The sequence below is a fragment of the Aythya marila genome (genome assembly GCF_965140915.1).
Source record: "Aythya marila genome assembly, chromosome: 9".
NCBI classification, from domain to species: domain Eukaryota; kingdom Metazoa; phylum Chordata; class Aves; order Anseriformes; family Anatidae; genus Aythya; species Aythya marila.
Window position 1 is genome coordinate 14,034,142 of NC_139050.1, and position 139,367 is coordinate 14,173,508.

Sequence of the window (139,367 nt, forward strand, 5' to 3'; positions counted from 1 at the left end):
CAAATGTGTTATTAGATGACTCAGACCCTCACCGTTTCAATGTCACAAAAGGAGACTTTCTGGTTTTAAAATAAAACAAAACATCCTGCTTAAAAGGGGAGGTGTAGGCAATAATAATGAATTAAATATAGTTGAAAATTTGGAAAGCTGATAGCACTGGGTAGATCAATGATCTGGAAAGAGGGGTAATTAATTAGGGGAATTCAGTGAAAATATATATGGCCAATATGACTGATCCCCACCCAGTGGTGAGAAAAACTGAAATTATTCAATAAGCTTTTCTGTTCTTCATTTGGAAAACGAACAGAATGGTGTCCCCATATCTAACAGCAGTATTTTTCTCTTCCAGGCTGTATGAAGAACTGGTTAATAACCATCCATAAAACTAGAGCTGGAAAACTTGCACACGGAAGTATTTTTAAAATTGCCCAACAAGGTCATCAAACCTTTAATACTGATTTCTCAGCAAATACCATGTCACTGAATTTCCAGAGATTCAGGGGAAATAACTGTTGAGTCATTATCCCGAAACAGTAACTGCCATGTCCTAGGTAAGTGCTAACCAAAACTTGGCTAATCTAACCCCAATCCTTGGCAAAAGCAATAAAGGAGGTTGATGAAGTACGCAGCCAATGCAGAATTAAACTGCAACATTTTCTGTGAATGCGTTGACTCCAGAAATAATGTTTTTAACTTTTCTTGGTGAGGAGAAGTGCTGAATGTAGGAAGATGATCATTCTGACTTGAGTCAAACCAGTTCAGTATTATAGCTAATTTTGGGTGGCTGCCAAAACGGGCTCTTTTGTTTCTCCCGTTCTTTTCCTCTTGTTCCCTTAAATAGTGGTCATGCGCCTGCAACTCTCAGCCAACTCAACTCTCTCAGCCAACAGAAAACCATCCTTTTTCCACATTTTATTGGCAGGTTTCTTGTTGGCTCACCTTGCTGGGCTGACTCATGTGGGGGCTGTGTGAGAAGCACCTTGAGTGTGCCACCGGGGTGATGCGATGGGCTCAGGTCATTTACCCTATGGAACCTGCTCTGGCTGCACGCTGTAAGATGCAATGCTGACCGATTCCCTTGGTCTGCAAGGAAGGAGAACTGCTGGAAAAAAAGTGTACTGTGTGAAAATATAGATCCTCGTATGGCTTACAGACCCCTCAGTGATTTATGGTGCTCCTCAGAAACTGATGCACCTGGAAAATGAACCTGGAGGTGTACTTAGTGAAGTCACACCGGTGTTTATAGATGAGCTGGAAGCATTTAGAAATGGTTCTGGTACAGCGCTTGGAACAATGCACACGTTGGTGGGGCAGTAATCAAGAGCAGGTCAACTCAGCCCCACAGCTGGCTGGGTGTATCTGAGCAGTACACACATCTGACAGAGTTAAGCATCGGCTTCTAGGAACCCAGAACAGAGCACACGAGCTTTAGTCGAGCGTGTCGCAGCGAGCAGTGACACGGAAAGGGGCTGCCTGCGAGGAGAGACACGCTGCTCGGGCATCGCTACGCTGGCAGATAAGCCTATCGTGAGGTGGCTGCAGGCGCTGCTGGCAGCAGCAGGGTAGGATGGATTATTAAAGGCAGGCGTGTGTCTGGTGGCACGTGTGGAAGCAGAGAGATACCAGCCCTTCACACTCCTCTTGGGGTCCGGCCAGCAGGACCTGGGCGACCTGGGGCTGGTTTCCCAAAGCGCTGGGGTTTGGCTGTCCCCTGGATGTGCTGCCGGGCCCCTCTGCAGGTGGTGTCTGTGGGCTTTTGCAGGGCTCTCCCCACAGATGACCACCTCCGACGGGGCCATTTGCCATCAGCCGTTTCCCTCCTCTCCCTCAGTACTCTCCAACACCCTTGCAGCCACACATGCCTTTAGGGACGGATATTTGGAAAGTGGCAGTGTGGTTTTAGATGCTATCGGCCTAGCAGCTGGAGACAAGAACGTGCCGGGCCTGCAGGACCACGCAGCTCCCTGCAGCCTGACAGCGAGGCCCACGGGAGCTGGGATCGCCTTCCAGCCCATGCTGGGAATGGCACCGGCACTGCTGTGGGCATGGCAGTGCCTGAGGGACGTGGTTCAGTGGGTGGTGGTGGTGGCAGGGGTTGTGGGATGGGATGGTCTTGGAGGTCTGTTCCCACCTCAGTGATGCTGTGAGACCCTCAGCCCAACATCAGCGGTTCTGTGACCCCCCCCCAGCCCAACCCTAAAGATGCTGTGACCTTAATGGCTCTGTGAGCCCAACCTTAGTGGTTCTCTAACCCCCTCAGTCCCACCTGGGCCAATTTAATGATGCTGTGAACCCCCCAACCCAACCTTATTGGTTCTGTGACCCCCCAGCCCGATTTAATGATGCTATGAGCCCCCTCAGCCCAACCTTAATGGTTCTGTGCCCCCCCCACCCAACATTAATGGCTTTGCAAGCCCTCCAGTCCAACAGTAATGGTTTTGTGACGCCCCCCAACCCAACTTAATGATGCTGTAGCCCTCCCCAGCCCAACAGGAATGGTTCTGTGACCCCCCCGGGCCAATTTAATGATGCTGTGAGGCCCTTCAGCCCAACCTCTGTGATGCTGTGACCCCCCCAAGCCCAACCTTAATGGTTCCGTAACCCCGAAGCCCAATTTAATGATGCTATGAGCCCCCTCAGCCCAACCTTAATGGCTCTGTGACCCCCCCAGCCCAACCTCCGTGATGCTGTGACTCCCCCAGCCCAGCCTTAATGGTTCTGTGCCCCCCCCAGCCCAACATTAATGGCTTTGTGAGCCCCCCAGTCCAATATTAATGATGCTGTGACCTCCCCAGCCCAACCTTCTTGGTTCTGTGCCCCCCAAAACCCAACATTAATGGCTCTGTGACCCCCCCAGCCCAACCTTAATGGCTGTATGAGCCCCCCAGCCCAACAGTAATGGCTCTGTGCCCCCCCCAGCCCCATTTCAGTGATGCTGTGCCCCCCCCAGCCCAACATTAATGTTTCTGTGCCCCCCATCCCCACCTTGCCCCCAGTGGCTCCGAGCCCTACCCCGCCCTCGGGTCCCCCACCAGCACTAGCCCCGCCCCCTCCCATAAGCCCCGCCCCCTCCCCCTCCCTCTCCCTCCCTCCCTCCCCCTCCCCTCGGAGGCCCCTCCCCTCCCCTCCCTTCCGGCGGGCGACACCGGCGGCTCGGGGCGCGTCACTTCCGGCCCCCCCCGTCCCGTCCCGCTCAGCGCGTGCAGCCGGCTGGCGGCGGGGCCCGCTCGCGCCTCACGAGGCAGCCGCGGGCGGGGCGGGGAGCGCCGGGCCCGGACCCGGACCCGGTCCCGGTCCCGGTCCCGCGGGCGGCCGCCGGCATGGGGCTGAGCTGAGGCGGCGCCGGTGAGTGCTGGGGGGGCGGGCGGGAGGGCGCCGGAACCGGCACGGGGCCCGCTGGGGAGCCCGGCCCCGGGGGGAGCGCGGAGGGCCCGGCGCTGAGTCAGGCCCCGCGCCCCCCCCCCCCCCCCCCCCCGTGAGGCGTTTTCCCCCGTTTGTGTGTTTTGAAGCCCCTCAGGGCGGCTCTGGGTCGCTCAAGGTGACGAGGAGGAAGTTCCACGCCTGCAGCGCCGGCTCGCGAGCTGTGCCCGCAGGTGCTGCGGCTGCTCCTGTGCTCCCGGAGGCTGCCCCAGCACGGGTGGCGCAGCCGCCGGCAGCCCGAGGTGGCTGGCATCTGAAAGCGGTCATGGGTTGTCCGTGGGTCCGGCTGTGCTGCTGTCCATCTTCCCTTAATCTCTCCTTATTGGGATTTTTTTCCAGTTCTGGAATTTTTCAGAACACGTTCTTTGCTGTAAATGCTACCCAGAGCTGTAAGCGGTTTTCCCAGCTGGTGCGATTAAGATTAAGTTTCATTGAGCCTATTCATCCCTCTGACTGTATTTTTTGCTTTAATTGTAGGTGACTCAGCCATTGTATGAGATTTGTCCACACACTGGCTCTTCAGACAGGTTAGCTATATCTTTCTGCCATCGGTCTCATCATATTTGAAAGAATTGCTGCTCTTTTCTTCTATTAACATAAACCTGTCTTCCGTAAGGTATTGTGTTATCTATTGCAGAACACTGAATTTCTGAACCTCTGGAGAAGCAGCTTCTTTGGTGTTATTTAAATGCAGTGTATGGAACAAATCAGGCCACTAAACTCAGTGTCCACGTATCGGTGTCATAGGTGACAGCAGCAGACCTTGACTGCGTGTACACTGAGGAAATGTTTGTTTGTCGTGGTACGTGGCACGGCAGCAGGGCTCCATGCTGCTGGTTTTGTACGCTGCTTTTTCTCTCAGTGAACTGTGGACGCAGTGTTACAGTCTTTGGTGAACACGAACCATGTAAACCTAGAAACAGGGATTGATTGGAAAATTTATTAATATTGATCTAACTCTCATGACTTCCAAGAAACGTGCTGATAAGATGGTTTAGTGGAATACCAGTGTTGTGTATTAGCAGCAGTGTAGTCACCTGTGGGGAAGAACATGAGAACAGCGGCTTCTGACAGCTTGGGATGTTCCAGAGTGAGCGCCTAGGTCAGCTAGAGAAAGCCGATGTGATCGAAATTATTCGGCTTCTGAAGTGCTTCAGAAAAAGGGTGAGCGTTCCTGTTGTGGTGCTGATGTGAGGGACAGAGAAGTGGTTCAGAAGGCCAAGTGCAGTGTGGTACAGCTCAGGGCACACTGCAGGCCTTTCCCCAGGTTCTTGTTCAAGCTGGTACTGCGACTGAAAATGAATCTCTTGCCTTGGCAGCTTTTTGTACCTCTACGCTCTGCCACCCGAAGTGTTCTGTGCAGCCCAAGCACAAAGCAGGAAGACTTACCTTGCCGCAGATAACTTGCAGCAAGGCATGTCACCAAGATCAGTCTCTGAAGGAGCAGCGTGTGTTTTTTTTCAAGCTTTTTCAGAGCAAGTACTGATGTAACATACCATTAACCTGCAGTGATACTGACCTGGTGTGGATGGGGTCTAGCCATCATCTGCTAGTTCTTAGTGGCTGGAGTTCCAGCTTCTGCTGCTTGATGTTGTGCTGCAAGTCAGTGTCAAACTTTCCAGTTACACTTTCTTTTGCTCAGCTTCCATATCTCTAATCTTTATCTCATCTCTAATTCTCAGTTAAACTCTTCTATTTAGCTTGTAATTTGCTGCTGCATGTTTTTCCTTGTTGATATGGCTCCCTTTCTGTCTAGGTTAGTGTCTGCTGAAGTAAAAAGCAGTTTCTAGGCTAGACTGTTCGAGTGGTATGTTTTTATTGTACTCCTGTGCCTTGCTATTACTAGTTACGCCTTTTGACTCGATGTTGCTTGGATTCCTGAAGTGCTTCAATTTCCATGGTAACTGACTGTCTCCGTCTTTTAGAGGAACTCTGTCCAACTTCATGAGCGTATAGGGTATTACATTTGGATTTAGCCCGATGAGCTGTGCGCACCCCTTTCTAGGCTTGTATCTGCTCAGCTTTCATCTCCTTCAGAACCTCTTGCTGAGGTTCTGGCTGCCTGTCTCCCTTCTGCCGACCTCTCCATTTATACCTGCTCCATCTGAGGTCCCACAAAGCTGTGAGATGTTCACTTCAGTTTCAGCTGAAGCTGACCCTCCATGCCACAAGGAGGAAAAAGAAGCCCCATGAAAGAGGTCCGGTGAGCCTGCAGACTGTCCCCGGCAGAGCTGCTGGACAGCAGCTGCTGGCTTCCTGAAAGCCTTCTGGTAGTGGTGCTGTTCGGGGTTCTCTGCTTGGTGTTTTCAGTAGCACCCTCCAGACTGAGCTTATCATGCTCTCACCCTACACTTTTTTTTTTTTTAATTGCCTTCTAGAATAACTTTTTTTTGTTTTGTATTCTTCTTTTTTTTTTTTTTTTATTCAGCCCTTCTCCTCCAGAGAGGGCTGGATGTCTGGGGCAGGCACTAATCCATCTCTAACTAGAAGATGAAGTGAGGAGTCTGAGCAGGGCCTCGCCAGGATCAGCATGGGGGAAGTTGCATCATGGTGGCTGAGTAAGATTGAGAAACTTCATGTTTCAGGCCTCCTCATGGCCAGCACGCCATGTGACAGGCATGATGCATCAGGCAAACAGTTTTGCTGAGGTCCTAATGAATCCTTTAAAAAAAAATAAAATGTATTGATGAATTTTTCGGAAGAATTTTTCTTGTTTGCCTCAAGAAGGTGGTGTCTCCGCTGTCTTTTGTGTGGAGTATAAGGTAGCCAACAGAACCTAGACTTAGAGTGGCATGGATCCAAGTTCTATTTATTCTAGGGGCATTCTGTGGAAATACTTTTTTATTGTTAAAGCCAGGTCGAAGTGGGTTGCCCATGTCACAGAGGCAATCTGTACTAGAACAGGGGATTGATGTGGAAAAGCCAGGTATTCATTAAGCATATTAACTGTTGGACCCTTGTTCCTTTTTTTTTTTTTTTTTCCTGGAAACCTTCAGATACTGTTTGCTTTATTTCTGTAAATGCCAGCAGTAGATTACTTTGACTTAGCTTGTCTAAAGTTGGTTATAGGAATCTGTCCTTCTGGTGTGCAGAATTTCTGAGTTGAGAGGTGTACTTAAGTGTCCTTATCAGAGTTTGGAGAGAACTGTTTAACACTTTCCTCGTTAAGTGTCTGTCTGGTATGAGCCTGCCAGTAGCTGGTGTGGAAGGAAGAGATTGCATTCCTTCAAGAATGTTGTGAAAGAAAGTCCTTTAAGTAATTCTTATAAAACTTTAACTTCTGGGAACTAGAGAAATGGAGTTCCTCAGATTTCATTTCCTCAATTTTCAAACAGTATCAGTGTAAAGTGCAAGTAAATGCTTCTTCAGCATAGTTAGACTCATCTTTTGAATTACTTAGAAATTTGCATTGGGGAATTGAGTGAGTGTGCACTTTTTTGGCTGGAGACGACAGCAGCGTGGCATATAGTATGGGCAAGTCTGCCGTGGGCCTGTAGGCATGGTGGTGTGCCAATTAATACATCTTGGGTTCTTTCTGTGGGGAAGGAAACCCAGCGATCTGACTGCTGCTTGAATCTGGCCATGTTTATCATGATAGAGTTAGTACAAAAGAATTCCTAATTCAAAAATCAAATTTCCTAAGTAGATGTTTTAAAAAATATTTGAAATAGCAGCAAGGCTGAAGTGTTTCCCTTTCACTGTTATACAATGAGCTAAAAATAGTGTTCATTCATAAAAAAGCTATTTCCTTTGTTAAGTAATCTGCTTAGCAGAGAACAAATGTTCAGTTTATAGTAAACTGTAGTTGTATTATAGCCTCAAGTCTGACACCTTTATTCCTGAGTGAAATAACACTGCAGACTTCAATCTTTGGTAGCCGAAAGGCAGCCTTAAATAACAAAGGATAGGTGTTCCACTCTTCCTGCTTGGGTTTTATGAACGAACAAGGTCTACACAAAAATCTGAAATGCTGTGTGTTGTAGCTCTCTTTCTTATTTAAACAAGGAAATTTAACCTTCAGCACCTTCTGCGTGGAGCCCTGTGCATGGGCTTGGCAGTGTGTCCGTGGCTGGGCAGTCCAGCTGCTCGCTCTGAAGTGGTGCAGTGTCAGCGTGTTCATAATCCTGTCTGTTTTACCAGAAATAGCTGCACTTGGGATTCATCTTCCTTGCATGGATCACGTATTTTGTCTTTAAATGAACTGAGTTCTTTTTGTGGTTCTGATTTATTAGAATTGTGGCATTGCATTAGTCATTTTACAGCAGCTCTTTGGAAGAGCACCAGGTACTGGAAACTGTAGCAAGTCCATCGCTTCTTTAGTTGGATTGGGATTTTGTGTGGTATTTACTACCCATAAACCATCCTCCAAACCAAAAATACCCGATTCTGTTTCTTTTTTGGCCTTTATCAAAGTTCTATAATGTGTTTCCAGTTTAGAAGGTACATAAAACAACAAAAATGGCAACTCCTGTAGATTTTAGTGTACCTAAAGGATGTTAAAATGAAAGGTGATAAATGACAACAGTATGAAATCAGAGCTTGTGATCCTTATAAAGGGTAGGAGACAACAGCAAAATGGAAGGAGTTTTGAGAAATAGAAAAAGTAGTAAGACTGACTTTTAGCTTTTTCTGACTTTGAATGCAAGAAAAATTGAATGTAGAAAGAGAAAGTAAGTTGCACTGTAAAGAACATTTAGGATTTGATCGTAAGAATCAGTGGGGACATACTGGAAAGGCCAAAATGCAAACGGAGTAGCGACTAGCAAGAGGCATAGAAGCCGGCAACGTTCTTGTAAAAGTACACTTTTAGTAGGAGGAAGATTGGAAAAATGTGATCTTGATTAAGTGGAGAACTTATAGATGTGCAGAAGATGCAAACATTTAAGGTGCTCATTGCCTAATTTGCTTGTCCTCTCTAACATAGGTTCACACAGGTGGATAATCTCATTAATACTTGCATGAATACTTCTGATTTTGCACTGGAGAGTAATTCTCTTAAATGGTTCTACATCAGCTGACCATGATAAGCTTTACTGTAAAATTCTTAAAATGACACAAAAAAGCTCAATAAATGGTAAAAGATTACCTAGAAGTACTCACAAGTACTAAAAATCTGGCAAAGGACGAGTCTTCAGAGACTTAGAATGGAAGAGAGCTGAAGAAGAGGAGCTGGAAGTCTGAGAGTTCACTTGATCTCAACTAATGGAAAAAACCTGGGATAAATAAGCAAACATATTTTCAAGTTCTTGGAAGATACGTAGAAGAATAGCAGCATGGACCGATTTGTGGGAGAATAATTACATCAAGGGCTAATATCTTTTTTTTTTCAGAGCAGAAGGCTTTGTGGGTAGAAGCATTGCCAGTCTTGATTATTTTTTTTTGACAAAGATTTTCCACATCTTAATGGCCTTGTAAGTAAATGGAGGCATGATCTGGAGGAAAGTAGTTTAGGGAAAGTGTAAAATTGGGTAGGTGATTCTATTCACAGAACAGTAATTAATGATTCAGTGTTGAAATAAGGGGTTATGTTGAAGGGTTCTGTCCTGGATACAGTTGCCTTTAATGAAAGCATCAGTCAACTGGCTGATTAAGCGCGCTTATTAAATTCTGAGGGACTATGTGTTGGAAGATGTGATGAGAGTTCAAAATTATCTGAAAAATGGGATGAAATTCAATGGGGACAAATGCAGACTACTGCATTTAGGCAGGAATTATCAGCTGTGCAAATGCAGAGTGAGGAATAACTGGTTAGATACTAGAAAAAGGACCTGGGGGTGTACTGGATCACAAGTTGAACATGAGTCAGTGTCACACTGCTTTCAGAAAAGGCAGATATCGTGCTGGGATGTTTAAACATGAGTATTGTCAGTGAGATGTAAAGCTGAAATCCCTCGGCTTTGTTTACTGTTGGTATAGCCTCGGTGTGCACACAGGATCTGTTGCAGGTGCCAAAATTCAAGAATTTGGAGCACTTGGAAAGAGTTCAGAGAAGAGAAATGCAAATGATCAGAGTTTGAGGAAACAACTTCATAAAGATGGAAGAAAATCAGTTATTTTGCAGGAGATGAGAGGCTAAGGGGGGTGTAACAGAATTAAAGTATTTTAAATTTATAAGAAGGAAATGCTGTGTTCTGAGACTGTTAGGGACAGGTTGAAATGAGATTACATTTGCTTGGGGAAAGCACAGATTGTGCTTTTAGCTTTTCTACAGGAAAATAGTACTTTGAGAAGTCTATTATTTATTATTGGTGGCCATTAAGAACAAGCTCTATGTGTTGGGAAAGGCAGGCGTAGTTGGTTTGGGTTGGGGAATAGACCAGGCTCTCTACAGCTGTATTTTTTACCCCACTTTAAAGGATTCCAATTTTAGTGTGTGTTGAGACTAGGAGACGAAAATGCAGAGGATGCTTTCTGTCCATCATACAACATGTATGCTTTTGTGGTCATACCAAGTGAGTTTAGACCTTGCAGATGTTTTGATGGCTGGACCACGCTGCTCGGATCAGTGGAAAGATGTTGTGCTTCATGTCACTACGTGCAAATGGAGTAGGTGCCCTCGTGCTGGCGGGAGGTTCTCTGTGGTAGAAGCTCTACAGCACAGGAGTGTGTGTCTGTCACTTCAGTGCAGTGGAGCTTTGAGAAATTTTCAGTTACTCTGGAATTCTCAGTAGCTTCAAATTACTGCTTTAGACTGAAATTGTAGTCCTAGTGCCTAACCGTCGCTAGGAAGGTCCACCTTTGTCTTTGGAGATCTTTGAAGGACACGTACTTCAGTACATACACCAGTAGAGGAAGCCTCAGTGAGGACAGATAAATTTCAAAGCAGGAAGTTCAATTGCCAGCAGAGCAATCCAAAGTATTGTTATTCTCATGCACTCTTAGAATTGCTTTTGACTGCTTGCAGTAGATTTCACGTCAAAACAAAGGATCCAACTAGTCCTTCTCTTTTGGTGACTTATTCTTAAGATAACTGGAATGTATGGAAAAGTGAATTTAATCCTATGCATTTTGGTATACTACTGTGCCTCCAAATCAGTGAATAAAATTGCAGTCGCATCCTATCTCCATCCTTTAGATCTGCCAGAGTGATTGGTGTTAAGAGCAGCAAGAGTTTATATTCTGGAGGACAAATTTAATGCAGTAATAGATGCCAGGAGCTGAAAGTTCAATGATGTAGTTGAGGGTTGGCCTCCAATAATTGAGGTTGTATAGTATATTGCAGTTAGATTGCATTACCTATCTCTAGTACTGCTTGTCGTTTGGGAAGGAAGAAAATGTGTAAATGGTGACTGAAATGCTGACATCAGTATTGCTCCAGATGTGATCTGTTCAAGGAGAATTTCTACTTTTAGGCAATTATGCAGGTTAAAAGTTAAATATTAATGGAAAGATGGCCCAAAGCTATTGCTTAGTGGAAGCAGCAGTTGTGAAGACCTTTACTGCCTGTCAGAACCAGTGCTGGGAAGATTGCAGCAATCGAAGGGAGATCAAGTGTCAGATTTTGCAGTCTGTTTCCATTTACAGGAGATGTCTCCCACTGCTGAGGTTGTAGAAATCATTCCCAAGAGGTACACGAGTACCATTTAGACTGAGTTATTTAAGGGCAGCGATGAAATGTATTGTAGTAGGCTTTTGTGAGTTCATTTAATTTCACTGATTGTAGAAGTCCTTCTCTGAGGGATAACCGTTCACTAAATAACTAAAGCTCTTCTGGGTTTGTAGGACTCTCTTTGAATGACTGGGACATAGTAGCTAGATGGACGTGGGCCAAAGTTTACATTACAGGCATGGCAGAGTTGAGTTTAATGTTACAGTCCCGCGCTTCTGTTCTCTTCTTGCCTTTGTCAAACTTAAAGTCTGTGGACAGAGAACATAACTCATCACCCTCTGTTTTCTCGTCTTACCTCATATGGTACTTTTGTGAGTAAATCAATCATTTTCAGGAACTAAGCTGTCAGGTTATATACGGTCTTGGGCATGAGAAAATACTCTTCTGTAGCTGTTTAGTCTCTGAATGAAACTGGTTTGCAGATTTTTCTGTTAAGTATTCTTGTGGTTATTGGAATTCAAACAAGGTAAGCTGTTCTGCTTGACATCTTAAAAGGTTGTGTCAAAGAACATAATTCAACTTTAATTTTTTAGATTGTTATATTTACAGTTTTAGCAATGTTGTGCATAGTATTTCTATTGATTGGTGCGTTTGCACACAAGGAGGAGAGCTCTATCCATTGAAGCATTTCTAACTAAAGTGAATGTGGTGTAAGATTAAGGCTTTATATCAGTTCAGTATGACTTGAAAATAAAAATGCACTTTCAGTAAACTTTAAAAACCCAGGTTTAGTTGCTTAAGTTTAACCTATTTGCATGGAAGTACTTTCACTTCATTAAGGAAAAATCAGAAGGGAGTATAACTTGTTGTAATTTTTGTGAATTTGGAAGACACTGCACTTAACAGCCACGTAACCTGAACCTCAGGAATCTTAAATTGTACATCATGAACTTAGAAAAGTATGAAGAAAAACTTTGTCTTGTTCAGAAGGCTCAGTGGAGAGAACAGCAAGAGGTACTCAATTGTACTTAGGATTAGAAAGAAAATAAAAGCACTGAAGCAGTTTGCTTGCTTATAATGAACGTGACTGGTTCTCTAAATATCCTGTAGTCATACCTATGCCACCTAGATGTGCTTCTGGAGAAACAAAGTTTAAATGTCTAAACTTTTAAGGGAAGGTTCATCTAATTTAATTAGGTTTTGCTTGGTCGTCTCCTTGAAATTTGATTCCAATGTTCTGATGTTACCCTCAAAAATTTTTCCAAGAATTCAGAGGAAGAGAGGGGAAAAAAAAAGTCATTGCCTCCTTTTACTGAGCATCCATACTACAAAAGCAAATACATCCCAGGGAAGTAGATACTCTGCACCGCACAATAAGGCGGCAGCCACGCAGGAAAGGCTTGGCTCTTGGCACAGCCCCTGAGGGGAAATGCTTCCTTGAAAGGACCCATTGTTGCTGCATCTGGGTCTTCAGACTCCCAATTCTCTGCTGGAATGCTTGCGGTTCTCCTGGTGCTGGGATGGGGCATCTTTGCCATCTCTGTTACCTAACCATGGTAGTCTTGGTTGTTTAATGAAATACATGTAGGAGGTCTGAGTCAAATTCATTCCTTGTGGAAAAGGAGGGCCTTCTTGGAAGGGGCTTCAGTGTTCAGCTATTGAAGGCTAATATTGGGTGTAACGGCACCGTGCCTTACCCAAGATGTTTGAAACAGTTTAACTTTCCCTTCCAAGAATAAAGAAAACGTTTTGTTGTCCCTTTGTCAGAGTCCCTGAATTCTGACCCACATGTCTAGTGTTCTCCATTCCAAAATAGGAAAGAAACGATCAGTATCTAAAATAAATGTATGCTTTATTGGATTCCTCGACTGTGGTGCAGACCTTCTTTCCTGTATGGCAGCCAGGTCAGGGATCCAGAAATTTAAAATAAAAGGACGGGCTATTCTTGTGTGCTTGAGAGTGGGAACATGCATTGGGGAATGTTGGCTTTTGGTGCTTGATTTCTCAGATGAAAATTTTCATAAATGTAAGTAGCTGCTGCTTGAAGTAAGATAAATGAGATTCCAGGAAGATTAAGTGATGAAGCGCTTGACTAGCTGTCCTTGCTATGACCGACTGTTTTCCTAAATCCTCTCCTAACGTGTCTTCAACTTTTGCATATGCTATTGCAGTAGCAGAAAATTTTTAATTGATCTGATTAAAAGCATCTGAAGGATCTGACGACCAGTTAGAAAGTTTTCAGTCTAGTATCGGCTGTAGTACTTTGTTATCATGATGTATTACAATATGAGTTCATTGTTAGATATAGGATTATCTTTACTTAATGTCGTATGGATTTTACTGTAAACATTGCAATTGCTATTACAGCCTGCAGAAAGTATACTTTACAAAGAATACACTCTACAAATGTAAATACAATTTTGGTTTGGTGATTGTTGGATACAATGGTCTTCCTTAAGCCTAAACACAGAAACAAAAGCCTGTATTATAACAGAAAGCCCAAGATGGGAAGTGATAAAATAGGTATTGAGTGGAGGGCTTTGTTAAAATTTAGCTCGTGTACTTGTAAAATTTCCATGTATTCATGAAACTATTATGTCATTCTTATTGTTAGAACTGGGTTAGTTGACTAAAGTGTTAAGCTTTGTTTGTAGTACAAATTATAACCTTAGCTCCCTTCAAAATATAGCTGGAGGATTTTTGATCTTCTATAGTTCTTTCAGCCTGTATGTCGTATCCAAGCGTTTATGGTATGTTATGTGGTTAATTTTATAATTAGGGGTGCAGCCACAAGCTACAGGAGTACTGTAAATGGCAACAGCTTCCCTTCGTGTAAGGTGTTTCTCAGATTGAAGGTGCCCTTCAAGGAGAGTATCTCTTATTTTTGTAATTTGGGTTGCAAACTAGCAATAAACATTAATGTTAAACTTGTTAGTCTTTTAGTATTATTTTAAGTTAACACAGTTAAGGTCGTAATAGTGTATGTTGAAGTAAAATGTGGTAAGCTTTGTTTTCTACGGTCATAAAAACAAATATCCCTAGGATTTAGGCTAAATTGTGCAACAGGTATGCAGCGTGTGATTTGTTTCAGTTTGGAAATGATCTCTGAGTGACGTGGCTTTGTGTTCCAGGGGCAGGCAAAGACAAGACTTTGTGTGTGCACGGTGTCGTGCTTGCCAGGTGGTGCAAGAAGTCTTCAGCCTGCTGCTGCAGCTCAGATGTGGATCCCTCCTAGCCAGGGGTGTCGCATGATCCCTTCTGTCACAGGTGTGCCTCTGGTCACAGAAATGAGGTGGAAGAAGTCACAGTTGAGGGGGCCATAGCAGTGAACGTGAGAGGTGCAGAAATGCCTAGTGCGGGCACAGATGTGTTTGGAAGTTCCTTAGAAACTGAGAAGCTGTAAGCTGGAGCTTTGGAAGCTTTCCTTTGAGGAGATGCCTTGGTCGATGAGTGAAGGACAGATAAAATCCTGGTGACACGCTGTTTAGAGACAAAATGTCTTAATGTGGATTTTAGCAGGGCATTCCTGTAGCCTTTGAGCATTTGTAATTCCAAGTCTGTTTAAAAACAGTCCTTCGCTCATTTTCAGGGGTTGCAGATTCTGCCAATGTTTTCAAAAGCAGCCAGCGGAGAAATTTGGGAAGGACGACGTTATTTTCGCGTATACTAAAATAAGACCTTTTATGTGAAAGAGGATGACTAGAATGTAAATATGGGACTGTTTTCCAAGACACCGTGGGCTGAAACTTTGGTTTTGGCTCTTGAAGGCTTGAAATGTTCTATTCCACTTTTGTTTTTTTCAGTGATTTATTTTAGTGTGCAATGTGTTATGTGATACAGTTTCAGAAGAGTGTGCTCCTAAATCATTTGTTTTTTCTCTTTTTTACAACTTAACCTTGTTTGCTCGTTCATTTATTTATTGGTACAGCACATTTTGAATGAACTCAGGGCTTCAGACTCAGCTCAGGTATTGTTTGTGGCACTCACTGGCAATTTGCAAGGGCAGGAGCTGCGGACTTGAGTAGTAATAGCTGATAAGACTTTTCCTACTATTTTTATGGCCCCATTTATAAGCGTGCTTTTTCTAGATTGTGGTCTTTTAAACTGTACCTAGAACTTCTTTCCTGTCTGCTGATAGCAGTTCTGACATCAGGTTAAATTTGTGCAGATTTTTTTTTCCTAGACATTCCTGATCTCTCTAGAATAATTTTGAAGGAACGTTTTAATTGTTTTGTATTGCTTGTGGTTGGATAAGAGAGATGCATATAAGCATCTTACGAGATTCAAATTATGAAATAAACTCATTCAGAGCAACTTTTGGCATTAGGCTTGAGGTACACATCAAGAGCAGTCTTCGAAAGCACCATCACCTTGGATGTGCCAAGTGTGCCCATGCAGCACCTGATCCACATCTGAAAAGCTGACTTCTGTGGAAGGTCAGTGCTTTTCTTCTGGTAATTGCTTTGTAAAAAGTACTGCCATTCTCTTCTGCTAATGGACAGCCACGACCCAGGCTGCATTCTCATCTTTCCAGAGCAATGGAACATATTTGAAATCTAATGTGTTCTCAGATAACCACCTTTTCCTGGCCAGTTGTAGTTTGAGTATTTCTTCAGTTTTGCATTTCACTGCTGCCTTTGTGGCAGAGATTGAACATCAGCTGGTGTTTTGTACGTGTAAAGCAGTTGCTTACAACTTGTAGGTTCATTGTATGGCACGCTGAAAGCCTTTACCATAATGCATGGAAAACTGCACTCAGTTTGGTAACTGCTCTAGATGTGTGGGGATCACATACTTCTGGAACAAGAATAAAACCTGGTAATAAACGTTGCCTTTGTAAGGTCTGCTACCTCGGTAGGTTGATTCCTTCTTGAGATAAAGGATTGGGAGCACGTCTGTAAACAGGAGAAACGATTGATTTCTGAGTGACTGAAATAATGTTTGGCTTTCTATTTTCAGAACAAAACAGGGATTTTCTGTGTTTTGACAGCTAGTCAGGGTACAGCTGAATAAGATGTCTGCTATGCAACAGGCAGTATTTATAGTTAAGGAGGACTGCTCGTGATATATATATTTTTTAATTTAGATATTTGAAAGACCTGTGATGAAATCAGGTCATTTAGAAACTTAATTTTCAACTCCAGAGCTGTGAAGTTCCTCTTAATGGAGGATATATTTGGTGTTAGTAAGTTCTGGAAAGGAATCTTTAGTGTCTCAGTAACCCCTGAAGATACCAGAACGGATCCTTTTTGGACCCAGCAAAGCCAGATGGGTTGCTTATTAAGACACTAGATTAGGTTTCAGAAACATGATTTGTGTTTGAGCTATATTTTATGATCTTTTTCTCGATGAGCCAATTGATTTTCTTGGTCTTAATTCTTTCCTGTAGAAATTTAGGTGTTTATTTAGTGACAGTGATTATGTAGGGTGCTGAGGAAGATCAACTTGTATTAATCTCTGCCCATACTTGTTTTTAAAATTTAGCCTGTTTCATGCCCGTCTCTAGCTTTTCCTGTCTGTTTTGCAATATCTCTGGATTTGCCCTTCATCATCTTACCAAAGCAGTGTTGCTTGATCATTGTACAGAAAAGTAAATTTCTGCAGTGGTGAGGCAGTGACTGAGTTACCTGTTCTAGCTCTGCACAACTTGATGTCCAAAGCTCTTTTAGTTTGATCTATGCGACCACATCGGTATGCCCTGTGACAAAACCTAAAACCTTTAGAATGAAAAATGTGTGGTTTTTCAACTGCCTTCTTTATCACTGATTTGCAGCTTAAAATGAATTTTGTTGTCTTTCCTCATGACAGCTGTAAATACAAGGAAGGGTTTGGTCAGAAACATATGCTTTGAGCTATGCAGATAATATCAGGGCTCATGCATAGACCTGAAACTGTCTGTAGGATCCTTGGGAGGCATTTGTGGCTTGAATAGAATGAGCTGTACCGGCAGGCTGATGCCTGGAAGCACAGCCTCCATCCGAGCCCAATTACAGTATTGCAATTGTTCGTGCACAGCAGAGGAAAAAAAAAAAAAAAAGCACATTCCAAGCAGTGCCAAATTTTCTTTGATATGTTAATCTTTTGATAACAGTTTGAAAGGCCCTTGGAGACTTTTTTTAGATTTTAGACAAAATAGTTCATTTGTCAGGACTTCCCTTGTAGATAGGGTCTGAGTTATTAAGAGCGGCCTCACAACTCATGATGACAAAAGCAAGTGCAGAGGACGGCTGCTAGACTGCTTGGGGGTAAGAGAAACTTTGAGTTATCTCAGGGTTTTTACAGATAGCTGAAAACAATAAAATAGGGAATATTTAAGATACAAATTTGTACATTCAGTTAATTGTGTATTTTAAATAGACAAATAAATGATTACACAGTATAATATATAAACTTCTTATTTTTTATGCATATACATACATGGATTTTATGTCTTGAGCTGTCAAAAAATTATTTTCATCTATGCAACTTACTTTAAATTATCCAGTAACTGCAGGAGGAATCAAGTTTCTGTTTTTGTAGCTATAGTCTTTCCAGCCCTTGACATTTTTCTTTTGCCATTATGATTTTTCCAGTTGAAATGAAAAACTGGAAGAATCAACTGATGGCAGTGATGTGTACTGAAGCTGAATTAGATTAAGGATTACAGACTTGGGACAAATGTTGGGGAGAATACCGGGAAAATGTCTTGAATCAAACTTGGAAGATAAGATTTGAACTGCAATCTTTTGTTAATTATGCCACCTGTTAGCTGACCTCAGCTAAGCTAGTAGTCCTCAGAAATTAGGACTTGCAGAATCTTCAGGTTTCTTGATTGAGACTTACTGCGGTTCTTAACATTTTTCTATTTGCTATGAATTTATTTTGCACCTTTTTACACTTGCTGCAAACTGCCTATAAATATTTCGGTAGAACTTCTTAGTATCCTGGTTGTTTAATCATGGTAGATCAACACACAGTTATCAGTGCAGTAGTTCAGGAAAAGATTCAGTGTTTTCTTTGCTTTTTGGGGATACATGTGGTTTTAGAGCTCTGCATACTGCTGTAATTTCTCCAGTGATCTATTTGTAATCTACTTTAGCTCTGAAGTATGTGATGTTTTAATAAAGTTGCAGATTTACTGCTTAAGCCTGTGATTCAAGCTTGTTCTCTTAAAATTATTTATAATTTAGTCAGCGTTCAGCTGCTGTCTGTGCCATTTGTTAACGTTATACCTACATTATCTGTTCTTCTAAAAGTGAGTGATTTCATTCTTGTAGCCTGTGGCAAAACAACGTGTCTGCGACAGGCTTTTTTGATACTTCCTACTTTTCTGACTGATACAATAGCTCAATGACTGAAAATTACCCAAGCTTATGCGCAGTGGAGCAATGGTAACTTTCACTGTTTGCATTGTTTTTTGGCTCCTTTAAAAATGAATATTGCCTTTATGTTGCTAGTCCTCGTTTGTTAAATGGGGAGAGGGTTTCTCTAGTGTTTGCTCTAGGGAGTTGGATCAGAGGCACTTGGTATTTGAATACTGCCGAGTCCACGCTGCTTCTTGTGAGTCGAGTTCATCCTCGCTTTGAGTACTAGCAAGCTGGCATACTCTCTTGTAAGTTGAGAAGTCCAGGGCTTACATTTAATTCTTTAATTAATAATTATTTAATGTATTGAAATGCTTAATTTCCCATAGGAGGAAGGAAGTGAAGATCGAATGCAGATCCCTGCAGTGGCAGGGTGAGATGCTGCTGCTGCTTTCTTCAGTCCGACGCAGCAGCCTGAGCTCTGACTCCAGGGAAGGCAACCCTGTGGTGGTGGTGGTCACCTCTAGGTTTTGGGAGGTTAGGGAGAAGCAAACCCAGGGTAGTTAGCAATTTAACCCCTGATGCTGAGCATGGCTTGATGATGTGCTGGAAGGGATAAGATCAGAGAAGAAAGTGTACTGTTCTTCATTGCTGAGCAGTCATGATTTTCAGGGTCTACCAGCTAAGAAGAGACTTGTAATGATTTCTAAGGTTAGAGATCTGTGTTTCACTTTAGCATGGGAAACTTGGGGCAGTATGTGAGCTATCAGATTGCATGTTTTAATTGAACGTTGCTCAGAAGGTGAGTTTGTATAAAACAATGCAGGTAGAGCTAATGACGTGAGTCAAAAATAGCCTTTCCTAATGATCCTTGTGTATTGCCTGTGCGATTCTACCCAGCTGTTCGAAGAACTCATTAAAACACAGGAATTGCTGCTGTCGGTCTAAGTGCTGAGATTTCCCCTCGTGCTTCTTTGGACTCACAGCCTGACGCTCCTTTCTTGTTGTGGGATGGCCCTGAACTCCAGCAGTCCTCTTTGTGCCCGCGGTGCTGCCTGTCCTGATGCATTGGCTGGAGGGAAGGAACTCTGTTTAAGTTTATTGGTCTGCAAGCTGTTAGCATTTATTTTGCTTTCCTGTATCGAGCATGGTTGTAGCTAGGTCTGTTTATCGAGACTCGGGCTGAGCCTGCAGGCACGGGTTTGATGTTGCAGTGTGTAACGGGGAATACCTGCCTGTGTAGGAGCATGCTGCTTCGAGTTTGATAGATGTAGTAATTCTCCATGGCACTGTGAAGTCTCTTACAAGCATTGTTTGGTAAATACATGACTTTTTCTGGGTACTTGACTTTTTTTTCATGAAGTATGTGATTTGTGTAGCGCACATAAAAATTTTGACTTACTAATTACAAAACATTACAATACAAAAAATGTTCTCATAAGGTTTGTAGCAATCCTGTATAGGTTTAAGACAGACTTCATTAACTGACTTCTGTAAATATTTTTCCCCAGCTGATAAAACTTCTTAGTGAATAAAAATAGCAATTTAGCCAAAAATGTGTTTTAGAACTTGTGTGACATACATAGTAGTTGAGGAAGTATCAGTAATGCATATCTTTTGTCTCAATTTCCAAATTAATTTGGAAGGAGAAAGATAGTCCAGAAAGGACAGAAGGAGAAAGATAGTTCAGTATTGGACAGTAGTAGAAAATTTTCAGCTTAATGATGGAAGTGCAAGCTGGGCTTTCTATCAAAGGGGGGACAGTTGTTATCAAATCAGCCTCCTGTGATACAGGAAAAATAAAAAGCTTCACCAAACAAAGTGAAGTGCTGAGTTTCTCACCTGTAAAAGAGCCCCGTGTTGTGGTCCAGCTTTCAGCTTTGTGTGTGTGTTCCTTCCACTAGAGCTTTGGTCAGAGGTGGGAACGGATTACAGAGATCTGAATTTGGGCAGCAAACCATTGTTGGATTCCTCCTTCATTTGTTGGCTTAGAAAGATGGCAGCAGGTCTCAAATTATGCAAGGATGTGATGATGTTGGATGTGGGAGTGGATTGCAAGGACTTCTTGAGCTTGGTGTTGAAGTGAACTGCCTCAGTCCAGGGGCTGGCTTTGAGAGGAGTGAAAATGTCAAGGACTTAATGATAGCAAGGAACCTGGTAATAGTTGTGTTTTTATCATAATGCTACTTAATGTTAAGTATCTGAACAGTTGTCTCCGAGCTTTCAATGGGCAGCTGAGATGAAGCTAAGCAGATGGCTTTCACCTTATTTTTTTTTTTTTGGGGGGATCACCTTTTGTCTGAAAAATGACAATTACAATAACCTTGATACTTGCTGTGCTGTGAAAATGCATCCTTAATGCTTGAGGAGTATTTATGTGCTATGGTAAAAAGGGCTGTATCTAGAGAAACTAATATGTGTACAGTAAATTAAATTAGGGTTATAGTGTCGATGCCAAGAATCATGCTTAACCTATCCATACTTTGGCAGGTAAGTACTGGCTACTCAGTGTCTTTAACTATGGTAGGTGGTCCTGTGGAAATGAGGTACGGGCTCATGAATTATAAATCATATGTAGTTAATGAGGACAAGGGTGCCCAAATAAAAATTAGGTGCAGTTTTAATTTCTGAAATTTATCTTTTGGACTTAGCAGCTTTAATTTTCTTTGTGATGCTGAAAATTCTGGTGAGCCTTGTAGTATGTGGTAGCCTTTTGTCTGTAGTCCTACCCTGTTGGAGCAGGGATTTGTTTGCAATAGGTTCATCACATAGACATCTTGATATTCTCTCTTGCTTTTCTGTGTTCGTGAAATGTGTGTTTATACTCTATCCTCAAAGCACCTGTCAAGATTTGCAATTGTAAGGAATTTACTGTAAGAAGCAAATTTATAAATTACAGAATCACAGAGTGGTTTGGATTGGAAGGGACTTCACAGATCATCTAGTAACAACTCCCCTGCTATGGGCAGGGCACCTTCCTCTAGATCAGGTTGCTCAAAACAATAGTAAAAGAACTGGAAAACAGGCAAAAGACTAATTAACCATTAAGCATGTCTTGATTTAGAGATATTATGCTGGGAACGTAAAGACCATGTGATCTTTCTAGCATTGTCTTTATTTTCTGCTTTTTTAACACATACCAGTTTTCTGCTTCAATGAGAAATGCACATCTTAGGGCTACAACACCTTTCCTTGAGGATAGCCTGGCTTCTGAAAGCATCTGATTTGAAGCTATTACAGCATAGAATGGAAGGAGTGTGTAATCTTCACCTATTTTTAAGCTTTTTGTAACACATTTAGTTTACATTTCCATTGTGAAGCTTGTAGAATGTATGGAAAAAAACCTCTTTGTTGTATGTAGAATGTAGCAAGGTAAATCAGTACAAGCACTTTTCTCTCTTTCAAAGCTGGCCATTTCTGCAATATTTCGCTTATCTTCATCCTGTGTTAAATCTTAATATTTTACTGGAGCTCTTTGGGTCATTACTTCTGGAAACTAGTACAATACAAATTCAAGATCTATATTCATATATTGTCAGTGTGTTTTATGTGTATGTACTTCAAGGAAAAAAAAACTCTAATCATCCTAATACTTAGGTATAGAATCAGTAATGTTGCTTCAATTTTTAATTATTTTGTTTTTAAAGGTCTTCCATATCTCCAGTTGCGAAGTTCCATATCATACTAAAGATGGAGAAAGAAGAAAAGAAATTTGTCAATAAAGCAGAGGAGGATGAGATGGTAATTAATTCTGTACTCTATTTTTATATAGTGAATGAAACACATTTTTATGATTTTGTCTAGATGGGGCATATTCCATCAGGAAGCATACAGACTCAATTTAAAACAACAGTTTTGTACTTGTAATCTTTTCAGGTATTATGAAATCTAGTCTCGGGATAAGGAATGTTTTTGCTGAAAGCCTTTGCAAAGGTGCTGGCTTGGCTGTGCTTAGGTCAGCAATACAACAGATAACAGATAATGGTGTTTAGCAGTTTTTAAAGGAAAATGGAGGTGGAACAAGGTATTCTTTCTCCAAACACTGGAGCTTTTTTCTTGTTGTTAAAAACAAATTAATTATCCGTAATCTAGTTCTGCTTACTCTTGCATATTCATGTTTATTCAGGTGAGACCCCACTCCCTAAAACACAGAGCAGTTTTATGGGTGTTTGGTAGCATTTAAACTTTGCTTCCTGATGGAGCAAAGGTATTTCTTACTGTTCTTCCTGAAAGATGCAGCAATTAGATTTGACAAATATAGCACCAGCTGAACTTTGAATTTCTAATCCTTTCTACAGACAGCAGAAAATACTCGGGCTATATAGGGATTTTTGTTTTTAAAAAGATGAATTCCTGCAAGTTGAATTCCGTGTTCTTTCTTCATGTACACTGCTAGGAAAAGTTGTTCATTACAGCACCTCTCAGACAGAGTAGGTAAAGGCACCTGACATCAGAAAGTCAAATTGCACTGCTTATGGCTTGATCATTAAAATAAATGCTTTTTGGAGGGAATAACTTTGTTTTGTCCCAAAAGAAGCATTAATCTCTCCCTTTATCTTTCACCTCCATGTTTTTCATGGTAAGAATTTAATATTGCCCCCGGTGTTTTGGGGATATCAGGGAATAATGGGTTTGGTCTCTTTTTTTTGTAAGCTGAGAAGGCTACAAGGCAAACATGTTGAAAAGCCTTTTCTTAGTAAACATAATATTGTTTAATGAAAATTCTCAAAAGTATGCAAAAAGTTGGTGTTAATATGAACAATGCAGTTGGGACTCAATGGGAACTTCAGTGCCATTTTGCAGCAGGAAATATAATCTAGTGATGTAATGCGAAACTCAGGAATGCAGCACGGCATCTAGTAAGCCACTGAATTATGTTCTGTTCCCAGCTGTCATCAGGTTAAGTTGGTACATGCCTTTGACCAAGGCACACTTAATACTCTGTGGGTTTTTTAATAGGAGAAGAGGATTTTTCCAGCTGGTGCAAGGTACATAACCTTGGATAGTGCTGCTTGTGGTCTCTTAATGTTTCACAATAGCACTTCTTGTTAAATAGCAGACAAAATGATCCAATTCCTTTACTACGAAGTAATATTTTACAAATGTACAAGTTTACAATTTTTACATAGCTTTTTAGAAAGTATTATGAAAATCTGTTCACACCAGTAATCCAAAACTGTATGTTAGCTAATCAAATGCTAATCTGCTAAAACCTACACTTGAGAAAAACCAAATGTGCTTGCTTTTTTTTTTTTTTTCTTTCTTAAATGCTTAACTTGCTTGTGTAGTGTGCTGGCCATGGCCAAAAACATGATCATTCTCTGAGACTTAGGGTGAGTTGTGTTACAGGCTAAGTCTTTGTGGAGCAGTCCAGAAAGGAGACGGGTCCTATAATGAAGTGTTTTAAACAGTGTGTATGTTCTCCATTTGCAAGGCTTTTACTGATTTTTGTATTTCTGACTGAGCCAACCAGTCCTTTTTGTTACCTCCCCATCATGTAGTATGGTTTAAAAAATCTTCTCCTTCTTCAGAAGAGGAAAAGGAAAAAAACGTTTTAAAATCTGGTTCCCTTTAATATTGCATTTTATGAAAAATTAATGTTGGCTTCCCAAGCCGGAGCAATCAAGATTGAGTCATGTGCACACACACACTGGCTGAGTTGGAAGCGACCTTTGGAGATAATCTAGTCTGACCTCCTGCCAGGGTCACCTGGAGTGCGCTGCACAGGATCATGCACAAGTGGCTTTTGAACATCTCCAGGGATAGGGACTTCATGACCTCTCTGTGCAGCCTCTGCTAGCACTCTGTCATCCTTACAATAAAGAAGTTTTTCCTCGTATTCAGATGGAACTTGCTGCATTTGTGCATGTGCCTCTTATCCTGTTGATATGCACCACTGAAAAGGTCCTGGCCCCGTCCTCCTGACACTCTCCCTTTGGTTACTTGTATACATTGGTGAGGTCCCCTATCTTCTCTGCTCCAGGCTCATTGCTTGTTATTTGTTTCTCTGTTTCTATACAGGAGATCTATGGTTATGAGCTATGTCGATGGAAGTTGGTGCTAGTTACTGTAGGAGTGATCTGTTCTGGTGGCTTTCTTCTCCTCCTCCTCTACTGGATGCCTGAGTGGCGTGTGAAAGCAACGTGCAGAAGGACAACGCTTAAAGACTGTGAAGTGGTTCTGCTGAGAACAACCGTAAGCCTATAGATAGGGGGGTGTGCTTCTGCAAGTTGGGAGTTGTTTCATGTCTCTTGCTGCGTGCAAAATTGTACAGATTCTTGGCTGCCAGGTAGATGTGATTTTACTTTATAGTTTTTTGATAGGATTTTGTTTTTATTATGTTTTATAGAAATGCAGAACTGTGCTCCTTGGTACTATATATAGCCTTGCTGCCCATATGGGAAGACTAACAGCTGTTTGCAGAGAACATGGTGAAAATAAAGTCTCTTGATTTTGAGTTCTGAGAATTAAATGAATGGATACCATTTTCATCAGAAGTTACAGAGCAGCTACATTGTTCATATAACCTGATACATGTTTTTCAGGTTATTTCCTGTCTTGGTCAGCAACATTACTTTTGCCAAATTAAGGTAAAAGTACAGGTCCTTGTGTAGTATGATTTCAGATTATATTTTTCTTCCGCTATTGCTGTGTGCAGTCCCCTGTTGTTATTATCTTTGTATATATCCTTAGTTCTTTTAAGTTGCAGGGTGGATGAAGCTACATGCATAGAAAACTCGTAGTCCCATCTACTACAGAACAAATATAATATTTTTTCAAGAGCTGAAAATGTCAAAATTCAAGTACTAAGATTCATGACTTTAAAAAACAAAACAAAACCCACCACCACCACAAAAAAAAAAAAAAACAACACGCAAAACCTTCAACCCTTTCAGCACAGAAAACATTCTTTCAGAATTGTGGAAAGAGATGTATTCTTAAGTCATCTAATATTAATTTGAAGATAACTTCTTTAGTTCTGTATAGACTCTGTCACCTGTTGACTTGTTTTGCTTGACTTTACTACAGCTACTGCAGTAACGTGGTGTTGAAATTCTGTTTTAATCAACCTTTTTTCATTTTTTTTCTCCTTAAGGATGAATTCAAGATATGGTTTTGTGCAAAAGTTCGCGTTATGCCTTCCTTGGGAGCCAATCCTTTACAGAATCCGGACCCTATTGTACACAAGGTTTCAAATGGCCATGCTGTTCATTTTTGTGAATCTGCTGCAGAAGAGAATAAAAACGATTTGAAAAAATACTTGCCTGTAAGTAGACCTTCAGTACTGCAGTTGCTAACTTTCAAAGGATGTGTGAATAGTATCTTGAGTTGGCATACACAACACAGTACAGTATGTGAGTTACTTCATTTGTCTAAGAGGCTAACCTGACTCCTTAGGTGGAACAGAGTTCTTTTCCTCAGTGACTGTTGTTACTGGACCATTTGTAGAATTTTTGAAAGATTATTTTGAAAGAAAAATTTTCAGTTTTCAGTGTAGGTTTTCAGAATTCAGTTTCCTATCACTGTCCAAAATAAAGTCAAATCAGAAGAGAGGTGCTAAGTGGTGCCAGTTTGATATTCATGTCTGTTGCCCTTGCAGATTCGTTATTTCACGCATCACAGTGTGAAGTATTTCTGGAATGATTCAGTTCAAAGTTTTGATATTGTACGGTAAGAATATTTTTTTTCTTCTGTATTTTACTTCAAACTGCATTTTTGGTAATATAACTTACCTAAAAACGTGAAAAATAATATATTCTGACTAGCTGTTTCAGCTTATTGAGTCTTGGAACCACTCTGAGAGGGGAGAGATTTTCCAAGAGTCACACTGTGTTTAGCTTAATTTACCTTTATTGAGCACGACTTACATAGGGTGACATGCTTCATGCCACTTCAGGGTTCTTGCCTGTTCTAGGTGTGTATGAGAATCTGAGCACCTGATTTTAGGCAGCAGTTCTCCTCCTATAAACTTGTAAAAACTTCCCTTTTGATGGAATATGTTGTTTGTTGAGTTGAGCTAGGCCCAGAAGGAGTATCTAGGAAGAGGGGAGTTCATTTGCATACCTTGTTGCTCACCTTTGTGTAGGTCTGTGCAGCTACATTTAGTCCAGCTGAGCTGAAACTGATCACTCTTTAGTAACAGTATCAGGTCTTTTGCATTGATAGAAATGCCTCTTAGTGGCTAAACCAGCTGTGCTTGCTGAATGCAAAGTGCTGTAATTTCTCTTACCCAGCAGCACTGTTGCATGGCATCAGGGATGAAGAAGAAAATTCTGTTTCCTGGTGGTGCTGCTGAGGCCTTTCTATAGTGCTAACGAGTTAAATGAACGCAGGCTTCTTCACTTCTGACAACCACTTCTTGCAAGTAGAAGTCCAGATGAGAAATGTAGCATCTCCTTTTTGACTTAAATCATTGATTGCTGCACTGAGCCATCATGTAGAAAAGCACTGCATACAGAAAAAAAAAAAAGACCAGTGACTGAAGAAAAAGTAACCAAAACTTCATAAGAAGAAACCTATTCTGTCAATGTTTCTTCTGGTTTCCAAAAAAGTGTGTACAAATAATTCAGAAAGTTATCAGCAATGACAACAATTACAAGAAATGATCACAATACAGGCAGTTATGAAATTGAGAACTCCTCTGGGAGGGTGGAAATGTCTCACTTCGTGTGTAAATAATTAAAAGCTTTGTATACATTTTTCATGTTAAGCCTCTCATGAATTACAGCGGTGCAGGTAGTGATGCTTGTCATTTTACATTATGGGATCCTGTTTATATACCTGTAGTGTTGCTAAATTTAAACTGTTCAAAAAGAATATTTCCCATAGATGAGATTATAAAGATCAAACTGAAACTACACCTTTTGCTGAGAATGGGTACAGGGGAAATTTTTACAACCCCACAAGTTTAGTAATAAGTGTTGTTCCTTAGCATGAAAGCAGTGACTTGAAATTTGGTATTTGCTCACTGTTTGACTGTGCCTTTTGATGTCCTTGTGATAACTCAGCCAAGTTGTAAGCCTCTGAAAAATCTCAGATATGTCTGTGAAGTTCTGTGAGCATTCATTCAATCACATTCTTGCTAAAATGCCAAGTTCTCACTTGAGTGATGTGTTAGTAACCATTCAGCCTGACCATGGGTTTAGTCAGGTAGTATAGCTGAGCTGGAAGCCAGTATTTAGTTAGCAGCAGGATAATGAAGAAAGGAAAGAGCCTCATATGAGACACCTGAGACTTGCAGAGTACTAGGTCACTTCTGTACAGGGTCGTGAGTGAGTTTGGTGTAACTTTTCTCTAAAGTGAATTAGGTATGATCATGTGGTGAAGTTCTAGATATCACCTGGGAATTGATAGCTGAACTTTTGAATATAATTTTTCTGAGAAGTCTTTCAGAAGTGCATTCAGACCAGATGCTTTCACTGCGATACTTTTCTTAAGCTACTCTTCAGGTTCTTATGTAAAAACAGAAATCAGTATTACCTAATGACCTGATAGAGAATCAGTTTGTAAAGAGATGGGACACTAAACAGAGGGCTTTGTAATAACATCCTAGTGCAAGCAATATAGGTACGGTTGGGATCTGAGCACAATACCATATAATGAAGATGATTTTACTCTGTGCAGTTAATTATGGAGGTATCCAGAAGACAGAACGGTTTGATCACATAATTAAAGTGTTATCACTATACAGAAGGGAAGCAAATTAAGATTTCTTAGGGAACTAATTCAGTTATGAGAGCTTGAGTTTTGTATCATTGTTCTTTTCATAGCAATGTTAAGGTCCCTGTTTTAAACACAGGAAATGCAAGTGTAATTGTTCTTAAACTAAATCAGACTTGGCCACATAGCCAAAGAGGATGCAGCTTTGACCCTGTATGACTGTTTTGTTTTAGTTAAAGTCAAATGAATCCCTTGGTGATTTGATGAGTATTTTATGTAATAAAGTATGTGCCCAAAGGGGTTTATTTAATGCCTTGGGAATTCAGTTCTGTAACACTTAGGTGGAGATGCCGATTTCTCTCACTGCGGACTGAGAATTGAAATACTTTCCTTTTCTGGGCAAAACTGGGAGAAAAGAGCTTCTGAGGAAAAACTCCAGGAGAAAATAGAGTAGAAGGCAGTTCCGGGTCTAAATAGTGAAAGGGAGAGTGGAAGATAATGCTTATGCTGAGAACTGCAGCTAGGGACTGAGATAACACCCTGCTAAAAGCTTTGTCGTAGCATGAACATTGCACATGCTGATATGCACATTGCATATAAAGCACTTTGTTTTAGGGGCCCTTCCTAAACCCACTTCCCACTTTTCAGGAAAAAGAAAAATTGTTTGAGACAGAATGGGGCAAAAAGCACAGTTATGAGAAGACAACTATATATTGATGTAAAAATATTTAAAATCCTTAACCTTGAAATATTATATGGAAACCTGGTAAACCTGTGACCAGATTTACACATAAAAATTAAGAGAATATGAAGATGTTACCAGAAGCTGCCAGAAACATGGTCCAAGTCTTTGCAGTAGTGAGGGTATTTAACTCCTCTCCCCATGTCCTAGAGAATGGAAATAATTTGTACTATTTATGCACAATATCTTTTTTCTTCACTGGGACATCTCTGAATCCTTTTTAGTAGGTAACTTAATGGTTATGCAATACAAAAAAACAAACAAACCCTTGTGCTGAGTAGTGCTGTTTTTTTCATGTGTGTGAAAGCCACTTGGAAGGCAATGATATTTTCCTGTGCATCCAAAGCATATCTGCTAGATAATATATCTGGACATTGGACTTGATGTGTCCTTAATGAGTTTTTTAATTACAGCAATCTCGTAACTGTGAACATGATATTGTTTCAGGTACGCTTTCTTATCTGCAGGTCTTCTATCTGAATCATAGCATTTCCTCTTGCACAATGTAGGAGTCCTATGAAGATGAGTCTTCCAGTGCTGAGGAAGCACTTGAAATATAGACTGTATTTTACCTATTCATGGATAAAATTTTGATAGCAAGATGCTGCAGAACTGCTTCAGTATAGGGTTACCAGATAAATTGATTGATACTGTTTCTGAAATACTTGTAGTACTTGTTAGAAGTAAATGAAGTAGATAATTTAAAGAAACTGTAATACCCATTGGTTTCATATATTTTCTATAACTAGTTCACATATTCTTTTTACGGGCTTTTGAATACTACTTAGGCTAGCATTTTAGTTAGTTTTTGACATGTAACTCTGTTATAACTGAAATGAAAGTATGACTATCCTAAGGTGTAAGAGAAATGCTTCTGACATCTCTCTGATATCTATAGGTACGTGACAAAAATAGCTAGAAAAGCATTAATCCTTAGACTGTCTTTGTTCTTTTTTAATACAATGTAGCTCTTGGCAAGGGCCCAGCACTCTCTTGTTGCTGTACACTTAATTTTAAATATCAGGTTTCTGAAATAACTCATTGACTTTTTCCACTACTTAGAGGACTAGATGAATCTACGTTCTGTTCTTCAATTCATAATGAACACAGCAGAGGGCTGACAAAAGGGATGCACGAGTACAGGTAATGTTACACTATCAGGGGGAAGAGTTGTTTTTTTCATTCAATTACCTCTGCTCCAAATGTTAACATCGTTAGAAGGCAACTGAGAATGGTTAGTGTTTACAGACAGTCCCTTAAACTTCCTTCAAAGAAGGCTGTCAGAAGATGTAGGGAATTCTACTTTTTCCTATGTGTATGCTAGGTAAAAACCAGTCTCTGAGACCATTCTGGATTACTTCTGGGTTTTGTTGCTTTCCTTGTTCTTTTTCCAAATGAGACTTTCTCAGAGTTTTAAATATGGAAGCATCTGCTTGATCCTTCCGCTTTCTATTGATTTGTGGCTTTTCCTACAAGTCCTTAAGAATACACTTTGACATGATGAAGCCTTTTGTGTCATTAAACCAACTCAGATCCTATTAGGAATCAATTTCTTGCTTCCCAATTTCATGATTTGCATTTCATCATGCTAAGGATAAAATTAAGACACAGAACCATGAGAACAGTATCTTACTTAAGGCTAAGGGTTAACATTTGTTTGAGCTTTAGCTAGAACCCCAGACTGGCTTTCAGAATGACATATTAAGATTGGACCTGTGCATAGTTTATAGAGAAATCTCATTGTGAAAGAAAAATGAAGGTACAGTTTCAATTGAAATGAATATTACTTTCATATTTGAAATGTGTAATATCTCACTGGATAAACCTTTTATGATGAATGCCTTTTGAAATGATAAATGTAGTAAAAAGGGCCATGGGTTAAATGATACTTTATACTTTCTCATTCTGATGGAATTATTTAAAAAGGAATAAGGTCTTTAAAATTTTAAGTCTCTTTTGATACTTCTTTAATGCAGGAAAGCATTCTATGGAGTAAATGAAATTGCTGTGAAAGTGCCTTACATTTTTAAGCTTCTGATTAAGGAGGTAAGATCTTATATTTACAAACAAACAAACAAAAAAGTATATAATTAAAAGCTACTTTGAGTACAGTGGCTCTTAGACTAGTCTTCAAATAATAACATGAAATGAGAACCTTCCTCCAGAGCCCGGCAATGTAAAGCCAAATGATACAGACTTTCTTTTCCCAAGAGCTCCAAACTTAAGAGGCCTTTGCTGCAAGCTCTTCAGAGTACACAATGTACTGCCTTACTAAGGACATTAAAAAAGTGTCAGAATTATTTGAAAGGCCACGAATATTATTTTCTTATTGATCATTTCATACTTAAAACCACTAACTGTGTTCTGCCCTATCAGCCTGGAGATCATGCATTACAATTTAATCATTGAATCAAACGTGTTTTTTTGCATATACTCTTGTTTGGTTCATTTTCCTTGTATTAAATGGATTTGAGTAACTGGCATCTTATTCATGTGGTAATACATTAGAACATTTTGAACAAAAAGTCTCAAACCTGAGCTAATGGGTAAGAATATATTTACTAATAAGAAGTAAATATCTGATGCATTGTAAGTTACAATTCTTAAAATAATCTGGAAGTTATCTATAATTTTGCTTTGTTGTGTAGGGGAAGGTGCATGCAATCTTAAAAGTATGTGTTCATGTGCTGTTTTAATGAGAACTGTACTTCTGAAGGGTTGAGGAATCAGTGAAACAGAGGGAACAGATTGGCAAAACAGACAAATATCAGGTGTAAAGGATTGAAAGTTTTCTGTCTTCTATTGAGGAGGATTTTAACTCTTCTAAGAAAGCATGTGACCTTTTGGTGTAACTTTATTGTTCTGTTGTTCTTCCAGGTTCTCAACCCTTTTTACATTTTTCAGTTGTTCAGTGTGATATTGTGGATCACTGATGAATATCACTACTATGCATTAGCAATTGTGATTATGTCTGTAATATCCATTGTTAGCTCGCTCTACACCATTAGAAAGGTAAGTTCAAATAAAACATGCATCATTTCAGCTTTTATTTATCAGGCTATTTTCATATGAAATTGGTGACTAACTTTAAGAATTTTTCAGAAGTATATAGGTAGAATCTTGTTAGGGATTTTTTGTGTTTTGATCTGGAAGAATTTGGACCCGTGGTACTCTTGAGTCCCTTTTATGCTGACTTGCCTTGCTGTTGAATTGGCAGGTTGGCCTGCCTCCTTCTCAGATAACGGAAACATGGCCTCACTTAAGTAAAACTCAGACGCAAATCTATATAGCAAGTTGAATTTGATTGTATTGGTTCCATCTTGCATAGTTTCCTTCGATTTGAAAAGTCTGATGTAATTGAGCACCAGCCAAACTTGTAGATTAAGTTAATAATCATCTAAGTTCATACAAATACTGCAGTTCTTGCTTATGTATGTTTAGGAGCAAATTTTTTAATAATATTTTGTGACAGTGTGTATTTTTCTTGCAGAATGCTGTTGAAAGTAGGAACCTGTACAGGCTGATGCACTTGAACCTTATTTGCCCATACTTTCATAAACAATTTTAAAAAAAAGTTTAAAGGAATATTTTGTTCTAAAAGTATTAGTATAGAATCTCCTAATCTTTGCTTGTAGAGGTATAATGTGCATTTAGAAGAAAAGCTGTGCTTCAAAATAATGACATGTTTTCTTCCCCTTGTAGCAATATGTTATGTTACATGACATGGTAGCAGCTCACAGCATTGTCAGGGTTTCTGTCTGCAGAGGAAATCAAGGTAAATTTCACAGGTATTTGGACTGTTGAGTTTAAATTGCCCATTACGTGTGAGTGTTATTTCGTCTGTTCTTTGATCAGTTTGAAATGTTTGCATTTCTTAGCAAAACTGCATGAGAAAAGGAGATCTTGTGAAGTGGAATTGAGATAGGATAGTCATCTGTTTAGCGTTATTCTTCTGGATGGTATTTTTAGAGACTATTGGGTTTGCTCTAGATGAGGTACTTTTCCTGTTTCTCATACCTGCCATTCCAGGTATGTGGTTATCATTGTAATTTCTTTTTTGGTCTAAAGACTGTGCATGCTGTGGGTTTCCATTACATTTTATTACACAGCAGAGGCTTCAAATTAATTTCTGCACTTCTGCTTATTTGGATGCTGCAGTAGCCAAAGATGGTTAGGCTGTGATGTGAGATTCCATTTTGTAAGGCATGCCTTTGTATTGGACTTTGGTCTTTACAATGAACTTTATTGCTAATATTTTTTATGATCTTGACTACTTTCTTTTCTTACGGTAAACTATCTACTCTAGGGTTTAATCTGTGATAGAACTGGTTTTATCAGTGGCTATTGTTTCACCTTTTCAAAGACTTTTCATAGTGCAATTCATAAAGTGGAATAGAATCTTAAATATCACCACCTGGATCTTATCCTTATGTGAGGATCTGTTGGGTTCTGTAGCTGGTGTCTATTTTCAGGTAAAATTGTTTGTGTTCTGATGCTTAGAAATAGAAGAAATCCTTTCCACCGATCTTGTGCCTGGAGATATCATGTTGATTCCATCTAATGGGACAATTATGCCATGTGATGCAGTACTTCTCAGTGGTACTTGCATTGTAAATGAAAGCATGTTAACAGGTAAAGTCAATTTGGTACACTTTTGTGTGGCTAAAAACACTTTCATATCTGTGCATGCTTAGCTTCCAGCATTCTCTTGTAGAAGTGCTTATTTTGCTTCAAATGTGTATGTGCTTGCAATTAGTTATGCTCATAAGTACTTACGTACTTATGCTTATCTGCAACAGCTGCCTGGTAGAGCTTGGCAACTCCAAAAATGAGTGATGGTTTCTTGTTGAAAAAGCTTTCTTTTTAATGGTATGTCTTCCTGCCTCTTGACTTGGTGTTCTCAGTGCAGATTGAATTGTGCAGTGTTTTTTCAGAAATTCTTAGCACAAACTTTTCAACCGCTGTCAAGAATGATGGTAGTGAGTAGGCTTTTCTGCACTGTTTATAAAAACAAAATAATTTTCTCAAGTTGGTGCCTGTATATTCTGAGACCAGAAACCTGATGTCATTGCAGAACAGCTTGAATGAATAGAATGGCCTTTTTGTTATTCCTAGGATAATCTGTCCAAACTGGCAGCATTTAGAAAATTGTACTTCAGAGATTGTGTATTTTATCACATTCATTTCTTTTAATGTATTTGAGCCTCTTCCTGCTGCTAGCAACAGATAAAATTGTTGCCCTGGTTTGAATATACTCAGTCACTAAAGGAGCTTGGAATAATTTCCATCAGCTTCTAGTTTTTCTTACTGAAGATGGGGTGATGCACTGCAGTAGAAGGAAGCTTGTCCTGTTTTCTCTGAGCTGTCTTTTGCACTTGTCTGATTTGAAGTAAGAGTTGGGTAAGGACCTTGATGAGCTGAGGTTAACAGGTGAAGGATTGTCTGATAGTTCGCTGTAAGGAAGAAGACTTCTGCTGTAAGTCTGTATCTGTGCTGAAGTGAAATCGCATTGTTCTAATTGAAGTTGTGAAGAAAAAAGTGCCTATTCTTATTTTACTTTGCTTAGAGACTCCTTTTCCATTTAAGGTGAAAGTGTTCCTGTCACGAAGATTAACCTGCCAAATCCTTCGGAATACCCCAAAACAATGGGAGATGAAATATACAGTCCAGAAGTGCATAAGCGACATACTTTGTTTTGTGGAACCAATGTAATTCAAACCCGTTTTTATACTGGAGAATTAGTCAAAGCTCTAGTAGTGAGAACAGGTATAGACTTTTAAGTTTACCACTTGTTAACCTAATACTCAGTTTTCTAGGTGTCTGTCAACTGATACTTCAGTGTATTGTGTTGAATGTTGCTGCGGGTGGATAAATAACTCAATTAATGTGATAAATGTCTGTTAGAACAGTAACAGAGCTAGATAGTGGTATGGGGAGTATCAGGTGGCAAATAAGGATGTGAATCAGTCTTCAGCATTAATTTTAGACCCAACTTTGTGTGTTTTCAAGCCCCATAGATGTGTATTTTATTTTAATGGGTTGGTTGAACTATGTGTGCCTCTTTTCAAAGGCATGATACTATTGGACTGGCTTTGTGGTGGACTCCACTTATTTTAATGGAGTCATTGACAACACAAAATGCTGTTCTTGGTCCATGGTTTTGTCAAAGCACATAACGTTGGCCTAAAATCTGCTCTGTCTAGCCCTTGTTACAGAAGTGTTTACTCATACTAATATTTTAAAGGTTTAGCTTCAGATAAATATTTTTTTTCTATTTAAAAACACCTATGCAGACTACAGAGGTTAGGGATTCTGTTTTACAAAGATAGTATTCAGAAAAACATCGTGAAATAGGATGATAGTAAACTATAAACCACTTGAATGTTTACTGCCCCTGTAGAGGAAGAGTTGATTTACATCTGTTGCATGTCCTTGTCACAGGAGAGAAGCACACGTATGACACACGTGTACATTTTTGAAGCACCTTAATTATAGTGTTGCAAAAGATGCTACTGTATGTTGAAAAAGTCTCAATGAAATGAGTAGCTTAAGGGATTCTTTGAAGGTTTTAATATCTTTGAATAGTTTTTGTTTCTTGTTTATACTTCTGATAACTCATTTGTTTTTGTTTCTAGGCTTTAGTACTGCTAAAGGACAGCTTGTTCGTTCCATACTATATCCAAAGCCAACTGACTTTAAACTCTACAGAGATGCCTACTTGTTTCTCCTCTCTTTGGTAGTGGTGGCAGGCATTGGGTTTCTTTACACGATTGTCAATAGCATCTTAAAGAAGGTATGTTTTCATTTCACTATATTCTTGTCCAGAACCACATTATTTTAGAAAACCATTGATTGTGATTTCCATCACACTTCAGACGATGAGAAACAATTAGATCTTAAGTGAAAGTATCTTTGCTTTATTTTCTGTCAATGGAACAAACAAAGCAAGCTTACTGAGAAAAAGATTCAGTAGAAAAGCAGAATTTTGGATATATTATGATGAAATATGGGTTTGTTACCCACCTGATCTTTTCTTCCTTTTTGGACATAAGATTGCCATCTGACTGATAATCAGTTGGAAGAAATTGTGTACAGCAAATCTAAAGTATGCTGTGACGAAGTCTCAAGAAACTGATAATTGGTTAGTTGATAACTTCAATTTTTTTTCTTTTAAGTTTTTGCATTACTCATTTGCTGTGTTAAAGTTTTGTAGGGAAAAGAGTGGAAACTTGAAGTTATGGATTGTGTGTATTTTAGGACTGGCTTATCATGGTCGATACTGAGTGGGTGAAGATATGCTAGGTTTCTGGGCACTCCAGAACCCACTATGCTAGTGAAAGCACCACATAGATTTTGCTTTTGGTAACGGTGTTGTAGCATTTCATTGAGACAGTGATGCTCTTGAGTATTGAGTTCTTCATTAAATTTGAGCTGTATTGCAGGTTCCAGCTCATACCATCATCATCGAGTCTCTTGACATAATCACTATCACGGTGCCTCCAGCACTCCCTGCTGCCATGACTGCTGGCATTGTTTATGCACAAAGACGGTTGAAAAAAATTGGTATCTTCTGCATCAGCCCACAGAGGATAAATATTTGTGGCCAACTGAATCTCGTGTGTTTTGATAAGGTTGGGTGAACTTTGTAACTTTGTGTTGCTACCTGAAAAGACAATGTGTAATAAAAGGGATTTTGTATACGCTAGTAACTACAGGGAAACACATTACTTTTGTGTAAGTTAGGTTACTGTTGTTCTTTTAACTTCCAGGTATTAAATGTTTAGCATCAGCTAAATTACTTAATTTACAGTATGCTCTAAAAAGTTTTTGTAATATACAGTTTGTGTTTTATTTCAAGACTGCTAAGTCCCGACTTACTGGCAACCCAAAATTGTGAGTGATGTGGGTTTTACGAGCTTTTATTTTGCACACAGGCTTCTTGATGTCTGAACTGTGAGGCCAGTCTTGTTTCTCATTTACATTTATTTCAATGAAAAGCCAAACCAGAGTATTATTAATATTATTTAACAGAGACATGATTAAAAGACAGTAATGCCACCGTCCAGAATCCATTTGATCTTCTTCATAGAGATTTTTATCTGAAATCTTAAATATCCAATCATAATTTATTATTTCCCTTGTACATATTTTTGTAATAGTGTTGTAAATATACTCCAGTTAATGTTTTAACTATGTAAGAGAGTAGTACCAAGGGTTAAGTACGTGTCTTCTGCTGCCCTCACCCCCCAAATACAGAGATGTTTAGTTATTGAGTGTGGATTTTACGGATCTGTTTCTTGTGTCCTGCCCCTAAGGAGAGGCACAATTGCTTTGAATGTTTTTTTAAGGTATTTAACAAAGTTGGAACTTATCTGCCTAACTTTTTTGCTAGTAGTTATTTGTATCTGCTTGATTTTTAAGTGAAAATGAAATAAAACATATTGTTCAGGTGTAATATGTCTCATTAATTGTAAATTTTTGCTCTGCCAAAGGATAACTTCGTTCTGAAAACTCTTTTTTTCTTGCCACTCCCCTTGTTTTGTTTTCAGACTGGCACGCTTACTGAGGATGGCTTGGATCTTTGGGGAATTCAACGGGTAGAAAATGCTCGGTAAGGAGAAAAGAGTTGATAGCAAATTTGTTATGTAGTTGTGCTCTAACAGCCTCAGCAGAATAGAATGGAATATTCAGTGTGATCAAATGTTTGTGTTTCTGCAGTGACCTATAGGAATGCAACTGAAAATAAGATTTAGATGTACTGAAAGTTGTAACTCTTACAAAGCTGAGGCAGAATTTAATTGGTTAAAATCTGAGATCCTGTTAATTTCATATTGAAGAAATCATGCAGTTAAAATATAACATGTTTCCTTAATCATGCCCTTCTAACTCTTGACTTTTTGGGCTGCTGAAACAAATTGGCTTAGCTAATTGAATTGCATATAAAGTGGTAAGAGGCCTTTGTACAAGGAAATCAAACTACAGTGTGAATTAACAGAATTTTTGAATGAAAGTTCTGACTATTTCTGAAGATTCCAGCCCGGAGTCTTGATCTGTTTTCTGTGATGTGTAAAAATAGAAGTGAAGAGACTTGTACAGTCAATTCTTGTCTGTTAATCTAAACAAATCTTTTGAATTGGCTCATACTAAATAATTAGAGCGCTAAGTATATTATAACTTCATTGTTTCAGTTTCCTTTTGCCGGAAGAGAGGGCTTGCAGTGAAAGCTTGCTGAAGTCTGAGTTTGTTGCTTGCATGGCAACTTGTCATTCACTTACAAAAATTGAAGGGGTGCTTTCTGGGGATCCACTCGATCTGAAGATGTTTGAAGCAATAGGATGGGTAAGTGTCTCTCTTCTCCAAGAGAAGTAGCATAAAGTCCAGCAATCTGGTGTTTCCTGCACTTTCAAATACGAGATATGCCATTATGTGACTTCAAAAGCCATAACTTTGAAACAGTAGGCTTTTGGCAATGCCTGTATGTCAATGTGAAAAGGAAGTTTTAATATGTAAGTGTTGCTAAATCTTATGCTGTGCAACAATTCATAGAAATAAGAGCCTCTGAACAGCTGATTTTACTCCTTTCTGATGCACGGCAAGATTTTACTGTATATAATAAAAGTGTAAAATAACTAAGTGGATCTTAAGTTAACTGCTGAATTAGAACACTTAATACTCATGGTAAATCTTGTTTAGAATGATTATTGCGCCTTGGGCTGATTTCCAAGGCTGTTGTTTTCCTGAAAATTACATTATGAGAAAATCAATGTTAATTAATGTATTTAAAATAATCAACTAATTTGTACAGATTTTAGAAGAAGCAACAGAAGAGGAAACAGCCCTTCATAATCGAATTATGCCAACAGTGGTTCGACCTTCAAAACAACTTTTTCCAGAATCCAAGCAAGCAACTGACCAAGAAATGGTATAAAAATTCAAAGCAATGTGTTAAATTAAACTAATCATTCATATTTAATGAATACCTTTTATTTTATGGTATGGTTCTGGATGATATAATTCAAACATTATCAGAACTGGGATTTTTTTTTTTGATGGCAAAGATAGAGAAAACATTTTAATGTGCTGTTGAAGATAGTGCGTCAGTATATGGCACTTTCAAGATGAGCAGACTGATTTGCCAGCATTGTTACCCCTATAGACTGGTTATAAGGTTATGCTGGTTATGCTTTTTGAGTCTAGGCATTTTATTAGTAGTATCATTACCAAATTCTTACTGTGCTAAAGAAGTGCTTAGGTGTGCTTACCCTTGCATCTTCAGTTAGAACGATGTTTTGTTAATGTCACTGCATGGTATAGAATTTTGCCACTCTTGTACTTTTTAGAGATGGATGTTGTAAATGCTAAATTAAATAAAATCTACTTAGCAGATTTTTTTTATAAACAGGGAATTAGAGTGAGTGATTATACGCAGATTAAGACAGAGTAAGGTAGCAGGAGGGTATTGCAGGTTGGTTGTTCTATGAGTCTTCTCCTGCAGTGGATAGAAGCTTTTCTTGTTCAGAACTCAGCGTACGTGCAGAGCTGTCATTAATGTGCAGTAACTGACAAATTATGAACGTTCTTAAAACTTACTACATGATTTTTCTGTGGTATAAACCGTGGCCTCATTCTGAAATATCCTGGTGCTTTGATAATTTAGTGTTGTGGTTTAACCCAAGCAAGGAGCTACGTACCACACAGCTGCTTGCTTGCTCTCCCCCAGGCGGGATGGGGAAAGAATCAGCAAGGTAAAAGTGTGGGAACTCGTAGGTTGAGATAAAGACAGTTCTGGGTAAAGCAAAAGCTGCATGTACAAGCAAAGCAAAATAAGGAATTCGTTGCTACTTCTCATCGGCAAACAGGTGTGCAGCCGCTTCCAGGAAAGCAGGGCTCATCACATGTAAGAGGTTCTTGGGAAGACGTGCCATCACTCCAAATGTCCCCCTTTTCCCCCTTAACTTTAGCTTTTATTGCTGAACATGATGCCACGTGGTATGGGGCATCCCTTTGGTCAGGCTGTGCCTCCTCCAGCTTCTTGCATACCCCCCAGCCTCCTGGCTGGCAGGGCAGCACTGGAAAGTCCTTGGCTCTGTGTAAACAGTGCTCTGCCACAACTAAAAACATTGCTGTGTTACCACTGTTTTCATCAAAAATTCAAAACGTGGCATCATGCAAGCTTTTACAAAGATAACTTTATCTCAGCCAAAACCATGACATTTGCATAGGCTAAGCAGACACAGGTTGGACTGTGAAAGGTCTTTTGCAATTTCCGATCAACAAATCAAATTCTGATATGTCTTATTTAATCTAAAAGGCACTAAATGAATGCAGTGTATTCATATTCAACTTTTATGAAATCCGTTACAGAAGCAGTTCAACTATATTGAGAATGCTGTATGGATTCATTTACTGGTTTATGTTTAAATAATTTTGTATCTGGAAAAATACTTCAAAATATTTACAATAAATATTTTTCTTTCTTTTTTTAGGAATTGTTTGAGCTTTCAGTAAGTATGTTTTTCAGTTAAGCATCTACTTCTTTTCTTATTTTTTTCAGCATTTATGTATGTAACCTTTTTCTGCTTCTGTCCCATATTACACAGACCGGTTATGAGATTGGAATTGTGCGCCAGTTTCCATTTTCTTCAGTTCTGCAACGTATGTGTGTGATAGCAAAAACTCTCGGGGAGAAGAGAATGGATGCTTATATGAAAGGTGCCCCTGAAGTGATTGCCAGCTTGTGTAAGCCAGAAACGGGTAAGGGACGAGCTAATTTTTTTTTCCTGTGTAGCTCAGCTGTAAAGTGGCTAATTTTAATAACTCTAAACTCAACCTTCCTTTTTAAGTTCCTGTTGACTTTGAGAGTGTCCTGGAAGAATACACTAAGCAGGGCTTTCGAGTTATTGCTCTTGCTCACAGAAAATTGGAGTCTAAACTTACATGGCACAAAGTTCAGACTATTAATAGGTAAGAGTGATTTCACTTTTTATTCTTTAGCTAAGTAACAGACTTTAAAAGCTGCATGCTTTGTATTAATCACATACAGTTTACTTTAGTTTAAACCAATTACTACTCTTCTTTAGCTGGCTTCTGTATTGACATGTAGTTCTGTGTATTCATTATTTGTACTCTGGACAGTACCTAGGAATTTAAGACAAGGAGTTAGAATCTAGAGTAGCAGTGGAATACGTGAGACCTATAAATCCACTGAGTTTCATGTAAAATAAAATTGAGCTGCTTTACTTAGTGTATATTAATCTTTCTAGCTTTGGCAGTGGAATTTGTTTCTATGTTAAGGTTCAGCTAATTTGGAAAAGAAATCAGACGTGCATCCTCAACATTCTAAAATTTGGTTGTGAATGCTGTTTCAGAGCACTTTTTTCCAGGACTATCCTTTCTTTTTGAGAATGTAACTTCTAGAATGAGTTCTCATTGAAAAAACATACAGTTATGTTTGAGTAGAAACACAACTTTTATTTTAAATTTACTCAAAGGAAATAAGTATAAATGAATGAGAATGACGGTCTCTCCTGGGTCACTTTCTATAAAGTGAATTCTTCACACTTCATATTAAAATAAAATTTTCTCTTTAATTTGATAACCAGAAATAGGTTCTTTAGGCTATGTTGAATAAGTGTAATTCTTCCAATGTTCTTTTCCTTGCCTCCTTTTATACAGAGATGCTATTGAAACCAACATGGATTTTATGGGGTTAATCATAATGCAAAACAAACTAAAGAAAGAAACCCCTGCTGTACTTGAAGATTTGCATAAAGCCAACATTCGCACTGTCATGGTTACAGGTTAGCATGTAAACAAACATTCATATTCCAAAGATAAAAATTAGTCTTTTTTGGTCTGACTTACTTCAATTGTGGTGTTTGAAGTAAAAATTTTTGTGTCGGTAGACTGGGATTATACTGTCTGTATGCCAGAATTAAGTTTGTAAACTATTGTGAAACTATTCAGACCTTTCATTTTGGTTGAAAGATGCTTAGGCAAGTCAGAGGCCTGAAAACAGTAAAAGGGGTTAATTCCAGTTCTTTGAAGAAATTAACAAGTTACTTCATGTTGAATTGAAGGGCGAAAAATCTCTGGAGGTCTTTGTACTAGGGGAAACTTTAAGTCTAATCTCATAACTAGCTTTGAACAGGAGATGGAACTTCATAACCTCCTGAGGTTTTGTCCCTACTGTTTTGAGTTATGTTAAGTCACTCTGGATTTTTTGTTTTGTACAAATAGCTTCTTATCCTGCTTGTGGGCTGTGTTTATCTGTGCTAGGTTTTCTATGAGATATGAGCATTGGCTTTTTCTATATCACAAATATTACAACCTTGGAACAAACTTATAATGGGTAGCAACAGGACTGTTTATTTTGCATGACCTATAACAGTGTTTAAAAAGGGGTGATGCTAGTGCAGGTGAGGAATTTAACAGATAACCATGACTTCTGTATCTGTAGACTTGTTTGGCCCTAGGGTGTTACTGGTACATTCAGCAGTTGTCTTCCTCCTGGCTTAAAACAGACTTTGTTAGCTTTTCCTTTTGTGTTGAATATCACTGTATGCTGTTGATCCTTCTTTAACTCGAGCCTTTTACAATGCAATTATTTCACAGGGGATAACATGTTAACTGCTATTTCTGTGGCCAGAGACTGTGGAATGATTCTACCTCAGGATAAGGTTATTATTGCTGAAGCACTACCTCCAAAGGATGGGCAGGCTGCCAGAATCAACTGGCATTATGCAGATACCCTCTCAAGATGCACTAGTTCATCACCAGCCATAAACTCAGAGGTAATTTGAGCACTGTTACACCCTTAAGACTATAAACAGTTTTGCTGTTCAGTTTTTTCCCTTTTTAGTATTCCCTTAAATAGGAAATCTGCCATTAAGTAGTAATTCAAAAACGATGTACTACTTAACTTAGTTTTTTAAATATCAAGAAGTAGTAAAAAAAAAAAAAAAAAAAAAAAAAAAAGCTTGAGGAGCTAGTTCTTCAACTTCAATGAGAGATTTGATGTTGTAGCTGTGCAGAAGGTTTTTTCCACGTTTCAATCCATTAAGACTGCTTTTGCTAAATGTAGCAGAAATATACCATGTATTCTTGTTAGTAAATAAATGCTGTAGTTGTATGAGGTTTTCTTTCAATACAACTCTTAGAAGCATGCACTAGTGTGGTATATTGAGGAATAATCCTGTGTGTATTGTCTTGAAATTACAAAGTACCTATGTAAATGCACTACAGCTAGAAATTTAAACTACTTTTGATAGGATATTCCAGTTAAATTGGTCCATGAAAGCCTTGAGGATCTTCAGATGACCAAATACCATTTTGCAATGAATGGAAAGTCATTTGCAGTGATTTTAGAGCATTTTCAGGACCTGGTACCCAAGGTGAGCATTTTACTTGAATCTGAATACTTTTGATGGTGAACAGACTGTCCTGCTAAGCACTAAGAAATTTTTGTCTTCCAGCTTGTGTTACGTGGGACTGTGTTTGCTCGCATGGCACCTGATCAGAAAACTCAGTTGGTGGAAGCTTTACAAAATGTAGAGTAAGTATTTCTTTGAGTATAGAAAGAGATGGTGGGTTGACAAGGCGTTTGATGTGACGAGGAAGAAAAATCAATGTATGCCGATAACTGATACACTGAATGCAAGACTGGGCTAAGATCACTTCCCAGGGTTGATAAATAAGCCTATTAGCTGACCTAGAATGAGAGTACCACCATCTACTGGTTAGCTGTGGATATCAAAGTTGTGCGAGGTTCAGACTTTTCATGAAACTCTGTGTCAAATAACTAAACTAACTAGCATATTTAGTTATCTGATTGCTTGGCTTAGTGAACAAATGGATCAAACTTCTGTGTATTAAAGAAGTACTAATGAGATGTTTTCCATTCACTTATTGTCAACATACTGTCAGTCAGCATCAAGGCTCAAACTGTTAACCTAGAGATTTTTACTCCTGTGACTACTTCTTTATGATTTTTCAGAAGCTTTTTTTAATTTTATTTTTATTTTTTGACACAGGATTATTTTTTTTTTTTTAAATTTTGTAGCTATACAAAATAGTACAAAAGTCTGTCCTGCTTACAGTGAAGATGCTATAGACCTTGGAATGATAGAGGGCTGATTGCCAGGTTAATCAAATGAATAATGGTTGAGTCACATTACTTTTCTGTCTGCTTCCTTATATTTATAATAGGAACATTAATTGCTCTTAGCACCAAGAATTATTTATTTTTGCACAAACCCAGAGCATGTCAAATAATACAGAAGTATTTGGTGAAATGAGTTAAGCGTACTATGATTTGGGAATAGTCCAGAATCCTAACATCTGTTTGTTCTTCATAGTTACTATGTGGGCATGTGCGGAGATGGTGCAAATGACTGTGGTGTAAGTATTTCTATTTTGCGTATAGAACTGCTCAATTAAGTTTTACAGCTGAAAGCATGTTTTAAAATGTTCTTTATTTCAATACTAATTGGCAGGCGCTAAAGAGAGCACATGGTGGTATATCTTTGTCTGAACTTGAGGCTTCTGTGGCATCACCATTCACTTCCAGGACACCTAATATTTCCTGTGTGCCAAAGCTAATCAGGTAATGCCACTTTCTATGAGCTTAAACATGTCCCTGTAACTCATTTTATTTACCTTGTCTTATTATATGTTTGATGTTCCAGGAGGTCCTTTTGAAGTAAAGGATAAGCAGTACATTTTAAGTAAATGTTTCTTTACTGAAAGTACTTTGAGTAATAAGGACATGTAAAAGTATGATTTAGCATTTTGTTTTAAATCGTTTAGTCCACAGAAAGCTCATTTCTTAAAGAATGAGAGAGGGCTCTACGTGTTAGTACTTAATTTGATGTCTTAGTGACTATGGTTTCCACAAAGGCTGTGTGTAATTGCAAGCAGTAAAATTCTTCCTATGTCTTTGCTTCTCAGCACCATATTAAGGAGAAAACAAATTTTCTAGGTAGAGTTTGACCGATTCTTGATCCTAGAATTGGAAGGTAGATAATAATTTTAGAAAGAAGTCCACCAGAGAAGAACCTAATTTTATCTATGTGGAACTAACGAAGTAATGGATGTACAGAAACATTTCTGAAGTCAGTAGTTGTGACTGCATGGTCATTTAATACATGTAGCAAACCTGTGTTACACAGAAGCATTTACAGGCAGATCTTCATTTTAAAACCTCTGTTAGAAAGCCATGTAAAGGCAGAGAACATTGCAGGATGGTGGTGGCTCAGTTCAGTGGGCGTGCTTCTGATTCTGTATCTGAAATTGTACCATTCTGAACCCTGTTTTTTCTGTCTGAGCGCTTGTCTTCAGCCTAGTGTCTCTCACAAGGCTTGAGGATACGTTTAATTGCAGTTGCAGTTAATGTTTTGCTAAGTGGAGTGTAATGTCTTGTACAGAAAGCTTTCAACTTGCATGATTGCATTTGTTTTGACAGGGAAGGTCGTGCTGCTTTAATAACTTCCTTCTGTGTATTTAAATTCATGGCATTGTACAGCATTATCCAGTACATCAGTGTTACTCTGCTATATTCTGTAAGTATTTAATTGTAGTTAAGCACAGTGTCAATGTAATTCAGATTTGAAAGTTGATAAATATTTAAGAAATAGTTGCAATAGTTGCAAATTTCTTTGCGAATATGCAACATTCACCTTTAATCCAAAGACAGTTTTTAGAATGTAATGTTAGTCACAGCATTGTTTGCTTTTTTATGCTAACTGTTGGAAAAACACATTGATATATTTTAAAAAGGCAGTAATTAATGCTTGTGAATAGAGAGTCTCTACAATTGGAGTCCAAATAAACATATAAGTAAAAAAATATAAATTTTTGAATTATTTACAAATGGTCAACATTTTAAAATATTCTAGCTTTATTTTAGAATGGTATAATCCCTTTAAGTAGGGATTGAAATAGAGCAGCTACAGGTATAGCATTAGGAAGGAGAAAAAGTAAGAAGTATTTCCTTTTAATGTGATTGGACTCTCAGTATGGCATATGTGAGCTGTTTAATTGGATCACAAAATACAAATGGACCTTTTGAGCTGGAAGTTTTGACTAGTGTGTGACTCCATACAGAAGTTACATTATTTAGAGAACTGTATGCCTAAGCTAATATTTCATGGGTTTATAAGATTCAGTAATGTAAGTTTGAATTGAAACAACTTTCAATTACAAAAAGCTTGTGCACTTTGAAACGGAAATTTTCATACCTTATTGATCTATCAGTTGTAGAGTACTCAAGATTTGCAGATAAAGGAATCCGGTTTGGCAGGAAGCTGCCTGATGTATAGAGTAAAATATAAGCAACTGATGCAATAGAGTTTCTCTGTAAGATACTTTTTGGTGTGAAGAAATTACCAATGCTTCAGTTGTGATTTCTGTCTAGATCCTGAGCAATTTGGGAGATTTCCAGTTTCTCTTCATCGATTTGGCAATCATTTTGGTGGTTGTCTTCACTAGTAAGTATTGTGTTGAACTACCCCTGCTGGCTTCAATGAAGCAATTTTTATGTGGTCAGATTCTCTTCAACATCCTGCTGTTCACTGGAATAAGCACTGGGTTGTGTACAGTTAAGGTGTTACAGCTATTACAGTATCTGCATTCAAAAACAAACTAAACACTAAACCTCAGTATCAGATCAGATTCAGCTGATGTTTGTGAAATGCCCTCATGCAAAAAGCAGGTCATGGGCATGAGCTTTGAAAAGTAGCTCTTCACAGTACAGGAAGTCACAAATCCGTCCTGATGTGAGGAAACTGTTTTTGGAATCCAAACAGTAATTGTTCCAACATGATCTTTCTCAAATGTTTTGACTTCTCACATTTTTAGTTGAACTTCTGTCCAGAAAATGTTACACTTGTGAACTATTAACTGGTGAATTTCACATATGATCCCAGCACTCAGCCCATCAACTAACAGCAGAATTCTGTTTTTCAAGTTTAATAGAAATTGCTGCGTTGAAGCAATGGGAGGCCAAAATCAAGGAAGCTAGCTATAAGCTCTTGTGCCAAACAAATGGGAAGTTCACCCTAGAATTTTATAACTGACATATCTGGAGTTTGGCCAGACACACTAATTCCTTAAGTCTCATGGTTTATATTATTGTCCTGTGCTGCAAGGAGTAACTGGTTTATATAAGGCACTATGGCATTACTCTAGGGATGTATAATCTTTTTCAGGTGGTCTCACACTCCCAGTTTGGGACTACGCAGATAAATTTCTAAAGTGTAAAGCTCTAGAGGTTATGAATGAGTCGTTTTAATTCCACAGAATGTGAACAGGCTAACTGTTGAAAACCATTATGATGCAATATGTATTTTTTTCTTTCTTTTTACAGTGAGTCTGAACCCTGCTTGGAAGGAGCTTGTCGCACGAAGGCCTCCATCAGGTCTTATCTCAGGTCCACTTCTGTGTTCCGTTTTGTCTCAGATCATCATCTGTCTTGCTTTCCAAACCTTTGGATTCTTTTGGGTCAAACAGCAGCCCTGGTATGAACCTTGGACAACAGACTCTGAGTAAGTGTTTCAGTGACTCTGTACATAATATAGTAATGATCAGAAAAGGATCATCAGTAATGCTTTCTTTATCTACTTAATTTGGGTTTTGTAAATTAAACTTCTGTATGGCAACTTGTTAGTCTACTGATTTTTATATTTTTATTTTTTTGTTAAAAGCATGCTAATATATAGGAGCTATCCAATGACTGAGATGCAGAACTGGGTCAGAGCCAGATTGCAGGGTCTGAAGACTCTTTCTTCATCTTTGGGACAGTAAAGATTGAAATTTTCAGTTCATAGTTCAGACCTACTTCAACTTTATAATATAAAGTTTTGTTTTCCTGTTAAAGTTCCAGTAAATCAAATTCATATTTCTGAAAATGAAGAGGTGTTTTCATTTTAATATTTTTTTCTAGTTTACAGTATTTTCTTACCTGTCTTCAGAGTTTATCCACAGTGACAGTCCCTATACAGTTCATGTAGGGAACTTACAAGCTGGAAGCATAAAAGAACTTGAAGCACAGAATTCACAAAAATTATTTCCCTGCCATAGTCTTGAGTTTAATTCTTATTACATGTAGTAGGTGTTCAAGGATATGCTTTTTTATCTACTGCAGTAATTTGTTCTGCCATTTCTTTTATTAATGACTATAATTCAGCCTTGTTTGCCTTTTCTCCTTAACGCAGTGTTAAATGTTTGTGTTGTAGTGCATGTAATATGTTGGATGCCATAAACTCCAGCTCTGCACATGATGGGAATGAAACTGAAGATGAACATAACATTAAAAATTATGAAAACACAACTTTGTTTTTTATATCCAGCTTTCAGTACCTCATAGTGGCAATTGTCTTTTCTAAAGGAAAGCCCTTTAGACAACCATGCTACAAAAATTGTAAGTCCTTTCTTATTATATACAGCTATATAAGATGTTATCTTATTATATACGGTCAGGTAAAACTCCAAGTGAATTACTTTGTGCTTACTCATCCATGGCTTGCTTACAGTTCTGATGTGCTGCTTCAGCAAGAATAGGGTTCCTAGAAGAACATAGTACAATTGTCCTCTGGTAATCACAGACAGAAATAAGGAAGTATCAAACAGTGGTGTAATAGTTATTTTGTTTGTATAAGACAAGAATATCTATGTCTTTAAAGTTAATTATGTATGATATACTTTTAAAGTGAATGCAGCTGGGAAATCCTGTAAACGCAGGCAGGGCCATGGCACTGTCTGAAGTTTTCTCATTGACTCATGGCATTTCTGGCAGGTTGATATGACTAAACTCTTTGCTTTTTGTAATAATGTTAAATTGTTTGGCCTGTATGTTTGCGGTATTTGCTTGCTAATGTTTTTATAATTCTGTTGAAAATATATCCAGTATATTTTAATAATTAGCTGACTAGTCTTCAGAACCTTGAACTTGTCACTCTGTTTTGAGCTTAACTGTAACAAACTGGGAAAAACTGCTCAGTAGAAAGTTGTGTGCTTAGTTGTGGTCTATTAACAAATATTTTTGTTTGCCTGTGACTTACTGCATAACTAGAGACAAAGATATAAGCCTGTGTATGTATTTATATATATACATACATATAAAAATATGTAAGTGTATGTGTGTGTATATATATTCCAGCAATAAGGAGAGGATAAAGTACTTTGGGAGAGGGATGACGCAGTTACATAGCTGAAAGCTTGCTGTGCGTTTTCTCTGAAATCACTCTAGCTTTGTGGTCTTAACCTGTTTCAAAAGAAAATCAAACAAAACCAAAAAGAAATTAAAAAAAATAAAAATCCCAGCTCTTGCAAGTAGATACTTCGCTCTTTTTTTGTTCTGTCTCTGACTATTAGCGTAGCTTGTGTTGTGGGATAAAAAGCACCTTCATGAGGTTTAGATGCTGATACTTAGAGGGCAAACCTATGATATATGTAAGACCTGTCAAACTCTGACTGCGGGATGGTCTGAATAAAATGTTTTTTATTTTTTTTTATTTACAGTTCTGTTTGTTACTTCTGTGATAGTTCTTTATGTATTCATATTTTTCATCATGTTGCATCCCGTTGAATCTATTGACACATTTCTTGAGGTAAGATTCAGCAGATATGCGGGTATCTGTACTTCTTGGGATAACTGGCTGGGTGCCTCTTGAGCAAACCTGACCCTTTAGAGTTTTAATTTCCAATCTATGCGGGAGGGGAGGTAATTTACTCAAAATCAGTATGTAGAGAGACAACTGAAATGCTTAAATAAGCGTCCCTCTTTTTTGATAAAACTTCACATTGAATTTCCAACTGGATGAGTGATTAAAGGCATTAAAATGTTCTCAGGGAGACAAGAAGAATGAGAAGCAATATAACCTAATGGACTGGCATTAAGTATTAATGTTTTAATACATCTGGGTTTATGTGCAAATGTACTTATATATTTACATGGGCATATGGATCCATAACTTGGAGTCAGTTTGGAATAAGTTTTTAAATGTTTGTGGTGTTAACCTCTGGCAACTTTTTTCACAGCTCGTGTGTGTGCCATATGAGTGGCGCCTAAAAATTCTCTTTATTGTTATCATCAATGCAGCTGTATCCGTGTTGACAGAGGTAAGAAATTCAAATGGGAAAAAAAAAATACTGATCTATTAAGTGTTTTTCTTAGGGGCTTGGTTTGTTTTTGTTTAGAAGGTTTATCTTCACAGAACATCAGTGGAAGTGGACCACTGTTTTCTTTCTAGGTTTACATTTCTAAAAACATCCTTCCAGGCTGGGTTTAAGGCGTCAGTGTTTTCCATGTTACAGGCATAACTTTAAAACCCTTTTTAGTCGCAAAGAAAAAAAATTATTTCAACTAGTTCATAGGAGAATACTCTCCATATTTATTTGCTGTATTAAATCAAGTCAGAATAACATATTACTATATAAAATCATTATGGGAGCATATCTTCATTCAATTGGATCATAAACATAGCTTAATGTTCAGAATAATGCAGGTCTGTCTGTATAACTTGTCAATCTAATCTGGTCTAAGTGCAGAAGTTTGTGCAGATTTGCATTTTTCAGCCCTGATCTTGTCCAAAGTCAGTCATTCAGGATATTTTAACCCCTTCTGCTGTGATTCAAGAGTTAATGTGGGCAGAAACGTTTCCTGCCTTTTGTCCAGGTACACCGATGTTATTTCTGAGAATCTATGTTAAAAGAGACATATCTTCTAGGAAGTCTGGATGCAAAGCTAGTCATTTACTCCTGTGGTTAGTTCTTCCTGATAAAATGATGCCTTACTTCCAACCTGAATACATTTGGTTTTTGGTTGCAGCCATTAGTTATTTTTCTTCTGCAAGATGAAAAAGCCTTTTAACATTATCTAGTACTTACTACAAGTGTACATTTTTACTATATAATATTATCTGCACCTTCTCGTCAGTGTTTCTATTACTATGTGAGAGATTGCTATCAAGGTAACCAGCATAATGTTTGCTTGGATCATACCACTTTGGCCTTTGAAGATTACTACAGCATTAATATTTTTTCCAGTTGACCAAGTTTTCCCTTCTGTTCACAACATTAAAAGTAACATCAACCAAAGTTTTGAGGATACTTTAATAAAAGTGATCAAGGCTTTGAGATCAAAATGTGTTCCAAGTATAATGCGCAATGTATGCTATTACATTCTTCCTGATAGGAACATGTATTTCATCACTTTCATGTAAGTGATAACCTGTCTCTTCCAAAAGATGTGACAGTAGATACTAAATTATTCGGCCTTTGCCTTGCTGTTTACAAATTTATCTTTCTTTAATCATCCTGTGCCTTTCTAAGATTGTTCTGTAGTTACTTTAACCCTGTCTGTGATGGAGCCTTCTCTTACGTGCCCTTTCATGCCTCCATTTTTTTGGTGCTACTAAACTCTTAGTTTTCTTCTTTACCTCCCTTTTTGTGTGATGAATTTTGTGTATATTGCTCTCTGCAAATTATATAGAGAGTTATTCTGAAGCTACAGAGTCATGACTTTTTGTTTTTTTGATAAATTTGAAACCTCCTAGACTGACTTATTTTCCCTTCCCTGTTCCCCTTCCCTTTTTAGTAGAAAGTTTGATTTAAAACAGTGTGTTCCTCCACATATTAGTACTTGTCTCTTGTGCTTCTCCTCTGGCTTAAATGTTCATAAGGTTCTGCTCCAGGGCCTTGTTGGTATCCACATCCATCTGTAAACTTTGGAGTTCCTAGTATGCATGATCTAAGCAATGTATTTCCTGTAAAGCATTGCTTTCACAAAGTATTTCAAACCCCAGACTCTCTTCTTCCTCTGCAGGTTTTAACTGCTATCTTACAACGTTTTAGTTACTTTCATTAGCAGAACTGGTGGGATAATTTGTCATATTTCCTTTATGTGGAATTTCCTATTTATCTTGTTGCCCATACTTTAGTAGTGGAGTACAATTGTATAATTTGTTTTTTTGTGATTTTAATTGTTTGGGACATACTGTATTTGACTTAAAAGCCTGTTTCTTCCACTGTCACTGCTTAGTGCTTTGTTTAGTCAAAGAGAGGGGACTCAGCAGTTCCTCTCAATTTAGTGTCGTTGGAAAACTCGCTTAGTATTCAAGTCCTGTCTAGTGATCCTCAAATCCCACACCTAATTTTACAGTGCACACTTTGCCTTTCATAATTTCATCCTTCTCATGTCCCACCTTTTGAACTGTATTTGTCCACCTCTAAGTGTACTACTCTGGGCTTCCTGAAGCTTTTTCATGTGGTGCCAAGTCATTAGCTCCAGTGTGTCATGTAGGAAATGCAGTCTCTTTCATTCCTTTGCGTCCAGCATAGCTCATTGCCCTCCTGGCCTTGTGTCCCTGCCTGCATTTTCTTCTTAGACTTTGCACTACAGAGCTATTGAGTGGAACAGTCTACATTCTAAGTCTTAAGGAAAAGCTGCTCTTGGCATCTTGTTATTTCTTTTAACAAGGACTCTGTAGGTGTATCACCTATACTTGCTTCTGCTCAGACTCATTCTTTGGTAACTGCCCCTCAAGTGCCTCATAATGATGAGATACGGGGAAGGATTCTATTTACCTTCTTTTGTCAGGCTTCCCAGTTTGATGCTTTTGTCCCTGCTTGTGTGTAGTTTTTGTAGTTGTTTCTACAGCAGGAGTTATTTCCAAATGTGGTTGTTCCAAACCTATTTACTGAAATGCTGTGTGAAGCTTTTGCTCCTCCCGTGTGGATGCCAGACTAGATTTGCAATGTATGCACATTGTTTCTACCAGGCATTAAAGCCCATTATAAAAGTCTAGTCCATCAGCTCACTTCTTCAACGGCAGAAGTTAGTCAGATGTCAAACACAGATTCTGTTTGAAGATCAGAGAGTCATAGACTCAAGGCCTTGGAAGACGCAGGTTCACACCTGTATGGCTACATTTGTTCAAGGCTCTGAAGTGCACCCACACAGTCATATGAAAATAACCGGATGTACAGAGTGTGCTGTTTGACTTCCACCCTCTTTTCCAAAATCCAGAACTACTGGTGAAACCGCTAGAGCCACCAGAATTCCTACTGATGGCTCAGCTTTGCCACATGGAAAGCTTTTCTGTGAAAGCCAAGGGTTTAAGACAGACAAAGCACAGCTATAGGATGAAGTATGCTGTGATGTTAAAGATGGTTTGAGGGGAAATGGCTTTAAGGACTGAAGTCTGTGGTGCTTCATGGTTTTTTTTAGAGCACTGAAGCACATTAACAACGTGAATTAATGAATTTTACTTGTATTGGTGGATGCAGTTTTGGTCATTACTGCTATTGTTTTTAAAGTATGTGTTCATATTCTTATATCTCATGTCAGCACTTGAAAATGTTTATCACTTAAGTACTGACAAATAACGTAAGCTCTGTTTTGCCTGGCACTGAATTAGTCTATCCTTAACACGCTATTTCAGGTTTTATTTGTAATGTGCACACTAACAACCAATGATCATAAATTTTTTTAATTCTTCCTACTCACTGCAATGTCTCACAGACTGTCCTCCTTGATATGATCCTTTGGAAGGTTGTGTTCAATCGAGACAAACAAGGAGAATATCGCCTCACCATACCCCAGCCGCCTCAGGTTGGAGACTAGTATTTTGCTGTCATCATTTGAGTGCATGCACATTAATTCAGTTTTATTTTTTTTAAATGTGTCTGTTGTTTTATCTGAAGCTGAAGGTTGTTTAGATTTCTCTAACTTGGATATTAAAAGGGAAGGTTTCTGGTTTTGTATTTCTCTTCTTGTTGACACAGACTTTAGATCTGTTTTCTGAGATTCGAGAAGCAAACCCAGAGGACTGCCTTTAAGACTGTCCTCACTTTATTATCAGTTTGCATGTTAGCAAGTTTTGTTTGCATTGTCACAGATCAGCATGATAGGGCTGGAAGTATCTTGATTTGCATGGAAGCAGAACTGCTGACTCTGGGTCTAACTCAGTTCTTTATTAAATTAATTTGATTTAGTATCTTAGAACACTGTGAGAGCAGTAATTTACGGTAGGTAAAAATGAAACAAAAAAGGTGGGTAGGTTAGAGTACTTTATTACTACCCCAGATAGTTAGATAGTTTAGGATAATCCAGGTCTTAGCTTCTGCTTTTCAGGTAACCATGAATTTTAGATGAGTCTGCCCCTCTGTCATTAATCCGTGAAGGAAATCTATGTGAATCATGTATAAACTAGCTTTTTCTTTTTTAAGCCTCTGACTTACTGCTCTTAGCTGGTTATATGTGTTCTTGCTAAACATTACATTGGTTTATTCTGTAGCACTAAATTTTATTAAATGAATTCACTTCAGGAGTGTGTTTGCCTTTTTGAGGCTGTTGAAGAACAAGTTGTGTGCTCACTGAAGAATGAAAGTTACGCTTAAGACTCTAGTTTGGTTTAGTTCACCGATTTATTGATCTATATTCAGAGCATGAAGAAGACCTTAGAGAACGTCTCTCCATTAAAATGTCCGCTGTACAGACTGCAGGCGCTGTCTGGGAAGTGAGACGAGTCCACTCCTGAGAATGAGGACTAGTGTTTTTCTCCAGCTAGTTAAATTACGTGTATTAAGGACCAAGAGAATACTGAAGTTCTGTAATTTGTCTGTTTTAATAAGGATTTTACCTGCCTATGGGACTTCCCTATTATTGAATACACTGTCAGGTCTCACTGTACCAGCAAGTTAAATTCTGCCTCTTGTGGCTGGCTGGACGCCCTCAACTAAAAAGAGTTTTGAAACTGAAAATTTGACTAAATTTTCTAGACTAGGCTGATACTCTTCAATAGTACCATCACTTAATGGTGGTTATTTTACTTGTATTTATTAAAACTATTTTAAAATATGCATGAAAGCTGTTGGTGACATTAGATGTTGCTATAATACAGAATACTTGTATTTTCTTAATGTTTTTAAAATGTCATTAGTACTGTATTATAGAAGAGATGACCCAACAGAAGAGCTTCTTTACTATATTTTCTACATCCCATGTGACAATGGCACAGTAACGTAGAAGCTAAAATACTAGATTTTTTTCTAGTTAGTTACTGTTGAATTATTTTTTTCTATGATAACCTAACTTTAAAATATGTTCACTTCTGCAGGAGGCAGTGGATCGCTGTGGAGTCTGTTTCCTTTCTTCCCTGTTTGGTTGCAGAAAGAAGGCGCCAAAAGCCAAGTATATGCATCTAGCTCAGGAACTGATGGTTGATCCAGAATGGCCACCAAAACCCAGAACAACAACGGAAGCTAAAGTACCATCCCAAGAAAATGGTTCATATCAAATCATCACTTTAACGTAACAGTGGATCTTGGTGGCATGTATCTTTGTAGTATTGAGAAGAATGTAATTTTAAAGCTTTATTTGAAAACGCTGTATACTAAATGTCAAGTTCTAATGCAGATTTTTCCAACTGTTTCATCTCTCTGAATACAAAGTTCAGAGCCAGACATCTTACGAATATACATTTTAAAAATGTAGGTTACTATAGGCAGAAAAAAGAAGATTGTGTTTCCTTCCACCTTTCAAATTTCATTATTCTTAAACAAGATGCATCTGAAGATTTAAACTGCGGGGCAGTTAAAAGGTTCACTTTATTTGCCTGGAGTATCTTAACCATGGTTCTAACTTGCTTACCTGGGCTCGTGTTAATATAAGGTCTATAATGTAATGGTTTCATGATAGTACTAGAGGCACATAATAACCAAAACCTTGTCATACATTTTGTTTTGGTTTGTTTTCTCTTTAATATTCACTGCTGAAAGACTTCGTGCCTCAGAACGGTTCTAAAGTTTTGGTGTGTGTACCTCTAAATTTGTCTGTACTAGTAAGGAGTGTTTCCAGGTATAATGTTTGGGTTTTAGTACTTCAGTCTGCCACAGCAGGAACTGGAAATGCTGTAGAAGCAATACGCCCCATCCTTAAGAAGAAAGCACATTGCTTTCAAGTGGGTTCTTAGCTGCTTTTCTAGCTAAACCTGAGGAAGGGCTTCAGTGAACTTCAGAGGAGGAGGCATTTGGCTACACTCTTAAAATTGTTGGAGAAGGAAGGCTGGAGAATCTAACACTTCATTCTGTATCACGTTTTATCACATTTAGCTATGCATTTCTCCACAGACCTTGCTTTTGCCAGCAGAAGGGCTGGTTTATCACTTTGTGGACCATGTTTTATTTGTAAATCTTAAGGTAGTTTTTCCTATATTCCTTAAAGGAGTAAGGCCAGAGTTACTGCTGCGGGTGGGGTGGGGGGTGGGGAGGAGGAATATTTCCATATGCCCGTGCTTGGGATTCGTGCATGTTGAGAACATCTGCATTTCAAAGAGTCTGCCAGTGTCTTAAGTACTATATGTAGCTGTACGAAACAAAACTAAGAAACAATAGATGAGCTAAAGTCTGTCTTGCTGCAGAGCTGTAAGGCTTATGTGGACATTATTTAAAAAAAAAAAAAAAAAAAAAAAAAAAAAAAACACAGACACAAAATTGTATCACTAATAATGCTGCTTAAGCACTTTGGATAGCGATACATGATTTTGCCATTAGGTGGTGTTAAAACACAAGACCACTAGAAAAATAGGTCTGCAGTGATGTAGAACAAGGCATTGTCTTTACATGCAAAGTTTTTAAGTCTTTTTCCATTTCCTTTTTTTTTTTTTTTTTTTTTTTTCCAAAACCACAAATGACGTATCTCCAAACCATCTTCAACTTACTAAACTTTCAGAAAAATCTTTGGTGTCTTTGGGAAGATGATAAAAATACTGACTTGTGATCAGTCTGTTCTGACCAGATAGAACTGACTGGTTCAGTCTTCAGTAACATTTGGGAAGGGATCTCGGATCCAGATGAGTCGTGATACTTTAGAGACACTTTAAGGAAAGAAATTGGGTCCTTGAGAGCACTCGTGTAAAGAGTGGAAGGAGGGCCCTGAGCTCCCTGACTGGCTGGGATTAATTTGAATTGTGTGTATTTGGATTATGTATTTATATATTTTTTTTAAATTCCTGTGGAAATAATTCCTTTCCAGGATTGTTCTCATAAGTGGAATTTTTCAGGTCAAGCCTAATTTCCATGTGCTTTTCTGTAAGACAGAATAGGCAGCATCTCCCACTGCTCATGTTATGGTTTCTCCAGTGTCGAACATGCTGTGCCAGTGGGGAATTTAAAGTGGTGCTACATGGTTTGGAAGACTTTTTTTCTGGAATTTGGGGGTTTAAGTTATTAGCACTTGCTGCTCATAAATAGTGTGCTTATGTGCTATCCTCCAGTCCAGCTGTTGACTCTTCCTGATTTTTTGTTGTTGTTTGTTTTCTCGGGGGTGGAATAGGAAGAAAGGGGAAGTGCTTTTTTTTAGCATTCATTCAGCAGAGCGATGTACAAGCCTTGTTAGCCTGGCTTCTCAGGGTTATTAACTTCGGACAGCATTGGTAGCTTTTAAGGGGTCTGAGATCATGGACTTGGATAAATTTGTTAATCATGAACTTGAGTCAGCTGGCCGATTTTTGTCAGTGTTGATTTTATGAAATATTTGTAGCATGGAATAATTGATGAAGAATTCTTGGCTGCGTAAGTAGTATTCAAATTTAAAGAAAAATAATACTTTAATTGAAAACTCTTGTGAAGCTATGCATCTTGGACCTGGGAGCTGTGACTTATCCTTAAATGCATAAGGTGTTTTTTTTTCCATTTCATTTCATTGATCATTATAGCTTGGTTGTTCCAACAGAAAGTGAAAGAAAAAAAACTTTCCCTCTAATATACTTTTGCTTAATTCCTTCTTTGAACTGCTAATTTCTCTCAGCTCATTTGGTTTTTGCAGCTAATCTTTCAATCATTCTAATTCATTAGACTTATCTACAGGGTGAAGAGGGAACAGCTTATTAATACTAAGGTGGGCTTGTCTTCAGAGAACATGTTAGGGCACTCATTTTAAAACCAAAATTGCCAAGTGTCTCCACTTGTTTGAGTGGTTAACAGGTCATGAACTTATTAAATTTGAAAATTTTGCAAATGGGAGTTAGCTTCCTCAAGGTTTGCATTCAGAATTCGTAAAAAGTTCTTGAGGTTGCGTGCTTGAGCTGTGACCTATTTGCTTCTGACGTTTAGTCAAGCATAATAAATCAGCTTTTCCAAGGGTTTTTCTTCTTGTTGTAAGTTCAGCCACAAAATGAGCTTTTGCATCTTCTGCAATTTCTGGGATTGATGCCTTCCTGCCCAAGAGCTGAGTTTGGCCACCTATAATTTTTCTCATTTTGAGCAATTTAGTTTTTCTGGTTTTCAGAAATGCAACAAACTAGATCTGAACTAGCATATTCAGTTTCTGCTTTGAAGTAAGATGAAATTCATATTGTAGTGAAAAATCTCTTCACGTGTTCATCTTGGATGTCTGAATTCAGGTGAACAGACCAATTTAGTGAGCTCCACTAGATACTTGGTAGACATTTTTCTTCCTGCTGTATATTTTGGCCTTATGTTGAGGAGTTTGATTTATTAAATTATTTGTGTATGCAGACTTCAATCTGTACGTATTTTACTTTGATGTATTAGGATTTGTAAATATTTTTTTAAAAAAGTAAATATTATTTATGCACATACCTAAAGGACTGGTCTACCCAGCAAAGCAATTGCTAAATAATAAATGTTACTTTTTAGAAGTAAATTGCAAGATCATTAAATTGTATATCCCTCAGGGTTATTTTTAAAGTTTTTTTTTCTGTTCCCTTCAGATTTAACTAGCAGTAACTAGTTTCATGTAATATAGAACTAAATCTACTGTAAAAAGAAAATGCTGCGAATAATGCTTGAATAGAAATGGCTAAAACACCCACAGAACTGACTGGCCATATTCATTGTAACTTTAAATTGGGAAATTTTACTGTTGCACTTTTTAGAAGTTGTTGGATTTTTAATTCTATTTATTTTTTCTTTCTTCATGAAGGTTGTGCTGAACAGTCATCCCAAATCGGGTTAAAAAAAAAAAAAAAAAAAGAAATCTTGTACTGTATCTGTGTATACAGTATAATACTTAGCAGATGTGGAGTCCTATTTTATGCTGCAAATTTTTAATGCTTATGTTGGTCATCACAAATTGCGAGAGCTAAAGTTCTGTAGGATTTCTCCCGTGAAATTCTGAATTGTAAACTTAGGTTTTTGTATGTCTAAGGGAAAGCTGTGGGTTTTTGACAATTTTTAAGAGTCTTGAATATGTTGATTTTATACAGTAAAGCTTCAGGTTTTTAAAGCTATTTTCAACAGACTGCATCATCTTTGATAATTATGTGAACGAGAAACTACTCAGTTTGTCGTGAATTTCTGAAGCCGAACACAGATAAAAAGATTCATCGTTACAGTGCTCTCTAGAAGCTCAGCTTTGTTTTTATTTTTAAATCTGAACTGATACATCTTTGTATTTAAACTATGTATTGCTGCTCTAGAATGGTACCCTGTTGTCAAGAAGCATACATAAAGAACTGTACAATAGAATTGTAAATACCATTGTAAATCATTTTTGTGACTGAAGCTCTTTGAAAATAAAATTAAAATGAAAAGATATTTTAACTCTTTTCATTAGTTTCATGAAATTGTTTTTAATTACTCTTACACAATAAGATCTACTCCAGAGCTTGCTGAAGAACATCAGCTTACTCCCGCTGATGTCATTGTGTTGCTCAGTGACTCTATTTTTGAAGATGGGGGTGGCGATGTATGTATGCCATGTGTTAGCGGTGCATGTGGGAGCACTGCTCTTCTGCCATACAGTACTAGCAGCCTTAACTTCACCCGCTGCCTTACGAAAGCCTTTTTAAAGCCAGACCTTTTACACATGAGAGACTTGTTCCTACCTTCTGCCATCCGGATAGTCTTTCTGTTCTTTGATGCCTGGGAAGTATTATCTTGCAAAGACACTTGAGTGAATGATCCTGGGTGTGAGCTGTTGCTGTTGTCACAGTCATCTTCACAAAAATGCACAGAAATAAAGATGTCTTTTCCATTTTGCAGCTTACCTTTGTTTAAGCACTCATTATTTTCAACATTATTTTCAACTTGAAGACAAGGTGTTTGAAATGCCTGGTTAACAAATCGCTTAATTACAAAACCTGAATCTTCCAATTTAAAGCTAAGATTTTGGTAACTTAAAACTTTTCTCTCTTCAGAGTCCTTCAGACTTTAGGTTTTGTTGGTCTGTGACTGCAGAAGACGAGGGAAAAACAGAAATCAAGTGGGTCAACCCTGGACTACCTGGCCAGAGCATTCAGTAAAAAACTTCATTCCTTCCTCAAATTGTTTTGATTCCAATCCTGCATGAAGGGGAAAGAGCAGCCTTGTGAAGGTACATATCAATTGCACTTTATAGTTTAAAATTAATGTGTCCACTCCTATGACACCTAATGTGTCTGCGTAGCACACTGCTACACATTTGGAATTTCTTACCAACCATAATTCATGCTGAAATACAGATTTCTGACTCTTAACCAGATCTGCGTTGTGCTAGTTGAGGTAGGTGCTCTACTCTCACTGCCGAAGAAGCTACAGGTGTGTTGTGCTGTTGCATTTGTTGAGATTTCAGATTTACTCCTGTTTTGTAGTGGTCTCAAATTCTAATTTAGGAGTTGCGTACAACCTATGGGAACTAGTTGCTCCTATATGCTGAGCATAGGCAAAATCTGCTCTGAAGCTTGTAATGTCCTTTGGCTGTTCATGGTAGTTACACAAATATGAGTGAAGTGCTGTTATCTAGAGGATGCGTTTTGCTGTTTTACTTCCCATTTAAAGTGCAGAATCATGGTGAAGCCCAACTGCCTGCTATGCTTCTGAGAAGTTCCTCTGAAAAGCAGATACGTTTCTAAGGTAGAAAGGTTCAAAATCATTCTTACAAGCTTTCACATTCATCTGAACATGAAAAAGGAAATTAGGCACCATGTTAAATTTCTAAATTATTATGCGTGGTGGCAATTACTTGGTGAGGCGAGATTCCAAGAATGTCTTAAAGATTGTTTGATGTGGAAAAGTACTTTGGAAGTGTGAAATCTTCGGGGTTTTTTTGTTTTCCTGACTTACTGCCTCATTTGAAGAGGTCTAGAAAGCCCAGTGAGAGCTAGCTTTGCAGCACCGTGCTGCCAGCAGTTGATATCACTGGGTGCCATGTCCTCTCCTTCCCTGGGAAGGGATGCTGATTTTACCAGTCTTCAGTTCCCTGAATCTAACAAACAATCAAACAAAAAAGGGCAACAGGAAGTATTATTATTGAGGTAGCAGCTGTTTTTGATCCATGGCTGTATGCTCTTGTCAGCGGTTCAGACACAGGAGCTCAGCTGTCCCACCTGACTTTATTTTTCTTTAAGTGATCAGCTTTGTTCATGTCTCTCAGGCTCATTCATGACCCTAGAAAAGGGTATGCTGGGATGGAAGCCTCCTCTCTCCCAGTGTTCCCAGTGCTAAAGACTGACACAGTTTCAGCAATTCCAGTTATATCTACAGCAGTCCCAGTTGCTGCTTCTCCTGCAGATCAGCCATTTCCTTGACTTTCAGGTTTCTGATGCATTTGAACTTGCTGATTTCACTAAGTGGGGGCAGTTCTAAAGTAATTCTAAACTGTGAAGGATTTCTGTTTGACTTGGTCTTTGAAATATTATCATTACAGCTACAATGTTTAAATGATTTGCTTTCCTGTTCCTCTTTTGTTTGGGAATATATGCAGCTTTCAGACTGCGGGGTATATTTCATGCAGATCCACCTTTACTGGTGCAGCTTCCTAGCTAGCGTCATAACAATTCGTTCCTCTCACTTTGTTTCATTATTTCTAATACTTCTGATAATTTAGTGTTGTGTTAGGTTGTAGAGATGAGACTCGTTCATTGTTAGAGGCTCACTGCTGTCCTTTAATGGATGAGCTCTTGGGTGTTTTTTCAGGCTACATCAAAAATAGTCTGCTGCTTCTTGTGTGTTCTTGAGCTTTTCCAAGAAGTGATCTCTTACAAATGCTGAGAAATGGTCTAGCAGAACTGTGTGGCGTTACTTAAAATATCACAGGAGCTGCAGGATGCCCTTTTTACCTCCATTATCTATTTTTGCAGGCTAGACTTTATTTTTAAATTTTAGATAACATACAAGGAAAATATTGTTGGTGTGGGACCTTCTGATCTTTTAAGATTTTCTGTGTATAAAGGCGTAGTGCTTTTCTGTTCAAATAAATACACGCCTTTTGATTACTTAAGCGGTTTCATTTTGATTTTCATACATTTTAATTATACTTGACTAGTACAAATATTAATGGAGAGTACTTGATTTACAATAGGGCTTTGTCTCTACTCTCCATGTAAGCTGAGCGCCTTAGAAATATTTGCAGTCAGCAGCAATAGATTTTTGAAGTTTGTTCTCAAGCCAAGAGAAATTTCATACGTATTTCCACATCTTATGGTATCTTCACACAGTTTTGTCTGCTAAGTTATTAACTATGTGTGATCAAATCCTGACGCTCTCTTATCTCTTGCAACAGCTAATGCTTCTGGTGCTTCAGCAAGGATGTTGATGTTTCATTTGTCAGTGATGATCAAGCTTTTCTTCCAGCTGGATGCATCTGTTTGTCCTGAGAAATGCGACTGCTCTTTCAAAAACACAATTCATTGCTCTGGCCCTCACATAAAAGACCTGGAATCATTAAATCTGCCTCGCAACGTGACAGAAATTCACATAACAAACACTAATGTAACACACTTGCAGGATGTTTTTTCTAGGATGGTAGCGCTGCAGCATCTCATCTTATCTTCAAACAACATCACTCTCATTTCACCAGTGGCTTTTAAAGGTTTGAGAGGGCTGAAAGCCCTCAGACTCGTAGATAACAAGCTGGTTGAACTTCCTGCGGAAGTGTTTGATGACACGGTACACCTTCGGCAATTGATCATTAAAAATAACAGGCTGAAATCCATCAAAGAGAATCTGTTTGACAGACTAGCCAGTTTGGAGGAGCTTTTCCTGAACAAAAACCAACTAACAGCACTTCCTAGTGGCGTGCTGAAGAACCTTGCCAAACTCAAAGTACTGAACTTGTCAAGAAACTTTTTGGCAGTACTGCCTAGAAATATATTTAGTGCATTAACCAGGCTTGAGAAGCTGATACTGTATTTTAACAGGCTCTCTTCAATAGAGTCTGGTTTGTTTGACAGCCTGAGGGAACTGCTGGAGCTCTTCCTGCATTCCAATAACATCCAGTCCATCGCCCCTGATGCATTTCATCGACTTCAGAAGCTTAGAAGACTAACACTCTCCAGAAACAACCTCGAGGTTTTGCCTCACGGGCTCTTTCTGCACTTGCATAACTTGTCTAAATTGACCTTGTACAGGAACCCACTGAAGTCTCTTCCAGAAGTATTGTTTGGAGAGATGAGGAATCTTGGTAGCCTGTGGCTGTATCACACACAGCTCTCAACGATACCAGATTTTGTGTTCAGTAACTTGACAAACTTAGAGCTTCTCGTGCTGAGTTTTAATCCAGAGCTCTGTGTTCTCCCTAGGAATGCATTCAGTGGTCTGAAAGAACTGCGGGGCCTTTCTCTGCATACAAATAATATTTCCAGTCTGCCAGAGGGTATCTTCCTGGGCCTCCAGAAACTGCAGAACGTTTCCCTTTTTGATTCCAGGCTTGAGTTTCTTCCGAGAAACCTCTTTCATAATCTCAAGCACCTTCAGAAAGTTTACCTCAATAGTACCAAGCTGCGGTCTCTTCCTGGAGATTTCTTTGTCACCTTACCTGGGCTGCAAGAAGTATTCCTTGATGGCAACCCTTGGAGATGTGACTGCCAGATTCTTGGCTTCCAAGAGTGGCTCCAGAAGAGCAAGGAGATAGTGAAAGAAGTGCAATCTCTAGTGTGCGACAGCCCGCTCTCCCTAAGGAACATCTCTCTGGTGGCTCTAACAGATCAGCACCTGCAGTGCCTGCCAGCCACAGCCACCGCATACCAGGCATTCAGGTCAGCTTACTCCCAGACCGTGACTTCTCTTGTGACAGAGCACTTGAAATCATCCTGGAAGACAACCCTAACAGCAGTGTCCAACATGGATACCAGCACACCCACATCAATTCCTCTTGCAACTCCAGGTTTTACCTATTCACAGGCTCAAGGTGTTGAACAGTTAGGCTTTCACATCTCAGATGTTCCAGCCCGAACTTCTCCCAGCACCATAGTAGAAACCAACAGTGTCAGAGGAACAGATTTAACCACTCTTGCCTGGTGGGATGAGTTGCCAGCCCGCAAGAGTGCTGAGCCACTTATTAATAGCAGTGTTGTCTATTGTTGGCTATTCTTCTGCCTTCACAGTTTGGTTTTAGCACTCCAGACTGTCACCGTTGTGCTCAGTCTTTGTGTGGTGGGCAAAATCAGGCAATTCTTCCACTCCAGAAAGATTCCTGCTCAGCCTGTAGTTCTGATACATTTTCTAAAAAGATAGAGGGTACCAGCCATAGAGAGGGTTAGGAGCATTGCTCTGTTCAATTTGAGCATTCGGGCGGTTCACATTTGGTTCAGATATGGATTACAAATCTTTACAGCAAGAACCATAAATGCTGTGTCTGTAAAATATAATTAAAACGTGCTTTTATATACCTTACGGTGCTTGCCAAAACAGATTGTTATCACTGTATGTTGCCACTGCACTTGGTGTACAAACTCAGAGGGAGAGCTGACAGAAAAGTCTTGGTCATCTCTGTGTGGAGCTCAGGCCTTTGGTCAACGCGGTGCTGGCTTCCTGCTGCCCTGCCCCTGCCATGCACCCCTGCTTACTGCTCTGCTCATGCTGCTCCGATGGGAGAGGCGTTTCTGAGTGACTGGCTTGTGGGAACAAGTTTCCATTTGGAAGGAAAAAATGGGATCAGCGTAGGGAGGCTTCCGTGGGAGCACTGCTGTAACTTGTTTAAAGGTTGCCTGTAGGACTCCAAATGCTGTTTCGCCTCTTACTGCCTGTAGTGGTTTCTCTTTCCTGAGAAAACAAATGGTATTTTGGGGACTACATGCTGGAAAATAGCTTTCAAAAAGGGCAGGGGAAGGGAATGGAGGCGAGGGGGGAGAATGGTATGTCCTTGTTTTTGCTTTCTATTCTCAGCCCCTTTCCAGCATGTAGGAGGAAGAAGGTGATGTGCATTACCATTCACAGCTGATAGCGTTTTCCTCTTTCTTAGTCAGAGGAAGCTAAGAAAGATGTTGGTCTAGAAGTATAACCTTGGTGAATTCTGCTGTTGGTTGGTTTTGAAACTTTGTACCATCACTACAAATCTGAATTTTAAGTACATGTCTTCATCCTTAAATTCTGACCAGAGGCTTGAAAATCAGGGCTGTATTTGCTGCACGCTGCGGTGTCTGGAAGCTGGAGTACAAGGCAGGTGCACAGGACCAAAGCTCAGCTCGGCAGCAGCGTGGCTGGTCGCAGAGTTGGCACTGACAGTCCCTCCTGTCTCGGCTGGCATGCAGCACAGCGCAGGAGGCTGGCCTGGTCTGAGGCCCTGAGGTGTCAGCAGTGTTTGAAGCTGGCTGCTGCACATACGCCTGTCTGACTTCAGCAGGCAGTAGCTGTGGCTTTGTCTCTCTGCAGAGAGTCAGAAGCGAGCTGTGCTTTGTCAGTCACCTGGTGTGCAGGCGTGAGAAAAGCGTGCTCAGTCCCAGGGCTCCTTACACCTTCCTGGGATGCAGCCTTGTGCTCTGACTTCCAGCCCTTTCAAGTGTTTGATGTATAAAGGCAGCCACTAGACATCAGTGTGGGTTCTGGTCTTCCTACTGAATTCCTGATGAATATCTCGAATGACATGAATATTCTAGGTTGTAAGTAGACTGGTAGCTGTCGGGTGGCGTGTGCTTCTTTGGTGGCTCTTAGATTTAACTATAGGTTTTTATCTTAATTACGTTACTTAGCTTGATCTTAAAAGCTCTGCCCTTGTGCTCAGAACCTAGGACTGGATTAAAGAGCCCCTGGACGTGGCTCCCTGCATTCTCAGGTATGAAACCCTGTTATCTAGGAGTCCTTTTGTAGCCTTGCTGATTTTTGAACTAGAGGCCTTTCCTGGGGTGTTAAGTAGCAGTTGTCTTGCTTGTGAGGTCTAAAATTTAGCAGGCCGAGCAGTAGTTAAAGATGTCTCTAAAGGAGGAGAAATGTGACTTAGCGCAGCCGGTGTGAAGCAGACGGGTTAGATTCATGAACAGAAGCCCCAGAATATTTTACTGCAACGTATTTAAATGGGAAGCACAAAAACAACATGAAAGCTTTGGGTGGTGGTTCTGGCTCGTTGCATGTTAGCACTTAAAAAGAGGCAATTAGTACAAATTTAGGTTCCTCTCGGACAGCTGTAATGACCACTTAGCGTTCTGCCAGCTCCAGGGCTGTCATATGGGTGCCACGCAAGCATCTGCTTTCAGCAGGCAGGAGATAAGTGTAATCTGGGCTAGCAAGGAAATTGTACAAGCTGTGCTGGTCACCGCTTTCCTTGGCGCGGTGCTGAAGGAATGGGCTCACGGCATATGGCACTTGGATGCACACTGGTTTGTAAGAAAAAGCGACAGTTTAATTGCTGTGTTGACATACAGCAGGCTCTCTGCATGTCCAATCTGTCCTGCGTGGGCAGGGTGCACAAGAGCAGCAGGTAAGGAGCAGCTCCCAGCTTTTTTGAGTCTTCACTTGGCTGCCCCAGCCCCCAAATGAGGCCAGCTCAGTCTCCTTTGGCTCACTTGCTGCAATCGCTCAGCTCTGGCACGTGGGGGCTTTGGCATGTTGCTGTGTACACTCAGGCACTAAGAGGAGGATGATTTGTCTTTGCATGCTGTCATCGGGCTTTCCCCACTCTTGAGCCAGACAGGGGAAGTGAAGTCAGCAGACAACAAAAGGCTGGAGCAATACGACCTTGGGGTGTTTCACCAAGCCTTCCTTTCCCCCCTGTGACAGGGATGTCATGTTTTGTCCTGCTTCTGATTCACTGCTTGTTGCCCAGCATAGCTCAGCCCGTCCTGGAAATCTCCTCTGGCCTGGAAAATCCAAGGAAATCCTTATTTATGTCCCGTATCCGTCTAGCCTGGCGAAGGGACTCTCCTCCAGGTCAGCGTGACTGCGGGTGCGGCAGGAGGGCAGGCAGCAGCGAGGGCTCCTTGAGGGAAAAAAGCACGCGGCAGGGCTTCCCTGAGCCTGCAGCTCCTGAGAGGGGGGACCAAAGGCTGGAAGAGGTTTTGGGGACCCAATCTTCTCGCAGGCTGAGCACAGGTGCGGCCAGGCATGCCTGCACACCGCAGTGAGCCCCACGCCCCTGGCTGCGGTACAAGCAGGGGATGCAGAGCCATGGTTTACAGCTGTGCGTTAACCAGGCCTCTGCGTCCAGGAATTGCCTTGGGGTCTGAATCCTCACAGGCATGCTTGGAGTACGTCAAGTTGGGCTGGTCCAAGGTTTTCTGTAACTCACTGTGAGGCTTTTTTTTCCAGTGGCTGCGGCTCCTGCTCTCTCCACGCCGCAGCAGCAGAGCGGTGCAACATGCCTGCAGCGCGATGTCACTGCAGGTGCTGGTCTCTGCTCATCGGGGCCGAGCCTGCTGCATCCCCTCCTAGCAGCCCCATGGCTGAGGAGCCCAGTCACTGTTGCCTTTCCTCTCCCTGTAACCTGCCTGGTTCCTGGCTGCTGTGTGCTGCCCCGCATCCCCTGGTGCTTCTGCCCTTCCCATTTTGCTTCTGCCTCGTGAGCTTAGCTTGCTTGAGGGCTCTTGTCGCTGCTCACAGGAGGTGAGTGAGCTCAAGTGCCCTACTCACTGCAGCTTGCTTGGGCAAGCACCCTGGTACAGGTTGTTCCCTTGGTGCATCCTCTCCCGTGCCAGCACACAGCCGCATGATCGGGGGCTGTGCTCACATCCCGCTCCTCCCTGTCCCGGGGGCAAGGAGGAGCTGAGTGGTGGCAAACATGCTCAGAGGCATTGGCTGCAAAGACACCCAGCAGCGCTCCCGCGTTCAAGAATTCGCACAAAAGCCAGCTGAGAGGCAGGAGCGCTGGGATCCTCCGAATGACGTTAGAGAATTGGCTGTGTCCCTCCTCCAGGCCTTGGACCAGCGCATCTCGCCTGGGGGAGCTGATTCAGCAGCTGGGCGAGGGGAGCGCAGCATTGCCTAGGGATTACAGAATCGCCGGGGAGGAGATGGGACTGAGGCTGTAAGCGCCAGTGTTTACAAACTCTCTAAGCGAGCTGGAGGCCTGAAGCTCCACCACAGAGGCGTACGAGCCCTGGGGGCAAATTGTCTGGTTGAGTTCGCAGCCCCTTGCTGGGTGTTCCCAGGCCCCTGAGCCCTCACCCAGCTGGGTGCCAGCTCTGTGGGGTGGGAGTCTCACAGCTGCACCAGGGGACATCCTGCCACCAGGCTCGGCCCCCCAGGAGCAATTGTTACTGTCCTCCTTCTCTGTGCCATGCCAGATGTCAGCTGTGCCTTTGTTTCTCTCTGAGAAGCCCGGGGCAGGGAGCTGGGGCTTGCTGGGGCCTTCCCATGGCGGTGGGAGAACTGGGGGGGCTGTAGGAGTGCCTGGGGCTCTGGCCTGGCCTCCCCCAGCTCCCGGCGCCTGCGCCGCCATCGGACGAGCTCTTTCCGCTTCGGATTATCGCTCCTCCGTGTGGCTTTGGCTGCAGGCCCCGCATTCCTTCCAGCCTAGCGCTGCCCTGGGCCGGGGCCAAGCCCTGCGTGCCGCTATCGCGGGGAGGAACTGGCCCCAGCGCTGCTGCGGTTCTGCCGGCCGGGCGAGCCCTGCTGGGGCTCATGTTTGTAAACGCTCACCTTGAGGGGTTTGCTGGCTCTCAGGCTGCTGCCTGGGTGTAAACAGCAAGCCTGAGGCCCACCTCGCTGCCCACCCAGGGGGAAGGATGCTGCTGGGTACCCCCTCCGCAGCCCTGCCCCTGAGTGCCCTGAAGGCAGGGTACGTGCCTGTCCCTCGAGGTGGCTGCAGTGGGATGTCCTGTACCGTGAGCAGCCCTGTGTGCCTCAGCCAGGCACCCAAAAATGTCCTGGGGCTGGATCCCTGGTCCTGTGGAGGAACTCTCTTGTTTGGGCTCTTAAAAGGGGTTTGTGTGTGTGCTGGGGAAGGGGCTGCTGGAGCCTTCCTGCCTGGAAGGGCTCAGTGCAGTTTCCGAGGACCCAGTGCACTTCACCCCTCGGCCACGCTCCAGCCTACGTGAGCTGCAGCACGGCCGGGGCTGCCTGTCCTCCTGTGCTCTGGGCTGGAGCACGGCAGGGACCCTTCCCCTGGCCCACGGCCCAGCACTCAGCCCTCCTCCTCCTCCTCCTCTGCTTCACAGAGCAGGCCCTGGCCCCGTGCCCTCAGCCAGCCGCTCTGCAAGCACTCAGAGAGGAGGTGGGGGCTCCTTTGAGCACCACGGGTGGTTTGCAGGAGTACAAAATACCTGGGGGGGTCCCAGCCTCGTGCTGTAGAGGGCAGGGGGGTCCAGAGATGCCCGATACAGGTTCGTGCTGGTCCCAGGGCTGCTCAGCAGGGAACCCCAGGAGCACATCCCTGCATCCCTCTGCTGCATGGGGGGACCCCAGGGCTGGGGGGGGACATGGCAATGGGGCCGGCCCTGGGGTGGGGATGTGGCTGCCGGGCTGCACAGCAGTGCTGTGTGGGTGAGCACGCTCAGCTGTTTGGCAGATGAGTAATGCTTCTTTCTGGCCAAGCCCACAAGCTGCTAATTTTAGTGATTGCTTGATTTTTTCCAATCTGTCTCGAGTCCCTTGGTGATTCAGAGCCACCCGGTTTTGTTGCGCCCGCAGCCCCGGCCGTGTGAATGTGCTGGGAGTGAGCCAGCATGGATGCAGCCGGGACTGTCCCGCTGTCCGGCTGCAAGGCACAAACCTACCCAGCTGTGGGTGATGCTGCTCTGCCGTTGCTTGGGGGTACCAGGAGAAAGGGGCTGCTTAGGGTGAGCTCCCCTTCCTTGCCTGCATCCACTCCTCTCCTTGTGCATAGCCTGGGGCTGCCTGGTGAGGCTGGATTCTCTCCATGCCATCATCCCTCTAGGGCTGCCCCAGGACTGGCCCTCCCGGCCCCTTTCCTGTCTATGCATTGACAGCTTTGGTCTGTTCCATGCCCCAGCTCTCACGGTGCGGTATCCATCACTGCATCCCCATCGCTGCTGGGGCCGTGCTGCTGGAAGGAGCTGAGTCCGACATTCCTCTGTCGGCCTGGGTTCGGAGCAGTGGTTTTCCAGCAGCGCTGGGTTTTGGTTTCTGTGTTGTTTTGCTGAAAAGCCGGGTGCCTCGAGGGTGAGTCAGAGCAGGCAGCAGCCCAGCAGCGCTGGCGTTGGCGGCGGGCAGACAGAGCCGGCCGATAAGGGTGCGATAGGGCCGGGCGAGCCCAGCTCCGTGCCAGGACTGCAGGGACGGGGCAGCTCCCAAGCCCGCTGCCTGACCTCCAACTGCATCACTCGGAAGGAAACAGGGCATTTAGTTTGGGAACCGCGGTGCTGGGAAAATCTGCTGCATCAATAGCATGTACCTAAGTACTCGTGGGTGGTGTTTTCAAAAAGCCCCGTTCTCCATGCCCAAAGCCCCAAGTTTTGCCCCGGGAGCAGGCAGATGAGCACCAGGGGATGCTGTGAGGGTAGCACCAGCCTGGGTGCTCGCTGCCTGGCAGGGGGGGATCCGCGGCCACTGTGTCCCACAGCTGCCAGGCCCCCCACGCTTGGCTCCCTTGGAGCACCCGTTGGATCTGACATGACAGCGGTGGCTGCCTCCAGCTGCTGTCCCACTCCCCACCCTGTTCCCACGATCCCTGCCTGAGTGCAGCAGGAAACTCCCCTCTGCAGCCCTGCAGTTTGTGTTGTTTGCCTTGATCTTGTCCCCACTGTGAGCAGGGTCCCTGTCTCTGTCCCCTGCATGCTGGCAGCACAGCACCCTGCTGCGTGGGACAGGAGCAGCCTTAACTCCTGGCCTTTGGGGCCAGCACTGTCTGGTTCCCATCTCGGGCAGCTCGTTAGGGCCGGCTGGGCCCTGAGCAGGGCCTGCTGGAAATGTGGGTGGGCTGAGACAGGATTAGAGGCTGTAGGGAAGGCCAGCTGCCCCGTGGTTAGCACGGGGCTGCTGCTGGCTCGGAAAAAGGGGCCACGCACATCGGTTTTCCCTCGCTGTCGGCTCCCAAACCTCCGCTCCTGGCTGCTGCTGGACCGGGCCTAGGGGTCTGACAGGGACAGGTGGGCATGGGGCAGCTGGGGATGGTGGTGGGGACCAAAGCCACGCTGGGGGGGCATGGGGAAGGCTGGCAGTGGGCACCCTGAAGGAAGGCAGGGAGTTTGGGCCCTGCTCCCCAGCCCCTGGGTGCTGGGCTCCATCCCCCTGCGCTGGGGCTGCTGAGGAAGGAGAGGAGCATGGGGCAGTGCCCGCAGGCACCCTGTGGGTTTGCTTCTCCTGTTGGGCACTGGATGAGAGCTGCAACCCTGGGTGGATGTGACCTCATGGATGGATGATGCTGGGGCATCTCGGGAGCTGCAGGGAGCCCTGCCGCACATCCCAGTTCCTTCTGCTGTGTGCTGCTGCGGGGTGGCCCCAGCATGGCCGTGGGTCCTGAAGCTCACGGGGGCCATAGCAAATGAAGAAAGCACTGTGCAGGCACCGAGGTGATGCCATGGAGGAGCCCTGGTGACTGTGTGACAGCGAGGGGCAGGATGGTGCCCAGGGGACCTGCCTCTGTGGGTCACAGCCCCTGGTTGTGTCCTGGGGGCTCCTCAGGGCCGAGCTGCACCCCGGGCACCAGCTGCCGTGTGCAGCATGTTCCTGGGGCCGGCTGCTGCTCTTCAGGCGTGAGTGAGTGAGATCATGAGTGAGAAACCAGCATCTCAGTCTTCGAGACAATTGCTCTGTTTGCTGAGGAAACGCGAGTTGGAAACAGCTCTGCTGCAGCGATTTCCGTAACCCCGCCGCTGCCCCTGTGCTGATTCATTGATTTGGACGGGTTATATACTGGGAGGGGAAGCGTGAACCACACTCGGCTCTCCTGCCAGCACGGAGCTGTGCTCGCTCGGCGCTCGCGGCTGCAGGACACTCGGGTAAGTCTCCTCTCTGCTGCTGGCCCCGCCAGCATCACCCTGGGCCCGCAGACCCCTGGGGCAGCTCTGAGGGGTGGGAGCGTGGCAGAGCAATGTGCATGCTGAGCACCGTTGGATTAGATGGAGACATTTGTCTTGTGAGGGGTTCTCCAACAAACTGAGTCTGCTTAGGCATTGTGGGAGCTGATATAGTTACAGAGGCAAAGTATGTTAAATAATAACCTGTAAAGAACATGGAGAGGGGGCAGGATCAAAATTTAGGGGCCCTGCGGTTAGAGCCACCTGGATGCTGAGGGGCTAGATATTCATCTCCTCGGTCTGGAAGTTTTTGTCCCTAAAAAGAGAAAGGGAGATAAATTGTTTACAGCTGTCTTTCCTGAACCGTGCTCCAGCTTGGATGCTCTGTACGCTCGCTTAACAGGGAGTGACATGAGCAGGGCTTTTGATGTGCAAAGCGCTTGGTGGAGTTTATAAAAGGGCTTGCCATAAACAAAACTGTTCTGGGATGCATATTGTTTCCATATGTGAGACACAAGCTGTGCTGGCTTTCCGAGGGCTCCTCCCTCCCCTGCAGCATCAGGCGCTTCCCCGGCGCTTTGCGCTCCCAGACCTGCCTGGCCAAGCCCTGCTCCATGCCTGGGGGAGCAATGGGTTTCCTCCTGCCTTGTGCCACCAGGAGCTGCCAGCCGGGCACCAGGCTGCTGCCCTACTCCACGCAAAGCCCCCAGGTTGGGGAAGGTGCCCCTGGGGCATTGCGAGATGATGTCTGTGCTCAGGGACCTGCCCACGGCAGGGGTTTGGAGTTGGATGATCCTTAAGGTCCCTTCCAACCCATCCCAGCTGAGGCTGGTACCCGCTGGCTGGGGGCTCCCCGCTGCTCGGGGCTGTGCTGCTGGGACCAGCTCACCGTGCTCGCTGCAAAACAGGAAACCACACTCCTGCTGCTGCTGGGAGAGCGGGCGCGGGGGACGCCAAGGATGCCACTAATAGCTGTGGTGTGGCAGCGCGGCGCCGCAGCCCTGGCTCTGCCCTGCCTGTCCCTAGCCGTGCTGGGAGGCGTGCGGCCAGCCCCGCTTCGCAGGGGGAGGCAGCACCCGTCCCTGGCAGGGCTGGGAAAGCGCTGTGCTGAGCCTCCTCCTCTGTTTTTGCTGCAGGCCCCATGGAGCAGGGAGGCTGGCGGCTGCTGCTGCTGCTGGTGGGCTTCCAGCTCGCCCGCGGGCAGTGCCCGGAGCAGTGCCAGTGCATCCGCACCGCCCAGGTGGAGTGCTCCGGTGCCGGCATCACCACCGTCCCCAGCCCCATCCCTGCCAACGCCATGACCCTGCAGATCATCAACACGCGCATCACCGAGCTGGGCGAGGCGTCCTTCGGCAACGCCTCCCTGCTGATCGGGCTGCGCATCGAGAAGAACGACCTGTCGCGCGTCAGCCCCGGGGCCTTCCGGCACCTGCCCGACCTGCGCTACCTCAGCCTGGCCAGCAACAAGCTGCAGGAGCTCCCGGTGCAGGTCTTCCAGCCCCTGGGTAAGCTGGAATCGCTGCTGCTCTCCAGCAACCAGCTGCTGCGCGTGGAGCCCTCGCACTTCGCCCACCTGAGCAACCTGAAGGAGCTGCAGCTGCACGGGAACAACCTGCACGAGCTGACGGAGGGGGTGTTCGACCAGCTCGCCAGCCTCACCAAGCTCAACCTGGCCCGGAACAACATCGACCGCCTGCCCCCCCAAGCCTTTGAGCGGCTGCCGCGGCTGCAGGTGCTGCGGCTCTACGAGAACCGGCTCCGGCAGATCCCGGCGGGCGCCTTCGATGGGCTGCCCGAGCTGCAGGAGCTGGGGCTGCACCAGAACCAGCTGGAGATGCTGTCCCCGGAGCTCTTCGTGCACAACGGGAACCTTCAGAAGCTCTACCTCTCCAACAACCTCCTCACTGCCCTGCCTGGCGGCATCTTCCTGCCCCTGCGCGCCCTCTCCAAAATCACCCTGCATGTCAACCGCCTGCGCGATATCTCCCCGGCGGCCTTCGGCCCCATGCCCAACCTGAGGGAGCTGTGGCTCTACGAGAATGAGCTCGCCACCCTCCCCGCCGCCGTCTTCAGCAACCTCACCCAGCTGCAGCTCCTGGTCCTGAGCAAGAACCAGCTCCGCACGCTGGCCCCGGGGGCTTTCCGGGGCCTGGGCGAGCTCCTGGAGCTGTCGCTGCACTCCAACGCCCTGCGCCGCCTGGACGCCGAGGCGCTGGGGGGGCTGCCCAAGCTGCAGAACATCTCCCTGCAGAACAACCGGCTGCAGACGCTGCCCCGGGGCCTCTTCGCCGCCACCCCGGGGCTGCGGCACCTCCAGCTGCACGCCAACGCCCTGGAGAACCTCCCCGCCGGCATCTTCTCCCCGCTGGCGGCCCTGCGGGAGGTGAAGCTGCACAACAACTCGTGGCGCTGCGACCAGGGCATCCTGCCCCTGCGCGCCTGGCTGGAGGCCAACCCCCAGAAGGTGGGTGAGACCCCCCCGCTCTGCGCACAGCCGCCCCCCCTGCGGGGAGCACCCATCGCCGAGCTGCGGCAGGACCAGCTCCCGGCCACCCCGCCCGGCCCCACTGCCGGCACCCCGCTCCCTGCCCTCCCCTCCAAGGGGACATCGCCGGGGGGCACCGAGGCGAGTTCCTCCACGGAGCCACTGCTGGTCACCCCCAGGTCCCAGGAGGAGGAGGAGGAGGAAGAGGAGGAGGAAGGAGGGGGGCGCTGGGGGCTGACCCGCCTGCAGAGCGGGGTGGTGGTGGCCGTCATCGTGCTGGTGTGCGTGGCCCTGCTCTGCGCTCTCGTGGCGCTGGTGGCTTACAGCTGTAGGAAGAAGAGCCACGTGGTGCTGATGAGGATGAAGGCGCCCAACGAAGCCTGAGCCCCCGGCAGACCCTGGGGGGAGCGGTGCTGGGGGGGTGACCCCTCACCGCGGGGACAAGGGACCTGAGAGCTGGATGGGCCAGCATCGCCCCGCGTGCCTGTCTCCCTCTGCTGCTCTGCTTTGCCGTGTCCCTGCCCTGCAGCAGGGTGCCACCCGCCGGTGTCCCCGCGGCTGCGCTGTCCCCAGCCCCTCCTGCCTCCTGCGCAGCCCCTGTGCTCGCTCCCTTCCTGAGGGCCAGGAGCCAGGGCGCTGGGGACCACGCTACAAACAGGGGCTGCCCGGAGCAGAGCAGGGAGCAGCAGCCTGGCCATGGAGCACTGGGACCTCTCCTCCTTCACCTCACATCATCCCCTGGAGCGACGCCTGCCGCTTGCCCCACACTGCCTGTTGTCCCCTTGTCCCCTCACGCCTGCAGCCTCTGCCCATGCTGGGGCACACGGGCACGAAGCCAGCACCCAGGGCTGGGAGCTGGGCATACGCCTTCACCCTGAGGAAGGCTGCGTGCGTTTGTAGCTCAAAGGGCCCAGGCAGCCTCCGCTTGGCCCCCAGCCCAGGCAGGCTCTGTGCCTCCACGGCGGCACAGCCGGGTGACTTGGCCGCGTCCACGCTGCCTGCCCTGCCTGCAGGCAGCACGGCCAGAGCAGTGCCCTGCCCTGCCCTGCCCTGCCTCGGGTGGCCTCTCGGCCCCGCATGCTTGTGCTTCCCCTGCCTGCAGCGCTGCGGGGCTCCCTGCGTGTCCCGAGCACTGCAGCCCCTAGCCCTCCTGCGTCCCTGCCCGGCAAAGCTGCAGCCTCTCCTCTCCCTGCTCCCACCCCGCGGTGCCCCTACTTCGTGCCTGAGTGGTGCCAGAGCACAGGGCACGGGGCAGCACGTGCGGCACTGGGCTGCACGGGAATGGTGCTACAGGACAAGGGTCGCAGTGGGTGTGAACCCTGTTGTGTGGGCTGCCCACGGAGCTCTGTGAGGCAGTGGTGGCACAGGCAGACCCGTGCTTGTGCGTGTGATGGGATGCTTCTTCGGGCTGGGACCTGCACAATGGCTAGAAACGTGGGACTGTGCCTTGGGGCTGTTTGGTACTGCTCTGTGATCTCCCATTAAAGCACGGTTGTCCATCTCCAGTGCCAAGAGTTCTTTGTTTGCTCCTCTGCGGCGAGTGGTGTCCTTGGAATAACCCAGCAGGGACAGGAGCTTTGCTTTGCTGCCTCCCCAAAGTGATTTCTTCATGGTGAGGCTGCTGGGGGTGGGAGAGGGCCAGAGGTTGTGGCTGCAAAGCCCAGGCTGGCCTGGCGTAAGGGAGGGCTTGGCTGTCCGACGGCAGCAGGATGGCTTTTGGAGAGCAAGCTGAGACCTCAACAAGTTCCCTGATGGAGCCAGAGCTGCTGACTGCAACCTGTGCAGCCCTGTCCTCACAGCAGGGCTCTGAGGGTTTGTGCTGAGCTTCTCCACACATCACCAGCTGAGTGCACGTAAGTGTCCCTCCTCCTTCCCCAGGGGTCCTTCCACGTCCTGGGTCTGATCCCAGCCCATTCCAACCCTTGCCCTTGCAGGGCATCCCTCATGGGGTCGTGCACTGCTCCTCCAGGCAGGTTGCCTCTCCTGGGGAGCTCAGCTGGAGTTGAGCTGGTCCACAGGTCCCTCTGGCCACCCCACCACTGCCTGGATGCACCGGGTGGAGGTTAGAGGAGGCTCCTGGGGGCTGCAGCGAGCTGACACGCTGAGCTTGGTGTGGGAACAGTGCCACCGATGGCAGCAGGGCCTTGGCACAGCCACGGGGCACATCCAGGGCCACGGCCCCACTTCCCTGCCAGGACACACTCGTGGCCACCAGCCCGTGCCCTGCGTGCGTTCACCTCCGGTCCCCTGGGCCAGGCTGTTTTTTGAAGCGCTCCAAGGACACAGGTTGTTGTTGCCGATAAGCAGAAATGGGCAGCTCCGCCCCAGCAGGAACACTCTGTCAGCTGCCTCCACATCCGCCCCACAAAACATCTTCCCTTCTCGGCGGGGCTCGCTCCTCGCTGCGGGCTCGGCAGCAGTCCCCGTGGTGGCAGTCCCCGTGGTGGTGGTCCCCAAGATGCCGCTCACGGTAAGCAGCAGGGCTCAGGGGGTTTGGGACGGGTTTGTTGGGGGCCTGGGGTGGGTGGGAAGTGCTGGAAACAAGTCAGGTGGCGAGAGGGAGAGGCCAGGCCTGACGGTGCTCCAGGGCACGGCTCTAAGTCCAACACACCCCCTGGCACGGGATGTCCCCGGGTGGGTGTCACAGCGGGATGGGCACTGTCCCCCGTCACCGGGCAGCAGCAGCACGTGTCCCAGGCACGGGGGAGCTGGTGGTGGTCTGGGTGTTTCTGCTCAGCCCCTGCTTGTCCACGTACCCTCCCTCCTTTAGCAGAAGCTCTGGCTCTGAAACGTTCCTGCCAGAAGGATGTTTTCAAAGGGCAATTATAAAATAACAACTGGTTGTATAAAAATACAACCAGTAAAATATAAAACCACAACCAGCAGAGCCCCCTTGGTGCGTGGCTGAGCGCAGGTGAGCCTGGTGGCCCTGCAGCATCCGCAGCAGCTGATGCTGGTTTCCTCCTCCAGCGCAGGGTGATGGTCTACGTGGTGCTGGGGCTGGGGTCCCTGCTGGTGGGGGGGCTGCCCCCTCCCTGCCCCCCGCCCTGCCAGTGCTACGACACCTCCAAGGTCTTCTGCTCGGAGGAGAAGATGAGGGAGATCCCGGCGGGCCTGCCGGGGAACGCCACCCAGCTCTTCTTCGTGGAGACGGCCCTGAGCAGCATCGGGAGCGGGGCGCTGGGCCCCAGCACCACGCTCACCAAGCTGGTCTTCCTCAACAACCACATCGAGGAGCTGGAGGCGGGCGCCTTCTGGGGGCTGCCCAGCCTGGCCGAGCTGGAGATCTCGGGCAACCCGCTGCCGGCCGTCAGCCCGGGGCTGCTGGCGGGGCTGCCCAGCCTCACCACGCTCTCCCTGAGCTCCAACGCCATCCACTCCCTGCAGCCGGGGCTTTTCTCCTCTGTCTGCCGCCTGCAGGACCTGCGCCTGCGGGGGAACAGGATCGATGAGCTGCCCCCTGCCATCTTCCACCCGCTCCGCCACCTGCAGGCCCTGGACCTCTCGCAGAACATGCTGACCGAGCTGCCCGACGGGCTGCTGGCCCCGCTGGCTGCCCTCCGCATCCTGAAGCTGAGCGACAACATGCTGGCACGGCTCTCGCCCGGTGCTTTCGGGACACTTTCCCGGCTGGGTGAGCTCCACCTCGACGGCAACCAGCTGGCCGAGCTGCCCGCTGGGGCCTTCGTGGGACTGGGCGCGCTGCGGCGGCTGCAGCTGCAGCACAACGCCCTGGGCAGCCTGCGCCCTGACACCTTTGCCGGCCTCTCCAACCTCACCTTCCTCAGCCTGGAGGGCAACCAGCTGGCCTCCCTGCCTGCCACCCTCTTCCAGGGCACCCCGGGCCTCCTGCACCTCTCGCTGGCCCGCAACCAGCTGCAGGCGCTGCCCCCGGGCGTCTTCGCCAACCTCTCTGTGGCACAGAGCCTGGTGCTCTCGCACAACGCCCTGGCTCGCCTCCCCGCCGAGGCTTTCCAGGGGTTGGTGGGGCTGACAACGCTGCAGCTCGGCCACAACAACCTCTCCAGCCTGCCGCCGGGGCTGCTGGACGGGCTGCCCAGCCTGGCCACGCTGGGGCTGGAGCACAACCACCTGCCCCGCCTGCCCGCGGGCTTCTTCGATGCCAACGAGGAGCTGGTGCGCGTGGGGCTGGAGGACAACCCCTGGGCGTGCGACTGCCGCCTCGCCTACCTCCTGGGCTGGCTCCAGGTCTTTGCTGACCCCCTCCTCCACGTGCAAGGCTTCTGCGCCAGCCCAGCCACCCTCAAGGGCCAGCCCCTGCTGGAGGTGACCCACAGGCAGCTGGCGTGTGCCAAAGATGAGGGCCGGGACGTGGTGCCCGGGGAGGATGCACCAGGGCAGTGCACCTACAGCAACCCTGAGGGCACCCTGCATGTGTCCTGCAATGCCACGAGCTGCCAGCGGCTCAGCCTTCGCCTCCCTCCTCCTCCTCCCAGCCAGGCAGAGGGGCCAGGGACCGAGTACCGGGGTGCCTGGGTGCTGCGCTCCCCCTGCGGCACGCTGCAGGTCAGCGTCCTCATCACGGCGCAGGGCCCGGAGGTGACCACCCCACCTGGGCTCCCTGCTACGCCCTAGGACTCGGGCATGTGCTGCTGCTCCTTGTGGTCATCCTGCTGGTGCAGTGGCCACACCGAAATCAGCCTGAGAAGCGATGCCCCATGTCCTGCATTGATGTCCCTGCCATGGTCACTGTCACCATGCTCTGTGCAGGAGCTGGACTCGTGGTGCCCCTTCACCCAGCCGTGCGTTCCTGTGTGTTTCAAATATTATTAAAGTGTACATATCCTTTCTGTGCAGCCTGCTCCCGAGGTGCAGAGGGGGAAGGCGCCGTCTGTCTTGCAGGGGAAGGCGGCTGTGATCCCACAGGGCTGTGGCTGGAGGCCCTGGGCCAAGTTGCGAGGGGCGCGGGTCCCTGGGGTGCTGCTCGCTGGGTGCTGCCCTCAGGACTTGGCACCTCGCGGAGATGGGTGCCTAAGGGAAGCATCCTGCGCTGCCCTAGCGGAGTAAGTGTGCGTGTGTGTGTGTGTGTGAGTGTGCGTGTGTGTGAGTGTGCGTGTGTGTGCACACGCGTGGGTGCGCGCCCAGCCAGCTGAACCCTTCTCCCCGACGGCGCTGCGGCTGGGGCTGTGCTGCGCGGTGCTGCTGCTCCATCTGGTGGCCGGCGGGGCTGGGGGTGTCCCGGGACGGGGAGAGCCGGGGGGGGCCCTGCCACAGCCCGGCCGCCCTCCCCCGGGCCGTCCTGCCCGGCCTGCCCGCAGCCACGGGGCGCATGGGGTGCCCCTCGGGGGCGCGCTGCGTTGCTGCCTCTCCCCACCAACTCAGCCCCACCGCTGCCCAGAGGGAGAGGAGGCACCAGGGGGGAGTTTTGTGTTCTCCCAGCCTGCTCCATCAGCACAGTGTGCTTAGCAGGGTCCCCCGGCTGGTGCCCAGCAGAGGTGAGCCCCACGGCCAGCCGCAGCCCCACGGCCAGCCGCCAGGACAGGACTGTGTGTCTGTCCAGCAGGGCCACAGAAGTCATCACTGTTATCAGCTTAAGCAAACGGCTTCACAGCAGCACCTTTCAGCCACATAAGCCTCTTCTTGAGGAAGGAAAAACAGGCTGGCCTGAAGATCTTTGGGCTTCCCTGGATGTGAGCAGCCGCGTGGTGCCAGCAGATAACACCTGGGAGCGCCTGTGTCCTCTCCTGGAGTGCGTGGGACTGCTCTCCATGGCTCTGTGCTGTGTGCTTATCACCTCCAGCAGCCCTGCAAAGCCAAGCCCCGTGCCTGGGTGGTGGATAAAGCTCCCCAGGTGATGGGACCCCTCGTCCCCTGCCTGGCACAGCACGGTGCGGCGCTCCAGCGGCTGGATGCGTTCCCGAGCGCTCAGGCAAGTTGGTGGTGCGAAATGCTTCAAAGTGTGCCAGGAGGGTGGTTCTGGGGAGCTGTTGGTCTGTGTCCTTGCTGCTGGGGAGAGGGACAGGCAGGGACATCACAGCCAGGGTGTGCAGGGAACCAGGGTGTGCAGCACCATGGGGGCTCCCTTTCTGTCCAAACCCAATGGCTTGCAGCCTCCTGGCTTTGCCGACCTCTCGACACTTTTCAGAAAATATCTAGGTCTTTTCAAAGCAAAATTAGCCTCCTGGAGTTAGCTTTGGCTGTGGTTAGTTTTGATGGATGCCTGAGAAGCAGCCCATGGCTCTTTCTTTTTTTTTGCTACTGGTGGATGTGAGCCAGTGAGCTCAGCTCCGAGCTGCCGGTCAGGGCCCTAAATGCTGGGTTTTAAACAGGAAATCTGCGGACATCTCCAAGTCTTTTAGTGAGCCTGGTCCTAAACTTGGTTGCTGCTTACAAGCCAACCATTTATATCTGACAAAGCTGCATAACTAATGCCAAAATATAATGTGATTAGCAGGGGTCCTGAAAAGGAGGCATTTAAAGTAACATTTTAGGTAACCCTTCGGAACTGAGAGAAGCACCAACAGGGAGCCCACCCAGCGCAGTGTGCTCCATGGAGCTGTCTGAGCTGGATGGCCAGAGCAAATCCAGGGAACTGCGGCGAGGCAGGGTGAGGAGGAAGGCAGAGGGTGCACCAGGCATCATTGCTTCAGGGTCTCTGCTCCTGGGGACCTGGGGCAGCCCTCCCGTGAGCTTCGTGCCATCGTGAAAGATGAGGGAGGATGTGTCCTGCTTCGTGGAGAGGGACTGGTGCTTCACAGCTGTGCTAGGGCTTGGCTCCTTTTTTAAAGGTACAGTAATGAGAGATTTTCCAAAGTTACATTCTGTGGGGATGCCAGCTGCTCCACAGACTAAATTTTGTTTTGGCAAATGCTGTGTACACAAGGTCGTCTGGTCTGCTGGCTGCTGGGACCGTGTCTGATCTCAGGTTTGCTGCCAGCAAGTAAAGGGCTGGCCGGTGCTGGTGATGTGTGAGCGAGCTGTGGCCCTGCTGAGTCCTGGCCCCTCTGGGGCAGCACTAAGGGGCAGCAGCTTCATCGGGACACATCTGAGCCTACAGCCCAAACAGGAATAGGATGGTTCTGAGAGCTGTGGTTGCAGGTCTTATTGTTCTTCAACTCTGACTTCTGAAACCCTTTTTCAGGACGATGTACCAGCATTTCCTTTTCATTTTCTTCCTCTTCTTCCACCCCCATAAATGCCAAGACCAAACCCCGAGTGCAGATCCGTATGAAATGCCCAAGGACTACCAGGAGGTCTACAGAGGGACAAAAAACAATGTCAAAGAGATCCCCAAGATCGCAAAGCCCTTCATTTCTGAGATGGTCTTTGTGCAAACCAGCGTTACTGCTGTAAGGAAAGGTGCCTTCAGGTACATGCCCAGCCTGACCAAGATTTTGTTTATTGGCAATAAGATCAAGGTGGTTGAACCTGGAGCCTTTGATGGTTTGGAGAAACTGAGGGATTTGGAGATCTCTGGTGCCTCATTAGAAGAATTGGCCATGGGCACTTTCCAGAACCTCCCAAGCTTGCAGAGACTGGAGCTGAGGGACAGCCACATCAGCCACATCCCCAAAGGGCTCTTTGAAGGGCTGGAGCACCTGGGGGAGCTCTCCCTGCACATCAACGCCATCTCGTCTCTTCCAGAAGGTATCTTTGATTCCCTTGCCAATCTAACTTTCTTGGACCTGGCTAGGAACAAGATCACGGCTCTGCCTGGAGATGTCTTTAGCAAACTCCCCCACCTGCAAGTCCTGCGGCTGTACGAGAATGAGTTGCAGGACCTCCCGGAGGGGCTGCTGGATGCCCAGCAGGGGCTGCTGGAGCTCAGTCTCCAGAGGAACAGGCTCAGGACGCTGCCACCCACACTTCTGAGGAGCCTGGCCCACCTGGAGAAACTCCTCTTGGACAACAACCTCATCGGGGTTCTCCCACCCCAGGGCTTTTTTGGATTAAACAAGCTGAAGCTGCTGACTCTGGGTTCAAACCACATTACGGAGCTCCCCTGCTGCCTTTTTGACAGCATGCCACACCTGTGGGAGCTGGACTTGGGCAGGAACAGCCTGGTCACACTTCCAGATGGCATCTTTGTCAATCTCACGTCTCTGGGCAAACTCATCTTGTCCCACAACCAGCTGTCAGCCCTGCCGAGAGGAGTCTTCACGGGGCTCAGCAAGCTCTCGGACCTCCAGCTGGACACAAATCAGCTCTCTGCTCTTGATGACAAGGTCTTTGCTCCTCTCCCAAATCTGAAAACCCTCAACCTTCGAAAGAACCAGCTAAAGAGTGTCCCCTGGGGACTCCTGGACCCGCTGAAGAGGCTGAGCTCAGTGTATCTGAGCGGGAACCCGTGGAGGTGTGACTGCAGCCTCTGTTACCTGCACGGCTGGATCCAGGAGAACAGCGAGAAGGTAAAATTGTCCACCCAAGTGTCATGCAAGACTCCACCCCACCTGGCAGGGCAGGCGGTGGCATCCCTGAGGGACGACCAGTTAATTTGTCCAGCCACTTTGCCTCCTTCGGTTTCCTTCTCCCCATCTCTGCCATTCACCTCCGCATCATCACAAAGGACGTCAGCCTTGCTGTCACCCGGAGCCTCGCCCACTGCAGCACAGACCCCGCTGCCATTGGTGACGTTTCCTGTCATGGCACTGCCAGCCATGCCATTACCTACGGCCACCTCCTCCATGTTGCCAACCGTACCAGCTGAGGCCTTCCGCACTGCTCCATCAGCAGCCATGATATCTAAAGCCTCCATCATCACCCCGTCATCAGCTGTGGCACAGGAAGCCTCCATCACCACCCCATCACCCACTGTGCTACGCAAGACCTCTATCACCACCCTGTCACCAACCATGTTACCCAAAACCTCCATCAAGACCTCATCACCAGCTGGGATGCCTGAGGCCTCCATCACCACCCGATCACCAACACTGCTACCCAAAACGTCCAGCAGTGCCCCGCCAACAACTGTGCTACCCAGGACCTCCATCGTGACCCCATCACCAGCCGGGCTTCCTGAGACCTCCATCACCAACCCATCACCAACTGTGCTTCCCAAGACCTCCATCACCATCCCACCGTCAACTCTGCTGCCCAAGGCTTCCATCACCACCCCATCACCAGCTGTGCCACAGGAGGCCTCCAGCCTCTGCTCAACTCCAGCAGCTCTTGCCCTACAGCCTCCCGAGTCCAGTAGCCCAGATCTTGCTCTGTCCACTCTGGCTCCTGCCACCCCACCGATGCCAACCACCCCACGGGCAGCTCCCACCAGACAAGTGCCTCCTGCTCTTCTGGCACCCACGGCGAGGCCAGCACCTCCTGTACCCACCCTGCGAGGCCACACGAGCCCCCAGCCATCCTCCTCACCCACGTCCCCTGGTGGGCACCACCCCAGCACCTTCTCCCTGTGGCCCAGCCCGCGGCACTGCCGCGTCTCCCTCGCCCTGGGGCTGGCTGTGCTGGCGCTGCAGGTGGGGGCCACGCTGCTGGGGGTGAAGCTCATCCTCCTCCTCCACCACGCCACGCGTGGCCGTGGTCCCCCCGTGCCACCAGTGAGGCTGCTGAGCGTCCGAGTGATGGCCACCGTGCGCCCACGCCGGGCTGTGGAGAGGTATCAGTGGGGTGCTGTCCCCCAGGGGTGGGTGTCGCAGGACCCAAGTGGTTTTGGGGTGCCTCCCAGGTGGCTCCCGGAGATGCTGTGAGCCTGAGGAGCCTGCACCACGGCGCTGCTGGATGGGACCTTCTGCCGAGCGACACTAGGTGGCATCCCGACACAGGCGGTGGCTGCCACAGCCTGCCCACGGCCACGCGGGGCCACGGGGGGCAGAAGGGCGAGCAGTGGCCGTGGGGCACCACACCGAGGTGTGGGGGCACCGTGCCCAGCCCCAGCCGCCTCCCAGCCTGGCACCCCAGGATGTGCTGGCATCACTACGGCCACCGCAACGCTCCTGCCTCCTGTCCCCTCTGTCTCGGCTTCCTCTCTGCTGATATTAAAGCCTTCCCTGTGGCTCTGCCACGCTCTGAAGGCTGGCCAGAGGAGTGTTTTCACCCCAGGGCTGCCCTCGCTGTCACCTCCAGTGGGGATTTTCTGCCTCCTGCTGCAGCGCGCGGTCCCCAGGCGGTGCCGGCGGTCAGAGACCGGGGTGGGAGCAGGTCGCACGCTGTGACCCGGTGACAAAACAGAGATGCAATTTCTAAATCTTGCATCCCCAGAACCTCTGTAGGGTGCTGCCTGCCCTGTCCCCTGGAAAGGTGACATCTGAGCGCAGCCAGACACTTTGCTCACATGGAGAGGCTGCCTCTGAACCCGTCCCTGACGTGGGCCATTCACCAGCGTGTTGCTCCATGTAACGAGCCTTCCCCTTGCAGACCTGGCCTGGGGACTGGCTGTTACCTCCTGCCGGGCACAGAAACACCTTCCCTGCCACTGCCACCAGCACAAGCCCAAGGAGCCAGACCCTGTAGGTTTGGAAGGCATCAGGCAGCCGGGACCAGACACTTCTTGCGGACATCATGCAAGAGCAAGGGAGGGGAAACGGTGCTTTGCATTAGGGTACGTGCCTGTGGCTGCACACTGGGGACCTGCGCACACACCTCTGCTAAGCCTGTGCAGTGTCACGGGCTGCTCTGCATAGTCCCGATGACGGCTGTGAAATAGGGGAGGTGAGCGGGGGCAGCACATCTGCACGGGCTGCGGCGAGCGGCCCCAGAGCCTGGCACTGCGGGTAATGAGATGCAGGTGAGGGGAAGGGAGTGTTTTTCCTGGCAGCCCATATGGGCTTGGCTTCGTGCTTGATTTAGAGGGTTTGAAAGCAGGGCCGGCTGCCGGGGAGCAGACCCCGAGCACCTCCTGTGGGACTGGGGGGGGCTCCTTTGGTTTGGTGGGTATTTAATGGCCCGGTGCAGTCTAAACAGGGAAGTACTTGGGGGCGAGATTAGCACAACATAATCACATCTTAAAAGGTCTTCAGAGACATAAGGCACGTCTGCTCTCCTATTAATTACTCGTTATTAATAAAGCTGGGGTCAGGCTGGACGTGTTCGCTCCAGACACACCGGTTCCCTCTCTGCGGAGCAGAGCTGTCCTCTGCGTCCGTGGGTCCAGCAGGGTCACAGCCCTGCCGAGCTGCACACCCCATGGCCAGCATCCCTGCAGCTCCCCGGCCACGTAATGCCCCGCCAGGGCCCTGCCTTCCTTCCTGGAACACCTCCGAGTGCTGTAAAATACAGCCAGGGCTTCCCAGCGGGGGAATTTCCTGCTGTGATTGATTTCCAATTTGCAAGGAAAATACAGGGCTGGCCCCACCGGCTCGCAGGCAGCAGGCAGCTCCCGGTAGCTCCCGGCCAGGCTGTGGCAATGACAGGGCTGTGGCAGTGCCCAGCCCCAGGGTGTGCTGCGGGGAGCACCGTGCCCAGCGTGTCCTGCAGGGCTTGTGGCTGCTGGGCTGCACCTCACTGCGGTGGAAGGAGAGGCTTCCCCTGACACGTCCCCTGCTGCAGGCAGCCCAGGCATCCCACAGTGGGACAGCCACTGCACTGGGCAGCTCCCGATGATTTTTTCTTCAATTAATTATTTTTATTTTTTTTTTCTGAACCCAGAAAACATTTTAGCACAATGCAGCAGCACAGTGCGGCAGCACCGCCCTTTGCTCTCCTCCTGCTTTCTGCTCTCTTTGCACTTGATTCCTCTGTTTCTCCGACTGGAAAAAAAGTGCTGAGCATCCCCGTGCAGCATCTGCAGGCTGCTGGCAGGCCTGTAAACCTCCTCCTCGTTTCTGTGACTTCCTGAGCTCCGTGCTAACCTCAGGCAATGAGCATTTTGAAGCAGAGACTGGACACCCTGCATGCCCCTGAGCAGCGTTGGACCCACAGGTCCCCAGCATGGCCTGGGGGCCCCACAGCCCTCGCTGGCCCCATTCCTGCTCTGTGCAGAGGAGATGTGGGCCCTGCAGTCTCCTTGTCCCATCATTGTGGGTGCAGTGCCCTGCCCCTGCCACCTCCACCTGCCTCGGTACCTGTGGTGGAAACATGGGGACCCCGGGGGGCAGGAAGGGGCCCCTCGTGTGACAGCCCTTTCTTGTGGCTGGCAGGAAGGGGGCAACAAACACCTGCACGGGGGGAATTTCAAAATAACCCTGGCCCCCGTGGGCAAGTCCCACTGCTGCTGGTGCTGGGAGCCTGCCCCTGCTGCGGCAGCGGCTCCCTCGCCACGTACCCACCTAGTGCAACCACCCAGCACGTGTAGTGTCCCCGGCACGGGCTCCTTGGCCTCACACCCCTGCCATAGTCTGAGCTGCCCTCTGAGCTGCTGGGGCAGCGAGGGGATGCCCAAGCACTGGGACCAGCCCACGCTCCGTGCAGGGTTTGGGCATGAGAGCGGGAGCGAGGCAAACCGGCCGGCACATCCTCCCTTGGGGCAGCGGGAGAGCCGGAGGGGCGGAAGCTGCCTATTTGTTTAAGGTGCAAACAAGTTATGTTAATCTGCTGCCTGTTTGTATTTCTTTAGAGCGCCCGTGTGAGAGGGGAGCGGAGATGGAGTCTCCCCTTTGTGCGGGGGCACTGCCGTGCCGTTTGAAGTGGAGGTGAGAAAACACAGAGGGGCAGATGGAACCTGCTTTTGGAGTGAAAGATTTTTTTCGGCTATTTATGATAATTAGTGGGAAACGCTCCTCAAGCGTTTCAGATGATTCTGTAATGAAGTTGGGCCGAATGTTCCCGCTTTGTTCCCGGGGAACCATTAAAAATCCCCCTTCTTTGGCCGCCTTAATGCAATGCTGAAAAGGCACAATGGCATAAAAGTCGCCCTGGGCAGGGCGGAACGCCTCCTTCCCCCGCGAGGGAGAGCCCTTTAGAGCCCGGATTTTCTGGGTTATAAACCCCAGCGCTCGCAGTGTTCGTGCGAAAGCTGCGGGCCCTGCGGCCGGGCGCCTCTGCATCGCTAATGCCATGGGGTGTGTGTGAGCTGGGGGGACAAAGGCTGAGACAAACCAACAGGGATGAGAAGGAGCAGCCACAATGAGGGATGCCATCGCTCGGCATGTTTAGGAAAGCTTTCCCTGACTGGGGCTGGGGTTTTGCTGTGAGGGGCAGGGGACTGGTACCTGCAAGATGGGGTCCAGCCCCCAGGAGAGAGCCCTGAGGTGCTGGTGGCCAGGGCCAGACCCTGTCCTGGAGATCCTGCTGGTGCCACCAGGCCCCCGGTCACCTAAATGAGGGAGGAGGCATCCCGGGGTGATCAGTGCCAGGGAGCGAGGCCTGGCCAGGTCTCACCGTGCTTTTATCTCCTCCAGCATGAGCGATGTCAGGAGGAGGCACCTGCCTGAGCTCCCGCATCTCTTAGTGCCACATCCCTGGGGATGATGCGCAAGGATAATGCGAGCCGTCCTGCTGAAGTGATGACAGAAAGGGAACATGCCAGGAGCTTTTAGCATAATGGTCAGGGCTGAACGCGACAGTGGGGGTTTAAGTGTCCCATCAATATTCCCTTCTCACTGGCAGCCGCGCTGCTGGGGCTGGAGCAGCTCCCTGCCAGCCGCCTCCGTCTCCCCGCGCCGCCCGCCCCGGCCCTAATCAAGTTCTCCTCTCAGCCTGTGTCCCGTGGGGCCCTCGCTGCCTTCAATGAGGGGAAATTTGCAGACAAATTTCTGCCAGCAGGACGCTGGAGCTCTCCTGCGTGGCGGGATAAAGATCCCTGCGGCCTCCGCACGGCCCTGCCGAGGGAGTGTGTCCGGGCAGCCTGGGGCCGGTCACTGGGGGGTGTGGGAATAGGGCCGCAGGCTCTTTGAGCGGGGCCATTCTTTACCTCCAGATAATGCACGGCCAGCGGCGGCACCGCGACACAATGAGCCCATCTGTGAATAGGCTGGAGCTGTTACCTCCGGGTTCCTTACGGCAGGGCCTGAAGTGCCACTTGGGTTATGATGCCTTCGCCAATACCTGTGTGCCTCCTGAAGATCTTTTTGGGGGAAATATCTCTAGATACACAGTGTGTTTCCTCTGAGGACTGGGGTGTACATACTGGGATACTTGCTGGCCCTGGGAATGGAGTGTTTGGCTGGTGCAGGTTTGCAGGTGAGGGTGACAAGAGAGGCACGGTGTGGCTGGTCTTGGCAGCGGGGCACAAGGAGCACCAAGCCCCACGCTGAGCCAAATTGCTGTCTTTGCAGAGCTCACCATGCAAAACTGGATAGCTCGGTGCCCAAAGGCACCAGCCTCAAGCCCGTGGCTCCCTGACCAGCACCTTGTGGCCAGGCACTGGCACACAGCAGCACTGCCCGGTTTGCTTTTTGTAGGCGATGGTGACACCACTGGGACCCACCATGCCCAGCAGTACCACCGCCAGCCCTGCCAGCACACCATCCCCTCTGCCCCCCACCCCACCCTTTATTATTTTTCCTCATTTATAAACCCATTTTTGTATTTTTTCCTCCCGGCCATCCGTCGATTCCTCTCCAACCAGCCACTTCAGCAGCCCAGGTAGGCGCAGCGGCGCGCTCCCAACCTTTCCCAGCGCGGTCCCCAGGGGCCGGCAGCACGAGGCGGGCGCACAAAGGCACCGCGGCGGCCGCGGCGCTGACCCTGCCGTGCCACAGCTACCTGCTGCTCCGCCACAATGGCCCCGCGGCCCCGGCCGGCCTGCCGGGGCGATGAAAAAGGGCCCGAGATAATAATGAGGCTGGCTACCACTGCTCTCTTCAGAGAGCCGAGTCAACTCCTCGGGAAGAAAGGAAAAAGGAAAAAAAAAAAAAAAAAAGGGGAAAAAAAAAAAGAACCCCCACTCTTGGATAATAAAGAAGTAACAAATGAAGAATGAAAGCCTATAGAAGGCGTCTTAACCTAGCGAAGAAAAAAAATGTCAACATCTGTGGAGCTGTCTGCAAAAACAGACCGAACCCCTAATGAATACCCTCTAGAAAAGGCATTCAGTCGAGGAAAGGCAAAAGGCTACATTTTTCTATGGAGGTATAAAGATTTTGATGAATCTGCCCTTTCCCTTTCCAGTGCAGTTGAACCAAGCGCTAATGTTCATCTTCAGCTGCATTAAAGGATCCGGAGGGGGGCGGAGGGGGAAGAGTCTTGATCTGAAAGCTTACGAGGAGGGTGGATTTAGGGAGCCTGGATAGATGTCTGAGCACTAAGGCAAGGAAGAAAAGCAACAGGCATTAGAGAAAACACTGTTTAACAAGAGTTTCTTTAGTCAGCCCATTTGAGCAGAGATTGGTGTGCCATAAACGTAATCCTCTTAGTGCTGACTTAAACGTGTTTGTACAAAACAGGGAAATATAATATGAATGTAATAGTCACGTTTACTAAAATGCTTAATAAAAAGACAAAAGTTCTTTATTTTGATCTTCGGCTCTGGTGCAGGGTGGGGGCACAGCAGATGTTTCCTCAGAAGGCTGCTTGGGAAAAAAAAGCCATGCAGAGTGCGGCTGTGCAGCGGCTGCGCTGTGCCACGCTGTGCTGGGCTGTGTCTTGCTGTGCCATGCCGTGCTGTGCTGTGCCATGCTGTGCTGTGCTGTGGCTTCCTGTGCCTTGCTGTGCCATGCAATGTCATGCTGTGCCATGCCGTGCTGTGCTGTGTCTTGCTGTGCCTTGCCATGCCATTCAGTGCCATGCCCTTCCACGCTGTGCCATGCCATGCCTTGCCGTGCCATGCTGTGCCATGCAGGACCTTGGCTCCTGCACCAGGCGGGGTGCTGATGGGTCATCCCTTTCATCACCAGCCCCAGACACAGCCGTGGTGGCTCTGAACCTGCAGATATTCAAGGAGCAGCAGGTGCTGTGCCTCATGTGGGAAGGTATGGGCAATTTTCCTGATTGCCCCCTGAGGCTTTGCCATGACGCTCTGTGCAGCACTAGAGGATGTTCCCCAGCTGGGAATGTTGCACCTCCTCCCAAGGGCAGGGCTGAGCTCAAGCTGTTATGCAGGGACCACGACAGCCACCCCGGGTGCTGCCGTCAGCATCCCAGCCTTCGTGCTACTGGCAGGCTCAATTTAAGGACAGTCGACTCACTATTGAGCAAAATGTTGTGGCTTTTCCCCACAAATTAGAACAGAAGCGATGCAGTTTCAGCTGGAAATGTTTGCTGTGCTGTTGCACAACCACTGTTTTTGCTCTGAGCACAGCCTGCCCAGCCAAACGAGTACAGATGCCCTAGCGCTGCTGCAGTCCTGCAGTCAGGCTCGAGCTGTTTGAGGCTCCTGCCGTGGGAGCTCTCCACCCTGCGTGCCACCTCCAACGTGACTCAGTTGCTGGAACAACTCATGTCAGCTGTCTCCCCATAAGGCTGCCTGTTGGGACCGCAGGGGAAATGTTTGCCAGAGCTGCCCGGACATTTCCCAGCAGAGTAAGGCTCCCTTCAGAAAGCTGTTCCTCTGAAGGCAAAGGCTGAAGGTAACAGGTTCATTTCTGCAGAATAATCATGGAAAATGCTAAACTGAAAGGTAGAGCTGGGTTTGACTTAATTTCTAAGCTTTTGATTTATGTTGATACTCGACAGCTGTAGTGGCTGATATAAATACGTTAGATATTTATCACCTGCCCCGTTGATACCTTACATTGTGAAATGCCGGCAACACAGGAACACAATCAGTTCAGCTTTCCAGATCTGATAGTTAAACATTTCTATTCCACAGCACAGCTACCTCCCGGACCTTTCTCTGCTCTGGGATAAGGAGCAGTGGTACAGCACCGGGTGCCTCACGTGCTAGGGCTGAAAAGGGCATTTCCAAAACCGTCCGAGGTCAGCCCGACCCTGGCTCATACTGGCAGCCCGGTGGGTGCGTTTCATTGCTCACTGCTTGTTCCTTGCACCATGTATGGGCTAAAACAACATCTTTTCCTCCATCTTCTCACCCCAAGAGGGCAGCCGGCTGTGTTTCCTGCATGCTGGGATGAGTAAGGCTGCACGATGCCACCTCCGAGAGGTGGAGGGTGCTATGGGGACAGTTTGCTTGGCAGAAAGTGTCAGTGCAAACTAGGTGAAACTGTGTTTTCTAACAAAAAAAAAAAAAAATCCACTCTAATAGGAAAATAAATGTCCCAGTCATTTTGGAAGCACATCAGATGTTTTCTGGTACGGCCCACAATGTGTACAGCGAGGACGAGGCATTTTCCGTGGAGAGCAGATATTTTCCACAGCAACAACATTTTTTTGGTTGTTGTTTAAAAACCAGACCAAAACAACAACAGCCCACAAGCTGCCTCCCAGTTAGGCAGAAGGAGAAAAGCTTTGGGAGCAGATATTTCCTGCCTGCCCGCGGGGGCTTTGGAGACCGGCTGGTGGGGGGGGGGGGTGCATGCTGTAACACCAGGGCCACGCAGCTCCTGTGCGGTTCTCTGTGTGAAAAGGTGAAAAAAGATGCTAAAAAGACCACCAAAAATAGTGCATTTGTGGTGGCAAGAAGAAAGGAAATGGGTTAATTGTCTGGGTTGCTGTCAGGTCTCCTGGAGGCTGCTTTCCCAGCAGGGTGGAGCAGAGGGCAGATGCTGGCAGCATCGTGCTCATGCACCCAAGTGGCCAAAAAGTCCCCCAGCCCTGCGGGTACCACCAGCATCTCCTGGGTGCCTCCTCCTGCTTGTCCTGTGCCTGTTTTTTCTCTCTCTGCTGTCCTCAGAGTGACAGCAGAGCCTCCAAGCCCCCCGTGTTCCCTCCCGGCACACCTGGATCCCCAGCCCCGTGCGCAAAGGGCGCCTTTCTGCACGGCAGCATCGTTGTTGTAACGGGAACGGCGCGCTTTACAGCCCCATAAACCCCACATCCTTCTGTGCAGCCTGCTCTTACGTGACGCTAATGCTTACAAGATGTGCAGCGCTGTGGGATGGCCCCGGTACCCCACGCCACAGCAAACAGCTCGCGTTGTACACAGCTCTGCGCCTGCAGCCCTTGCTAATGAGTCCCAGGGACAAGCCACCCGCTATCAGCAGCCCCGCTGCGGCTGCTCCCTGTCCCTGCTCGCGTGCCTGCACTCCATGCACCATGCCAAGTGCCTGCTGGGGGGGCTGAACTGGTGTGCCCTGCGTGTCCCGGTGTGTCCCAGCATGTCCTGGTGTGTCCCAGTGTGTCCCAGTGCGTCCCAGCTCGTCGGGGTGCGCGGGCACTGTGGGGACACGGCATTGTCTGGCACGGCGTTGTGATCACGCAGCGCGGCTAACGTGATTTACATCCCATATTCGACCTCTGGCGACTTCAAAGCTCTGGCGAGCAGGGGATTAAGCAGAGGGGCTGGGGCTGGGGGGCCGGGGGGAGCGTTCACCTTTGAGCTCCCCGCGTCCCCTCCCCACCGCGCCCGGGACAATCACCTCCCTTTGTGCTCCCGGGGAAAGCTGGGGTGCAAACACAGGGACCTTGTCAATATTGGTTTTTGAGAAGACTTTTTTCTATTCTCCCACGTCTGGAGTTTTTGTACCAAATCCCCCTCGGGCTGCCCAGCCTTCCCCTGGGAAATCGGGATCCCAGGGGTCCCCGCTAACACCGGCCATTGATTGAAATTTCACACCCACCTGTTTGCACACAAGATTTAATTTGGCCGATTCTTCATGCCCTTTTCCTGCTTAATCATCAACCTATTGACCTTAATATTAAAAGGGGCTAAGGACAAGGGAGAGAGAGAGAGAGAGAGACTGTGCTTCTGCAAGGGAACAAAAGCTTCCGGAGGCTAAATCAGCCCTGAGCCCTCTCGGTGTGCAGGAGGAGCCGGACACGGGGTGCACCGCATGAGGCCCCGCTGCGGTGCTCCTCTTCCTCACCGCCCACGAGCTTGGGCTGGGATGGAGCTGGCAGCAAATCTGCACATCCTCGGCTGGGTGTGAGGCTGCCAGCAGGGAAGGGCTGACCCAGCGGTGGGGCTGAGTCCTGAGACAGCATCCCTGGGGGCCCAGCTGCTCTCATGCTCCGCTCTGCCTCTGGTCCTGCAGCACCCGGGTGGGGAAGGGGAGATGGGAGCAGGAGGGAAGGCTCTGGGAGAAGAAAGCTTTTAATCAGCCCTGGGGGAGAGAAGACAGCCTTTAACCAGCCACGTGGATGGGAGGGCAGGAGGGTGGGACCCTCCATCCCTGCTGCTTTGCTGGCTGGATGTACAGAACCCCCTCAGGCAGCGCGTTGTGGGTAGAGCTTCAGGAGGTCTCCGCACTTGCAGCTGTAATTTGCTTGCTGGAAAATAAAAAAAGAAAAAAGGAAAAGGAGGGTTTTTTTGTTTCTTTTTTTTTTTTTTTTTTTTTTTTTTTTTTTTTTTTCCCCTGCCTGTCTTAACCGAGGTGAAACCCGAGCCGTGTGGGAGCCTGCAAGCGTGCGTGGCCGTGCACACACGTGTGCGGCGAGCAGCCCGCTTCCTGCGCCCCGGCCGTGCCGTGCCGCAGCGGCACGCCTGTGCGTGCGCATGTGTGCTCCCCCCCGGCGGGACTGTTTTGGTCTGCAGAGTGCGGTCGTGTTTATTTAATATCTGACGTCCCTTCTGTCTTCAGCGCTGACATTAATTGCCAGACAATGAGCAATGGAGCCCAGATGTTCCCCGGCGGTGGCCTCCCTCCCCTCGCCAGCGCTGCGCGGGTGATAAAAAGCCAAGGGGGAGCCGTGTTTTGAAGGCTGCTGCTGCAGCGCTGCTGGTGAGAGGCAGCCGGGGGCTCTGGCACGCAGGGAGGTGGCTCGGCCCCCCCAGATGGGGCTGCCCAGGCGGTCGAGGCTCCCTCGGAGCCCCCCCCGTTCTGCAGCCCAGAGCAGTGCATGGGCATCAGGGCCCGGGGCTGTGCCAAGTGCTGGCGCTGTGGCTCAGGCTCGCCACCGAGCTCATGATTTTCTTGCCCGGGGGGTGAGCCCCAGCGGAGGAGAGGCAGGCTGCCAGCTCCTCCCCAGCGCCCACCTGCCCTGGCTGGGGCAGAAGGCTCGGCCGGCCGCTGTGAGGCTAGCACGCTCCCCGGGGAGCACAGCGAGCCTCGCTTGCCAGCGGGAGATTAGCACGGCCGTCTGTCATTTCATAAATATCCCTCCTCACGAAACACGAGGTCGTTTTTCAGCAGGCATGGCCTTATCAGAGAGCCGCAGTGCTGCTGGGGCCCCCGGCATCCAGCTGCGGCTGAGCGCCGTGCTGTGGCTGTGCACACGTGGGGGGCTCCGGCTGCATTTGGGGTTTGCCCTTTGGGCACGGGGCCAGGGGCTGGGTCAGTGAAAAATGCAGGGTTTGTGAGGGCTGGGGTGGGCAGGGGAGGCAGTGTCCCCTCCCTGTCCCCTGCTGTCCGTTTGACATGCCACACAGGAAGGTGGTGCTGCGGTTTGTGGGGAGGCAGCCCAATTTCCTGCTCTGCCACGGGCTTAATATGCACCCAGCGCTAATCGTTAGCTGTTATTATTTAATTGGGAATGAATTATTAGAAAAAAATGGCACTGGAGAGGGGATAGAGTTATTCTGAGAGGTAGTCTCTGCCATGGTGGCATTGCTTGCTATGGGGACGTCCGTGACCGGGAGCACAAGCAGCAAACCAGCCTGACCAGCGAATAACCCCTCGCAAGGTTTCCATATTGCCTCTTTAAACAGGAAGGGAACACGATACAAACGCTATGCGAATTATGATCTGAAAAGTTTTCCTGGCAGGTTGTCACATGAGTTGTTAGCGTCAGTCCTTGACATGAACACTCAGAGCCTTTCTGTACAGCGGCTTTAATCCCCTCGCCCCCCGGCGGGGCTGCCTGCCGGAGCTCTGCTCCCCCTCTTTGGGGTCAGCCCTTTCCTCAGGTACCTCCCAGGTGGGATTTCACACCAGCACCTGCATTTTGAGCACATCTCGAGGAGTCCCTCAGCAGGGAGCTGTGCCACCCACTGCGGTGCTCCCCGTTCCGTGCACCCCCCCGGCCCAGCAGCACCGGGACATCCCTGCCGAGCACGGGGGTCCTCACCCGTGCCCCCCTCCTCCTGTGCTGCCGCGGGTTTCGCCGGAGCCCAGCTGCGCTCTGGCCGGGGAACATCCGCTGTGGAAACCTGGGAGGAGCTGACAATCCCCAAAGATTGGCTGCACACACGGCCAAGCAAGCGCTGCTGGCTCCCGGCCTAATTCGTTGCAAATGTGCCTCAACGTGGTTCCAATCTGGAGCTGCCTCTCCCCACGCCGCCCCCCGGGGCTCAGCGGGGGCCGGGGAAGCGTCCGAGGGGGGCAGAGCTGGGAGTGACCCCGCTGCTGTCCTGGGCACGGGACACGGCCCGCACGGCCCTGCGCATCGCCATCCATCGTGCCCCGGTTTCCATCTGGGTGATTTGTGGGGCGAGCAGCGGGCGGGTGGCCAGGAGCTGCCAGCATCCTTATTTAGCCCTCACGGGGCCTCCCCAGCTGTGAGCGGGATCGGGGCCGCCTGCTCCCAACCCCTGGTGGGCATGCACCCGCTCAGCACCCTCCTGCTGCCTGGGGCAGGGCGGTGCGTGGTCCCGCTGCACAATGTCCCCACGTCCCCTCACTGCCTCCCTCAGAGCCGTCCCGCTGTGCCCACCCTGCCCCTGAGCTCCCTTGCCTGTAGGGACGGGGCTCAGCACCCCAAAACCGAGCTCAGGACCAGCGACCTCCCTGCTGAAACCCCGGTGAACTGTGCCAAAGCCTTTGCAGGCAGCTCTCCCCTCGTTCCATGCACGCAGCTGGATTTAATGACTCAGAGTCATAAATGATAACACAAACAGCACAGACTAATTTCAGGTCCTCCATCTGAGAGCCTCCATGGCTTTTGGGGTTCTTACACGAGTCCTGTGATGCCCCTTTAGGCGCAGCCAAGCAACGTTAAGCTCGGCTGTAAAATTAACCCAGACTCAACCCTGTTGGGGCATTTGGAAAGAGGTTGCTTCAAAGGTTCGAAATAACCGATGAAAATTGCCCCATTAAGCAACCCCGTGGCCCCTCTCCTGCGTTTATAGCTGGATTAAAACTGCCTGGTGCAGGGTTAACTCCCGGAGCAGCGAAATGAAGTGGCACAGACCGAGCACGGCTCTTCTTGGGTTTCGGGAGAGCCAGCAGCGAGCAGCACCTGCAATAACAGCGCCGGTGTCACCGGCTGAGGGCAGGAAGGGAAGCGAGCAGCACAGGAGCTGGGAGCAGCAGAGCTCCCAGCGCTGCTGCTGGGAGATGGGCACCAAAATAAGTCTCCCACCAAAAAATTGGGTGCCCCAGGGCTGCTGCTGGCCCCGCAGCAGGGGACGTGCCGCCGGGGCTGGAGCACACAGCCCTGGCCGTGCCGGCGCGTGCAGCCCGGTGCCGGGAGCAGCGAGGCATCGCGCTTGGCCTTTTAAGATCAGAAAGGTTTTTGAACTGACGTTAGCTCTGGTGCGCGGGGGAAAGCATACAGAAGGGTAATTAAAGTGTAAGAGCGAGGCTGGGTTTGCCTTTAATGGCTTGCAGCTGCAAATATTTTTCTGTCTTCTCTAGCCCGCTTGTAAGCTGTCTGGCTGTATTTCTCATCCCGGCCAATTAGATTCCCATGTGTGCTGCAGGAGTGAAAATATAGAAAGTGAATAATCCTCCGGTGCTGCTCCTCGTGCGGAGCCCTTTGAACCACTCGCTGCTGCAGCTCCGCTGCCCCCGAGCCCCGCCAGCTCCCCGGGCAGCCCCCGCTCCCCTCTGCAGCACCGAGCCCAACCTCCAGCCGACCATCCGGGCACCACCGCCGTTCATCTTCAAGCCTTTCTGATCAAAGCCTTTTTTTTTTTTTTTTCTTTTCCCCTCCTTTTGCTGAGTTTTACAGCCATTTTCCTTTTTTTTTTTTTTTTTTTTTTTTTTTTTTTTTTTTTGAGGCTGGTTTTCTGCCAAAAGTTCCACTCTAAAATCAAAAGGGGTAGTCCATTAATACAAGGCAGCTGTATCGAGTTCACCATTGTGCCGGCTCTTCCAAGGTACCTCGGGTTTTTAATAAACTGCGGAGCAAGGGGAGCTGGTTGGCTCCGAGAAGAGGGAGGCAGAAGGGGGAAGAGGCTGCCGAAAGCCGCCGTGCGGTACGGGGCAGTGTGGGGCAGGAGGCACTGGCAGCCCCCCGGCTCTCCTCCAGCTCCAGGATCAGGTATCAGTCAGCTCGCTTTGATCCCTGCCTGCCGATGAGGCTCTTGGAGACCCACGCTGTGAAAACAGGCTCACCGCCCCGGCTGCCCTGCGTGGGGCTTCTGCCCCGGCATCTCGCTGCGGGACGGGACCAGCAATGGGGTCGGCAGCGCTGGGGGAACCAGCTGCTGGTCCCCAGCACGGGTCCAGCATGGTTGGTTAAGGTCCCCAGCACTTGATCCGTCTCAGCCCGTGTGCAGGGCTGCAGCCAGTGCACAGCAGGGCCACGTGTGAGCCATCCCATCCAGCTGGGAGCCGTGCCCAGTGCCCCTGAGGTCTCCAGGACACGTGGCTGAGCTGCTGGCCACGGGGACTTCAGGGGCACTGGGCATGGCTCCCAGCTGGATGGGGCAAATTCCCAGCTGGAATTTGCTCCAGCACCTCTTGCTGCAAGTCCTGGTGGTCCTTGTCTTCTGCTCCCCACCTCTGGCTGTGCACGGAGCATCCCACAAGCCAAGGGCTTGAAGGCAGGTTCCCGTGCTAGGATTTGGGATCCACAGGGCGGCGGCGCTGACCCCACAGCGGGCAGGCAGGGATGCCTTTGGGAGTCAAGGTGAGGACGGGCTGGGAGCAGATGGGACCTGCCCCGGTTGTGAAAGAGCGTTTCTGCTATTTATGCTAAGCGGTGGGAATGCTTCTCAAGCATTTTGGATGGCTCTCTAATGAGGCCGGCCTAAATATGCCAGCATTGTTTGTGCCGGACAATTAAAAACTCCCACTTGCCACATTAGCAGTGTCTCTGGTCGGGAAGGGCCCTGGAAGCAGCGCAGGACGAGGGGCGACCACAAAGCCCGCCCTTTGTTTTGTGCTCCTTTGAACCTCCTCAAAGACCCCGTTTCAAGGGGTGGCTTTTGTTTTCTTTTCAGCGGGACCAAACCCAGAGCTGCCTGTTGTTTGGCGACACAGAAATGTGACCTTAATTGACTCTGCTGCTGGGCGCACTGCGTAAATCACTCCTGGCACCGAGGGAGCTGCCCCGTGTGCCCCTGCCCCACGGCAGCACCATGTCCGGGGCTGCTGCCGGCAGGACAGGGGTGGTGGCACCGGGTGGTGGCACGGGGTGGTGGCATGGGGTGGTGGCACATTGTGGTGGCACAGTGCAGTGCATGCCCTGGTCCACGGAGGCAGCAGCAGAGGCTGTGATGCCCTCCGTGGATCTCAGGCTGAGCCTGCCACTGGGCTTTTGAAAGCTCTGGGGCCTTGGGACTGGGACTACACTAAGCATTTAGGTTTTTTTCATCTGACACACAGATGAAAAACTGTTTCTCTGTGCTCTTCAAGACCCTTTAGCCTCCTGCCTCTGCCGATGGCCCAGCTGTGCTGATAAGGCTCCTTACCTGCCGTCCCCGGGACTCACTGGGTTAACATCATCGCAAGATAAATTAAATGCGATGACAATGCAGCAAATCCTCCTGCAAATGCCTGCCTTGCACTTAGCCAGACGACTTATTGGGAGGGTACCAGGGGGCTGGACCATTAGCAGATATAATTTGCAGGCTCCCGAGGAGAGGTTAAGGGCTGGAGCAGCTCTCTGCGAGCCGCCTCCGTCTCCCCGCGCCGCCCGCCCCGGCCCTAATCAAGTTCTCCTCTCAGCCCGTGTCCTGTGGGCCCCTCGCTCCCTTCAATGAGGGGAAATTTGCAGACAAATTTCTGCCAGCAGGACGCTGGAGCTCTCCTGCGTGGCGGGATAAAGATCCCTGCGGCCTCCGTGCCTGCCGGGGGAGTGTGTCCAAGCATGGGGGGACGAGGGGACAGGCGGTGGTCGTCGAGAGCTGTGCCCTCAGGAGAGCTCTGAAGTACCTGCCCTGTTATTTCTGCCAAGGTACTTGTGCACCCAGGCCCTTGTGGCTGTAATCAAGCTGCCTCTTGATCTTCTTCCTGATAAGCAAGAGGCTGCTCTGTGCCTGCCTCCCTCCAGGGCAGTGCTGCAAGCTGCTGGGGACGGATGGGGGGGGGGGACCAGCCCTCCCCTGGGCACAGCGTCCATCCTCTAAGCCCATTCGCAGCCCCTGGCAAGCCCCTGGGCAAGCAGCTAGCTGGAGACATGCCACCTGGGTGGCCACAGCCCAGCAAGGAGGACATTTGGGTCCGTGGGTGTCACCTCCCTTGGGCCCAGGGAGCAGCAGGCACCGAGGAAGGTGGGAGCGGGGCTCGGTCGCCTCGAGGAGCCTGCTCGTTTCACTGGCTTGTTTTAATTTCAGGCACCCTCCAAATAAATGCATTTTACAGCCCTTCCCTTCCTCGCCCATTGGGATGAGAAGGTTTCAAGGGGACTTAGGGCCCTGCCTCCAGCCCAGCGAGCCAGGCGGCCACACCATCAGCAACGCTCCGGCGGTGCCAGGCATGGCAATTTTCTGCACCAGCGCCGCAAACAAACAGGCAGCAGCGGGGCAGGGGAGCCAAGAGCACAGCACCCTGCTCAGAAAGGGAAGACAAACAAGACTTTGTCCTCAGCAGGCAGCCCCGGGGCTGGCCGCGTGTCCTCCCCAGCGCACAGCCCTGGCACTGGCTATCCTAACGCCCGGTCCTAGCGGAGCAGACTGGGACGGGTGCGAGCAGGAGCCTGCCCAACCTCCGCAGGATGTGACCCCAGCAAGTGACAAAGCAGCTCTGCTTCGGGAGGGGGGTCTCGGTGGGCTCTAGCAGGTGGGGGACAACTCTGAGCTGTGAAATTTGGCTGCTGTGCCTCCCCCATGAAGGATGGGCTGTGCACTGCCTGCCCCACCAGGACCTCTTGTCCTTCTGCCCGGGGGTGATGGTTAAAACCAGCTTCTGCAGCCTGACGGCCTCTGTGGGATCGCCCAGCCAGGGAAATGGGGGCGATAAGGGAGCCTCGCTCCCAGGAGGATGCTGCTGGGCAGGGGAAGCGCCTCCGCCTCGCCGCCTGCCCCGGCAGCTCCCCAGAGGCGCGCTGTGACCCTGCCCTCGCTCCTGCCGTGCCGCTGGCTGAGCAAACACAATGCTGCTCAGCCCGCTGGGGGCCGCGGCACCTCCAGCCAGCTGAGATAAAACCCATTGTGCTCCCGAAACGAGAGGGCAAAAGCCCAGCGCTGGCTCCTCTGTGCTGCATGGGATGCTCCCACTGACCGCCCAGCAGTGCGGGCGGGGTGGTGGCACGGGCACCCCATCCCCATGGGTCTGTCCCCGTGTCTCCTGGCCGTGTGCTACCCACCCGAGCCCCCCAGCCCCGGCCATGCAGCTGAGCCCAGCAGGGAGCCCAGCCTGCGCCAGCGCCGCCTGCGAGCGCTAACAGCTGCTTGGAGCCCGCTCAGAAACACCAGCACGGGCTGTCGGGCTGCCAGCCCCGCTGCTCCCGAGCACAATAACAGCTCGGGGATGGCTGAACGCAGGCGGTCCCGTGGGAAGGGAAGCGCAGAGCTCGGTGCTGTGGGACCAGCCAGCGCCCGCCCCATGGTGAGAGGTGAGGAGAAAGGAAACGTCCACGTCACGGCCACCGGGTGCTCACCGTGAGACCCTCGGGCAGCTCTCAGCCTCACCAGTAGGAGTAGAAGGGCTCCAGCTTGCACCAGTAAGACCCCTGGCCCTGTGTGTTGATGCCTTCAGAAGGGCAGCCCCAAGGGATGCCCCAGCCCCTCCTCTAGCTGGCAGCAGCTCAGGTATCACCCCTCATCCACATGCTGCAATTGCACTGTGGGTGCAAGGGGCCACGTGCTCTCTGCCCCTAAAATGATTCATTTCCCTGCAGGGATGAGGGCAGGTTATCCTCCAGGTCTGGAGTGAGTGCATTGCTGATGGAGCTGGGGACAGGGCTCAGCCTGATGCTGGAGCTGCAAATAGAGCCAAATATTCCCCGAGCTTGGCGGGATGAGCGTGTTTTGGTCCTACTTTCTATTAGTCACTGGCCCTGGGGAGGATGCTGCGGGGCTGCGGCGGGCTCGGGCCCAAGCCAGCCTCCCCTCGCTGGCACCCGCACGGCTCAGCACTGCCAAGGCTGCGCCTGTGCCGGGGCTGCAGCGGGGCTGCGGAGCCAGAGCCAGGCACGATACACGGCTGCAGGATTCAGCATGTGTCTCTACATCCTCCTGCCTCTCTCCCGGTACAAACACTGTCCAGATTTCCAACGTCAGCAGGAGAGAGACCAGCCAGATTGTTTTACGGTTTCGAGAACTCCTAATGGTTTCCAGAGAACAGGACCGCAGCCCATCTTCTGCAGCAGGAAAAGCCGCCGCAGCCCCACGTCGCTGCCGGGAGCGCTCTGACCCCCAGAAGCACTGACAGGACTCGGGGTGCCCTTGGAAAGGCTGTGGGGCACCCCAGGGTTGGGAGACGTGGCTCTGCGGGGTGTCACCTGCAGGGTGACCCTGTCCCGGCAGTGGCACTGGGGGCACCAAATGTCCCTTCCCCAAGTCCAGGCTGCCCCAGTCCCACCCACGCTGTGGTGCTGGCAGGTCCTTATGGAAATGCTTTTATTTAAGTGGGGTGCTGCTTTTGTGAGGCTGAAATCACGAGGATCGGGGCACTCGCCCCTGCAGATGGTTCCTGTGGCTTTCTCCCTGTGTGGCACCGATGTGGCTGTGTCCAGGGGGGGACAGCTGAGCTGGGCAGGGGATGCTGCTGGCCATGGGAACACGGTGCAGCGGCTTTGGGGACAGGCACCCCGAGGCTCCAGCTGCACGGCTTCCCCCCGCGCCCCGTCCCAGCTGGGAACGTGGCCCCGAGCACCAGCTGATGGCGTGGCCGGCCGCAAATGTTTAATGAAACTCAGCGGAGTCATTTGTCTGGGCTGACCCCACCAGGAAGTCTGCGCTCCGCAAAACAAACCAGGCTTTTGTTTGACTTGTTTTAAGTAAAACACATGTCACCCCTGTAAATCACAGGTCCCCTTCCCCACCCTGCCCCGGGGTGAAGGCGGGCGCTGGTGCTGGGTGGCTGCAGGGGCTGGGGAGGGGATCGGGACCCTCTGTGGGGTTAGGGGGGGGAGCCGTGGGGCTGGAGCATCCCGTCCCCAAGCACTGCGGTGGGCAGCGGGATCACCCCCGGCTGGGCACGAGGGATCCCCCTCCTTGCTGCCCACCCTCAATCCAACCCTAAAAAACCTCCCCAGCCGTGCCGCCGGCTTGCTTCTCCACCGGCCCCCGGGGCTGGAGGCCTGGACGGCAGCCCAAGGCCCCTGGCACGAGCGAGGCCGAGGCCTGTGCCGGGCGGCCGAGGCCGTGCGGAGGCGTTGGGCCGGCGTTGGACCGCGGCGCCTGCCGGCAGCGGGGGCCGGAGCGGGTTCGTGTGCCGCGGGCGCGCTCCCTCTCTCCCTCCCTCCCTCCCCGCCGCCTGGCAGCCCGCCACCGCGCCGGGGGTTCGCTCCTTTCTCACGACCTCTCAGGTTCCTGAGCTCATCTGGGAGCTATTCATTTCCTGCCAGAAAACAGCCTTGCCTGCTAAAAAAACCACCTTGGCCGCAGCGCGGCCCAGGGCTTGGTACGAGGGCTCTCTCCCGGCTTAAATCATAAAGCCGGGGCTGTCTGGCTGGAATCAAAGGCAGGGCGGGCGCGGGGCGAGCAGGGGGGGGGGGGCCGGGGCCCGTGCCATATGGTAGCACTTAAGAGCCAAGGAGGAAGCGAGGAGGGGTTCTGCGCCGCTCGCGAGGAGTGTGGGAAAAGTTAATTGACTTTAATGACAGGTTTCCCGGGTGGGCGGCAGCGAGCGGCCGCGGGGCAGGCGGGGAGGCGAGGGCAGGGGCACGGGGGGGGTGCCGGGGGCACGGGGGGGTGCCGGGGGCTGCGGGCAGGTGTGCGGCACGCGTGCGTGCAGCCGGTGGCGGTGAAGTGAGCTGGAGGGCAATCAGCAGCGAGGCTCGGAGGCGGTCAGGGGGGTTTCTGCTCCGTGCCGCTGTGCAGCCCCACTGGTACTTATAGGGTGGTGTCTGTGAGACCTCCAGGGGTGAGGGTCCTCAGTAAGAGGCCACCGTGCAGCAGCTTCGCCCTGTCCCTTACTACCTCCCCATCCCTCCCTTCCCATGGGAGCTCATCCCACGGCATCAGCGTGACCAAAGGCCAAGGCACTTGCTGTACCTGAAGGGCAACTCCTGTACTTAAAGGCCCGCAGACCCCCAGCCCGTATTTATCATCCAAATTTGTCACGGTCTGAATGAGCTGGCATCGAGAGCACGGCTCCTGGGAATTGCTCTGATCCCCTCAAATCTCACGGACTCAAGCAGATCTCTCGTGTCAACAGGCTGTGGGATAGAACAAACACAAAGCTTCGGAGGAACCGGTACGAGCACAGCCCATCTGCTTTATGCTAGGCTATTTAAACTCCATCAGCAAATGGGTTTGTCTTGTCTTTCACTCCTGGATTTGCTCAGCGTTCTCCATGAACCTACCACAAAGCCCTTTCTTAATGTGCTTTCCAAACCAAATGCTCCCAAAGAAGGGGCGGGCGGCCTCTGCCTGGCTGGAGCAGCCCCGGCTCTGCAGGTGATGTGCTACAGCCCCGTGGTGAGATTCCCAGATGGACAGGTCCCACCGGTGTTTTCCCAAAAAACAAAGTGGGCTCAGGCCTGCCCACCTTACCTGCAGCACAGAGAGGTGACCTGCAGCTGGAGGGAGGCTGCACGCCTGCCTGGAGGCAGCAAACGTGGTAATCCCGAGCCTTGCAGCCACCATGAAGGCAGCAGTAAGACTGAGCAGCCAAGGCACGAGGAGATTCAGGAGGGGAAACTATCTTAAAAAAAAAGAGAGAGGAACATTCTTCATCACCCAGGTGGTCGGGAGATCATCCTCTGCAGCCACTTTTAGAAGACAACCATCACCAGCCAGGTCCTCATGAGTGAGCCCTGCAGGGATGGATCCCAGACACGTCCCCCTGCCTCCCCCTCCAAAATCCATCCCAAGGAGCGTTTCAGAACAGGAGGCTATGTTTGTACACAGGGGGCAGGGAGGGCTGCGGAGCCCAGCAGGTTTCATCTGCCTGCTCCCCTGCTCTCCTCCAGCTTTCATTTCCCCAGCACCTGGCTGCAGTCAAGCACCTGGCTGAGCCAGGCAAAACCCAACAAGCCTTTGCAGTGGGATTTGGAAGGAATCCCCAGTGGATCCTGGCACGGTTTAAAGCTGTCCGCTCTGAGTTAGGACTTGTTAGGAAAGGTGATGCAAGCTGTAACCTGAGACTACCGCTCGCCTCTATCTAGGGCTCGCATCTTGCCTGGAAATGGGGCATGACCAAGTCAGAGGGGTCAGCTGCCACTCGCAGTTAGGAAGGGAGGCAGTCCGCGCAGCCCCACATCGCTCCCCCTGACATGTGTTTTCCATATTAAAGCAGAGGAAATGCCCGACTCTATCAAAACCACATGCAGAGCATTAATCATCCAGCACAGCCTGCCTCGCGCCCAGGGCTGGGAAGGGCTCTGCGCTTTCAAGTCCAGGTGGAGGTGGTACCCAGCGCCGCGCGAGCGCCTGCTGCAGCCTGTCAGCCTGGAGACGGAGCCCTCGTGGCAGTTTGTCCCGCAGAGCCCGGCGTTTCTGTAACACGAGCCGCTGGCAGGCACCCTTCTGTAAATCAACGGACTGGAGTCACTCGTGATTTACACCGCGGCCGGGGAGCGGGCCCCTCGGGGTCCGGGCAGGAGGCTCCCGCAGGCAGCTCCTCCTCGGGGCCATGCCGAATCCGTCTCGCTTTACCTGGGCTGCTCCGCTGCGGCCAGCCCCGGGAGCCAGGAGGAGAGCGGAGGTGCCTCCCTCAGCGCATTCACCAGCTCTGCAAACATAAGCTCTTTTTAACAAGTCTGATCAGCTGAACTGCTCCCGAGGAAGCAGTAATTACATCTGCCCTGGGGGCAGGGAGAGGGGCCGGGTGGTTTCAGAAGGCGGCCGAGGGGACAGAGGGTCTGACTGACAGCTCCAGCCCTGCAGCAGCACAATCAATCCACGGGCGGCCGGGAGCGAGCCAGGAGCCGGGCTCCCTCCTACGCACACAACGCCAGCACTCCGACTTATCTCCAAAGGCCTTCCAAAATGGAAGAGACTTTTATTTTAAGAGCATTCAAAAAAAAAAAAAATCTTTGGTGTCACGTAAGGAAGGGGAGGGAAGGGAGAAAAAAAGATCTCGTGTAAAACACGAAACGCTGTTGAGGGAGTGCTATGGTACAAAGGCACAATCCAATATGAACATATAACCTATGTACAGCCGTGCCAGCAGCACGGGGCGCGGTGCTCAGTCCAGTCCGGTGCCCGCCACCCTCACCAGGGTCTCCACACCGAGTCGGCGGTGCCGGGTGGCGGGCCAGGCGGCGAGGCGGCGGTGGCAGCCGTGGGGGGGCCGCCGTAGAGGGGCAGCACGGCCCCGCCGGGGGCGAAGGCGGTGCTGGGGATGAGGAAGGCGAATTGCCCGTCGGAGGCGGGCAGCAGCTGGAAGCCCCCGTACACCTTGGCCGCGTCGGTGCCCGGCTTGCAGGGCATGCCCGGGAGCGGCCCCGCGCCACCGCCCGGCGGCACCAGGGGTGGCCCGAAAGCTGCGGCCGGCGGCAGCGGGGGCGGCGGAGGGGGCGCGGGGTAGTTCATGGCGTTGATCTGGGTCATGCAGCTGGCCAGGTGGCCCAGGAGCCGGGTGCGCACCTCGGTGTTGACGCCCTCGCAGGTGGAGAGGAACCGCGTCACCTCGTTCATGCACTCGCTGAAGCCGGCGCGGTACTTGCCCAGCACCGTGGGGTCCGTGCTCAGCGCGGCTGCGGGGTGAGAGGGACATGGAGGGGGGGGGGGTCAGCGGGGTGTGCAGCCCCCCGGCATCACCCCCTGCAGCCCCCCTTGGAGCAGGGGGATCCAGGCAGAGAGCACTGCACCCCCCAGCACTTCAGACCCAGCTGGCGAGCAGAGACCCCTGCTGCCCCCCCAGACCCCATAGCACCGGGGGACCCATCCTATGAGCACCACCCCACCAGCACCCTTGGGCAGGGTGCACGGGAGCCCCCCCAGCCCCAGAATCCCGCATGCAGGGCGCAGCGGGGAGCCCCCAGGGCAGCAGCACGGTGCTCCCACAGCACGGGGAGGGGGTCGGGCACCCCGGTACCCCACCCCCAGCCCCTCACCACCACCACCACCACCACCACCCCCCCCCAGCCCCATCTCTCACCGGTCATCTGCGCCCGCTGCAGGCTCCGCAGGTGCTTGACGGTCATCTCCAGGATGTCAGCCTTCTCCAGCTTGGAGTGCCGCGAGCTCTGCGGGCAGAGGGCTGCTCACACCGGCACCCCCAACAACACCCCCAATAACCCCCCCTGCACCCCCCCCCCATCTCCTCCCTGCCTTACATCCTTCTTCAGCGCGTCCAGGATCAGCGTCTTCAGCTGCCCCAGGCTCTCGTTGATGCGCGCCCGCCGCCGCTTCTCCATGATGGGCTTGGACGACTGCAAGAGAGCGGCGGTGAGCCCGGTACAGCCCGGTACAGCCCGGCACAGCCCGGTACGGCCCGGCACAGCCCGGTACAGCCCGGCACAGCCCGGCACAGCCCGGCACGGCACTGCACAGCCCGGCACAGCCCTTACCTTGCGGTGCTCCGCCGCCGTCTTGGGCTTATCGGGCGTCGCGTTGATGCTGGCGGGGGTGGCGGCCACGGGCGAGGCGCTGCTCTTCTCCATCAGGTCGGCCGGCATCGTGCGGCCGCGCCCGCCCCGCCGCGGAGGAGGTCGTGCGGCGGCGGCAGCGGGCGGGCAGCGGGCGGCGGGCGGGCAGCGGGCGGGCGGGCGCTGGGACCGGCGCGGCGCGGCTGCCGCGCGCCCTTGGCCGCCCCTACTTATAGCGCGCGCCGCACGCGCGCGGCTCGTGTGAAACGTCCCCCGCCGCCGTTCCCACACTCGCGCCCAGCCAATGGGCGCCGCCCGCACGCCGCCCCGGCTCGTGGACGGCGCCCGCCCATTGGCCGCGCGCCGCGCGCCGCGCGCCGGCCAATGGGCGGCCCCAGCGGGTGCCGCGCGCGGGGCGGGAGGGGCGGCCGCGGGTTTAACCCCTCAGGCGCCGCGCTGCCGCCGGAGGGCCCGGCGCTAATTGCCGGGTTAATTGGAGCCCGCGGGGGGCGCCGGCAGCGGGGAGGGGAGGCGGGGAGGGGAGGGGGGGGGGCTGCGCCGTGGGGGGCCGCTGCCTGCGGGGTGAGGCGGGAGGGGCGCTGTCGCGGTGCCTCAGGTGCTGTCACGATAGCTCGAGTCCTGTCACGGTGCCCGGAGCCTGTCGCGGTGCCTTAGATCTTGTCACGATAGCTCCAGTCCTGTCACAGTGCCCAGGTCCTGTCACAATGTCCCAAGTCCTGTCACAATGCCTTTGTCCCTGTCACGATATCCCAGGTGCTGTCACAGTTCCCTTGTCTCTGTCACAATATCCCAGGTCATGTCACAATACCAGGGTCTGTCAGAGTCCCCCAGGTCCTGTCACAATGTCCCAAGTCCTCTCACAATGCCCTTGTCTCTGTCACGATATCCCAGGTCCTGTCACAACACCCTTGTCCCTGTCACAACATCCCAGGGTCTATCAGAGTGCCCCAGACCCTATACAATTCCCAGGTCCTGTCACAGTGTCCCAAGTCCTGTTACGATGCCCTTGTCTCTGTCATGATATCCCAGGTCCTGTCACAACACCCTTGTCCCTGTCACGGTGCCCCCAGCCCCGTCACAATGTCACAGTCCCTGTCACAGTGCCTTCTATCCTGTCACAGTGCCCCCGACCTTATACAGTGCCCAGGTCCTGTCATGGTGCCCTTGTCCCTGTCACAATGTCCCAGGTCCTGTTGCAGTGCCCCTGGCCCTGTCACGATGCCCTTGTCCCTGTCACGATGCCCATGTCCCTGTCACGATGCCCATGTCCCTGTCACGATGCCCACGTCCCTGCCCGATGTCCTTGTCCTGTCACGGTGCCAGTCACACTGGCATCTCTGCCCCTTGTCCTGTAGCAGACCGCAGACCCCTCACACCTCCCGCTCCCACCGATGCCCCCAGTGCCCATCTCCACGGGCCCACCACCAGCACCACCAGCACCACCAGCACCCCGGGCACACCGAGGTGACCACGGTGGCAGTGCCGCTGCTGGTGCTGGCACACTGTGACGCCATGCGGTGCGGTGTGGCCGCAGGTGCAGCGGTGCGTGCGCTGCCAAGGGCGCCCAGGCGAGCGTGAAACCGCGGCGTGGTGCCCGGCACTCGGCCCCGCTGCAGCTGTGCCTCTCCCACCTCCGGCTGGAGGGGTTACTTTAAAAAAAAAAAAAAAAAAAAGGTATTTTGCCTGGGGACTTGAATCTTTTTTTTTTTTTTTTTTTTTTTTTTTTTTTCCCTCCGCTTGACTGGCTTTCTCACACTCCTATTCCCATAGTCTGCCAGCTAAGCCTGAGTCATCCTGCCAAGAACTAGACCTGGCCTATTCAAAAATGTGCTCGCTCGCTCTTTCTGTCTCTCTTTCTTTTCTTTCTTCCCTCTTTTTTTTTTTTTTTTAGAGTATACACAGTAATGTTTTTCCACCTCCTCCAGTACCTGATCCGCACCTGTACGGGGCCAATCCCACACGTATCACCTGATCTTGCCTTTTCAGAGACCGTGAGAAAAATAAAGTTCAAGAAAGAAGAGACATGTTTGCAGATCTCACCGGGGCAAAGCCCTTGTCTCTGCAGAGGCTTGCCTGCACAGCCACGAGAGCATTAAAAGGGAAAAATAAATAAAAGAGAGTGTCATGTTTAAAACTACAAGAAAAGCACAAATCCAGGCTTTCTTTCAGCTCCTTGGTCGAGCCGCAAGTCTTAATTTAAAAACAAAAAGCGGCATTCAGCATGTAAGGTTTAAGTTTAGATGAGCAATACTTGAGGTAAGCTTCAGTTATCTAGGCACTTGGACAGAGAAGAGTGGAGAAAATATCGAGACTGCATCAGGGAGCTACCAAAAAGTCTTTTCTTGCCTTCCCGCAGCAGTCCGAGCCAACTGGTTAGCATGAAAACTGCAATACATTACCGAACAGCCTAAGAGGTTCGGGTGGGCCAATATTTTTTAATACTTGGGGGTGAAAAAAAAATATAAAATGAAGGTCGCCACGATTCCCAAACCAGTCCTCTCCCTCCCATGGGGATTTGCAAAGGAAATGCGAAGCCGGGCAGCCGGTCCCTCCTGGGCTGGGAGTGCGAACAGGCTGCAATTACGTCCATGTTTATGGTAGCCCAGGAGCTGCTAACCACCTCTAATTGCTGGCAACCGCTCGGTTTCTCTGGGGATGGAGCGAGGCAGGCGGGGAGCAGAGCGCAGGCTGTAATTACGGGCCGCCAGCGCTCGCCCCAGCCTTGTCCTGGCCCCATCCCTGCTCGCCGCAGCCCACGGGAGGTTTGTGCTCCTGGGGAGCCCGTTTTGGGTCCTCGAGATCCTCCAGCCCTGTCCCCGCTGTGGGTCTCCGCCTCTGCCTGCCTGCTGTGAAATGCCGTACACGTGCAAGGGCTGCGGTCCCGCAGAGGAAGCATGCCTGCGTGTGAATTCCCCGGGGATCAGGAGAGGAAGGGGAGGATTTACATGGAAGGATGTCTCTGGAAATGAAGTGGCCAAGGCCGAGCTCCAGCTGGAAGGAGGTGGCGAAGAGGCTCGTAACCACTGGGGGATCTGGAACAGATCCTCTGGGCTTCTCCAGCCCTGCGTTTGCTTAGGAAAGGGCGGTCAAGGGGGAGAGGCTGTCCCGAGATAAGGGGCTGCCCCCGGTACCGGCATGTTCCATGTCCTGTGGTCATCTGGCAATGGTTTTCTTTGCTCAGGCAGTAATCTTGGGTTACAAATTGGGAATTGTCCAAAGAAGATTTGGGGAAAAAATGTAGACAGCTCATCGGGGCATTACTGACTCGCAGAACATCTTGGAGGGAAAACGCCTTGGCAAAGAAGTTCAGACTGGTCCTGGGCACAGGCCCAGGGGCAGGGAGGTGGAATAACACAGGATGCTGCCGCCGCTGTGGCACGCAGGAGGCGAGGAGGTGGCAGAGCTGGCTGTGCCTGCTCTCCCGTCCTTTAGGAAGCAGCCCAGACCTGACCAAAGTGTGCGTCTGGAGATCCAAGAGCTTTAATATCCAAAGGGAGCAGGAAATATACAGAATACAGAAAGCCAGTAAGAGCTGGGCTATGGCGGGGAGAACCCCTGGCGTGAGCTGGGGCCCAGGAATGGCACAGCAAGCCTTCCACCTGCAGATCATGGACTGAAACCCTAGCCCGGCTGCAGCTGGAAGCTGTCACCAGCCTGAGGGCTGCAGAACAAGTGCTGCGTCCCGGGGACGTGCGTCCCCGCTGCAGACAGCTCCTCTGGGCCGCCCCGCACACGTGCTTCCACGTGTGCTCCTGCGCAGCCACCCCGCTGGCAGACACGGTCTCGGGTAGCTCCGGGACAGCTTTCAGGGATTTTTCCCCTCCGTCAGTGTTTGCCAGATCTCTGGGCAAGGTCACTTTCAAACTGACTTCCTGATGGAGCTCCCTAGACAAAGCAAAGCTTTCACGGACGTTGCTTTCCTGCGCACCGGGTCCTCAAGGTAAAAAGGGCAGAACAGCTTTCATCAGCAGCACCGCTGCCCAGTCCTGCTGGCAGGAGCAGCTCGCTGGGCAGGCTGGCAGCCCCCTTTTCCAGCAGATTCTGCCCTCTTGGACGCTGTGGACCCGTTCCCAGGATCTGCTGAGACCCAGACCCCCAGGGGCAGGAGCAGAGGAGCCTCGGGGCTCTCACCCGGTGGCTGCTCCTTTGGTGCGTGCCCTGCAGGATCAGGGTGGCTTCAGCCCTTCCCTGGATGCCGCCGCAGAGAAGAGGCTGACGTGTTTGTTCATCCTGCTCCAAGCTGGGTGACTCAGGCTGGGTGTGGGGAGCCGCAGACATCCCACAGTGACAGCCCTAGCACTGGGGAGGGCACCCGTGGGCTCCAGAGACCCGCACCCATCCTTTGGTCACCCACCCTTTGGTCACCCACACGGCCACCCCAACGCAGAAAGCCGTGGGGTGAGGCAGCTGAGGCTTTGCTGGAGTAGCAAGGCACCACCCTGAGAAATTCGGGTGACTCCCGGGGCAGGAACCAGCCAATTTCCACCTCCCCATCCCGGCACGGGCTGCTGCGCAGCTCCGCACCAGGGAGGGCACTGGGACATGAGCCAAGGTACCTGGATCTCTTTCTGAGCTGATTCCTCTTGGCAGGCTCCTATCCTGCTGAACCAGGGAAACGCTGCCCTGGGAGCTGGGGGTGGGGTGGGGGGAGTTCTGGCAGCTGTGGAATGCCACCCATGTGGATGGGAATTCCCTTCCTGCCCTGATAACCATCACGATTTTCACAGTGCTGGTTGGGCTGGAGCAGCCGCACGTGTTAACGGGCGCAGGATGGTGCAGCCCCAAGCTTTTTCCCTTATCCCCAGACTATCTGCAGGGCTGGGAGCTGTATCTGCCACCACCATTGCCATTTGGAGGCTGCGAGCTGCCTTATACCCTCCTCTCCAAGATGCTCTTTCCATGGGGTGTGACCTGAATTCACCAGACCATGGATGTGCAGCCTGCTGGCCATGCCAGCCCCGCTCCAGCACAAGTCAGTGACTTTTGCAGGATGCAGCTCCAGCTGGCAGGACGCACGTCTCAGCCTGCAGCCCTCTGAGAGCCACAAATCCCGGAGGAGAGGAGCGTCTCTCGGTTGCTGTCCTCTCCGTGCGTGGTGGGAGGTGTTGGCAGCGCGAGCCAGCTTATTTCTGTGTTAAGATCCCACTTGTGTCGCTTCCTGAGGCTGCCGTCTCTGTGTCACGGTGCCTGCACGCTTGCAGGGCTGATCCTCACGAGGATCCCTGCGTCAGCCCCTTGTCTGCTGACTGCAGCCTTCAGCCACACACCCCTTCCCTGGATGCTGTTTGCACCTCTTATTTTTGAGCAGCTTATTTTTGAGGGCCAGGGGGGAGCGTGGCAGGGTGGGAGCCTCACCAGCCTTCGTGGCCCCGAGTGCGGGCACACATCCTGGCTGCCTCTGCCCCACGGGTGCCCAGCATCGCGGCTCCTGGGTGTTTCAGCCTTCCCCGAGCCCTGGTGCTGAAACCCTACAGGGCTAGCAGCTCCTGCCCGCAGCCTTTGCACTCCTCCGCAGCGATCAATCCCATTTTCCAACACGCTTCCCTCTCCTCGTCATCAATCAATCCGAGGAAGGAGGCTGCACTTATCGCCGCCCGCAGCTCCCCGTGGATTCACCAGCTGATCGTCCTCTCGTATTTACGAGGCCATGAATCAGCACAGGGCAGAGCAGTGTGCGAACCGCGCCTGATCCTAAAGCCCTGGCGGCAACTGAGACACAGCCAGGAAATATTTGGGTTCCCCAACCCCTTTGGGAAGCACTGGGGCAGGATCCCGGCCCTGCAGTGGGGCAGCTGGCAGGTAAATGTCCTTCACACGGCAGCAATCGGGTCGCTGCAGTGCAACACGAATAAATTCAGCATCTCTTCATCCACACCTGGAGGGCGCGGGATGGGTGCAGATGCAGTAACAGCCAGATCAGTAACAACCCCACCTCTTCTGCTGAAACCAGTGTAGCATGGCACAGCTTACACCAATGTAATAAAACAATACATATATAAATATATATTTCATTTTGGCCCCCTCGGTCCCGCTGCTCGTTCCTGCAGGCCAGCTGTGCCGAGCAGCCAGGGTCAAGCACTGACACACCGGGACACCTCTGTGACTGGCAGCAGGCTGCAGGTTATAAATATTGATTTTATTATTTATAAATCAGGGCTGGCAGGCTAGGAGTGGTGCGAGAGGGTTGCTGCTAGAGAGTCAGAGAGAGAGCTACAGGGTGACTTTACTGTTTTAAGGGGCAGACACGGGCTGTGAAAAGCAAATATCCTCCTTTGGGGCCAGTAAGAAGGATTTTACAGCATTCCCATCATCAAGAGCTGTGCCACCAATGTCCACTACCTCCACGTTTTCAATTTAAAACACTTTATTCAAGAAAACACGGCATACCTCAGTGCGGCACCTTGCTCCTGTAGGATACAGCCTCTGCACAGCCAGCGCCTTGCTGCAAGTGGTGAGCAGATGGACTCTGATTGACCTGATCAATCTGATTAACCCCTGATCAATCACCTGCACTTGGCACCTGATCCCACCGATGCCTTCAGTCCTGTTTGAGCTTGGCAGCGTTTCAGGGACCATTAGCCTATCTCACTGATACCATAATGTGCACGCAATTTGAATGCTACATCGCTGAGATCAATATTTATGATTCGAGGCGACAGCAGAACTAAAATTAGTCCAAGAATATACAGACGGTTGGATGTCATTTCGGTTGGTGACCCTGTCTCCATGCGTGTGTGCAGGGCACGTGCTTGAGGTCTCACCGGAGAACAGCTTCTCTCCAGCTAGCTAATGCCAGGAGAAAAAAGGTGCAGATCTTTTACATGCTAGTCAAGAACCGATGTGTTACTAATTACTGTAATAGAAAACATTATCCCTCGGAGGATGGTGTTATTTTATAAACAAGGGGATAATTTACAGCTTAATTACTGACACCAAGAGCTAATTGCTAAGTGTAATGAATAAATACATTTGCAAGTACAACATTCACTTTGCACCGATTCCAGAAGTTTAGGCATTAAGAGGCAGATTTGGGTACATAACCTGGAGTGTCGTATGAAATGACAAAATGACATCGAATCAAATTCCGAAATGTCCTGCAACAAGGCTCCAAGGACCTTGTCCTTCCCCTCTGTGGTGAAGGGCAGTGTGGTCACCATCCTCCTCGGAAACACGTCCGTGTGGGAGCGCAGGGGGAAGGCAGAAATGCCCCAAAGCAGCGCAGGGAGCCGAGCAGCAAGCCCAGCCCCAGCACATTACCCTGCGTTAATGCAGCTGCGAGGTTCTTAATGCTAGAAAATGCAAAGAGAGAATGGAGACACCAAGATGGGGGATGTCTTTTGGGGTGCACAGCCACCCTGCTGCCTCCCCACAGCCCCAGCAGCCCGGCACACTGCAGGCACCTGCAGGCTGCTGGTGCTGAGCGGAGCTGGGCTACTGGTGCCCTCTCGCAGGCTCATATCTTTATTGGAGGCTGTTAAAGGCGAGCCTCCCAACAGCAATAACGTGACTACAAAGCAATTCTAAGAAAAAGTACGTGGGAATAAGGGAGATACTGAGATCCCAGCCAATTTCAGTACAATACGAGGCTGAAGTATCCTTATAAAGTTAACAAGTCGAATTTAAATGTATACAAGGCTCAGGAGCATACAGGAAACAGGATCGGCCAGACCTTCAAAGGCCCATCATTGTCTTTCAGAAGGTCCACTGAAAGGCTCACGCCATAAAAAAGGTGTATTCAAGTGGCTGATAAGGTGATAAACCCGGTGGAGAAATGCCAGCAGAGGGTGGGCATGGATGCTCGCTGCAGGGATGTTAGGGTGTCCTGGCGCATTGTTGCGGAGCGCTATTGTCCCGCTCCCTCCGCTATTGCCCTGCAATAAAACGGGATGCAACTGGGGGGGCCTGGCAGGTGATTTCCTCCGGGGCTGGCAGCCGTCCTTGTCACCAGCCCCATGTGTGTCCTGCTGTGCTGCGTGCGAGCCACTGTGGTCCCCTGCTGCTGCAGTTCCCCGAGATGTGAGCACCTCACATGCCAGAGAGAGGATGAGCAAAAATTTCCAGGAGCCAGCCTGCTTGTGCTGCCTGCCCCGGAGCTCCCCAGGGGCTCTCACTCGTCCTGGCAGCATGGAAACCCTGCCAGACAGTCCCATGCCTGCTCCTCTTGAACCCACAGAAGGACCAGATGAATGCCCAAACGTGCTTGGGAGATGCCGAGGACACACAGCTGGCTCAGCCCACCGCGGTGGTGCTGGCACATCCAGCTCGTGGTGCCTGCTGATCCTGCTCCTCGTGCTGCTTGGGGACAGCAGGCTGTATTCGGCATTTGTCGTGTGCCCGTGTGTCGCTGTGTTTCACCCATCTGCTGCAGAGCGAGAAGCAGTGCCTCGTGGCTCCAGCAGCCACGCTCTCCAAATAGCGAAGCATCAATAACAGGCGGGATTGCAAACCATCCCCAGGCTGCAACGTAGCGGCATAGAAAGAGTCTAGAAAATGCCCAGCCACGCAGACATTGGAAAAATCAAGGTCATTTCATGGCTTGTTTGTGAGCAGGAAGCAAAACCACTCCGATTTGTTGACTCTGAAGAGGCCAGCAGATCTGGAATGCGTGTTGCAGGACCTGGCGTGCAGGAATTTACGAAACATACGGCCTGTCAAAAATAATTTCTAAATGAAATGCAGTGTCCTAGCAAAACACATGCCTCACACATAAAACAAACCCAAAGCACAAAATGTGGCGTTTAGAGGCTGGATTCCGTCTACAGTGAATAGAAGCCACATGCATGCATCTGAGATCAGATTTTGGCCTGATTTTAAACTTTGTTCGCAGAGGCTGCGATGAGAGCAGGCAAATGAAGGCTCCGTCTCCTTTTATGACCCTCTAGCCGCAAGCTACATTTTTGAGCTTCCCCAAGAGAGGAAAACCCTCGGTTTTTCACTGCAGCGTGTGTGCTGAGCTGGTAGCACGGCTGTGTTTGGTGCTGAGGATGCTGAGCACCGCCGGGTCCCACCCGTGCCTGCCTGCTCACAGGGCGGATTTGGGCAGGGCAAGCACTGAGCCCAGGATTTCCCACAGAAATCCTAGCACCGAGGCTTAGCCTTTATTAATTGGGGAGGGGAGGACAAAATAAAGCTGGCAAAATGTTGTCAAATACTCCAAATTAATGATTAATTCTAGATGGAGTGATAGCGTTTGATGTGGTCTTCGCTGGTTTGAACAGGAGGAGGGTGATTCACTCTGCAGGAATTTATAAAAACGCAAGTATTTGCTCATGGACAATAAATACTGGGGCAGATAAAAAGGGGGATGAAGTGTTCGGCTCCATGATAGCAGCTCCGCTCCAGAAAACTTTTGACCTTCTCACGTCTTAAATCAAGGCGGCTCCCCCCCGGCTCTCCTCCAGGCCTGCCCTTGACGCCGACGGGCCGGGCGCGCGGCGCGGGCTGTGTCCCTGGCAGGTCCCCGTCCCCTCCCCGCTGCCCCGAGCACTCACACCGGTGACGGGCCGTGACAGTGGCCGTGACCGGCGGGGAGCACGCGGAGGAGCGGTGGCAGCAGGGCGACGCGTGCCTTGCAGCACCCCGCGGCCACCCGGGGCTCACCCGGGGCGCCGTTCCCGTGGGAATGCACCTCAGCCCGGATAACCCCTGAGCCTCGCTGGGGCTCTGCCAGCCACATGAAAGCGCTCGGGCCCGCTGATTGCTCCGGCACGACGCCGGGTTTATGGGGGTGAGATTAGCTGCTCGCACTTTAAAGGCAGGCCTGGCACACAGCACCACCTGCTCCTGCCCTCCGCGAGCGGCTCGGGGCCTCCTTTCGCTCCGGGAATCACTGCTTTACAAAAATCCCTCTTTTTATTTATTTTGATTCCACCTAAAAGGGAAGGCCTCGCCCTGCAGCAGCTGTGGCTGAGCTCAGGGGATGCGGGGCACGGCCCTGTCCCCCCCCCGGGTGCGGAGGCAGCGGAGCAGGGCCCGGCTCCGTCCTGCAGGCTGTCAGCGAGCCTTTCAGCGCCAGCCCCGCTTACAGCACCCTGTGCAAAACACCTCGGCTCCGCGGCCGCTGCGCTGCTAACACTTGGAAGTGACAGCGGCGTATGGTTTCAATTAACCCAGGGGCAGCCGGGGACTATCTGATTGCACGGGAGTGGAGGGGAGAGGAGGAACGGCCTTTCCTAGCGGCAGGGATGGAGCCTGTGGTGAGGAACTGCTAAAAAAAGCAGATGGTTTCTCTCTTTCCTTCCTCCTCCTTTTCCTCTTTTTTTTTTTTTTTTTTTTTTTTTTTTTTTTCTGTGGAACAGACAGCCCAGCAGCACATTATTCACCATCAAAGCCCTGCTGAAGGGAATTCTCCACTGCTATTTCATTTCTTCCTGATGTTCACAGATCGTAAAGCAAACGGCCTCTGGAGGACGGGGAAAGCAGTCGTGGCTCGGGGTGACTGCAGAGGACCAGCCCCGCACGGGGACGGGGAACAGGCAGAGGTTTGCAGAGTGCCTGAACCCCTGTGGGGCTGTCCTCACCCCCTCGTGTCCCTCAGAGCAGTGTGTCACTGCAGGGCCATGTGGATGGCATGTCTGTCCCCCTGATGACCCAAAAAAAGTCCTGTTGAAGGCCATGACATCCTCACTGGGCTGACAATGTGAAAGCAAGCACCAAGGTCCCTGAGGGCAGCCCCCCATGGGGGTTTTCCTCTCACAGCCTCCCCATGCCACGTGGGCATCCCATGCAGGAGCAGCCAGGGATCCCAAATCTGTCTGTGGGAGACGTGGGCAGGGAGGCAGTCATCATCCAGGGCATGAAACCACAGCTCAGCGTGTGCCAGCTCTTGAAAACACTCTCACTGCTGTGCTGCATGTTCAGTGCATTTTGGAAGAAAGGGAATGAAAGGAAGAGGTGTAAATGGGAAATGGGAGTGAAGGGAAGATCCATCTAGCAGGCAGTGTCCTGCTAGCCTGAGATCTGCCTTCTTACGGCACCAGTTTCAGACCTGGGAAGGCTGATTGCTGTCCCTGCAGCATTAGGTGCACCATGGGGAGATGCTATCGGAACAGGAGGAGACGAGAATTCAGCCCAGGAACAGCAGGATGGGGAGGGATAGGAGCCAGAGATGGAGAGCTGTTATTTTTCAGGGCAGTTACGGGGCTGAGGGAGGAGCCCGGATGGATCTGACCTTCTTTCTCTGATGGCTTGGCACAAAAGTGAGCATTTGCTGGTGAGATGTGGATGCTGCAGACCTGAGAGATGCAGCAGCACGGAGGAGGAATGAATCACCCATCGGAAACAAGGTGCTGGGATAGCTCGGGGACAGTGTTTGCCCTGGGCAGGCAGGGATCCTGCCCTGCTGAGATGCCCCCAGCATATCAAGGAGACGCCTGGGCAGGTGAGGGCCAGGGCTGCTCCCTGAGGGCAGCCAGACACGGAACAAAAACCACTGGAGGGAACAGAGGAACTGGTGGAAAGACAAATGGGGCTGAAAGGCTCATCCAGACGGGAGCAGCAGCCAGAAAAAAGCCTCATGGGCAGCTGCAGCCACGTGTGAGAGGGATGGGCTGGCGTGGGGCTGCGAGGAGAGGCACGGGGAGGGGTGGGTGTCTTGTGCTCCGTGCCCCTGTGGCCTTCTTTCAACCTGGCTCCCTCGGTGTCACGAGCTCACATCTCGCTGCGAGCAGGAGGAAGAGATGCTGGGGAGAGCCGGGAGGACCAGCCAGACCTGTGTGATTTCTCACAGCGGGTTGTGTCGCGTTTGTCACCTCCTACATCAGCTTAATGCCCTGGAGATGCTCCTCACCCGAGGAAAAGCCATTTGTGGGCTCCCTACCCGGGCTGGTGAAGGCTGGCTGTCCCAGATGGGATGTAGGTGGCACAGCAGGGGCTGGCGTGTGCTGAGCTGGGTCCAACCCCACGTCCTGGGGGGCTCAGGAGCCAGCCTGGGCTGGGGGAGCACAGCAAAGCCCTCCTGGTGCTCCTGGCAGTCAGGGGAAGGGGCTCAGACCAGGCTGCCTGCCCGCACCGTGCCTGGGAGCTGCTGACCCAAACAAAGATGATTTGGGGGAAAAAATGGTTACGCACCAGCAGGATCCTCTGCACCCCTGGGGCTCTCCCCAGCACCTCAGGGCTGATGGTGGGCACCCCTCGTGGCCCCCAGTTAATGGGGAGGGGGTGTCAGGGCTCGCTGGGAGCGCTGCGCAGCCGACAGGCCGGGAGCGAGCTCCGCCAAAGAGTTTATGGCTTTCACACCCCGTCAGTCTGATGAATGGCCCCGCTCCCCAGGCGCTCAGCGCCTGCAAGGGTCAATTACAGCGATTACTTCAAGGAGTCAAACCGGCTGCCGGCGGCAGCGCCGGGGAAAATCTTTGTTTCGGGTTCAGCTTTGTAGAGGGAAGGCAAAAAGTGCCGGGGCGTGCGCCAGGGGATGGCGGGGCCTCTGCTGTGTGTAGGGCGAGAGGTGGCAGCTCAGCATCCTGCCAAGGGCAGTGGCACCCCGTGTCCCCAGCCCGGGTGCCCCACGCCTCCCGCGCACGGGGCCAGCGGCGGCGCTCGCCCGTCGGGGTGGGATTTGGGGAGATTATGCCGGAGGAGTTACAAAGGAGCAGACTTTCCCACAGACGCTTCAATCGCCGCGCTGAGAAAGTGTGTGAGCCGAGCTGGCCCGCCTGCCTCACGGTGCTTTGGGGAGCGCACAGGAACAGCACACACGGTTTTTAATAATTAAGTAACTTTAATTGTCCTGGGAAAGCGGCGCTTGCCTTGGGGCACTCTGCGCAAACTCATAATTAATGTTACCAGGAGAGATTACGGGAAGGAGAACTGAAGAATGATTCACTTTTGCTTTTTAAGCCTCCCCGCGTTAAAGCTGTATTATCCCCCGGTTTAAAGCCCCGTTTAGCCATCAAGAAAACTGGGGGGAGAGGCGGGGGAAAGGCAAAGCACCCAGACAAATTGCCAGCGGCTGCCACAGCCTCGCAGATGGAGGGGCCGGGAGCAGCCCAGCACCACGGGCACGTGGCTGGCACCCGGAGGAGCAGCGCTGCTCGGTGTCCCAAGGGATGCTCGGCACCGGCCCCCCCATGCAGCCCCCACGGGCAGCTCCGTGCCGGCGGGCTCTGGCTTCGTCTCGCCCAGCCTGCAGCCCAGGGCTAAATCCCGGGTTAAATCCCCGGATTTGGCAAAGCGCGACCTCCTCCTTGGAGTCAGAGGGTGGCTCATCCTTTGGAAATCCGATTTATTTCTAGCAAATAAAATAGGTGTTTAAAATGCTAAACCGGGCTGTGCTCCTGCACCGCCGAGTGCCCGGGTCCTGCTCCGATTCCCCTTGGCTGCGGTGCCTCCCTGGTGTGCCGGGCAAAGCCCTTCCTTGGGTGGCAATTCGCCCGCACCAGCTCAGCACCCCGCAGCCCTGGGTGGCTCAGCTGAGTCCTGGCACTTCAGAGAACTCTGGCCAGCCAAAACAACCCCGCAGAGGGGTGCCAGCGAGCCCCTGAGGGACCCAGCTGGGAGGTTTGCAGCCTGTGGGGTGGCACGCAGGGGTGGCACTGATGGCGCGGGGCCGGGGGACACAAATCCTCCCCGGTGTGCATGGTGCCTGAGAGCTGCGGCGCTTGCTGGCGCGTTTCCCTGCTTTAAAACCAACAACCCCTTGGACTGGAGCGGCTCTTTTCTTTCTTTTTTTTTTTTTTCTTCCTTTTTTTTTTTTTTTTTTTTTTCAAAGCAAATCACTGGACTCACACAGGACGCAAGGTATTTTTCTCTATAGAAATCCTTTTTTCAAGCAACTATGTCAAGAATGTTTTCATACTTTGGGCTGGATGGGAAAAAAAAAAAAAAAAAAAAAAGGGCTTAATCCCCTGAGATGGTTATTTCTCTGAAAACAGACATGCAAATGCTGGACTTGTCAAACCTTAAAATGTTTTCTTTATTCAGGGAATTACTGCCTGCCTGCTGAGCCCGGGTAATGCTGACAGGCTAAGCCCGGGGCCTTGGCAGCCGAGCATGCAGAGTGTGGGAAAGGGCGGCTGAGGCACGCGCCAGATAAGATCATACAATAAATGATACAGCCCCGCGGAGCGCACGGCCACTTTCATATGCAAACAGGCTCCCGGTGCACGCACACGCGCGGGCTGCGCCTCACCTTGCGGCGGGGAGGCTGCGGCCGGGGCTGGGCGGCTGGGAGCCCCCCGGGACCCGTGGCACAGCCAGGCACAGCCAGATCCCAAAACAGATCCCGTAGATCTGGCAGGGACCCACCCCGTGTTGCCCTGTGCCTCTCGGTGCTCGGGGCTTGTGCTGCAGCTGGGGAGGTTGTGGCTCGCAGCCCCCAGAAGAGGAGGGGGAATCGTGCTTTAAGCACGTTTCTGGCTCTTTCTCCTGAGCGTGGGGTAAAAACCTGCCAGCACGACCCAAATGGCTCAAACGGGGCCAAAGGCGGTCCCAAACGCATTGTACCTTAATTGCATTTTGCTAAGCTAGCACACTGCTTTTGGCCCCCTTGACGATTTTCAGTGCACTTGCCCGGGGTTGGGCAATCCAGCGACAAATTCCGCCCTTTGGCAGGGATCCATATACCCACGGAGCAAAGAGCGTGACCCCCCAGCGGGACTGCCACATCCCTGCCACCACCCCGTGCATGGGGAGGCTGCGGGAGCCTGGCACCACGTCCGCGTGGCCCCTGCATTTGTTTTAACAACCCGCTGATCCCCTGTGTCCCAGGGGAGGCTTTGGGCATGGGGATCTCCACACTCGCACGGCCACAGGAGCCCAAAAAGCGTGGTGGCAGGAGGCTGCCGTGCAGGTGGGGGGCACGGCTGGGCGCTCCCCCCGGCGCTCGAGGTAGCCAGGGGGCAGAGGCAGGGCTGGGGCATCCTGGCCTCTGACTGCCGGCTTAATGCGGCGCATTCACACAGATAATCTGTCAAGGAAAAAATGAGCCAACAAGCTATCTATTCTTGTCTGCGCTACTTTCCCATGTCAGGAACAGGCTGGGCTGAAAAATGTAGGTTTCCCCTTTCATCTTGCCTTTCAGAGCCCCCCGAACAAGATGCCTTTCTTTGCCAGCGCTCGCTCAGGAGATCTTGCCTCAAACAGTGGGAAAAGGTGATTTCTTTTTTCTTTTTTTTCTTTTTTTTTTTTTTCTTAAATTGTGTTTTCATATCTATGCTCAGGCATCTGGCCGCCCACGAAGCGAGGTGTCAGGGCACTGGGGGTGCCGCTGATCCCCCCCTGGCTCCCCGCCAGTGTCGCTCTCTCCCCACGGAGCTGAACGGGGGCAGCAGGATTTCCCTTTCCCCATCGGGATATTTTTACGTTTAACCTCAAAAAGAAGTGCCTGGAGAGGCCAAAACAACAAGGGTGACCCCTGGTGACAACCACCCACCCCGTGTGTCCCCACGGCCCGGGCAGGCAGGAGATGTGCACGTGCTGCCTCGGGTGGTGGCAGCCCTCGCGCTCCTCGGTCCAGGCGTCCCGGGATTGTCTGCTCTTTTCGTACAGTTGCGTTGGTCTAATAAAAGCAAGAAATATGTTTTTATAGGCTTTGTGGTCTGTCTTTCATTAATCATGTTTCTGTGTGTACTTGCTGGTTTGTTCTGCTCCAGTGACTGGCAAAACCACCGGCTCTCCAGCTGCACGGCTCTGCCGGGCTGCCTTTGTTGATCTATGGAAGTGGTTTTTGAGAAATAATATTTGAAATGGCCAGGTAACGGCCAAGTGCAGGAAGAGGACGTATCAGCGGCACTTGTACAGCACAGATCCAGCTATCTGGTTTCTTGTAAAAGCAAATACTTTAAAGGGCTTTCGGCTGCCCTGCTTCCTTCGCTATTTCAGAAGGACTGAGAAGTGTGGTCCCGTTTGCCATGGTTTCCCCAGTCTGGGGATCACACGTGGCAAGCAAACAAAACCTCTCTGAGACCCAGCTAGCAGTGCCAGTGGGAACCTTCATCTTTTTCTTTTCTTTTTTTTTTTTTTTTTAATACATCTTTTAAAAAAAGGTGGCTGCTCTTGCCTCCTCCAGACCCAGGGAATGAGGAAGTCACGCTGTGCTCCTCCGCAGCCCGTCCGCCCCGACGCTGGGCACTGGAGTCCAGATGTTTCTCCAGCTCAGCGCAACACGCAACCCCTCCAACTCTTTTCCCCTTGGCTTTTCTTGGTGGCTTCCAAAAGATGGGCAGAAAGAGGAGACAGAGCACTGGGAAGCAATGGCTGGGGACAACCTGGGGGCCCTGCTGGTCCCTAGGGGACACATCCAGGTGGCCCTGCCAGGAGGGCAGGGCGAGGCTCCGTCCGCAGGGCTGCGGCAGGAGGCTGGTGGTGCTGGTGCTGCCCAGCCTCGCCGTGCCCGCAGCGCAGCCAACGCAGCGCCCGCGGCCACCCGAAAGCTGTCGGAAGAGCTGAAGGGCACAGGATGTGGCTCTGCCTCCTGACATTTGGGAGGCAGGGCTGCTGGGAGGAACCGCAGGGAAATGGGGAGCAGACAGAGCAGGCGGCTAATTGCAAGGAGCAAAAAAACACATAGGTGAGATAAAAGAGAGCGTTTGCATTGTCTGGGCTCCCCCAGACATCCCAAGGTTTGCCTGCGGCTGCTTGGCACAAAACTCCTTCCAGCCTCGGAGGAGGTCATGGTTAGTCTGGAATCAAGCACAACCAGCAGGCGACGAGAGCAGGCGGAGAGGAAGGCACGAAACCAGCTCCTCTTTATTGGGGGGAGGACTGGGAAACGTGTGAATGCGATTCCTGGTGGTGCTGCAGCCCTGCCGTTGCCACAGCTTTTGCATTACGGCACCCAGAGACCCCACCTGCGGCTGGAGCTGCTCCAGGCTCCGCGGAGAAGAGCTCCTTGCCCGAACACACACAGCAGGAGTGGAAACGAGCACAAAACCACTTTCCCACAGGCAGAGTGGGCCAGGGCTGGAGCAGACACCCCCTTGCTCACGTCTCCAGCCCTGTGGTGGAGCTGGGTTCTCCAGCATGGGAAACGCTGGGCGTCCTCAAACCTGAGCCTGGCGGAGCCCCCCCAGGATGCTGCTGGTCCCCGTGCAGGCTGCAGGCTCAGGAAAGCCAAAAAAAAAAAAGAAAAAAATACAAACAAGTGGCTTTGCTTTGTCCCTCCAAAGGGTTAAACATCTCACACGAAGCCACCCCGGAGCCCCCACGCCTGCTCTGCCCCCTCCGTCTCCTTCACCCTCCGCGGGCCGGTGCCAAAGTCGGAACCTGCTAATCAGCAGCTCCCCGCGGCAGCCCTCCGCCTGCCTTGACTCCTGGCCAAGCGCGGCCGAGCCTGCCGGCGCAGGAATGTGTGAGAGCCATGTGTCACTCCTCCCGACTGTGGGAAAGTGCTGCTCCAGTGAACTCGCAGCAGCTGCCCTGCCCCGGCCCGGCCGTGCGGCGGGACAAACAGGAGCTGGGGCGCGCAGCCCTCGCCGCCGCGCGGGTCCCCTGCCAGCCCCCGGCCCCGCGGGTGACAAAGAACATCTGAGCCCCCGCCGGCTGCAGGGGCTGTGGGAGGGATGGGGAAGGAAGGGCTGCTGCCTTGTTTGCCTTCACCTTTTCCCCCAACTTTGTTGCTGGTGTTATTATTTTTTTTTTCAGCGGAGGAAGCAGAAGCGGCTGTGGGGGTGCTGCCAGCAGGAGCCGCGCGAGCCGGGAGCTGCCCCAGCGCCGTGGTGCGGCCGTGGCCACCCCACCGCCACCTGGCACTGGTACAAGGCCTTCGTCTTCAAAGCCTGCGGCACACAATGGCCCCTTTCAGAGCCTGGAGCTGGCCCTGGTCAGCCCGGCCGGCTGGGGCTGAGCTCAGCGGGGCTGTGGCACGGCACCAGGGCAGGAGAACGGCACCCATGGGTGCTCCTGCAGCCCCCCCAGCGCTGAAGTCGCACACAAGCAATACCAAAGGGGATGGAGGGTGGGAGCAACCCTTTCCTCTGCCCTGGGGGATTAATGACCAGCGGGGGACCAGAGGAATAGGGTTTGTGCTTGGCAGGGGGCAGAGATGCAAAGCGCTGAAGCCGCACTTTTGGGGCCGCCTTGTGCCCCCACGCTGCCCCAGCCTTCGCCGGCTCCTCCTCGCCCCACTGGCCCCGGTGGATCAGGCTCTGCAGACAAGCCTCTATTCCTGCCCTCGTTTTCATCTCCTTCCTTTAAGCCTGCCGTGGGCTCTTGTTAAAACTGCTTACTGGGGACTCATTAACTTGGCAGGCTCAGCGAACTCGGATCAATTAAAAGGAAGCTCCTCAGGTTCCCTGCCCCTTGCCGCAGTGCTGCCCCTCGACATCGCTCGGGGGTAGGTGCTGCCTGCTTCAGCTCTGAGGCTGTCCTATGGCTCTCGCTGTGCTCAGTCACGTATTCCAACGTGCCCATTGCCAGTGGTGGTGTTAAGGGTGTAAGAAGAAAGGCAGTCACCCCGTTTTTCCCCCAGAAAAAGGTCTGGACGCCCCACAGCCTGTGGAGAGGTGGGTGTCCATGCTGCTGCCCTGCCACCCACTTCTCTGCCCACCTGTGGTGCCCTGTTGGGTATTTCAGAAACCCTTGGCGAGCGGTGCTGGCTATCCAGCCAGAGCCACACAAATCAAGAAACCTCCACATCCTTGCTTTCAGCTCCTGAAGGGACCCAAATGTCAGACATCACCTGCTGCAGCACCTCTTGCCAGGCTGTGTCCCCCCCCAGCAGGCTGCTCGCCACACTGCCTCTTGCTTGCAAGCATCCCCGCACGGCCTCTCGAGTGGGGAAAACGCTTACAGCTGGCTGCAGGCGTGGACCCAAACCCTCCCCTGCAAGCCCTTAAAGCGGGGAAGTTTGCCTGCGGAGGAACTGAACTTGGGAGCCTGGGGTCAGCAGTTTCTGCTTGCCAGAAACGAGCAAGAAAAGCAAACAACCCGTGCGGCCCTCCTCTCCGTTGGGTTTTGTTACACTTTCCAAACACATCAGTCAAATCTTCAATAAGGATCAGCCAAATCTTTCCGAGGCTTTGAGGCTCAGTTTCAGCTGAGCGTTGGCCTTAGTGACACGGCGCAGAGGTCTGACTGCAGCCACCCAAGCTGGGTGCCAGCAGGGCCCCGGAGCCCAGGAGCACCCTGCTCAGCACCAGCCCCGCGGGCAGCAGCTTCCCTCGCCCCTCGCCTCGATGGGTGGGTGCACGCACACACGTACAAAGGCATATAGGTGCTAACGACCGTGTTTATGTACCAGCTGTATTTGTTGGGCATCATTTGCGGGAGGGATGCAAATGTGGGCAGGGTGAATCAGCTCGCTGGGGCTGCAGCCCCACCAGGAAGGCGACGGCCAAGCGCCCGCGGTCGCAGGGAGAAGCCTGCAACGTGAGCTGCGGGCTCGGAAATTAGGGGCAAGGGCAAGGAAGCCCGGCATCTCCCTCAGCTCAGGAGCCAACTGGGAGGCAGACAGCTTGGCTGGCAATGCACAAAAAATGCCGACGGGGCCTCAGAGCCCGGCCGGCTGCGGGCAGCCTCCCGGCCTCAGCTGCTGCCCGCTGGCTGGGCAGCTCCGGATAACTCTGGATAGCGTTTCTGCTCGCTGCCGATCCCTGCTTAGTGGGCACATTGCTGGGATGGCAGAGCCGCCCCGAGCCCCCAGGCACCGGGCTCAGCCCCCGGCTCAAATTCAAGGCACCTGCTGCCTGCAGGCAGCTCGGGGCTTGGCCAAGCTTGGGGCTGTGATCGGAGCCCTGGCGGTGGGTTCAAGCACCAGTGGTTCCTGCACCACCGTGCACAGCTCGGGGAGGGCAAGGGGGCTGAGCAGGACTGCGGCTCCCAGGGCTCTTTGGCTACACCAAATTTATGAGGGGCCCATGGGTGCTTGGCTGGGTTTGGTGGTCCAGCCCCTGTGCTGGGCTGCTGTCCCCAAGGGGCAGGGAGGGAGGGGATTGGCACCCCCTGGCCCTACAGGAGGTCTGGGGTCACCATCTCCTCCGCACCATGGCAAGGGAGGAGCAGGATGCTGGGACAAGGACCACGTGCAGGGAGCTCTCACTCCTTTGGGAGAGGAGTGCATCAGCATAAGTGCTCAAAACCAGCCATTTCACCCAGAAATTTTGGTTTTTAAAAAGTATTTCCTATTCTAGTTTCTATTTTTGAAAGAAAAAAGTTATTGTTGAAGAATCTCCCTTTTAATTCCAATACTAGTGTAATAAAACAAATGCTGTTCTGTGGTTGACATGTTTGCCAAGCACTTTCTGCAACATTTTTTTTTTTTTAATACCGAAATCATCCAACCAAAAGCTGGTTCTTTGACGTGAAATTTTTATTTTGGCCAAAATTCCCTACCTGTAACCTGGAACCACCCCAGTGAGCCACTTGCACACGGCTCCTGCCCGGGCCGGCCCAGCTGGGAGCCGAGTGGCGCTGGCAGCAGGAGCAGCAGGGCTGCGGCTCGGCCGCCTTCACCCGCACACCTCCAGGGGAAGGGAGGGGAGGATTTTAATGAATTAGTCCTGGGCGCTCTGGAGCATTTCCAGTTTGCAAATTACCACTGCTTTATTAGGCTCTAATTCAATCCGCCCCAGGGCATCGCTTGCGAAAGCCTTCACCAGGAGGAGCGGGGCGAGGTGTGCAGGTGCCCTGTGCTCTGCTGCCCCACGTCCCAGCGGGTGCCCCCCCTGCCTCGGTCCCTGTTCCCCTTCCAGCAGGAACAACGGGGGAGGAAAATGTGCCCCGAGGGTTGCTGGAGATGTGTAATTTCATCGGGTGCCCCTGCTGCATGACAAATCCCACGACAAGAGCCATGGAGAGGTTGGGGTTGAATTGCGAGGGATTAATGCCTGCCTCCACCAGCCCAGCCTTGGGGGCTGGACCCCCCCAGCTCCCCAGGACCCTCAGGGTTGTCCCCGTGTGCTCAGTGCCATGCACAGAGGCTCGCAGGCCACCGCTGCTGGGGACGTGTCACCAGCCACACGTCTCCGACCACAACCACCTTGAGGGCCGGCGAGATCCTACAAGGGCACTAGTACACACTGGAAGACCAGAATCCCCTCCCCTAAGCCCTAAAAGCACTCAGTCCTGGCTCTTTTCCCCCGCACACTGTGCTGTGAAGGGCTCCCAGCAGGGTGAAAGCAGAGGGCGGGGGGTGGGGGGGCAGGAGTGAGGAGGATGAATGGGGCTGGTCCAGGGCTGCTCTTATCTGATGGCTGCTGAGTGCGGCGTGATGGGTTCCCCCACAACGGGGCTGGATTGTCATCTTATCAGATGGCACAAGCCCCGAGCTCTGGCAATGGCCATTAATCACCTGGCTGCAGCTGCTCCTCCAGAAGGAGCCGCCCCCCCCAGCCCCCCGGCCGCTTCCCATCTGGGGGCTGCCAGCAGCAGATGGGGTTTGGTTGTGGGGGCATTTCGAACAGCGGGGTGGGCTTTAATCCTAATAATCCCGTTTGGGCCCTGAGAGCTTCCCACAGGGCAGCGTCACCCCGGGGACACCCGGCCCAAGGGGACACGGGTGGCCGATAGCCCCGCAGGGCCACCAGGCTGTCCCCAGGGGTCACCTCACAGGAATGCCACCCATCAGCCTGGCCGTGGGCACAGAGCCCAGCCGGGAGGGAGCCGCTCGCAGGGCCTGGCTTCTCGCAGAGGACGAGCGCGGTGTCTGCCCCCACGGGCTGGAAAATTTCGGTCAGGAGGCACAACGAGGGGCTGGTGCCAAGGCAGCGACCCGTGCGTGGCCACCAGCGGGGTCCTTTTACCTCCCCCCTGCAGCCAGGGCGGCCGGCGAAGCCGTCTGCGTGCTCGGGCGCTGGTGCCATCAGCGCGGGTGGCATTTGTCCCTCGGTCACACTTTCCCCGTGCCCAGATGGTGCAAAGTCCTCGCTGTCCCCGTGTCAGCTGAGGAGGCGGGGGGGCAGCCCGGTGGCTGAAACCGAAGCCGGGGTGGCCGCGGGGCCACGTGCACGTCCCCCCTCCATGGAAAATTTAATCCTGGTGGGAGCTTTCTCTCTGAGGGGCCAAGGAAGGGGCTTGTGCCCTCCTCCCGCAGTCATTTTTATTTTCCTTTTCTTTTGTTTAACCTCGCATGGGACAGCAGCAGTGAGCAAATCCCACCCTGGGAATTTGTTGGCATTGAATATCGTTGTGCTTCTCCCGGGGCTGTCAGGATGCACAGGACATTTCTGTGCCTGGTGTCACTTTCTTGGATGCCGGGGTGCCCCAGCTGTGTGGGACAGCCAGCACCGGGCCCCGGGGCCGTGTGGGCATTGTGTCCCAGGAGCTGCCAGGCAGCGAGCGAGAGCTCGTTCCAGTGCGTAATGGAAAGCACTTGTCCCTTGCAACGTTGTCTGGCCATAAAATGTCAGATAGATGCAAAAGTTAAAAATACAGCAGAGCAAACAACCACAGAGCAGCACTGACCCCAGCGCCGGGGTGCTGCTCGCCCAGCACAGCAGAGGGGAGCCAAGAGCCCCCCAGGCACAGGGTGACCCCAAGGACAGCTGGAACGGAGCAAATGCCACCTGTGCTGCCTGACACCGCTGCTGGTGGCGGGTGCTGACACACGGCTGACAGGAGCTGGGCTGTGTGCTGCTGTGGGCTTCTCCCCCCTCCAGTCTGGGGACATCCCGGGCAGGTTTCTGTGTGCTTTGGTCTGCTGATGGGCAGCGTGTGCTCAGCTCCGCTCCGGGGCAGATCCAAGGCAGGTGCGTGCCTGGCCATCCTGACCATGGGAGGCAGCAGCCGAGGACACAGCCCATCAGATTTTGGGGAGCTGTGTCCTAACAGCAGGGATTTTCCCTGCAGAACCTCTTCGTAGTGGTGCAGTGGAGCACCCTGGTTGGGGATGTGCACACGTATTGAGGGAGAAATGGGAAAAGCCCTGAAGATCCCAGCTCCAGCCACCGCCATGAGAGCCTTGGTGCCCTGCAGCACCGGCCCAGTCTGGATAGGGACCTGCAGGGCTCAGCATCCCCTCCAAACAGAGCCAAGGCAGGGACATGCGAGGAGCTCAGCAGCTGGAGCAGGGAACGGCACGGGCAGGGGGGCTGGGGACACCGCCGGCTGCGCGGAGAGGTCACCCTCGAATCAAGCCGGGATCGCTTGCCATTGCGGTGGGATGTCAGAAATGTCCTCCGTGTATGTATACCCACACATCTAAACGTGGCTGCAACAGTTGAAGCAGATCGCAGAGCCTCGGAGGACATTCCTGAGAAACCTCTCGCTTCTGCAGTGCCAAGACTCCGGAGCACGGTCCCGGCTCCGAAGGTACGGCTTGGAAGTGAAACACGAGCCTGGGAGAGGAATTCCCGCAGGAGAGCCTCTCATAAGGGCAAGATGCGGAGGAGAAGGAGGACTCAGAGGAACAGGTGCAGGCAGTTCTGCAACACTCACCCACGTCTGCAAATCCTCTAGTGGAAATAGTGAGAGGAGCAGGGAGCAGCGGTGCAATAAATCTTTTAAAAGAAACAATGCGACCAGGACAGCTGGCATAAAAAGGAGCACGTTCCCTTGGCTACCGGGGGCTTTAAGAATGAAAAAATCAGAGTGGGTGAGAGACAATGTATTGCCCAGGGAAAAACAGTGATCTCAGGGAAATTTAAATCCTGAGATCCTGAGAAAGATTCCTGGGCGATCTGGGTACTTTTCAAATGGTTGGAGGAGAGACGTCTCTGCCGCTCTTTGGTTTCCTTGCATGGCTTTCTTCTTTTGATGCTGCAAGAGTCTCCAGCAGATGCCTCTGCACCCCTCTCTGCACAGGACAAAGTGGGAAGCAGCTCCCCTTGGTCCCTGTGCATCCCCCAAGCTTGTTCTCCCAGCTCGCTCGCAGCTGAGGAGCCGTGGGGATGCTAACGCCGCCGTAATGGGTAACACACTGCTTCGGTGGGACGGTGCCTCCAGAGCGCACCGCGCTTTACAGCTACCATAAATAATGGGATCAGTGTTTGTAAACTCCACTTTAAAGAATCCATTCTTTTCCAGAGATTTCAAAAGCATGTCATTTTCCATATCATGAAGTTTGCCAGTTCGTCTATTTTTAGCAGTTCTCACTCTACTGATGTGGTCAAGACAGCCCTTAAACAGAAGAGAGCGGCTGCGTGCCTCGAAGGTATAAACAGCCAGACATGTGATGGGAAATGCTTCAGAGGTGAGCGTGTCAGACTTGCAGACATCAAAGTCGTTGGGTGGTGGAACTGCAGGGACCGATCCGTGTGCAAGCTGGATCAACAGGCACGGAAAAACATCTTAAAAGTGCCTTTTCTTGGAGATCTGAGGAGTCTCCAGAGGAGTCTCACGGCCCAGGGAGTGAGACAGATGGCGCAGAAAACTCGCAGCACGGCCTCAGCTGGTACCAGCACTTCCTTGGAAACCTTTGTTTAGTAAACATGAAGATAAAAAAATAAATAACAAGGTTGTGTGTGAGGCTCGGGGCTACGACTGGGGATCCATGCCGCCAAGTCAGGGAAACTTCACCGGACTCCAAACATTTCTGGGCTGGGGAGTGTCCTGCGTGCCCCATGGCCAAGGTTGGGCCTCGCTACTCCTTAGCTTTGGTCATTAAATTCCCTGGACAAACAGCAGTGTGCCTCTCGTGTGCTTTCGCAGGCCTGCATCACCTTTTCCATGCCTACCTTCCCAAGGTGTGCTGAGCTCCAGGCTGCGGGGGCTCACGCGCTCTCCTCCAGTGCCCCCCTTCCTTGCTTACGGTTCCAAGCAGTTTTCACCACATTTAGCATCTCAAGGACCCCGTTCTGTCTAAGTGATAAATTTCCATCCTGTGTACATCCTTTTTTCCTATTTAAAGGCTGTTGACTCTTTGGCTTTAAGCACGTGTGTATATTTATTGGGTTGCTAGCTAAAACAACCGGGTCGTGCCTTGCTGCCGCTCAGCTCTCAGTTTGATTAAGACGGTGGAGCCTCTGTGAGTTTCACTGAAAAAATTCAGTTCCTCCACCAAAGGAAGGCCATCTTGGCTTGCAGGTGGTTAAATCACCTCTCGACCTTCTCCTTTTGCCTCTCATCACCAGCCTGGCTGTGCCAGCTCCTTCCTGCAGCCTCTCCCCGTGGTGCCCCATCCTGCTCCAGGTGCTCGTTTCGGCACGGGATGTCCTTGCACCCTCCTTGCTCCCTGCCCTGCCCCGGATGGCTTGACTCAAGGCTGTGTCCCGCGGAGCCTCCTACATCTTCCTCTGAGCCCTGACCTCCTTCCTGCAGGGCTCCTGGGCCAACCCGGCACATTTTGGGGAGCCGCACGCTCCGGCCGTGACCCCACACCAGGTGAGGTGTCCTGAGGTGAGGTGGGGACATGGGGGCAGCCCCTCTGCCTGTCTCCAGCCACCTGGGTGACCAAGCCGAGGCTCCCAACACCTCACACATGGGTGTCCCTGTGCCTCCCCGTCCCTGTCCCCACCTCTCCCCAGCTCCCGTGGAAGCTGGCCCTGCTCCAAGGCTCACGCGGGCGGCAGGAGGAGGAAAGCACGGAGCAATCCATAACCTTTGTAGCGCTCCCCAGAGCAGCTGTCTGGCAAATGTCAAGCACTGTCTAGGGCTATTTTGGGCACTTTATTTTTGTAAAGGATGCTTTGGGGTGGGGGAAGGGCACAGAGAGCTTTTTCCCGTTGCCAGCGCCTCAGAGAATAAAACCCCTAGGGAGGAAGGTTCAAGGACACTCCTTGGTCATGCGCACAAAACCACGGTTTGGAGAGTCCCTGGAGGCTCTGGGACGAACGGGACACCAGAGATGGGCCTCAGCTCGTCTCATGACCAGAGACCTCCAAAAGGAGCCCATGGAGCAGGGGTGGTGACGCGGGGGTGGCTCCTGCCATGGACATGACCTCGGTGAGCACTGTCACCCCAGGGGGACCAGCCCTCGTGCTGCCCAGCTCCCCAGGAGGCTCTGGGTGACAAACCCTCAGCTCTTTTAGAGGACGCCAGGCACTTCAGTGTCTGATTTTTGGTGTTGTCAGTGACCCCAGGGGAAGGAAGGGAAGGCCCAGGTCCCTGGAGGCGTGTGTCCTCTGGAGAGCTGGCAGAGCTGCTGCGTGGCTGAAAGTCAGATGGCAAAGCAGCTCCCCAGCTGAAGCCTGGCCAGATGAGTAACGCAGCCACCAAGTGGCCCTCTGAGGGCTCTCCCAGCCCCATACAGCCAAAGCTCTGGATGTTTTCCTCAGCTATTCCAGGGACCCAATCTGCCCGGCCCCAAGGAGCCCTCAGACTCTGCCGCTTTCAGCAGAGCCAAGACCCAGAGCCAAGGCATTGCACAAGGAGGAGCGGAGCATCTAGAGGTCCTCGTGTGAAAGGCTGCACAGAGCGTAGCTGGAACACCCGACACCAAAACGTTCCTGCTGACAGAAGTGGGTGTTCTTCCAAGAGCTGAAACCGTTGCGGAGAGTCGCTGTGTTTGTCTCTGAAAGCTCTTCTGGTGAGCCCATAAAATAAAGCAGCTCTCATCTGCAGTAGCTGGAGGGTTCCTTCCCCCCACAACACGCCCCTATCAGAGGGGCACGCAGTGTAGCTGTAGGAGAAACAGCCCCTCAGCATTTTAAAACATTGCACAAAAATGTCAATATTAAAAAAATGCTGTCCAGGGCTGGCAGGTGTGTGGCTTTGAGCAGTACGGGGACCAAGGGCACCCCTAGGAAAACCCTGCCCGAATAACCCAGCAGCACGCGCTGGGCAGCTGGAAGTGAGCGCAGGGATGAGCAACATCTGACACGGGTTTGTTGAGAACCAACACGCCAGGGCGGCCCCATTTCCACCTCCAGTGTGGTACGGTGGGGACGGGTGTCCCCGGGGGCTCTGCCCATGCCCTGCCAGCGGGCAGGGGGTGCAGGCAGGGGGTCCCGGGACGGGCACGGAGCCGCGGGTGACGGCGCTGAGGGAGCTGCTCTCAATGGCTCGCTTGTGGGGAAGCCGCTGCCGAGCGCTCCCGGCGCGGCGGAACAGAGAGCGCATTTATCCCGGCTGCGGGGCTGCGGACAGAAAAGGGATTGTGGCAGGCTGGGGGATCGGGGTGAAACGCCGCGAGGAGTGCTGGGGGAGAGCGGGGACAGCGTGCCAACGGGTGTCCCTGCCAGAGGTGGACGTGGCTGGCCAAACCCCGGTGACAGCCCCCCACGGGTGGCCACCACAAGTCACTGTGCAAAATGACAGAAAAGCTCACGCGTGCCCCCAGCCCCTGCCTGCAGCGGGAGCAGGGTGCTGGGGAGCCAGGCGCCCCGGGGCAGCCGCCAGCGCGCAGGGATGGCTTCCACCCCCAGCAACTGCAAACAGAAATGGAAAATTGTCTCTGTCAGCCTGCGGAACGAGCGTGCAAACAACCCCCCAGATCCTGTTTTTTCCGTGCTCCCAGAAGAATGTAAACTTTTTTAAACAAAACCCAAACTTTTCTAGCAAAGCGAAAAAAAAAAAAAAAAATAGAAGAGGAAAACAGAAAGCAGCCCAAGCTACTAATTTGTGGCAAAACCCAACAATCCTCAAACTCCACAGCAAAGCAGCCCTGGGGGAGGCTCGGAGACCTGCTGCTGCTTTTGGCCTCCTGTTGGGACGCGGGCCCCTTCTCGCCACCGGGAGAAGGATGTGGCCGCATCCTGCCCCACTGGGGCCCCGTGGGGCTGGGGTGGGAGCGCAGGGAGCAGCCCCCGGCTCAGCCAGGGCCCCAAGGCCATGCGGCATCCCCGCGCCGCGGCGGGGGATGAAAGGAGGCCTGGGCGGCTGGCGTGCGACCGCGCGTCCCCCGGGAGCGGCCGGCAGCGCGTGCGTCCGTGAGCGGCTGCTGGCCGTGCGCCACGCTCCCCTGCGCTTATTTACGGCGGTTTATCAGGGGCTGCGGGCTGCGATAAAAGTTTATGAAAATAAAAGGCGTCTCCAGCAGGCTGCGGCGAGAGCGGGCCCGGCCGTTTCTTTCCCACACTGATTAGGATCTGGGCAGGCTCCCCGCGCTCCAGATCTCCCGATGAAAGCAGCGGGACCGGCGGCGCTTCCCTTCCCGGCCCCAGCTCAGGGCCAGAGGCAGCGAGAGGTCAGCGGGCTGCACACCACGCAGTGGGCGCCTGGCCTCGCACGCCGCACACCACGCACTGGGCGCCGTGCCACGCTCAGCCAGCGGCGTGCAGCACGCCCAGCGTGCCAGGCAGCGGGCGGCACACCAGGCACCGCGCGCACCCTGCGCCGTGCCACGCGGATCACATCGCGGGCAGCGTGTGCCAACACAAGCCCTCACCTTCCCCAAGCAGGAGGTGGGTCGGGAGCCGCAGCCCTGAAGGGGCACACGCACGTGGGGCAGAGCCAGGATGGGGACAGGGCTGTCCCCTGCGGGGGTGGCGGGTCCCTGCCCCATCCTCACGCCGCCCTCCCCAGCCCCGGGACGCCGGGCCCGTTTCCGCCGATTGTTCGCTGGCGGCAGGGCCACGGCTTCCTCCCGGTCACGAGCCCGGCCGTCACCCTGCGCTTCCAGGGCAGGTGGGCTCCGGGGAACAAAGCCAGAACTCGCCAGGCTGCCTTTACTGGGGGGGGGACAAGGACAGAAGCCCTCAGGCACTGAGGGACAGAAACCAGGCGGCATTACAGGCTGGAAAATGGGAGTCAGCTCCAGCTGCCAGCAGGGATAATAGGAATTTTGGCAACAGCAGCAAGAGGAGAAGGATCAGTCCCCCCAGTGCTGCTGGGCTTGGAAACGTTCGGTTAAGTGTGGGTTTTGTGGGGGCGGTTTTATTGCCCCTGTTACCTCCAGCACGCTCTGGGAGAGGTGCTGGGAACCAAAACCCTCCCCAGCTGCTGCAGACGAAACCTCAAACCACACGGAGCACACTCAGCCTGGGCTCTGCTCAGCAGCTCGAAGCACCGACCGGTTCCTGGGGGGATCCTGCAGTCCCCGAAGGGATTTGAGTTTGGGCAGGGCTCGCAGCCCTGCTGGCAGCACCGGGGCACTCGGCCATCCTCGCGGGGCCGCGATCCATGGGGCACTGGCAGCACACCAAAAGCGAATTCAGTCACTTACAGTAAAATCAAAGAGGGCAGAACAATGAGCACGAAGCAAGGTTAAAGCACCTTGTTACAGGAACAAATTGTTCAGCTGGCAGCAAAATAATGGGATTTATGGCCCCGCAGGTTTAGAGCCAGATTACTCGTGGTGATGTTTGAGGAGCTCGGCGTTGCCAGCTCTTCCCGTGGAGGCGTTGGGTCGGACCCTCCACATGCAGGGGCTCAATCCTGCCCCTGCCATGGTGGAGGCCGAGGTGTAACCCTAAGGCCTGGAAGCCCAAGAGCTGTTGCAGCTTTTCCCATCCCTTTCCCACCAAACCCCTGTTGGTTTGTGCACCGTGCACCTGCCCGGGCACACAGCAGGACCCCCCCTGCCCCTCCACGCCCTGCAGCTCTGTCAGAGCACCGTGTGGCCGGGCTTGTTTTGGAAATGAGTTGTGAGGCACTTCATCGCCATGGAGACTTGTTTTGTGGACAAATAAATATTTGGTGCTCTTTCCTCTTGCCTTGACAGTCCATCCCCTCTCCCCCTGCATCCTGGTGGCGTGTTTATACTGCAGGGTCCCTGCTCCTTCAGCCTCGCTCATCCTCCTCGCTCATCCTGCCCGTGCAGCACATCCACTCTCTCCGCATCCTTCATCCCTGCCTCCTCCTCCTCCCTTCCTCTCCCCTTCCCTGTGCCTGTTTGCTGTGGGCCCCAGAGCAGGACGCTCAGTTACCTCCTCCATTCCTTCCAACAGCAGCTGATGAGTTTAATCGGGTCAAAATCGCTCCTTGCCCCCTCTAAACACCCAGATAACCAAACATTTGACCCACACTTTTCCCCCTGTACCTGCCAATGTCCCTGCAGGGACGGGGACCCGCGTGCCACCCGGCTCCAGCAGCGTCCCCTGCACAGAGGCAGGGCTCTGCTCCTCCTGGACAGGGAGCTGCCTGTCTGGGGAGAAAGGAGCCAATTAAAAAAAAAAAATAAAATAAAAGCATATTTTGCCCTGAGGAGCAGCAGTGATGGGGAAGAGGGGAGGCATTTGTGGGCTTGGCCTCACGTGGCACGGGGTGATGCCGCGGGGACAGCATGCTGCCACCTCCTGCCAGCACAAAGGGCCTTTCTGTGGGCAGCATCGCGTCCTCGTGGGGACACAAAGTCCCTTCTGAGCCCCTCCACGTGCCAGTGCCCCAAACTTTCTGGTTTTATTAAGAAGCAGGGGAAGGGGAGGCAGGACACAAACGAGCCTCCTTCATTAATAAATCCTCACAGCTGTGGAAAGTTTGAGGCAGCGAGAGCACCCAGACAGAAAATTAAAAAACTAATAAAGTCCTCAGTGTGGGGGCACTGGCATCAGGTCAGCTTTACTTCTCAAGACACCTAATAAAGAGGCATTCCAGGACACTAACTCATAAGGGAAATCTGCATGGGGTCAAGGGGAACAGTGGAAAACTAACCATGGTAACTCCAGCATGCTGGAAAGGCAGCAGAAAGCCAGCAAGGAGCTGGGGCAGGCTGTTCCCCCCTCCCCATCAGTTGTTGGGGGCTGAGTTGCTGGATGGAGCCCCTGTGATGGCCTGGGGGGAAGGATGCTAGGGGACAGCTTGCCCCTGGGGACAAACCAGGCTGCCAGGGGACAGACAGGTGGGGACGTGCCCAGGCTGTGCACTGATGGCAGCATTTTGGGGTACAGGTTAACCAGGGCAGCATCCTACCTGGGGGTGCCTTGATGGGAGCTGCTGTATTTGGTCTGTCCGAGAGCTGCCTGGGGACCTCAGCACCTTTAAAAAAAAAATAAAAATTAATTCCTGCCTTCTTGCTGTTGTTTTGATTTATAGCTTTGAAAAATGCGTCACGCTGCAACACAAGGCTAAATTAGCCATTGACAATATTCCAATGTTAGCTATAAATCTGAGTTACCACATTTTGATTCCTTACAGATAAAAATCTGAAAATTCCTCCATGCGTTACCTTTCTTCCTGGGCCCATACCTCATGCAGGTGGGGCTGCTGCCACCAGCACCGAGGTGGCAGTGGGGGAGCACACTGCTTGTAGCCAGGGACGTGGTGGCTGCCAAGGTACTCTGCAGGGCTCAGCCAGGTTAGGGTCAGGGCCCTGGCCAGAGGAAGGATTGTAAATCATTTTATGTAGCTGGCTTAATTGAGCTCCTTGCAGGGGGTGCCTTCTTAATGGGCTGATGGCACCAATTACCTCGTTAGCAGAGAGGGGCAGCTCTTACAGCAGAGTTTGTGCTGTTGTTGCATGGCAGCCCTGCTGGCAAGGGGCTGCCGGGTCTGCTGGCCAGTCACTGCCACCCACCTACCCCGTAAGCACCCTCGGTGTGTGTGCAGGTGAAGGGTACTGAGCAAGTTGTGTCAGAAAGAGGTGTAAAATCACCCACATTGAATATTTCAGCAGAAAACCCTGGGTTTTCCTCACTTGCTAGAGCCCAGCCTGGAGGGCAGTTTCACAGCCAAGTTATAAACATGGAAAAGGGGGTTTCTAATGGAAATGTTGACATACCCTGTAGCTGAGACACCAACAGACCCCTCTCGAATGCCAACATTTCCACTGCTGGTCCCCCTGCTCCCGGCCAGTCTCGGGGGGGACCCGTGCAGCATCCCCAGGCGGGGGTCTGGCCCCATCCTGCTGTGTGGCATGGCAAGAGCACCCCTCTGCCACAGAGCCACGGTCCTCAGCCACCGAAAAACCCAAAGAAAAAGGCAGAGCAGTTCAGTTGGTTGTAAAAATTAATGAGTTCAGATACAGACTTGCTTTATTCCGGTCCAGCTGCGTAACCACGGCGATTGTGTCCGGCACACTAGACAGTTACATCAGCTCCACACCCCTGTACAATAAGACTCTGTTTGATCTCAGAAACAAGATCAGACTCCTGGGCTTTGCACATCCTGCTTCCTACATATGTAAAATCATTTTATTACCAACCAGGAGAGTTCATCTAAGCTGCTCTCGCTGTGCAGCTGATGTGGAGGGAACATGCCCCTGTCTGCACTTCTCTTGCCAGATGGAGATCTGTGGAGGGGCTGCAGAGCTGCTGCTCCTCCGAGCTTGGGTTTCCTTCTTTTTTTTTTTAATTCCTCCTCCGAGGCTGGAGGCTCCGGGGCAGGAGCTGAGGCTCCTCGTGTGCCTGCACAGCCCTGGCGCTGTGGGAGGTGTGTATGGCTCAGCTCTCCTGAATGTCGGTGGGAAATAAGCGGCCGCACGCTTTTGGTTGGCTTTATCCCCCTTTGTCTCATCTGCCCAGGAGAGGAAGTCCCTTACAACAAATCTGCCCTGCCCGTGGAATAGCTCCTCAGATCCCCCTGTTTGTTAGCTCTGTGAGACGCTGGGGGACTGGGGAATTATCACTAAAAGCATCCTCCCTGTGCTCACACACCCACCCTGCCCCACCGCCACCGAGGCAGGAGTGGTTATGCCCAAGCTGCTGCCAGCTCCGCCAGGCCAGCCGCAGCACCACGGCTCCTCTGCTGCTGATGGATTGCTCCGGGGAGCTGCAAGGCAGCAGCTCTGCCTCAACCCTGGCCCTTTAGTGCCACTGCTGCCAGCCCTGCTCCTCCCGGCCGTGAGCTGCTGTGCTGGGTGCCAGCGCTGCATCCCGGGGCGCACCCGCAGCACCAGTGCGCACGGAGCGCCGAGGAGCTCGCCCCTGTCCCAGCACATTCCTGAAGCAGAAGGGCTCTGCTTTCCAGCCCTGGGTGT

The 139,367-nt window shown here is 50.0% G+C and overlaps 6 protein-coding genes across 9 annotated transcripts; 5 read left to right on the top strand and 1 right to left on the bottom strand.

The window, feature by feature from the left end:
- The first annotated feature begins 3,177 nt into the window (after window positions 1-3,177).
- Window positions 3,178-58,684, top strand: ATP13A3 (ATPase 13A3). 3 transcript variants are annotated; one of them, XM_082767655.1, is made up of 34 exons: window positions 3,178-3,345; window positions 3,898-3,947; window positions 21,900-21,993; window positions 24,274-24,447; window positions 25,349-25,519; window positions 25,853-25,923; window positions 29,717-29,797; window positions 30,631-30,700; window positions 31,532-31,666; window positions 32,357-32,429; window positions 33,155-33,286; window positions 34,241-34,420; window positions 35,290-35,447; window positions 36,097-36,285; window positions 37,204-37,265; window positions 37,843-37,993; window positions 38,460-38,576; window positions 40,141-40,158; window positions 40,255-40,408; window positions 40,498-40,618; window positions 41,330-41,454; window positions 42,269-42,447; window positions 42,925-43,047; window positions 43,129-43,208; window positions 44,011-44,053; window positions 44,149-44,258; window positions 45,117-45,213; window positions 46,068-46,140; window positions 47,019-47,196; window positions 47,887-48,071; window positions 49,172-49,260; window positions 49,691-49,771; window positions 53,175-53,264; window positions 54,772-58,684. In XM_082767655.1, exons 3-34 carry the CDS (start codon window positions 21,943-21,945, stop codon window positions 54,967-54,969), a joined length of 3,759 nt encoding a protein of 1,252 aa, XP_082623781.1. In that variant the 5' UTR covers window positions 3,178-3,345; window positions 3,898-3,947; window positions 21,900-21,942; the 3' UTR covers window positions 54,970-58,684. The 3 variants fall into 3 exon arrangements, with proteins under 3 accessions (XP_082623781.1, XP_082623782.1, XP_082623783.1); XM_082767656.1 differs by lacking the exon at window positions 53,175-53,264; XM_082767657.1 differs by lacking the exons at window positions 3,178-3,345; window positions 3,898-3,947; window positions 21,900-21,993; window positions 24,274-24,447 and adding an exon at window positions 24,707-24,842.
- Window positions 58,685-59,707: 1,023 nt separating this feature from the next.
- LOC309881501 (uncharacterized protein) lies at window positions 59,708-64,247 on the top strand. Its single transcript, XM_082767557.1, has 2 exons — window positions 59,708-59,990; window positions 62,157-64,247. Exons 1-2 carry the CDS (start codon window positions 59,963-59,965, stop codon window positions 64,106-64,108), a joined length of 1,980 nt encoding a protein of 659 aa, XP_082623683.1. The 5' UTR covers window positions 59,708-59,962; the 3' UTR covers window positions 64,109-64,247.
- Window positions 64,248-71,499: 7,252 nt separating this feature from the next.
- Window positions 71,500-75,688, top strand: LOC309881131 (uncharacterized protein). The gene is made up of 2 exons (XM_082766734.1): window positions 71,500-71,703; window positions 72,858-75,688. The coding sequence occupies exon 2, from the start codon at window positions 72,863-72,865 to the stop codon at window positions 74,588-74,590; it is 1,728 nt and encodes a 575-aa protein (XP_082622860.1). The 5' UTR covers window positions 71,500-71,703; window positions 72,858-72,862; the 3' UTR covers window positions 74,591-75,688.
- An 884-nt stretch (window positions 75,689-76,572) lies between these two features.
- LOC309881184 (uncharacterized protein) lies at window positions 76,573-79,039 on the top strand. Its single transcript, XM_082766847.1, has 2 exons — window positions 76,573-76,676; window positions 77,177-79,039. Exons 1-2 carry the CDS (start codon window positions 76,665-76,667, stop codon window positions 78,800-78,802), a joined length of 1,638 nt encoding a protein of 545 aa, XP_082622973.1. The 5' UTR covers window positions 76,573-76,664; the 3' UTR covers window positions 78,803-79,039.
- A 2,244-nt stretch (window positions 79,040-81,283) lies between these two features.
- On the top strand, window positions 81,284-84,834 carry LOC309881514 (uncharacterized protein). The gene has a single exon (XM_082767578.1). It carries the CDS (start codon window positions 81,313-81,315, stop codon window positions 83,866-83,868), a length of 2,556 nt encoding a protein of 851 aa, XP_082623704.1. The 5' UTR covers window positions 81,284-81,312; the 3' UTR covers window positions 83,869-84,834.
- Window positions 84,835-105,174: 20,340 nt separating this feature from the next.
- Window positions 105,175-107,008, bottom strand: HES1 (hes family bHLH transcription factor 1). Of its 2 annotated transcripts, XM_082767710.1 has the most exons (4): window positions 106,724-106,979; window positions 106,490-106,585; window positions 106,312-106,399; window positions 105,179-105,907 (listed from the first exon to the last, which is right to left on the bottom strand). In XM_082767710.1, exons 1-4 carry the CDS (start codon window positions 106,829-106,831, stop codon window positions 105,423-105,425), a joined length of 777 nt encoding a protein of 258 aa, XP_082623836.1. In that variant the 5' UTR covers window positions 106,832-106,979; the 3' UTR covers window positions 105,179-105,422. The 2 variants fall into 2 exon arrangements, with proteins under 2 accessions (XP_082623835.1, XP_082623836.1); XM_082767709.1 differs by having other exon boundaries at window positions 105,175-105,907; window positions 106,490-107,008.
- Window positions 107,009-139,367: the final 32,359 nt, after the last annotated feature.

What these genes read in the sequence shown, in the direction of transcription:
- ATP13A3 (XM_082767655.1), top strand. Translation starts at nt 21,943, where the DNA reads ATGGAGAAAGAAGAAAAGAAATTTGTCAATAAAGCAGAGGAGGATGAG. An exon ending in CACCAGCCATAAACTCAGAG is followed by an intron (nt 42,448 to 42,924) that starts GTAATTTGAGCA and finishes TACTTTTGATAG; the next exon opens with GATATTCCAGTTAAATTGGT. An exon ending in ATGGTGCAAATGACTGTGGT is followed by an intron (nt 44,054 to 44,148) that starts GTAAGTATTTCT and finishes ACTAATTGGCAG; the next exon opens with GCGCTAAAGAGAGCACATGG.
- LOC309881501 (XM_082767557.1), top strand. Translation starts at nt 59,963, where the DNA reads ATGAAGGGGAAAGAGCAGCCTTGTGAAG. An exon ending in GAAAGAGCAGCCTTGTGAAG is followed by an intron (nt 59,991 to 62,156) that starts GTACATATCAAT and finishes CTCTTGCAACAG; the next exon opens with CTAATGCTTCTGGTGCTTCA.
- LOC309881514 (XM_082767578.1), top strand. Translation starts at nt 81,313, where the DNA reads ATGTACCAGCATTTCCTTTTCATTTTCTTCCTCTTCTTCCACCCCCAT.
- LOC309881131 (XM_082766734.1), top strand. Translation starts at nt 72,863, where the DNA reads ATGGAGCAGGGAGGCTGGCGGCTGCTGCTGCTGCTGGTGGGCTTCCAG.
- HES1 (XM_082767709.1), bottom strand. Translation starts at nt 106,831, where the DNA reads ATGCCGGCCGACCTGATGGAGAAGAGCAGCGCCTCGCCCGTGGCCGCC. An exon ending in TGGACGCGCTGAAGAAGGAT is followed by an intron (nt 106,400 to 106,489) that starts GTAAGGCAGGGA and finishes CTCTGCCCGCAG; the next exon opens with AGCTCGCGGCACTCCAAGCT. An exon ending in GCAGCGGGCGCAGATGACCG is followed by an intron (nt 105,908 to 106,311) that starts GTGAGAGATGGG and finishes CTCACCCCGCAG; the next exon opens with CCGCGCTGAGCACGGACCCC.